The 144,179-nt window shown below is 33.2% G+C and overlaps 2 protein-coding genes across 2 annotated transcripts in view; both read left to right on the top strand.

Moving 5' to 3' along the window:
• The first annotated feature begins 20,090 nt into the window (after positions 1–20,090).
• On the top strand, positions 20,091–94,737 carry LOC129228312 (structural maintenance of chromosomes protein 1A-like). Its single transcript, XM_054862987.1, has 27 exons — positions 20,091–20,285; positions 27,310–27,386; positions 29,142–29,285; positions 35,630–35,778; positions 42,175–42,343; positions 42,436–42,648; positions 44,993–45,078; positions 55,526–55,691; positions 56,746–56,960; positions 57,264–57,399; positions 57,782–57,859; positions 61,725–61,936; positions 62,394–62,562; positions 67,258–67,316; positions 71,906–72,101; positions 72,184–72,252; positions 74,413–74,546; positions 75,018–75,139; positions 75,495–75,580; positions 75,748–75,966; positions 79,716–79,895; positions 82,460–82,572; positions 82,957–83,125; positions 87,412–87,590; positions 88,824–88,893; positions 90,326–90,436; positions 94,577–94,737. Exons 1-27 carry the CDS (start codon positions 20,177–20,179, stop codon positions 94,634–94,636), a joined length of 3,690 nt encoding a protein of 1,229 aa, XP_054718962.1. The 5' UTR covers positions 20,091–20,176; the 3' UTR covers positions 94,637–94,737.
• A 27,901-nt stretch (positions 94,738–122,638) lies between these two features.
• The window catches only part of LOC129228657 (nose resistant to fluoxetine protein 6-like), a 62,017-nt gene continuing 40,476 nt past the window's right edge, over positions 122,639–144,179 (top strand). The window contains exons 1-6 of the mRNA XM_054863341.1: positions 122,639–122,753; positions 127,302–127,637; positions 136,407–136,624; positions 139,127–139,241; positions 140,674–140,761; positions 143,043–143,140. Of these exons, the coding sequence (XP_054719316.1) occupies positions 122,639–122,753; positions 127,302–127,637; positions 136,407–136,624; positions 139,127–139,241; positions 140,674–140,761; positions 143,043–143,140 (970 nt within the window). The remainder of the gene's footprint in view (positions 122,754–127,301; positions 127,638–136,406; positions 136,625–139,126; positions 139,242–140,673; positions 140,762–143,042; positions 143,141–144,179) is intronic.

A 144,179-nucleotide genomic window follows, 5' to 3' on the forward strand; every position in this document is an offset into this window, starting at 1 on the left:
CGACCAGGAGAAACGGATTCCAGGAGGCAGTGCTCGGAGCCGCGACTGCAGAGGCCGGTGGGCGGGTAGTGCTGGTGTCTTTGGTCTAAGATGAAAAAGGAACCACAACATCAAGGACGGTGAAATGAAAGCAATAAGCAATCGTGATTGCTCAAAAAAAAAAAAAAAAAAAAAAAAAATCCGATAAATCTTTTTAAACAAGTGAAATTTCATATTTTTTTATATGCTTAAATGTCGTGCTTTCGTTTCTAACTGAATACTATTTCGTTCTTTATACTTATTGCTATTTAAGCACTTTTATTATACTTGGCCTAATTATCACGGAGTAATTTGAGGCCTGCTTTTGCTTATATCTCAGCAAAAAGACCACTTAGAGACTTCGGGATTTCACTAAATGATTTGCTTAGTCTTAAGGTACAACTGAACGCTGAAAAAATAATGTTCTAAAATAAAATTATTATTTCGGTTAGGACGAAAAACAGTGAATTCATGTAATTTCCCCATTAAACGTTTGAATATAAAACCCATTGTTACAAATTTTATTGCCTTGCAACAGTTATGTTAATAGTAATCATAATGAAAATTTTGAATCAAAGCTTCTCTGTAGCAAGCATGAAATGTACACTCTCGTGGGATTTTTATCCTCCCCTACGCCAATGATCGATCACTGGGCTAACTTGTATGTTGTGCAACATAAATTAGTTTGAGAAGCCTTTAATATTTAAATGAATTAGCACACAAATAAATCCCAGAGAGGAACATGGATTAGTTTTTAGTGCCAATTGCTTAAAGTTTCAGGCACGCATATAGGTTTTTCTTTCTTTTAGTATGGAGCATTTAAATGAATAAATAAGGTGAAGTTTCGTGATGGTAACGTTATTTCTGAAGTACATTTACACAAAAAAGAATAAAATAACAGAATTCTTTAAAAAATACTAAGCACTTTTCATAATGCACTCAAAAAGACAAAATAACTTTCCTGGGTCAGCAAGAACAATTCAAGTATTCCTGTAGTTTTCAATGATTCCAAGAAAATGATACTGCAAGCGAAGAAAAGTGCGGCTCAAGCCATTTCAAACCAAACTTTCCCATTAAGAAAAATATGCATGTTTCAACACTCAAATTTATGACTGATAGCTAGATAATGATAAAACATTCTCTACATGACTCGAGCAGCACTTTTCTTCGTTTGAGAAGTCTTTTTCTTGGAATAATTGAAAACTACAGGAATACTTAAATTGTCCTTTCTGACCCAGGAAAATTATTTTGTCCTTTTGAGTGCATTATGAAAAATGCTTAGTATTTTTTTAAAAAAATCTGTTATTTACTTTTATGGGTAAGGAAGAAGCTTGATTTTGAATCACAGCAAAGCGGGGTGGTTTGAGTTCTTTCAGTTAAAACAGAAAACGAATGAAAGTAGCGATTGTTTCTCACAATTATTACTGACCCAGGCAACGCCGGGTGTTCTTGCTAGTAAATAATAAAGAAAGAAACAGCTAACTACCAACCGGCACGAACTTGAGGGTCACGGATTTGGACAAAATTCTAGATTTAGGTCAATTCACACTAGGTATGAGCGCAGGTAAAGCGGTTTGACTGCATAGGCCCTAGTTCGGCTGCAACGGAAGTTCCTTTAAAATCACCATTTTTCTGCTACTGTACTGCAGTATGAGCCATTTGCATGCTTACCTTCGAACTAATTATGTTGGATACTAATTTTTAATAAGCGGTTCTCAAATTTAAATTGGTTACTACTTTTAATTTCAATAACTTGAATGAAACGAGCTGATGTGTGCATCACATGACTTCCTTTTACTCCAATTTAATGTCATTTCCCCATTATTCGCTATTTTAATGTGATTCAATATTTATTCTCTAAATATCACCAACAATGGCCAAATTGAAACCAAAAAAAAAAAAAAAAAAACCCTCCGCCAAATTTGTCGCCAAGTTGGCGACAAAACTTGGCGACCAAAAGACTGGCGATATATCGCCAAGTGTCCGACAAATTATAACGCCACTTGAGTTTACATCGAAATTAACAATGATTTCCCCCCAAAAAGGTGCAAAAGACCCCCTTAGGAACATCCGAAAGCAACCAAAAGGGGAGGTACACAACTAGACCCCACTACGAGTCTATGTACCAAATTTCAACTTTCTAGGACATACCATTTTTGAGTTATGCGAGATACATACGCACATACGCACATACATACAGACGTCACGAGAAAAGTCGTTGTAATTACCTCGGTGATGGTCAAAATGGATATTTCGCGTGTCTATACATTCTTAGGCACTTTTCCGCATGTGGTCGAATCGAAAAAAAAACTCAACATTCATTTGGGGGTGAGCAAAATGGAAATTAAGGGCGATTTTTGAGTGAAAATTTTTTCGCGAATACAATACTTCCTTTTTTGTAAAAGGAAGTAAAAATAACATAGCTAAAGGATGTTTATCGTTTGCAAATGAAACTAATTATTTTCGTTTTATATTAATCGTATGCTAGTAAAAAGTATTTATTGTTTGCTGATAAATACATTTATTTTAACTATATATTTATCGTCTGCTATCAAAGATACCCCACATTGATAAGCAAAAATGGGAGAGGAGAAAAAGCTCTGATTTATTGCACATGGCACACACACAAAAAAGAAAAAAAAAATACAAGATCGTTTCGACTTGTCAAATAACTTAGATAGTGCCCATAAATAAATACGTGTTCTCCCTTATACTCAATTTACTAACAAAAGATGCCTAAGGTGTTGGGAGATCGAACATAGTGTCGAAGTCTGAAATTCCAATGGAAACGCCATTGGATTTCTAGGGCCAAACTAGCAACTTTGGGCCCTCGTTGCAGCCAAACCAGGGCCTATGCAGTCAAACCGCTTTACCTGCGCTCATACCTAGTGGGAATGGACCTATAGCTAGAATTTTGTCAAAATCCCTGACCCTCAAGGTCGTGCCGTTTGGTCGTAAACTTCAAAACTTGACTGAAAGTTTTGGATTCAAAAATTTAAAATTGTCGGAAATAAATTCTTTTTATTATTATTATTATTTTCTCTATTTGACGGATGAATTGTTTAAATGCTGAGGCCAGAAATGAAAATTGTCTGATTTTAAAAAATTTAATTTCTGGGCAAAAGAGCTACTTGATGACGTGTTTTTCTGCAAATTCGAAATGCTCTTATCCTACTCAACTGATATTGGACATTAACACTAATGAAATCAATTTCGGTTTATCGATCTGAAAATAATGATATTTTTTTAATTTCTGTCCCAGCATTTATTTTGCTTTTGAAGAACGATCAATTGTCAGCAGGAAATAGCAACAATAATATCTAATCGTTACTTTAGTCATACATGACAATCTTGTCTGACGCTAAGATGATTTGCTGCAAAAACGGGAAAGGACTAATACTCAGGCTTTGAACTTGTATTTATTAAACCTTTGAGAGTAACAATCAGGGGCACCCCGGTGGGAGGTCACCGTGACCTCCTGAAAATGTTCTTATTCGTCAAATTTTGTCTGATGATTTGGCACAGTTCCATTCGGCAAAATTATCCTAATTCGGCGACATTTGGGGTTCAATTCGGCAAATTGAGAATTTCCGTCCCCCCCCCCCAAAAAAAAAGAGTTCGGGGCTCTCCTGGTCACAATGAATAGTTTGCCATTAAGTCAAGAACTTTTATAGTAGTCAAGGCCTGATTACCGCACATGTCTACTAGGTCTGGGCCCGGGCCCCCTCTTCCTAAGGGGCCCTAAATTACTTAAAGAATGGGGTCGTTTCCAAAATTTTAAAAGTATTTTTTTCTGAAAGAGCATGCTTAAAAACATAGCATCTGACCATTTTTTAAATAATTTGTTTAAGTTTAATATTTTTAAAAAAATACTTAAATCAGTACGCTTTCATTGTTTGTCTTCTGCCGATGACATCACAAATGATGAAATGCCATTCAGTGTTGCCATTCACAGATCAAAATATTTAATTCGCATCTTTACTCACGTGTGTTGGCAACGATATGGTTGATAGCAAGCGTAGAGCGCAATTTTAATTTGCTTCTTGATTATCATAACGTGGGAACGCGATAGAACGATGCGCCAAAGAGCATTATTTGTGACGTCATCAAGACCACGCCTTGTTTGAAAAATCAGACATTTAAAGAAATTAATTAAAAATAACTGTTGGGAAAATGAAAGTATTTTCTGGGTCCATGTTATTTTTTTTTTTGCTTATTCTATCAATTTCCGTGACAAAAAGTACTACTTTTGGCTGAAGGAACATTACAAATGTACAGAAATACACACATTTTTAAAATAATCGTTAAAAGATAATGGCTTCTGACGGGTCCGGGACGCAAAAATCTTCAAATTTTGCATTTAAAAAAAAAATCATAGAAAAACACTCTCCGTTTTTTCCTGCTTAAAAGGACGTTTGAATATTATATCTCCCTCAATTAGAACGAAAAATATAATTATTTTTGTTAAATGCATTTAACTAATGTTATATATAACTTTAAAACTTCAAACGCGTTTTTCCCCATGATGCAAATTTTCCCCCCGATTTTTTGAATTCAAACTCTTGTTATTCAAGAACTGATAAAGATCAAGTAATGAAATTTGGAGCTTATCTTTTTCAAACAGTTTACATTAATTTTTATTCGGCAAACTTGAAAAAAAAAAAAAAAATAAATAAAAAAAAAAAAAAAAGTCCACTTTAAAAAAAATATGACTTTTTTTTTATATAAAAATAGTATGTTCGAATTTTTCGAAATTTTCCTTCAAATATTTTCTTTTTTTTTCTTGAATTAATATTTTTTAAATCGCCAAATAAAAATTAAAGCTTAGATATTTCAGCATAATTTTTTGGAAAAAATTTGAAAATTGACCTAGAATATTTTGAGTTTTAGCAATTTAAAGCAGCCCCATTAAAATAAACAAATAAATAAATAAATAAATTCAAATTTAAAAAAAAAGATTTTTTCAGGACTATTTATGATATGAGTTCTTTATTAAATAAATGGTGAATCAGTGCAAAAATTTCAAAACTCTAAACTGTTTAATATATATATATATATTTTTCAATGTGTCCCGGACCGCCTTAATTGGAAAAAACTCTCTTAAAGGAGAATTTTTATTCATTCTGTCAGTAGCGAATTTTTCATGTCAAAATTAAGAGAGGTTCCGAAGGAGATTCATGCATGATTGAATGATTTACATATATTATGTGATAGATCCCCAAAAATGCATTCTGCCGCTTGCCGCACCCCTCCCCCAACCTGTAAATCATCCACTACATTCCGCTATGCTATGGAGCCTTCATAAGTGGCCTCAAAATTATTGTGGGTCTGGGGCCTCACTTTTAGTTTGTCGGGGCTCTGATGGTAGGATAAAGAAAACCTTTTACTTTGAAAAGGAAATCGTCGCATCATCAGCGTAAAGAAAAATTGCATAAAACTCTAATGGATGCTAAATGATTTGATTACTTTATTGAATCTGTATTTGTTTTCTACCAGAAAATATCACGTAAGGAATGTCCGTAAGCAATTTGTAATATCTGAAGTGGAATGCGATTCATTCTTAAAAAGCTAAATATGTCCAGAGAATTTGTTGCAGCTGTTGAAATAAATACAAGTGATTGTTTTTCAGGAAAAAGGTCATGTTTTCAATAATTTCTGACTGGGCGTGTCCGTGATTTTCTGAATGCATCAATCAGTGATTGCAATACCGGTATACCGAATACCGGTATTTCGAGCAATTTCGCAATTCCGAAATACCGGTATTTGCTGAAGTAAAATACCGGTATTTTCGGTATTAGCTGAAAATAATAGTTTTAAATAAAGAATTTTCAATTTAACTTATCAAATAGCTACTCATATTTTAAATCTAGGGGAACATGGGGCAAAAAAAAACCGGCAAAATGAAATAGCGGGGCAAAGTGAAATGGTGAAATATTTACTCTGCTTTTAGCTCCCCCTATCTGGTATTATTTTAACTATATAGTACCACATGTAGTCTATTCCAGTCAGGAAAAAAATAAAGCCGAAGATTTGGCTTTATTTATTTACTAGCAAAAATACCCGGCGTTGCCTGGGTCAGTAATAATTATGAGAAAAAATCGTTAATTGCTTTTGTTCTCTGGTTTAAGTGAAAGAATTTAAAACACATCTTTTTGACGCGATTAAAAATCGAGTTTCTTCCTTACCCATAAAAGTAAAATAGCAATAAGTATAAAGAACAAAATAGTATTGATTTAGAAACGAAATCACTATATTTAAGCATATACAAATTTCCAAAACATGAAATTATTCTTCTCATGTTTAAAAAGATTAATCTGTTGATACTTTTTTTTTTACATTGGAGTCTAAAACCTTCTCTGTATTGCTATTGAAGTTGCTCGTAATCCCCTTATACTTGCTTTGGTTATTTTGGGAAATTTCAATCATTGTGGGCTCTTGGTGCGATTTTACCGAATTTGCGGGAATCGTTTTGGGATACCTTCGATGACGCTCCTTCCTTCTTTCCTTACTTTGTAGAACGATATGATATTAATTTTCGTTACAAAGATATTATCGCCAGGTGCTGAGATACTTTTGGCCACCATAAAATGGCGCTAAAGAGTTTCATCCGAAATGTTTCCAAAATAAGTAGTAAAATTTGACGATTGTTTGAAATTGTGCAAAAAGGAAAATTAATGGAAGTGTTTGTGCTGTTTATGGATTTGCTTAATTTAGTTGCTGGATTATTTAACACAGTAAAGAAGGTTTTTTAAAGATTCTTTGATTGGCGATATTTTGTTTACATGGTGAAAGCTGAGAAACATTATGACGTAGTCCTCGCCTTCAAAAACAGCGACGTTGAGAAAAACTGCCAAATGCATCAGCTACGGAAATCTTTCTGCAAAAATTTTGGCGATCTGCTTGTTGATTGGATAATGAGTAAGTGTTCAATCAGCATAAATAATAATAAAAACCATTAATTACATTAAAGTTCCGTTTAAATGGAAAATGATCAGCCAAATCATATATTATTTTTCAATCTTGTGCAAAAATCTTACTTCAAGATTTGACTTGAGAAAAGCCTTGAACAGTCACGAAAAGCAAAGATAGTCAACAATACAACAATATTGTCGCTATCGACAGGGAGTTGAGATGATACACTAAATACTGTATTGAGTTTAGGAAAGCCTTCGAACATGGAACTAAAAAGCTCATAATTCGTTTTTTATTCTACTTAGAAATTCGGAACAGGTGCCATCTTCAGCAGAAAAATCAGAGCTTTCGATGGACATATAATGTTAATATGTGCAATTTTAATTTCATCCTCATATTAGAGAATTTATACGAAAATTAGGTTTTATCCCACCATAGGGGGTTTTGCCCCCCATAATGGGGTGAAAACTACCCTATGTGTTATTCTGATGCATAAAGTATATTATTGTAAAGTTTCATCAAAATCCATTCAGTAGTTTTTGCGTGAAAGAGTAACAAACATCCATACATCCATACATCCATACAGACAAACTTTCGCATACATAATAGTAGTAAGATTTATTTATTTATTTATTTATTTGGTAATACAGGTAACTTTAAAAAATTGGTACTTATGTTGTAATATTTTGTTGTAAGTCAAAAATTATTTTTGTTATCACAAAATGGTAAAGTTCTTGTTATTAACATTTTAAATATTAATTGAGACCTCCTAATATTCAATGCAGTGAAAATTAAGTTAATATTGAGCTTATTTGTATCTTTATATATTAATAGGCAAGCCATTTTCTGTCGGTACCGATTTCTCCTCTATTTGTGCACCGATTTCCTTCATTCTTTTTTTGTTCAGTAGCTCTTGCCGAATTTTAGTGTTATGAACAAAAATTTTTAAAATCGAAAGCTAATTAACGGAGATATTAGTTAAAAACGCATTTTCATCCTAAATGGCTCTTTCTACGCGAACGGATGGTCCATTTTTTATCGAATTTAATATGGTTGGAAAGATTTGAAAAAAGTACTCCTAACGAAGAAATTGTCAGGGCGTACAAGGTCCAATAACCTAAATCCACTTGAAAAAAAGTTATAAGCGTTTTTTAGTTAGCGAAACTCAAAACTTTAATTTTATCTCTTTTCCATTGTTGAAATTCATTATTGTTGGAAGCGTGAAACATTAAGCTTTAATTCATTTTTAAACCGCTTTTTCTACACGAAAAATGTATTTTATTGCTTCGAACTTGGTATTGTTGGAAAGCTCGCGAAAAATACTTTAAAACACGTTCTACCCGGTTTTACCGCGCAAAAATGGAAACCCGCTAAGATGACCAGAAAATGAGCTAGAAGCAATTAAAAGTTACTGAAAATTCATTTTTATTTGCTTTTTCACGCGACATAGTGTGAAGAAATTGATGGATAATATTATGGTGTTGCCATTTCTCGCTTGAGTGTAAAGAAATGAAATACTTGCATTTGTTTTTATTATTAAGACTTTTTGGGTAACTGCGGGCATTTAAAATATTTTCATTTTGATTATGTTTTCTCAATTTTAATATTTAAATAAATCATTTTCCGGAGTGAGGGATCACTTTCATTTTCAATAAAATCACCTTCTGAAAAAAAAAAAATTAATTTGAATTTTGACATCTTGAATTCAAATTATGTTTTTCGCAATCACGTGTGCGTGTGTATGTAGGCGTGTGTGTTTGTGTCTGTGTGCACGCATGAGTGTGTGTGTGTGTAGGTGTGCATGTATGCGTGTGTGCAGGGGCGGACTAGCCAGGTCAGCTAGTCGGGGATCCCCGACTGGGGCAACCGCTCGGTATGCCACATCAAGCATTTTTTTTTTTTTTTTTGTTGAACTTAATACATTTAAATTCACACCTAACATTTTTTAGAGTTATTATTGCGACGTCCAATGTTTTCGAATGAACAGTTGCCACTAGTAGAGTTCGTTCATTTGTTACTTGGAAATTTATATTTCTAATGACGAAGAAGCAACTTACTCAATAATAGTAGACGTTTTATAAGTAATATTGTTCATACAGAAGTTTTACGTATAAACTGAGTTTTGATGCTTCAATTCATACGGAAAGATTTCGAAAATAGGATAATTGGCGATTTTTCATCCATTGGCGTCAAATTTGTTGTTTCAAATGCCAGGGCGAAAAATGGTTTTCCTTTGCATGCGTAAACAAAGAGTAGAAAAATATCTATTTTAATAGGGTTAGCACAAAGCAACATATGGCATCCAAATTATATATTTAAAATTTAACGAAAAAAAAGTTCAAAATAGGTCGACTTTTTTGAACTTGCGATATCTTCTTCGCAAAAGCATAGCTTTATGTTTTTCATTTTAAACTTGATTTTTTGACATGTTTTAGCTTTGTGTAGCTCCGATACTCTTACTGGAAATAAAGCTTCCACAGGTACATTTTTATCATTTTATTTAGGTCAAATTATTATTTTTTACTTATTTTTTTTGGGGGGGGGGGGGGAAGTAGGTTACAAATACAAAATTGATATTCGTGTTGTTAGAGGCAAGAATAATTGTTTTCTTACTATAGCAATGTGAGAAAAGGGGATGAGGAATCCTGTAAAGTATATTTTGTCTATGTCCCCCCCCCCCTGTCGGGCAAGCTTGCCCCCATGTCAGGAATTTCCTAAGCATCCCATCCAATTTTTTGCGAGTAATTTGTGTAATAATTAGAGATGTAAAATTTCCTGAAATTTTGAAGTGGTGGAAAAAAACCGTTTTTTTTTCGGGAAAAATTGGAAAAAATGGAAAAATTGATTTTTTTATGAATAAAAATAGGGTTTCTTAATAACTCTGTATTTCTTGGAACCTATAAAGGGTTAAGCATTAACAAATATATGCAATTCACACATCTTCTTTTTCTACTTGACAGAAATACACATGAAAATAAGTTTAATTAGAAAAAAAAAATCCTTTTTGTTTCATAACTGAGAGCTTTCTTGGTCAAACACCAGAAATAAGTCAAGTCGTCGTTCAACCAATAGTATAGGGTAATATGTGTCTAATCATAACAATTATATTTTCCATTTTAGATTGTCTTTGAAACTTGAAATAATAATTTTAATTTTTGACTTTCAAACATGGTTGATATTGTTTGAAAGAAAGGATGATTTCCCTTCCTTACAATGTAACTTTACTGTCTGAAAATGAAAGCTATTGAGTTTTGATTTTTTCCAATCCAGTCTAAGTCAAAATGAATCAAAACTAAGTTGGTTTTTCTTCTCCTTTCCAACAGAAACCCCAAACCAACACTGCGTAATGGTTTCTAAAGCTGAATCAGAACTTAAACTGGAGTTTCAGTTTATTCATACGGCCGTGCTAAGCACATTAGTAAAACTAGTCATAACTACACTTTTGAACAAAACTGAGTTATTATAACCAAGTTTTTCTCTGTTTCGTATTTTACTTAATAAATAAAATGTTTTTGGGTTATTGCATCAGGAACTTTTTTTTAATAAATTCTGAAGAAAAAAAAAGAAATCTAAATCAAATATATGGAAGAACCAAACTTTAAAACACAATCTCTCTGCTTGAGCTCAATAGTAGATTCCACTTTTGTGCTTAGCACGGCAGTATACAGGGTGTGGCGAAAAAAAAAAAAAAAACTCGGACAAACATTGCATCATCGAATAGAAGTAAAGTAATTTCATTTTAATGAGTGTCTTATTTTTGTTTCTTACTTTATTAGAAAATAATTTACAATTTATCACCTAGATACATTGATTTTCGGTCTTCTTTTAATTTTAACAAAAGACTTGCTATTTTTAAGTTGTTTAACCAAGTAGAATGACAGTTCGTTTGCTTCAAGTGGCTTAGAAATTATAGTCGATGTTCAGGAAGTGTACAAATACGAACAGTGAACATTTCAGTGAAACATCGCCGAAATCCGAAATCCGGCTTTGTCTGTGACAAGGGCGCCCATATAGGGGGCAAGTGGGGGCTCAAGCCCCCCCCCCCCTCCTTAGAAGTTAGAACTTTCTTGCTTCTTAATAAAACGAATCTGTACTGAAATCGGTTTCTATGGGGAAAATATAAAATATCCAGCTAAACCATGGGGAAAATATCGGACCCCCCCCCTTAAAATTTGGCATATGGGCGCCCTTGGTCTGTGATGGAATCTGCACAAGTGACAAAAAATCTTTTTGTGTGTGTGTGTGTGGATGAGAGCTGCAAAATGAATCAAAGAGTGTACCAGAAGCTGTTGTACTTTTGTGGACCTAAGAGCATTTCAGCACAGCAATGTGGACTGGACGTTTCAATTTGACTCCACACCAGTTCATACAGCCAAAAAGACAAGAGTATTGCAAGGCGCATTGTTTTTGCCATGATATCAACTTTAGAGTGGACGCTTTACTCGCTAGACCTCAATCACATTTATTACACTGTATCGCCTATTTTAGAGCAAAAGGTCTACCCTAAACTACGCAAAAACTTGGATTCTCTAAACCAATTGCTTTATAGGGAATAGGATTGATTAAAGGTAAAGGACTTGCGGCACTTGAATGAAAATTTCAATAAGCAGTTGCACCTCTGAATTACTGCAAAAGGTGACCAGTTTAAAATCATTTAATTTATTGATTGCTAAAGGTCTTCTCATATTATTACTTTTTTGTTTCGTTAATTTATTTATTTTTAATTAAGTTACATGGAAAATAGCTCGCCCAGGTTTTTTTTTTTTATTTTTGCCGCACCCTGTACATTTGGTTCGCACAGTCAGCAGAAACATAGTTCTGTGATTACAGTATGCTTGTTTGCTTTAGATAGGAAGAAGGAAAATAAATTCTTCACTAAGGATATTGCTTTTTTTTTGCGAAAAGTATTTAAATGTTTTTCGATGTATATGCAAATTATATTATCACACAACAACTTGCATTATCAAAGTTAGACAGAATTTTAATATACAAGGAGGGGGTGTGGGAGGAAATTGCATCAGAATGTAAGTATGAGAAATTTTTAATCTCTTTTTGCTGAAAATTTTAATTAAAACTTCCTAAAAAGTTGAAAAAAATCATTTTTTCAATTTTTCCGGTTTCAAGTGGCAATAAACCTCTTCGGGAAAAAAAAAACGGTTTTTTCCGTTTTTTTCGGAAATTTTCCGGTTTTTTTCCGACTGTTTTCATCTCTAGTAATAATATATATAAATTATTAAATAGGCTCAATAAATGCATGGTTAATGCTCACTGCTGCAAAAAAATAGCAGTTTTGTCATCAAAATATGATTAAGAGTTTAATTTTTAGGGGTCTGTATCTCAGTGCACTGAGGGTCAGTATAGAACTTGATGCCTGCATTTCAAACTAGAGTGTATATCTTTTCACAAATAAGTGACAGAACTATGGGCAATGGTTCTTCAGGCTCATAAAATGCACTTCAAGATGAGGAAACTGCATAAGAGTTAACGATGCATCTAATTAATTGTACTCAAGTTGCATTTTTTAACTGTTCCACTAGTCAGTTAGTCAACCATACCCTTGTTTTATTAATGTCACAATATTGCTTATATCATAAGTAATAAAATATGAAATAGTAATTGTTTGCTATCATGGTAGTTTTAGTGCAAATAAGTTTTGTCACTATAATGTACAGACTAATGGAAGAAAATAAGTCATGTTCAAACGAAAGAAGCTATCTTAATTAAAATATTTAACCCTTTCCGGCATGGTGGGTCAAAATCTGTCCACCTACTAAAAGAATTTTTCCGTGGTTAGCGATTACCATCAGCAGCAATCAAATTATATTAAAAATTACAAGTTCATAGATTTTATTTCACTCAATAGATGTCACTACTATACGGGAAATTTAGTTTATTTGAAAAAAATATTTAAAAGAGGTTCCCAAAAGTACCCTTATATCTAACATATTTTAACAGTTAAACTATTTTGTTTGAAAATTTTAGGTAAGTATGTTGTAATTTGATGTTCAAAGGTATTTCACCACCAAAAATTTTTTTGGACTTAGTATTTTATTGCGTTAGTTTTGCATTTGAAACAGCCGGGTCAAAGGTTAACCTTCCAAATACTTGAGCATTTACATGAAATACACCGTCAGCTCAGTCAATTCCAGCCGAGGACTGAAGTTTCGTGCTTATTAGCACTCAACAGATGGCAGCACCACAGATTATTTCTCTCTCGTTATGTTTCATTTTTAATTGTACGCCTTTCTGAAGTCTTTGTGATTCTAAAATGTTGAGGAAAAAATTAACTGTCCAAGAAACTTTAGCTCTAATTGCTGAACTGCCATCTGATACTGATTCAGATGCTTCAGATACCAATTCTAATGCTGATGAGGAGGGCTACCGTTGAGATTTCAGATTTGGATGATTTTTCTTCTCTAAATTTATTCTTCTGAATCTTCACAATACAATTTATAGAGCATATTGTATTTCAATCAAATTTATATGCAACACAGAAAATTAGTCTTTTTTCCTTTCTTGATAGTAATGAGTTTTTGAGATTTTTTGCAATATATTTGCTTATGGGTTTAAAAACCGCTTCCGAGAGCTATCCACACTATTGGAGAAGTATTACTAGATTACTACACGATGAATGAATGTATAGCTAAAATACTGCCTGTCAACCGATTCAGTTGGATTTTAGGAAACTTTCATTTGAATAATAATTTTTTGCAGCCAAAAAGAGCTATGTACACTTTGGATGTGTGAAACTTGTAATGTTCCCATTTGTTTCCAAAAGAATGAACCTACATGTTTTTCAAAATTTAATGAAAAGTAACTCTTTAGCATTTGACATTTTTAATTGTTTGTACATATTTTATAATTAGGTGCAATTTTTAACCGACTTCAAAAAGGAGGCGGTTATCAGTTCATACCGTATGTATGTTTTTTTTTTTGTTTGTCCACTCATAGCGTCTCACCTAGTGAACCGATTTTGATTATTCTTTTTTTAATAGATAGGGGATGGCTCAACTTAGGTCCCATTACTTTGTTTGACCATATTTGTTCTTTAGAAAAAAAGTTATGGGCAAAAAACAGTAAATTTTATGCAATTTCCCTATTAAATGATTAAAATGATATTGTAGCGAAGTTCGCACTTTTCATCCGTGGATAACGGTGCTCAGTGGTAGAATTCTCGCATCCCCACGCGAGCGTACCGGGTTCAATTCCCGACTAGGACAAAGTGAATTTTACTAAAATTTCGTTTCTACTGTTTCCCGTATTTTCTCGAATGTTCTATTAATTTCTGTATCTTTCCAAGTCTGGAAAGTTCCAGCACTTTCTCAAGCTGTATATAAGGAGATGTAACGTTCATTCGTGGTTCTGAATAAAGATCTCGAGTTGAGACTATTCGCTTCATTTGACTTTCACATTGTCTTCGCTATCTTCATCTACGCGACAATATGAAACACATTGTTATTAAAGTTTGGTGCCATATAACAGTAACATTAATAGTAATTGTAATGATAATTTTGAATAAAGGCTTCTCTAAAGCAATACAGTGATATAGAGCCGAACTTCTTCTTTTTACTAGGTAACTTCTTACTTTTACTGAAATATCTACATTTACACTAAAAAGAATGAAATAAAAAAATTTTGAAAAAAAAAAAAAATAGAACCGACTTCAAAATTGCTCTAAAAAGTGAAAAATAATTTTATTCTTTAAACACCATCGATAATACTTTTAAACATAATTTTTGAAGTTGGCGCAAAAACAAAAAGTAAAATCCATTGTAACCATGCTTCGTTCATATTTTTATCAAAAAATCATCCAAATTTAGGAACGAAACATTTATATCGTTACTCAAATATGCTGTCATCAATGCGTAATGCATGTGGTAGTGAAGAAACTGGACCTGGTTTAATTTATAGTTGTAGTTGAGTTATGGCTGTAAATGATTTTATCGATCGTTTTTGCGCCAACTTCAAAAATTATGTTTAAAAGTATTATCGATGGTGTTTAAAGAATAAAATTATTTTTCACTTTTTAGAGCAATTTTGAAGTCGGTTCTATTTTTTTTTTTTCAAAATTTTTTTATTAAATTGCATTTAGTGTTACATGCAGATTTTCCTATTTTAAACCGTTCAATTAAAAATTTAAGTATACCGAATTTATTTGCTTATTATTTTGGAAAAATATTTTAAATACAATGCACTAATTACAAACTGAATGTGTTTCTAAACAATATTTGAGAATGCATACTTTATTTTATTTATTGATTACAAACCTAACCCATTATTCTGAATTGCAATAACGCATAGTTATACATGCACTTTTGTTGCATGGTGAAACACACAACACTCGAAACGAGATATTTCGGATGAGATATTTCCAGTACAATTTGTATGGAATAAGTCTAATCAACTATTTTTTAAATAAAATATAATGTAAAAAATAGAAATTCGTATGAACTTTGTGTATTCTATTATACCCCTCTCAAATTAAATCTCAATAATCACCACAGTGCCAACTCTGGGGGAAAGTTTAAACCCGGATATGTTGATTGAATTGAAAACTGAATAGTTCATTTTACTGTTTTGAAATACGTATTATGATCTTGAAAAGAATTTGCCCATACTGTTTGACATGAAAAGGCTAATATCCGGTTTATAGGCGGAAATGGACCTATCCATTAGTTTATAGGTGTGTTAGTTGGTTTGTTACATATTTTCACTTTTGCCTCTCTATTATTTAGACTTTGTTTTGTAAAAGTGAAAATTTGCTCTCAGCAACATTTTTTTTAATCTTAAGTATATTTGATTTAGATTCTCACGGCAAAAATTAATTGATTTATTTATTCACAACAAAATTTTGAGCTTACCATTTTGCTTTTACGTTCCTAAACGAAATGAAAATATTTTCTTTTCTTTTTGTTTCCATGGTAACTATTTTTGTTTTCCCTTATTTTATTTTAGAGAATGCAATAAATGAATAAGGCACTAGTGACATTATAAAACGCGTGCATCAAAATCCCATCGTTATTTTCCCTTCTCCCCTGCTAGATTCATTCAGATGAAAGTCTTTACTAGGCAGACTGCCATATTACATACAATCCGCGGTCAAACAGTAGTTATGCATTATAGTACGGTGCAAATAGACCGAAAAAAGGTCTAACCTCAACATCCAAACTAAAAGTTTCCCGTCAGCTCCAAATTGTTGTATACTGTCCATATATTGTTTGGTAAAAAGTTACACCGTTTTCAGCGTCGGGTTTTGGGGGGAGGGGGGGAAGAAGTTGGTAAATTAGTAGTTTTTATCAGTTTTTCCGAAATATTTAGAAAACTATGGTGTTTAGCGCGAAAAGTGCAATATACAAAATAATCTACACTAAATCACGAACAAAATGGTCCTAAACATTATTTTGTTAAGTGAACGGTTCCAGAGTTACGGCGGGTGTAAAAGTAGAAAATTTAAGCATTTTTTTAGATTTTTCGGAAAAAAAAAAATTCATTATCACTCAGGAAACTAATTTTTTGCATGAGGAGTGTTTTGTAAAAGCAAATTTCGATTTATGGTGCCGGTGGTATGTTTGTGATTAACCCTTGAAGGAACGACAACCTCACCACCTACTCAAGGGGCTCTACTTTTAAGGGAAAAAAAGCATTCATGGTCCGTGATTATATAAATTTGCGGCACGGAGAAACTCGAACTTTCTCTAGACAATGCCGCAATTAAAATGAATATATTTTAAACATTGATGATTTTGAATTATAAAAATTCATAACAATTATGATTTATAGTTATATCATTTATAGTTATATCATTTTTATTAATAACATTTTTATAAGTACTGCTTTTGAAGTTTTTTCTGTAGAAAATAGGCATATATGCCTGTATATTGCAACCATATTTTATCAAACTTTTTGACGTTCGTAAACTGAGTTCAATACTAATATTTAATAAAAATGTAGAATGTTGAATGCGATATATTTGTAAAGTATTCACCAGTATTCAGTCCTCTTCAAGCATACCACCGTCTTCTTCTTGATCTTCGTCTATGATATTAGTGCCCCTGTTATTACTTTCTAGACCTGAGCAATTACTGTACATGCTTGAGCAGTTTAGACCACTATTTCTGCACTCGCCCAGTTATGGACGCATTCGGCTTTTTAAACGCGCACTATGAGGGAAAGTAATTCCTAGGGAGTTGCAGAAGGCATTGTTGTAATTGATTAAAGTGAAAAAACCAACGTAAGTAAAGCACAAATATTGAAGAAAATACAGCATATAGCTCTTTCAAGGCTACAATGGAGCCTCTTCATCAGTGCAAAAAGCTCATCAGCACAACCAGAAGTTGCGAGAGAACTGACAGCAACCAAGTGGACACCGGTATTTATACCAAAGAGGGCCAACCAATAAGATTGTTATAATTGGTCTCAGGTATTCACCAATCTTCTTCCACCCCAACTGGAGGTAAATTCTTTTTTTTTCATCCAGCCGCTGCTGAACCTGGTGGTAGGTTCTATATGAATGCTGCCTGGTAGCTGTTAAAGTGAAGGTAAGCCAACTTGAACAATGAATGTATGGGCTGCTTTGCAATAGGCTGCAAGTAACACTGGTAGCGAAAGCTATCTAGATCTTCAGTATTCTTTGCTCCAAACATCGCAAGAAAGAAATACTTTCCTGCGTCAGCCACTACACTGGGGTCAGCTTTGGAATCGTTAAAGACTTAGAAGCTTCGTACGAAGAGCGTTGTTGGCTTAAACTTTTTTCTGTACAGTGAAATATTTCCCTTCTTGTAGAAAGATGGTACATTGTCACATCCTGTGAAGGGGTATATTGCCAAAGAGTACATCCTTCATATCTCCAATGCTTCGCTGAATGTCCGAAACAGTGCTCACCTTCTCCTGCTGATTGTCTTTCTTTGGTACCAACATTTTCAATTTGTTTTCTGATGGTGTGTGAACGTTCAACAAGACTAGTAAGTCCATGTCATCACCGATCACACAAGCTTCATCTCCATTCTTAGCTTTACCAATCACTGGTAAAACTATTAATAAGTCAGCGTCACCATCAGACGCTTGATGAACTGTGCAACCGCCTCTTTGCAAACATTGTCAGGAGAGAAATAAGGTCCATTTTGTTCTTAGTGTTAGCTAGAAATTCACTTTGGTTGACAGTTTCATCGATTGAGTCTTCAACTTTGACTTCAATGTTAGTGGTAGAACGTGATCTACGTAATTGTTCTTCATCTTTTGTGGTTCCTTGCTCGTATTCATTCAGTAAAAACAAGTTGCTGGCCTATAATGAGCAATTACGTAATTTATGTATTGCTTGCAAATCTGTCTGAAGGTAGCTGGGAAACGTCAGAAAACACGATGAAGAAGGTGATGTTCATCAATGATGTTGGACACTTTTTTTAAATAAGGGGTGACCGATGATTCATTTGAATCTGGAACCAAAACAGACACCATTGGAGATTTGCTCCCCTTCCTTATCAAGCCAAATTCGTCGAACAAGGGTTGAGGATATACACATAATTCAAATTAAAATACAGTCGAACCCGCTTTTTAGAATATCGGTTAAAAGAATTTCCCGCTTAATATAATACATTTTCAATGTACCAAACCAATGTAATGTGTTATTTTTATCCTGGTTTTTGGAATATCCAGCGTATTACCAATATTTATTCGTGGCAAAATGGCTATTCACTTAAGCGGGTTCGACATGATTTCTTAAAGTCTCTCATCTTTTCTTACAGTGCACACCATCTGATGTGAGAGAGTATTAGGCAGGAGTGCACGTGGACTCAAGTAAAATTTTCTGAAGCAGTGTGAAATTTTCTGAAACTATGAGGAAGCTCGACCCTTCTCCCTCCCCAGTAAAAACTCTTCAAATATGCATACAAAAATCATTTAAATCATCGATAAAAATTATTTTTAAAGTTTTTTTTTTATAATAATTTTTCAGTTTTAGAATGTGTTATCAACCCAAAAATTTCGGAAATTTCTGAAATTTCGGATCACAAACACCCCTGGTTCACACATACGGTGGTGTTGTTAACTGTCATAGACTTGGTAATAGAGGCTAGAGACTGAATAGCTAGCTTTCTTTTCTAGTGTATCTCTGAATATTTTGTTCTCAATGTTTTTTGAAGTTAGTAGTCTAACTTCAAGTGCTTTATCACAGTTCACGCAAATTGCAGAAAACCGGTTCTCGTTCCCAGTATTTCTACGTTTCTAACCCCATGTGGTGCCTCTTAGTTTCTTTTAGACTAGAATACGATTGTGTAACATTACTTTTTAATAAAATTGTTTAGTTATTTCTGTTTATGTAGTAGTTAGAATTGGATTTTCCGAAAAATCTAAAAAAATGCGAATTTTTTTTATTTTTACACCCGCCGTAACTCTGGAACCGTTCACTTAACAAAATAATGTTTAGGACCATTTTGTTCGTAATTTAATGTAGATTATTTTGTATATTGCACTTTTCTTCCCCCCCCAAAACCCGACGCTGAAAACGGTGTAACTTTTTACCAAACAATATGTGGACAGTATACAACAATTTGGAGTTGACGGGAAACTTTTACTTTGGATGTTGAGGTTCATGTCTAATTGCACTGTACTATTAAGAATAACCACATCCTCACCAACCAAGCAAAAATATGAAAACAAGGCAATAATATAGCTAACAACAATTAGAAAATTAACAAGGGCGCTCATATGGTGGGGCAAGTGGGGGATAAAGCCCTCCCCCCTTAGAATTTAGAACTTCCTTGCTTTTAGTACTTTCTTCTTTGCAAAAATGTAAAAACATTTCTTCTCCGGCCGTTAATGAATAAGTTATTAAAAATGTCAAATTTTAATAACTAATCTGCACTGAAATCATAATTCCATGTGGAAAATGTCTTCCTAAACCATGGGGAAAATATCTGAGCCCGCCCTCATTACAATTTTGCATATGGGCGCCCTTGAAAAGTAAATTATTAGCTTAGTACCGTAGCAAAGCGTTGTATCATACAAGCTGGTTTCGTTTTTATCCGATTTATAGCGCTACCTATAGTTACTTTGCGTTCCCAATAACCACGCCCTCTTTTGATCGTTGGGATTTGTGGGTTGAGTTACCTTTTAGTTATTTTTTGTATTCTGACACGTACAAAATGGCATCAGTTGTGCGCGGCGCGTAAATGTGTTTATGTCCTGTGATTTTTAACATGTTGTTCTTAAAGGTTATGAACTGTTAAATCATTGTATATTTTGTTCCAAAATGGGTTTTCTAAAGTGTATTGAAGTTGAGAATTTCAAATCATATCGTGGAAAGCAAGAAATTGGAGTTTTAAAACCGTTTACTGCAATAATCGGACCCAATGGCTCAGGTGTGTATCAGATTTTAAATTTTAGAGTACTTCGACAATTTGCTTCTAGGTACAATATCTGTTTCAATTTTTTTGACAAAACTGTAGCTATATGATTTTTTAGTGGTACGCATTAATTACAATGCTTTTTTTTCGGAGAAAGTGAGAATATTAAGTTCTTTATTTATATTCCCTATATGTTTACTGCGTGCCATCTACTATGGAGATTTAAACTTGTCAAAATGGCACTTATAAACTCTTCGCTTGTTGTCATTACTTCCGATTTCGAAATTGTATGTTTCTCAAATATTACAAACTTGTTTTTATTGTAAAATAGTGATTTAAATCCCATTAATTTAGGCGGATGTTCAGTTATTTATTTTTTAAATTTATTATGATGTGTCAAAACAAAGGGTTTGAAATGCCTGCTATGATGGTTGTTCCCATGGTGAATGTGTTTTGTTTTAACATTTTCAATCTCTAAGAGTATTAACGTTGGACTTTTTATTATTAATAATTTAAAAAAAAAAAAAATTCCATTATCCTGCTAGTGTCATTTTGACGCTCACAATGGAAATTTGTTGTATACTGCTCATTTAGTATAAAAACACTCAAAGAGTTCACGTTGAAATTTTTTAAAAAAGTCTTACATAACATAATCTTTCCTTAAATTATCATGCTTTTACATATGGAAAAATATTTTCATCACTGATAATAGTGATAATAAAGTTGTTGAAGACCCAAGTTGGTGCTGATTTTTGAGAAAATGTAGATGGATTTTATTTTCTTCATCGACTGGGGAGCTTTTTGGAAATTTTTCCTTGTGTACAAATCTAGCCCTCTGCTGTGAGTCCTCCCGCTCACTACTGCGCAGACAAGATAGAACCATTTATTGAAGTCTCATTGCATTAGTATGACAAATGCAATTTTTCAAAAAATGAGATATTGGGTGCGTTCATAAAGTCGAACTCGTTTAACAAGTGAAACGAGTTAACCGAACGAGGCGTTCAAAAAGAGAACGCGTTAGCTAACTGGTCGTTCAGAAAGTGTAACTCGGTTAGTTTCGTGAAGCGAAATTCTTAACGAAGCTCACGAAGGAAAGACGTGGTTAGCTCAGTTAGAAAACATGGCTGCGCCCAGTGCATGTAATGTTTATGTTTTAAATGCGATATTTATGTGGTTTATAATGAGTTTATTGTTGGAGCATATGAAATCTTGTAGCCTGAGCTAGATAATGTAGGCGCACGCTGTGCGCGGATACATCCGCTGACGTGCGGATACATTCGCCGCGGAGTTAGTGAGTCGTTCGATAATCGTAAAAGTTCTTACTCTTTACTTCTAATTTGTTTTAAATTTATATTATTTATTTAATTCATAAAAATTATAAATATATATTATATACACCCGCACGTAAGGTGGATGTATTCGCTGCTGTTCGAATACATTCGCTGCGGCATGCGCATCTCGTGATAATCATTCAAGTTCTTACTCTTCACTTCTAATTTGTTTTAAATTGATATTATTTATTTAATTTGCAAAAATTAAAAATAGATAGTATATATGCAGATGCGAAAGGTGGATATATTCGCCCCTGTTCGGATACATTCGTTTCGGACACATAATCGTTCAGAGGTTCTCATTATTTACTTCTAATTTGTTTTAAAATATTATTGTTTATGTAATGTGTAATAATTATAGCTAGATAATACAGACGGACGCAAATATATTCGCTATTCTACAGCAAATGAAAGAAAAAGTTGCTGCTGTCCGGATACATTCATTTCGGACCTGCGTAATCGTTAGTAATGTTCTCGTTTTTCACCTGTCTTTTTTCTTTCTGTTAAAAAATTACTGAAATCTCAATCCTCCTTTCTTTTATCCTGTTCATCAAGTGATAACTGATCAATTCTCTCATTCTCAGAAATTTGGGTATCCTATTGATTTCTTGACTTGACAGCTTAAGAAAAGAAATGTCCCTCCATTGTAAGATCTGCTGTGAAGATATAATTCCCAAAACTATATGAGCTTACGAATGAAAAGATATCTACCAAAAGAAGCTTGGTTTTAAAATTTCGCTTAGATCTTTGCATCCATAGGCTCACATGTTAGGCATTGGCAAACAGTTGCTTACCTACTATCTTACCTGCAATTATTTGCAATTTTTTTGCTTTATAACGTTGTTTTAGCTTATCTAACTTTTACAAAATGTATTTATTTCTTATGATTAAATTTTTTTCGGAAAATTAGAAAGTAAAAAATGGTTTAATTAAAAATGTTTGGAATCCGAACTCGCCCCCCCCCCCCTTTTTATGTCATAGACAATTATTATCTTGCAGATAGTTTTGAGTTATGTGTGCAGATACTTTATATTTTTATCTGACTCTGCTTGTAGCGATAAAACATCAGGGTTTGCAGGGTTGAGAAAATTTCAGTAAAAGAAATTGAAATAAATACTTCATACTTTCATTATTCATTTGTTCTAGACAAATATGACAAAAATAATAATAATAATCATCTGATTTTATAAAAGTTAGTAGATTTATCGTGAAATGTTTTCTATCTAAAGAGTCGGTGTGACTTTTTCTGCATATACCAGGGATACATCAAATTAAGAGTAAACGAGAGACTGTTTTCTATAAATTTTTTTTAGATTTTTTAGAAATTAATAATATTTACAAACAGTAGGGCAGAAAATAGAATGTGTGGGAACATATTTTTTTTTTTCTTTTTTACAAAAAGTACTATTTGTTGTTCTGTGCTAAGAAACAATGATGGAATCTAAAAAATTATCCTAATTAAGATGAAATTTAGTTGAAAGGATTCTGAAAATTTGTTTTCCTTTTTTTATTTTATTCAAAAGAAAAATCCTCTAGTCTTTTTTTCATCACTAACTTCAAAATACATATCCTCCGAAAAAGCAATGATCTGGGTCGTCTGGTAACCTAACGTCCGCCATCTTTAATTTTAACTGATTGTTCAAAAAGTGAACGCGGGTAACGAAAAACCGAAGAGTTATCATTCGTTAAGCCAGTGAGTTTCGTTAGACTTTTTGAACGCACGCATTGTGTTAGAAACTACTTTCCCTTACCTGGTGACTATTTTGGTTGGGAACCCACCTAGGGGAGGGGGGGGGGGACGGTCGTTCCATAGTCTTGCATCGTTGAAATTTTAAAAGGGGGGGGGGTTGATGGACACTTGCTTTGGGGGTAGTCTTCCCGGTATTTAGAGGGTGTTGCCCTTGATCTTGGGGGGGGGGGGGGAACCCTGTTTTTGAAGACCATTTTTCATATTATAGGCTGTGAAGCAACTATTTTTTTAGCAGTAAAATTCAGTGACAGCACTGCTATCAACTTGTTTAGCTTATACATAGGGTCACAGGGGGAATTATGGGTCACTCTCTTTTTGGGGTAAATAATCGCCACCAACTTTTTACTGTTAAAAAATGATTTTAAAAAAATGCTAGATCTAAATTATGTTAGATCATTCTTATACATTTAATTTTAATGTTAACTAGGTCAAAAACAATGCAACAGTGAAGTAAATAAGAGAAAAAAAGTTTTAACACTTTTGTGAGAACATCTTCAAAAAAGATAGTCTTAGAAAATCGTAATTTTTTTCAATATTCTTGTCGTTGAAACACAGTTAGCGTTTTTCTCATTTATTTTTATGAAAATAATATCAGTATTAACATCAACTTATCCTTTTCTATTATAAACTCTCTCCCAACAAGAAATTTTAATGCTCTAAAAGCAACATTGGATGATACTCGTCAGCAATTTTGATTGTTTAGAAATTGAATTTGTTTCTTATGATTAAAATTTTGCAAACCAAGAATTACAACCAAGTTTTTCAAAATAGTTTACTTTTTCTAATTTTTTTTTTTTTTTTTTTTTTGAATTTCTGTGATTTATAGTTGGTTACTCCATGTTTTGAAAAGCTGTATTTTTGCACAAGTTTCAGATTTTCATTCATCTAAACGTCATACAAAAAGACCATAAATAATTTAAGTTAAAAAAATATAGCGTAATGCACACTCCCTTTAAAAGTACTATATTTCTATCTACCAATCACAAGGACAATAGTTAAGAAAAGTCAGCCCGCTATAAAGTGACAGAATTAAGCAATCTTGATGGCTCCAAAAAAAAAGTGTTGTTATTATTTATTATATTTGCTACTGTTATTGTTGGAACTTTACTCTATTTTGTTCATTAAAAATAAATATACACAATTTAGTGCGCATACCAAGAAGTTAGGTCTCCAATGTCCATATCATTAGACAGATGATATGTAAAAGCGTCTGCAAACTGAAATAATTTCTTAAACATTTTCTGAAAAACGAAGAAAGAGAACTGTATACCTCACAAGTCCTATATTGCTGCCAACCAGGGTTGGTCGATATATATCATGATAATCACGAAATATATCAGATATTTATTTAGAAAATATCATGTTATTTTGATTTTTTTTCAACAATGGTATTTTCAATGCAAAAATTAATTAAGTAAATTATTCATTTTTTATTAAAAATAATCAAAAAGTTATGTATTATCTTTTTATGATGTATTAAACAAAGTAATATACAGTCGAATCCCGACTTACGCGAGGGATGCGTTCCAAGACCCCTCGCGTAAGTCGGAATTGCGCGTTGTGGAACAACATATGTTTAGACAATTTTTATAAGCATACCCAATTATTTCAGACATGTGTTAACACCCCTCAAATTGTTTAAAACCATTTTTTAACTATATATGTATTATCGTATCTTTTATAAAGAACTGATTTTTTTCTGTATTTTAGAAAAATCGTTACTATTTAACATGATTACTGTTATAAAGCACAAAATCTATAGATACATGTACTTAAATAGTAGGGTAACTTACATTAAGTACATTACTGCATTATAATAGCACTGAATAGTGGATATCGTAATTTTAATTATAATTTTTAAAATTATAAAAATGATGGTTTATGCAGTATGGGAACACCCCTATTTCTGGCCTCGCTTCCATTTTCATGATGTTTGTATTTTGCTCAGACACTACTCTGCGAGCTTCACCGAACTTCACCGTTAAGATTAAAGTGCTCGTTTGGGAGCCATTCTGTTTTATCAACGTTCATATGTAGAAGGAAAAAAAACTTTTAAGAATCAAAGCGGTTATATGTATAAACAAAAGCAAAGCGTTGTTTAGACTAATACGGTGTGTGAACTTCCGCTTTCAGTGATGCTAAATTAATGAAAGTCCGTTCACGAAACCAATATTTAGTGTCAACGAAGCCCATTCTAACGCTCCACAGCTCCTTTCCAAAAAATTTCATGCTGCAAGCGAACAATTTGCATCAGCAACAAAAAAAACATTACTTATGAAAAACTCTCCTTATAGCCATTTTGCGCAAGTCGGATCGCGTTGTAGCGAGATCCGACTGCAATATATCTTTTTTATTATATATTCATAAAATTATTAGTAATGTAGCAATTTTAATTCATATCAAAAGTGCCTACTTAAATAGTAATTGTTGGTCAGAAAAAAAGAAAATGTCTTATGACTGCACCAACCAATGCATATTTTTTATTTCTAAATCATATAACTGCAAAAGTAGCTGAGAGAAAAAAATGAATAAAACAGCTAATGCTAAATTAACCCCATTAAAATTGATAAAAATGTTAAATGAAATATTAGACATAAATAATGAACGAAACCTTAATTTTATGTCTACATATTGTAATAACAATATTATAAGAAAATAAAGTGTGAGGAGGCATTTACTATTTTGAAGACTTTATTTTGTGCTGATTGAAAAGATCAGATATAATATATATCAAAATGTCTGATATACAGTCAATTTGCAATAACTCGAATCTAAAGGGACCAACGAAAAACTTCGACTTATCGGAAGTTTGACTTACTGCTAGTTTTGGTTTTCGACATTTTAATATTAAAAACCATCAAATATTTTAATTAATATGTTCATATAATGAATAAAATTACAGATCTTAAAAGTTTTTAAGTACAATATGCAGTTTAATCAAAAATATTGAGAGAAAAAAAAATCAAAAGCATGGATTGGATTTCAATACTGCTAGAGCCAATTGAATAGAGCTGATTCTATTTCAGGAAAGGTGCACATCTTCATTCGTTTCAAATTCAGATTCATACTGCTTTTGAAGTTTATCTTTTTCTTTTAATATCATTAACAGAGTACTTGCTTAGATATCTTTAATAGTAAAGAAAAGTCACTCTATCTCTCAGGAACTTATCAGCAAATGATCGAATGAAAGAATGAAGGGGAATGCATCTTAACTTAAGTCAGCGTTTGAATAAAGGTACAGTCAGTTGACTTGACAGCTTAAAAGCAAATTCATAGTCCAGCAACATGTCAAAGTGTAAATAATTCCATACAACAAAAGAAAACAAGCTTATTCATTTCTGCACGTATAACTCCTTTATCGCACATTGGCTCAACAGGGGCTCTTCTTGCTTTAGGGGTCTATTGGGCAGGAATTGTAAGTGAAAGTGAATAATTTTTCCCTCATAGTCGCATGTTTGTTTGTTTCCTTTTGTTTTTCGTTCTTCTGAAATAAATTTCAAGTCATCTTTGAAAAAAACTTAGAGTTAAAGGAAGTTAACTTCGAGATATTGAGAATAATTAGCATGGAATTAAAGACAAAGGGGTCGGGATTTGATTAAAACTTTGAGTTATAGGGAATTGACTGTATATCAAAAATCAAATATTTTCGAACCCTTCAGAAATACGAATTATATGCTAGTAAGAGTGTCACTATGCACACCTAGCATGTTCTTTTTCAAGTATTCTCACGTCTTTTTGAGTATCAACTAGACAAAACACAAAATTCGCAAGTAACAGATTTTGTTCAATGAATAAAATTGTTTCAAAATATTAAAACTCTGCAAATTTTGAATTTCTATTTGATATTTGTCTATATTATCTAGGTCTGAATATCATTTTTTAATGCTGTATAAAAGCAAATAAGTGAGGTTGAAATTTCTTGTGATGATGTAATATTTTGATTCATTTCATTTTACAGGAAAATCAAATTTTATGGATGCCATCAGTTTTGTTCTGGGCGAAAAAACATCTTGTCTTCGAGTGAAAAAATTGAGTGTAAGTTTCATTCAAAATAAAATCTATATTATTATTGTTTTTAAACATTGCATGGATGCAAAATTTGAGCTTGTGCTTCTGACAAGCCAAATAAGTCCTATTTTTAATTATTTTTTTGACTACATGTAACTCCATTTGTTAAATTAAAATAGTTCCAACTTATAGTAATGCTACAAAAAATATCATTTTACTAAAAATTTTATAGATAACTAAGCGCTTTTAATGCATTTTTCTTTGTAATACTTTTTTAAAAATTTATTTTCAAAAATTTAAATATTTTTTTTCTCTGGAGTAGCTTTTAAAAAAATTTTTATTACATGTTTCTACGTTACAAGGAAGGCCTTTTTCAATGCAAAAGAAATGAGCTTATGGATGAAACTTATGGATGCTTTTGTCAGATGTGTCTTCCTCCATAAGCTTCTTCCTTTTGTATCGAGAAAGGCGTTCCTTGCAACTATGTTCTGCAGTTATCTGCAATTAGCTTTTTGTCGTTGTTATTTCTTATTTTAGGGTAAGTTTGGTTTCTTGTATTAGGAAGGAAAACATGTTTCAGATCAGCATACGGGCATTGTAAGCTAAATTCAGCTGGTTAATACTACCTTACAATCCCGAAAGTAACCCCCTATCGATTATAGTCCCCCCCCTTTACCTAAAAAAAAGTTTGATCATCTTCATTTGCCACTCCCTCTAAAAAAAGATAACATTTTCTGCTTTACTTATAAAGCTTTACAGAGGTTTAGTTTCCCCTCCTCGTGCAGATTTTCTTTTCTAAAAAAAAGATTATTTAAACGAAAAAAAAAACGGTCTCCACATATATTCCTTGGAAAATGTCTCGACTCCTTTTGATGCAAGGGCGACTATTTTTTTTTTGTTCATATATGTATTGCAAAAGAACTTTATGTAATTGTACTGCTTTTTATTCATTTGGGGAGGAATATTTTTGTTCTGACTTGTGAAAATAAACAATCTTAAACACTCCATTTTGGAAACGCGTTGCTTAAAAAGTAGCGCGAAACTTAAAAATAACCTTTCTTAAAGGAGAAATAAAGTACTTGAGTTACGAGTTTAAGATCAACAGAATTGTATATTTTACTAAATCGAGTTAGAGATTTGCCTGTTTTTACGTTCGCAAATTTTGTACGGCACATTAGTTGAAATTACGATTTTCATAATGAATTTGTGGTTTGATTGGGATTTTTGCTTCTGTTTCGGAACAAGAGTATTATGATTTTGCTTCTTTTACTGTAACCTTATTACATTCATCTCATGATGTATTTTTAATCGATAAATTATAGGGGTTTTGCCAACTTAAAATGCAAAATCCTGTCTTTTGAAAAAAAAATGGCGCCCACATGCAATTTATTACAATAAGAAAATTATGACAGGTTTTATTTAATTAATTTCTCACTCTTCATTAATATTAACTCTTATTTACTTATTATTTCTTTTCTGTAGTCTAAAATTAATACCACTAAAAACAGTTATTTTGATTAATTTTTCGAAAAAAATCTTGAGTATAACCCCCCCCCCTCCCAACCCCCTCCTGAAATTAACAAGTTTTGTTTTGAAAATAGGGGGGGGGGGTAGTTTTGGGATTTTATGGTAACTTATGAAAAGACTCTCGTTTCTTTACTTTAGTTATTCAGGTGGTTATAAGGTGTTTAACAGTATTTCTTTAATTATTAATGAAATGCAAATTAATACAAACTCCTTATGTTTGATTTCAGTTATGCATATATCTTTTTTATGTTACAGGAACTTATTCATGGGGCTCCAATTGGGGCCCCTGTTTCAAACAGGGCACATGTGACAGCCATTTATTGTAACAATGATAAAAGTGAGACACATTTCACTCGTCTTGTTATTGGATCTTCGTCTGAATATAGAATTGATGGAAAGGTAATTATCAGGATTTTTGCTTCATTGAAAATTTCATAACATGCCTATAAAATGTTTTCACTAAATACAATAGTTTTTGTTTACTGTAATCAGTCTCTTTGATGTCCAATGATTTGATAATGATACTCGGATAAATAATTATCCCCGACTAATATTATTGCCGAATTTTTAATGGAGAAGAAAATTTAGGAAAAGGTCAAGATTAAAGGTTGGGAAAGGGGTTTCGCTTAAGTGAGTGATGTCACATTGGCGACTTTAATGAAAACTGTTGGACCTGCCTGCTACCATGTTGAAACAACCCGAAGTTCGAGGAACTAAAAGCGGATTAGAGCAAGCCCAACGGAAAATTTGTGGACTATTTCTGTCCAGGGGAAAAGAATTATACTCACTTCAAAACAAATAACAATTTATTAAAAAACTGAGTAAAAGGTGTAAAAGGGAAAAATACATTGACCAGTGAATACTAAATAATGATTTAAAATGTGTTGACAGATTGATGCATCTCTTTAAAAAACTGAAATATGGTACTCATACTAACGGTTAAATGAAATACAATTTTTTAACAAATTACTTAAGTTACATTAATCGCATATCCGCCCTTATATATATGAATAGCATCATTATTGTTTCAAATCTAAAAATATTTGAAGAATGTTTGATATTTATATAGCTTCATTTTAAAGCTTAAGTTTTTTAATGATATTATAAACTAAATATAATGTAATGTAACTTTCAAAATGAATATATTGTTAATAAATGTTTTATTAATGGAGGCAGTGAGAAGCAGGGGGATGTAAATAGACTTTTTAAAGTTTCAAGCAAAATGCGTTTGAAGTTCCTATCCTACGGAGGCTTTCACTGATTTTTTTTTCTAAGTCATAATTTATAGCAGCAGCCACCAGAGCTATAGTACCCTCTCTTGCCCTAAAGCTAAAAACCCCCTACAACCCTAACACTAAAAATTGATTGTCTCAAAATTTAATTTTGGCACTTAAATCCCTTTGCTTCTCACTGCTTCGTTTGTTGAATAAATTCTAGCTCCAAGGTTTCAATGCACACAAATTTTAAAATTAAATATGCATTTCTGTTATGATTTATCATAACATACAACTTTAAATTGAACAGAAAAATCTTATATAATAATAATAATTGTAAATGAAAATTTGCAGCTTAAGTTGTTTCAGGCCGAATCACAGCTCTCGACTCTGCCAGGCTGAAACTTCAGTGAATCTAGCCGAAGTTTCGTTACATTTCTAGTATTTACTAGAGTGCCTTGAATGATCAGAGTGACGACAAGCACATCCCCCCTGAGAAGCGGGAAAGCACCTCTGTCCGCCGGAGGGCATCTTGACGAAAGTCTCGTAGACTTAACATAGGAAGATTGGATGGGTCTCAGAAAAACGCTTTTTTTGTGAATGATTAGTTTTGTGCTGACATTTCACCTTATTTCTCAAGTGCATAAATGTATAGGCTATCACTTTTTATCATTTTTGGAACTCTAAGCGAGATATTGATTTAATTATAGAGCATTTATCTTGAGATTCTGGATTCCCATAGTGTTGGCGGGCTTTTTGGCTTCACTAACGTTGCGGCAACCATTCTCCGCTTCAGGAGCGTTAGATTTTCGGGTTTTAGAAGTTAGTTGCTTGTAAATGAGTTTCATCCCGTAATAATTTTTACTCAAATGAAATAATTATGTGAGAATAAAATGCATCTTGATTGTGAGAAAAAGAAATATATATTAGTTATTATATGGAAACTATTTAAAGTTAATTCTATGAAGCTGCTTATTATTTATGATTCATTATAGAGAAAATTGAAACTGGCCTAAACGGATAGACCGATTTTGAAAAAAAAAAAAAAAAATTGTTTGAAAGGAGAGCTGAACGAGTGTGTTCTTAGCTAGGTTGCATCTTTAGATGGCATTCATTAACGAAGATATTAATTAAACCCGTCTAAAAGGTTTTTCGCAATTTTTGCAGTGAAAACATAATTAAATCTTTTTAAATTTAACATCAAAATAAAGAGAATTTTTTTCTGCGTCTGATAGATTGTGTTTGGAACTTCCATAATTCATAGAATTCGAATTATAACGTTTTTTAAAAGCAGATTTTAATAACGACTAAGCCTTTATTCACGCGATTGATAAACGAATTCATTGTTGGCCGACAAGGAAATTAAAAGCAACTAGGGGGCTATCGCCCCCTGCTCGCTAACGCTCGCCAACCCCCGGAACTACTTACACAGTTCCTTCGGATCGCTTCGCGATCCAAGCTCGCTACGCTCGCTCACCGGTCACTAAATATTAGTCTAGCTTTATCTGTATTAAAAAAAGGGTAATGTTTTTTTTTATTTAAATATCATAACACTTATGGTTTTCATACATTTAAAGGGGACAATTACTTTGGCATGCAACTCGTGCACTGGATTATTATAAAGCAAAAGTTTTCCATTCCATTATCTTTTGAGAGAAGTATGCAAAGGAACATTCTTGTACTAAAATTACAAACATAATATAATCTTTATTTCCTACATTTACTTAATGCAAAAGAAATTGCAGTGAAAAAAACCATACAATGTTAACACACTTAAAAACATTTCATGGTCATTAACTATACTATGTTCAGTGTCAAAATATGTGTGTATATATGTTTTAGAATGTCTAACAGTTACAAAGAGCAAGCAACTTCTGACATTCTCTGAAAGCAGCGATTTAGTAAAAAAAATGTTAGAATGAGTGTTTTAAGAGTCAAGAAATCAAATCCAGTGGCACGACAGCTTATGAGGGCGAAGGCCTACTGTACCCATCTCACTCCTTCTGACCAAGGACTCTGGGGTGCTAGGCAGATGTTCCGGTTAAGAGGTCAGCCTAAAACGGAACCCCCAGGGTTTTGTTCCCAAGCATACTTGGTACTCATTTTATCGACCCACTGAAGGAATGAACAGCTGAATCAATCATGCCCAACCCGAAGATCAAACCTGAACCTGCAGCCGGGAAATGCTACCACTGAGCTTCTGGGCTTCAGAGCACTTGAATATAATTTACGAAGAAGAGAGCAGTGGGCTACGGAGTCTTTAGATGAAAGATCTGAACGCAGATTAGTCAGAAATGCTACCGATAGGCGAAGGTGCATAAATGCACACCGTCTTCAAATTGAGAGAATTCTGCAAATGTTTCCGAACACATTTACAGATTGATCATGCACCTTACTGGAGAAAGAGTTGACTTAAGACACTGATAATTATAAAACTGGAGAAACATATTATTGTAGCAAAAAAAACTATTGATTATTATATAACTCTAATATTTGTCATACGTCGGATACCATTTATTTCATCCGATAGCAATGTGCCTTTTAAATTCAAACGTAAACAATTTCCCATTAGATTAGCCTTCCTAATGACTATAAATAAAGCAGAGGGTCAAAATGATTTTGTTAGAACATATTAGCAGTAAAATCAGGTTTCACAATTCAATTTGTTGCTTTGCTTTGTCACTGTGGTTTAGTTCTTAACATCAATGCCATTGCAAAAGTATGTGAAATGTTTCGCTCTTCAGGTCTTCATGATTCAATTTGTTGCTTTACTTTGTCATTGTTGTTCAGTTCTTAACTTCAATGCATTGCAAAACTAAGTGACATGTTTTGCATTGTCCAATGAATTCATTTAGTCTATGCAGAATAACATAATACAGTGAAGCATGGTTTATACGTTTCTCTTCAATACGTTTTTATCAATTATACGTTTTTTAAATTGTCACTGGATAGTCTAATATACATTAATCTTTACCAATTATAAATTTTTTCATTTGTACGCTTTTTTCATAGTCCCTTCAAAAACGTATAAGCGTTGCTTCATTGTATATACAAAAATGTGGTTGGAAAAAAAACTTCAGTATTTACAGGTTGCAGTTAGTAAAGCTTGCCCACGAAAAGAAGGCGGATGACCTTGAAGGGAAACATCATTTGCATCATTTGTAATAGGTAGAATCTTCCAGAAAGCACCAAATAGTAAGAGGCATGGTCTTGCTTATCCTATCTATTCCAAAATAATAACAAACAACCTATTACAAATGATTTTTTTGCATTAAGGTCATCCACCTTCTTTTGATGGTAAGCTACAGGAGGGCTGTGGAGTCGAACTGGTTTTATGGTAAAGGAGTCGGAGTCGAAGGTTTAAAATTTCAAGAGAAGGAGTCGGTAATTTTCTCTCAAAATTCGCAGCTCTGCCAATATTTGCGGAGTCAGACTAATTTTGGGTAAAGGAGTCGGAATCTCTAAAAAACATGTAGTCAGGGCAAGACTCTGCAACCCTGGTAAGTAGGGAACTTTATTTTTTGTAAGCACTATGGTTAAGGAAAAAACCTTTCGACATCAACATTAACTTTGCAAAGGATTAAAAAAGAAAAAAGAAAATCATACTTCTCTGCATACACGATAGAAAATTGTATGAGAGACATAATCAAATGATATGACTCTTGAATGCCTTACATATGACATGTCTATGACTGAAAAGTGATTTTGTCAAAGCTAAACAAATTTTATCAAAAGTTTGACCCTGTGCGTTATTTATAGTCATTAGGAAGGCTAATCTAACAGGAAATTGTTCGCGTTTGAATTAAAAAGGCACGTTACTATCGGATAAAATAAGTGGTATTCGTGGATAAGTATCAGTGTGATTATTAGCATTTTTTTTAAAAATAAAATAATATTTTTCTCCTGTTTTATTACTATCACTGTTAGTTCAACTATTTTCTCCAGTAAAGTGCATGATTATACCGGAAATAAGTTTGAAAACACTTACAGAACTCACTCGATTTGCAATTCGCGGTTCACGGCGTGCGTTTGCGCGCCCAATCCTATCGGCAGCATTTCTTACCGATCAGCGTTTAAATCTTTCATCTAAAGACTCCCAAGCACACTGCTCTTTTCTTTGTAAATTATATTCAAGTGATCGAAAACACTCATTCAAAAATCAAAATTCTAACGCTAGACATCTAACGCTAGAAGCGAGTCTGCAGCACTTGTAAACAACCGATCGTACGTAAACAAAGCGGATCGTTGCCAACAGAGAGAAAGAAATAAAGGCTCGTTTTGCGCCACGCATAAGCGTTTTATATATATAGATGATTTAAAATTATATTTTAATATGTTGCCAGTTTCTATTCAATAGCAAATAAAATACTTGACATTGATTTTTAATAATATAAGGCTTTTAAAAGGATTTTCAAATTTTCCTCTTGATTCTACAGTTGCGACTCAGTCGAGGTTTTTTTTTATTTTTAAAGTAATGGTCTTCTTCCCTGATTCGTTTCTCTTGTGAAAGTTAAATTTTGTCATTTACTTTGTTTTCATTCACGCGCACAAAACACATAATATGTAAAGAAAATGGTGATGTCGCTTATCATTTTCAAATTCGTTTTTCTTAGAAATCTTATATATGCATTTGTTTTTGGCGGATAAGTGAAAAGAAAGAATGGAGAGAAACTCAGTAGCCTGTGCGAAATGCTTCAGAAGCTGAAGTCACGTCTGCTGCCAAAACCGCGATAACGATTCACACTTGGTGGCAAATCGCCAAACAGTCAAAATTTTCTCTCGTCGCATCTGGACAAAAGTTGCGGCCGCGCTTGTCCGGGGGGAAAAAACACTGCTGTTGTCGCCACTCTGTTCTCAAGGCACTCTAGTATTTACCATGCTTAACAAAAATATAGTTAATAAAAACTTGAAGAAAAATAATTTCTTCTAATTTCTTAATTATTAAAAACCTTTAGGAAACCTAGAGCAGATTTTTAGATTTCTGAAGTTCCGGAAAAACTTCCGGAAAAATTTGGTAAAAAGTCTGGAAAATTTAAATGTATAGATTATTTTTAGCCGTTCTTATCTTAGACTGTCATCTAAATCAGTGCATCATAACTTAAGTTATAACATAGCTTGTGTTTATTGTTTAAACAGAAGTATGGTACACATTGAGATTTTTCCAAGTTGGCAAATATGTAATTAATAGAATGTAAATCTGTGACTCAAATATATTTTTTAAAAAATAAACCCTTTTTATTTAAATTACAAAATTTTGTTATGGCAACAATTGGGGGGGGGGGGTAGAGATTCTCAAAGAATATGGCATTTTGTTTCACATATATTTAGAACTCATACATATATTTTTTTAAAAATGAGTCTCGCTCTTTTTTTTTTTAAATTATACACACTTGTTCAAATAAAAAAGGAGAGGGGAGGGGGATGACCCTCAAAAAAATAACATTTTCTTTCAAACCCATTTATTTTAACTTAATGTTTCTTCATTTCTTTAGATATTTTTTCTATTTTGTACTTTTATTTATTATCTAGTCTGTCGGCCACCAAGATTACACTGCAAGATTGGAAGGCCTTGGAATCAATGTAAAAGCAAAGAATTTTCTTGTTTTCCAAGGAGCTGTAGAATCGATTGCTATGAAAAGTCCGAAAGAAAGAACAGCTTTATTTGAAGAAATTTCACAGTAAGAAAGCTATTATTGTTTTTAAACATCATTTTTTATTTATTTATTTATTTATTTTTTGTTCTTTTCTGAAAAATTTTTCTGATTTGTCTTCTGATTGCTGCAATTTTTTTCTTATTATTTATTTAATTTGTCTCATAACATTACGAGCTTTGTTCATATTAACTGCAGCTGCAGCTCATAGTATCAAAACCTATACAGTAGAAACTAGCTTGAACAAAGTAAATTTACTCTGCATTTCGAGTCAAATATAATGCTTATTATATGCAGGGTTCAAACTAGTGAAAAAAGTAAGTCGTTATTACCCACTCAGACCAAAATGTTTTAGTGGAATTTTAGAATTGAAGTGTTTTATTTTTGCCGTTTAGTTTGTTGCGTTGACATTTTAGACAAATATGTATTTGAACAAAATTACACATAATATTTAGCAAAACATTGTTTTAAAAGCACTAAATTGTTTTAGTGCTGACCACAGGATTAAGTTTTACTGTAGCAATTTGTCTAATTAGGGTCAAAATCTCTTTCAATATCTGTTACACAGGCAATATTCTTCTGTTTTAATCAATTTTATACTAAATAGTGTGCTAATGAAGTACTCTCAATTGTCCTTGGTAAAGAATGCGTTTTGGGGCATCTGTGGTTCAAAAATACATTTTGTTTGCAGCAACTAGGAGTGAAAAATAAGCTCAAAATTCAAGGGTGCCCATATAGGGCGGCAAGGGGGGCTCGAGCCTCCCCCCCTTGAAATGAGAACTTCCTTGCTTTTAGAACTTTTTTCTCCAGCCATTAATGAATAAGTTATTAAAAATGTCAAATTTTAATGACTCTAATCTGTCCTGAAATCAGTTTCCATGGGGAAAATATTCAGCTAAACCATGAGGAAAATATTTGAGCCCCCCCCCCCCCCTTGCAACTTTGCATATGGGCACCCATGTCAAAATTCCAAAGGTGCTTGAGTATTCAGTAAAACAAAAGAATAGCGCTATTCTCAATCATTTTTCCTGTTTTTCTTTTTGGCTAAATTCCTTGATTTCATTAATAACAATAAGATACAGGGAATAAAGGCACATATGGAAAGTCAGGAAAAGTCATGGATTTCGACTATGATCGAAAATGGTCATGGAAAGTCATGATTTTCAGCAAAAAATGCTCAAAAGTCATGGAAACACATCTGTTCATGGATTTTGGGTTCAAGAGCATGCCAGGGGTGATTGCGTTCCGGTACTTTACCGGATTTTCGGTTTTTTCATCTTGATTTCCGGTATCTTCCTCTTCGAAAATACCGGATCTCCTATATTTTCAGAAAACCCCACTTTTGTAAAATTTAGGTTGATGTTTAATGAAAAGCCGAAAGTCCAAATTGAAGATGTTTTGTTTGGTATAAAGCGTAAGCTACCGTCATATTTTACAATCTCTATGGTAATTGATGAAGAACAGCCGGTTTTGGAAATAGTATAAAGGCTAGATAAGAAGAGGAAGGAGGGTTACTTGATATTTTCCCCCATAATATTTTTTTTTCAAAATGTCTTATAGCGTTTCTCTGTTGCATATCTTAATATGCAGATGATGTAACTAGGAGTGCCCATCCCCCCCCCCCCAACTGTGATGGCACCCTCAATTTTACCAAGCCCCTTTTTCCTCAAAAATTGCCACTCACTAATTAAAAGACTTAAATTCTTCTAAATTCATTTCTCCGAAAGTTTCTATGGTATCCTGCCTCATGATCCCCCCCCCCCCCGACACAAACACGAAAATCCTTGCTGTAGCTATATTAGAATAAATTGCTAAAATATTTATTCACCAAGATGGACTATGGCTTTTCTCTATTGCAGATGCTTATGTAATAGGCTTTGCAGTCCCCCCTCCCCCATAAAATGAATTTAACGACCTATATGTATCGAAAATATCGATATTTGGAGAGCGATATATCGTGGTATTAAAATTCGGATATCGCCCAGCCCTATTGCACAGTGATCATAATACATGCTGCCCCTTTTGCCCCAAACTTATTTAATTGTGAAATCTTTATGCACTTTTAGTAAATGAATAATTAATTTTTAAGGATTCAGATACAGTGAAGGAAAATTAAACATTCTTTGAAAAATTTTAAAAAATTAAAAGAATTTACTTCCCTCCATGCACATGGACGTATTAAGTCCAATTAAAACTTCGAGTTTTAGCCCCAGCAAATAATAATGTTTATAAATAATGTGTACATACAGGTAATGTGTATATATATGCCCATCAAAACACTTTTTCTTCTTGGAAAAATAGTTCAGGTATTTTTTTATGGAGTCACAATCACCCCTGGCATGCTTATTTGAGGAGAATTTGAGGAAGCTTTCAAAACGGATTATATCCACTTTTGGAAAAAAAACTTTTTTTTTTTTTTTTTGTTTTCAGAATCTCTAATATAAGCCCTGTTGACCTATGAATTTCTTTCTTCTCAAAGCGGTTTATATCTACTGTTAAAAAATGCGTAAACATTGGTTTTACCACCTAAACGGTGTATATCCATCTCCTTATTTCTCGCCAGGTCTTTTATAGCAAAATGGAACTTATCCCTTATTGCCAGTATCCACTCATTTACTTTCATATCAAAAGGGCACATATCCAAATTTGAATTTGCCACTTCTGATTCAAAAGTATTTCACAAATAAAATAGCGGAGCGAGGCACTGGCTGAGCATTTCCAGTCAAGCATGATACCCGTCCTTATCAAGAGAGATCGCATCACCTTGTGCAAGTCTGTTATCAATTCGGCAAGCTCTACCTCAAATTGTGATTACTGAATTAATATTAAATAATTGATGCTACTATTAAATTGTTATTAATTAATGATTAAATGAAAAATTGTGATTGATTGTGCTAAAAAATTGTAACCTTGTTATTTGAATCGGCTTGGGTTGTTTCATTGTTCATACTTAATTGGATCCAAGGTCCCTTTTTTGTTTGAAATGTTTAATGAAAAGAATAAAGTAAGTAGGAATCAATAAAGTAGAGTTTAAAAAAAGTAAATATATATATATATATATATATATATATAAAATAAAATATGTTGAATATTTTGTTCCAGTTTTAAAGTTTATTTCTGAGGAAAATGTGTGTGTGTGTGTGTGTTTTTTTTTTTTTTTTCAAAAGGTATAATATCCACTGTTTTACGGCAAAAGGGAATGCATCAAAATAAAATTGCCAATTTAGGTCTGGATTAAATTGAGGAAAAATTCCTAGACTTATGTCAATAGTGACTTGTTGCTCCACCGAAACATTGTGAAAAATTCGAAATTTTACCAGTTATGTGATAGTGCCTAAAACGTTTTTTTTTTTTTTTGCCAAAAAAATATAAAACTGGATATAATCCATTTTGAAAGTAAACTAGAAAATGCATTTTTTTCCCCCCAAAAGGGATGATATCCACTGTTTTACACCAAAAGAGAATATATCCAAAATAAAATTGGCAATTTAAGTCTGATAAAATTGGGGGAAAATTCTTAGACTTATGCCAATAGTCACTTGATGTTCTACCAAAACTTTGAAAAATTCGAAATTCTAACAGTTAGTGTTTGTGCGTAAAACGTGTTTTTCATTTTGCCAAAAAATATAAAACTGTATATAATCTGTTTTAAAAATAAACTCCTCATTTATTGAATTCTACGAATTAGGTGCAAAATTTGAGCATCTTAACCATTTCTTACTCTTTCACCCGTCAGTCCCGATTTCTCACACATTTCGAAATCAGATTTCATCTGCTTCTGTAATACTCACTTGTTTTTCTTAACAATGTTATTCTACTATTTAGACGTTTATAATTCTGTGTTAAGTATTATTTTTAACCTCCTTATGTGTCTAATTGTGTAGTTAGGGTCTTGTATATTTCTAATTTTACCACTATCATTCAACTCAAAAGTTTTAAGTCATTTACATCTGAGTTGATTCAAGAGACTCATTAAAATTATCCTTCATTTTAAGTAATGTCTTGAGTTCATGAACTTTAAAAAAAAAAATGGTCTAAAGGATTAATTGAGGACGCTTAGGAAGTGGATAAAATACAGAAATCTGAGAATTTTTTCAATATTGTAGCCTATCCTAAAACTTTGGTAGTATATCTGGTAATGCCTGGTAAATTAATTATAAAGTACTTAAATTTAATATTTTATTTATTTTCTGATTATTTGTTTATTATATTTATTGTAAACTTTATAATTTTAGCATTTACTAAATTATTGCTTGTCACAGATTTTCTTAGAAAACTGCCAGCTATAAAAAAAATAATTTTTAGATTCATTATTTGTTTATAAAATAAAATATTTATTTAAATGCAAGGGAAAAAAAATCAAACTTAAATGTTTCACTGTTCACCAGTAGTTTTACATCATTTTTGCTGCATGTCTGAAGTTTCATTTAATTTGAAAAATCATTTTGCAACTAAACCTTCTTTTTAGTACAGTGAAACCTCGTTAACACGAACTCAAAGGGGAAGCCAAAATATTTCGTGTTGACTGAATTTTGTGTTAATTGGTTGAAACGTTTACCGGATTTTGTGTAAGCAGACAATTTTGTTTTTGTGTCTCAGAAAATATAGGAAACAAAATATGTTTGTACAAAAATGCACACCCAAAAAACAAAATTTATAGTTTAAGTAAGAAACACAAGTAATTTGAAACAGACAACGGCTATTCGGATCATTTCTCTACTACAGTGCATTTTCAAACATCTGATTTCGCCTTAATCATAAGACTGGATTTTCACTGCAGTGTTGCAGTACTGACAGATAAAGAACACTTTATCGCTTTCAGACCTTAAACCTCTACATGGGCAGAATAGGTGTTCAGAATTAGATTTCTTTTTTTCTACGATGAAATTTAAAATCTGGGTTTGTCAGCCACTTGATGAAGATTTCACTGTTCATCCAAGCTTTTTTACTGTAAGCATAGTCTACAGTTAAAGTTCGTACTTTCTTGAAGCAAGGTGATTTTCCCATCTTCCTACACATATAGAGGAATTTGTTTCGACTTTCGAAAGTAATTTCATGTACAAGTATGGGGATTTCATCTAAATATTCTTTGTGTTAAGCGATTGATTTAACACTAATTTGTAGCTTTATATGACAAGTAGTAGCATTTATTTCAAGCTGAACAAAATTTCGCGTTAAGCAAGTTCGCGTTAACAAGGTTCAAATTTATTTTTTGTGATTGAAAAATTATTGTGTATCGCATCGGATTTTTCTGAGAAAAAATAAATTTGTTTTCATGTAAATTATTTTCGTATGATTTATTGGAATTCAAAAAAATACTTTGAGAAGTTTTAGATTTATAAATGTATGTCCTTGGTAGAAAAATAATTAAGTTGAAATTCTTAATTATTTCATGTGTATCACTAGTCATTGTTGCATAAATTGTTTTTTAGTTATAATAATAGCTGAGTTAATTCCATTTCACTTTAATTTGAGTTTTTTTCAACACATGGGTCCAAAGCATAGATCAGATGGTTGCAATTTGATTTTCACAAAACGCATATTTCGATATTCTTGTGAAAAATTAATATTTTTTCTGAAAAAATTGCATCCCGTGAGTCATGGAAAGTTACGAGCAGAAGTCATGCAAAATCAGGGAAAGTCATGGATTTCAAAACTTGAAATGTAGCAGATGCCCTGAAGATAGCAGTTGAAAATTATCGTCAGCTATTCCATTTACATTGGCTGCCTTTTTAAAGTAAATTTAAAAAATAGAAAAATTTGAGATGGCAATCTTTTTTTGCTTATGTCGACTAATGGTGAACAGCTTCCGAAAGAGATTTTTATCAAATGGGATTTTAGGAAAGTTGTGGGAATTGTACAATCCCGCAGCCTAGCGCAAACCCTGATCATATACATATATATTTGTTGTGAGCAATAATAATAATTGCTTAGAATTTGAATATTATAAAAAATGTTAAGCAGGATAGTACCCTAACGAATTTTAGTTCATTCATTTTTTTAGATCAATTTCCTGTTTTTCTTTATTGAAATTTAAGTGATCATTTACCTCACAGTTGCCCTTTTTGCTTTTTGGTCCTAGATTTTTTTTTTTCTTTTGCGATTTATTTTTCAAAACAATGTCAGGCTATAGAAAGAAATGTGCAGCTATCCTGTTTAGGTTCTAATAGTCTTTTTAGGTTTTAAAAATGACATCAAATACTAGCCGTATAACTTTGATTTATTGATGCTCGATTTAACGATTTCCTTAATTCAATGATACCTTTCACTGGTCCGAACTTGACTGCATTGAATATCTATGCTCCTCGATAACTATAGCTTTTTTTCACTCCTTTGACAATCGTTAAATCGGGGTTATACTGTAGTTTGATACTCTGTAGACACATTCTATCCTAAAGTTTGATGATTCTCATTTTTCAATAGTTCTATTGAGCATAAAGAAGAATATGACCGTTTGAAAACTGAGATGATGAAGGCAGAAGAAGATACACAGTTTACATACCAGAAGAAGAAAGGAATAGCGGCTGAAAAAAAAGAAGCTAGACTTGAAAAAGAAGAAGCTGAAAAATACCAACGGTTGAAGGAAGATTTGGTATTGCTTGTTTTAAAAACTATTTAAATTTTTTTTTTCATAAAATGATGATTTTTTTTTTTGAAAATACTAATTATTTGTTTTTTTTGTAGGCTTCTAAACAAGTTCTCTACTATTTATTTAAACTTTACCACAATGAAGAAGACATAAAAAATTTAGGTGATGAACTTTCAGATAAAAATAAAGAGTTAGAAAAAGCTTCTCGCAAAAGAGAAAAAATTGAGGAAGAAATTAAAGAAAAGAAAAAAGAACATGGAAAGCTCCAAAGAGAGTTCTCAAAAATTGAGCAGCAAATTAGAGAAGCAGTAAGTTTATACAATATGAATTAACATTTGTCTGTTCTAAGCTGCACTTTTAAGATTTTAAAATTAAATTGTTGCATTTGCAAGTTATTATTTCTTTCTAATTTTCATGGATTTGCTGAATATTGTTTTCAATTATATTCATATTATATACTATTGTACTTAACTTTACTAATTAAGAATAATGTAAGAAGAAATTAATCTTACATCTTCTGAATAAATATGGAATGTTAAGGGGTAGGGAAATTTTTTATGCAAGTTATTATTATAATAATTATTATGAAAGGATTCCGGGCTGTTGTGCCGTGGTCTGAGTGTATATTCTCCAAATGTTTCGGCTGCATCTGCGGCAGCCATCCTCAGTGGTTCCGAGTTCGTAACTTCCAGGGAAGAGACTTCTTGGCAACTGATGCAAGTGTCGAAGTGCTGTCAACATTTATAGGGCATGGGTCCTCTTGGTTCTGGACTGGGATTGGCTGGTGAACGTCCGTCTTCATCGCTTCCTGATTGGAGCTTAGGCTCTCCTTTTCCTGCTCGGGGATTGGCTGCTGGGGATTCAGCTGAAGGTCCGTCCTTGTTTCTGATTGGCTGGAGGTTCTTGTTGTTTTGATCCTTTTCAGTATGGGATGCCAGAGCTTGTTTATCTTTATTCCTTCTTCTTTTTTGTTGAAATTATTTGGATGTTTGAATATCTCGATGGCTTCTCTGTTCAATCTCGCATAATAATGGCAAGTCCTTGAAAGTATTTTTGTCTCTTTGAATTTGATGTCATGGTTCCCCTCACTGAAAGTGTGTTCTGCGACTGCTGACTTCTGAGTGTGGCCAAGTCAGCAATTTCTTTGATGTTCTTTGATTCTAGTGTTGACGCTTCTCTTAGTAGTTCCAATATAAGTAGATCCGCAGGAACAGGGAATCTTGTAAACACCTGCGGCGGACAAGGGATCTCTTGCATCTTTCACAGATCGTAATAAGTCGCTGGTTCGGTGGGTGGGTTTGAAAACAGTCTTGATATTGTGGCGTCGCAGAAGTCTTTCGATTCTATCAGTGACGTCCTCAACGTAGGGGAGGTAGGCTGTGGACTTGATCGGATCTTCTTTAAGTGGCTGTTTTTTTATTTTGGGGTGGAAGGCTCTTTTGATCTCTTGCTTGGAAAAACCGTTGGCTTGGAAAACATTTGTGAGGTGGGAAATTTCATGCTCGATAGCAGTACTGAGGATGGCTGCCGCAGATGCAGCCGAAACGTTTGGAGAATATACACTCAGACCACGGCACAACAGCCCGGAATCCTTTCATGATATTGACACCGGCCGTGAAAGCCTTCACTCTTACATATTATTATAATTATTTATTTTTGTTTTATTTTTCTGAAACAAGTAATGCATTTATAAATTTTCTTTTCATTACTAGCAAACCTGTTAAGACTAAAATTATCATTTTTTAAAAAATGTCTCACTATTATTTATTGCACTTATATTTTCCTCTTCTTTATTTGCATTCAACTTAGTGAGTAATATAGTTTTCAAAGTTTTGTGTACTTTTGCTTTCAACATCGCACTCAAATAAGTGTTGAACCATCATTTAGCTTTAAACATGAAAATTTTAAGTTATATTTTGTTTTGACTGTTGAACTATTGACATTTCCCTCATTAGTAAATCTAAAGCAATCCAACAAGATTAATCTTTTTGCAAACTTTTTATTTCTAAAGAGTGAAATTTAATGGACTTCGATGAGTCTCTTTAATTATTCACTCCATGATAAATAGACTATTTTTGATTAAGTTGGCACACATATTTTCTGTAACATTTGATTGAAGACTTCTATTGTCATTGATTGATTATTGTATTGATTAAAATGTTCTATTGCTAAATGTGCATTGTCAATATTGATCAATGCAGTTTTTTTTTTTTTTTTTTTTTTAATGTGTCCAGCATAATTAGACTGTATTTTAGAGTAAGCTGGCACATATTTTCTATTGCTAAATGCAGTTGCTTAATATTTGAAAACAGTTTGCTTAAACATTTAACTCAAAGCTATGGAAACACTTATGTTCAACCTTAGCTAATGCATTAATTTCGTTAAATATTAATTTGTAATGGGGAAAAATATTTAAATTAAGGAAAAAATACATTAATTTTATGTCAATGTTTTATTTATTTATTTATTTGGGGGGGGGGGGTCTTATGGAAATTAGAAATGGGCTCTGTGTGCTTGTATGTAAAGAATCTTTTTCCAAAAAAAAAAATCCCCTGCTCTTTATTTTTTAACCCATTATTTTTATTTTATTTCATGTGAAGTTAATTTTTTATATTGAAAACTTCATATTCTTATTGACATAATTATTATTAGGAAGTGGAACTAAATAAGAAGAAACCAACCTATATTAAAGCAAAAGAAAGGACAGCTCATATGCAAAAGAAATTAGAAACAGCAAAGTATGTATTTTGTATGTGTTTATGCACAATAAAACAACTTGTGACTACCTATAAAAAAAAAAAAAACCAGGGAAAATACAGGGATTTTGAAAATTTACTTAACTTTTAACAGGGGACATGCATTCTTACGGACCACTCAAAAGTTCAACCCACCACACCTTTTTTCATATTTAGTCTGATTGAATGGTTTTTCCCAATAGTGACCTTGAACCATCCCCCCCCCCCCCCGCGACCTCACCTCCCCCTTTAGAGCTACAATTTTCGGCTTTAGTAGACATGACCCTTAACATTAGAACATGGAAACAGGGCCGCCGAGAGGAGGGAGGCAGCAGGGGCAAAATCCCCGTGGCCCAGCTCGAAAGGGGGCCCGGGCACCTCCTCAAAAAAGGAAAAAAAATTTAGTGTATATGCTGCTAAAAAAACTTCTTTTTGGTGTTGGAAAAGCAAAAACATCTCTCATTCAACGTTTTAGCCCATTATTCAACGTCTGCATCAAGTGCTTGTGGACCATTTTCTATTGGGTAGGAAAACGACCTGTAGCTGGACCACCATGACAAACAGCGCATGCTCTTTTCGTCACATGCTTTCCTCCTTTTACCCGGGCCTGGAACACAGTCGGGTGACGTCACCCTACGAGTTCCCAAACTGTGGGTCGCGACCCGCAAGCATTTCTTACTGGATCGTGACATTATCTTTACATTAAAAAATATATCACTGCGTAGTTTAAAAACTAAAATACATAGGCGAATCCAAGAGAAGAACCAGAACCCTTGTACCAGAGTACCTGATCCCACAACATCCTCTAAGATTGTCTTTCATTTTGGTTTAAGGACTTCCATCCCTACAAATTTCCTTGAAAGAGTCCCAAATTCCCTCCCCCCCTCAAACATCATCTAAAATCGCCTAAAGTTCCGTTATTGGAACTTCAATTTCGAATGATTTCTGTGAGAGATTCTCCAAACCACAGCCCTTATCCTGAAAGATGTCCTGTAATTACATTTTCAAGGACTTAATTTTCTGACTATTCTGGAAAGAGTCCTGAACCCCATCCAATCTCCCAAGTTCATTAAAAATAGCCAAGAAATGGGTTTTTAGAATTTTAAAATTAAAAATCAGTTTCAGATTATTGCCAACTATCCTCTTCACATAATTAAAGATCATAAAAAATTTCGTTTTTAGTACTTAAATTTCAAGAGAAATTCCGGGGGAAGGTTCTCCGAACATTTCTTGTTGTCAACAAAGATAATTTACTATTCTGTTTTTAACTTGAGACTTAAATTTCCAAACTAGTATGTTGTGGCCATCACGAAACTTTCTTCTATATTTTTCTTTTTTTTTTTTCTGATCCCTCCCCATGCTTGACGAGGAAGCAATATTCCCAACAAAAACAAAATGACACATGCAAAAACTTGACGACTATCCCAATGTCTGAATTATTGCAAAAGCAAAGCAAAGAGCGAAAATTGAAAGTTATTTTAAAAGCCTTGCTTGAATGAATTACAAATATTTTATTTGTTAACAAACATAAGATGGCAACAGTTAAAAATTTTAAATCATTGAGATAATATTTCCTACCATTTCCATACCATTAAAATCACGAGAAATACGCAGACGACAATCTATTACGATTTATCTTTCTTATTGTTGCATTAATAAAAATATTTTTATTCGCAAAAAAAAAAAAAAAAAATCGACACCTCTTGGAGCGATTGGCGTCAAAATAGAACCAAAGCCTGTTTACATATGGATTCACATATATTCCAAAGTTCAACCAGAACGTAGCATTACTTCTTGAGATAGGGCACTCAAAATGGAAAAAAAGAACGGGTGATTGCGCTACCCCCTTTTTAGCTGTTGACACAAAAATAAAATCAGTTCTTATACCCACTAAGGGCTACTTGCCGATAAATTTTTCTTTCATTCCGTTCATTATTTCTTGAGATACAGCAGTCACAATTGACGACAAAAAACGTTCTATAGCTCAACCCCCGTTTGAGTTATTGACACCAAAATTGAATCAGCACCTGTTCCTGTTAATACCAACATATGGACCAAATTTTGTTTGATTCCGCCAGTAACTTCCTGAGGAATAGCAAGCACGCGTAACTCGAAAAACGTCCCATTGCTCCACCCCCCTTGGAGGAATTCGCGCCAAATACTAATGGGCACAAGTTCACATAGGGGCACATATGTGTACTAAATTTCGTTCGATTTCATGCGGTAGTTTTTGTTGTAGAGCGGCCACAAAAAACTGGTCACACACAGACGTGACACACATACATACACACACACATACATACATACACACACACATACATACATATGTTGGCATAAATTAAAGTTAAGTTTAAAATCCAGAAGTTAAGATATTTAAACTAAGCCAACATTAACTGGCCGTGTAATGTCAAGTTGGAGACAAGCAAAAAAACATGTTTCAGAAAAATACATTTATTAAATATGACTAGAATAACATCCCCATAAAATACACCCCCAAAATATCATAACAAAAGTGGTTCCAAAATATAAAGAAAAATGTCACCAAGATGTCGATGCAGTCACTTGCCACTCCGAAGGATCAGGTAGAAAACTCACAAAAGGTCCGCCGAATCACACTTCAGGAATGTCCGAATGAAAAGCACCATTACACAATTCGTAGATCGGTGAACATCACAGGGAGACACATGGAACTCACATCCCCGACATTTTAATTTGCCGGACACAACACAACAGGTTCTTCACCTGGATTCACTAATTCCAGGACTTGGAATATTAAACATCACATACCACAAAAACCCCCGCTAGCATCGCGGGGAAAAACCCCCTTACACGTGAGCCGGACTAGGCTTCACGTTCAGAACCAACCACTGGGGATAGTTGAAAGAAGAAAAACGAGAGCGGTACAGAATGCTGCCACTCTCAACAATATATATGTTTTATCAACCAATGAGATTCCATGCCTCGATGACGTCACCACACTAACTTCTACTTCGACCATCACTCATTTGCATATTCCACTACCGCGAATATTCGTACTCCTCTCCATAGCACGTGCGGTCAACGAGTGGAATTAATTCGAGTCGATCAGGTGACAACTCAACTTTTCTGAATCGACACATCGAGACATGCAATCTCCGATGGTTTCAGTAAACAGTCGCCATTAATTATGGCGTGGGGGAATCGTCGATTGAAGTGTTAGCACCAACTAGTTGACAGGTTCTACTTTTACCAGACTGGGCTTAAAGTAGGTACACTTAACTTTAAATTATTTTCTTTAAATTATCGGCTGTGGACCGAGAATAAAAACTAAATAAAATAAAATAATATTTTATGCTAACAACATACACACACACACAGACAGACAGACATTTTCCAAAAATGGTCGAAATGGACTCAGCACACCTCAAAACGTTCGAATCCGTCAAAATTCGAAATTCGAAAATTTGCACGAATCCAATACTTTCTTCTATATATTAGATATAGAAGAAAGTAAAAATCAAGTTTAAAATGAAAAACATATAGCTATGCTTTTGCGAAGAAGACATCGCGAGTTCAAAAAAGTCGACCTATTTTGAACTTTTTTTTTGTTAAATTTTAAATATATAATTTGGATGCCATGTTGCTTTGTGCTAACCCTATTCAAATAGACGTTTTTCTACTCTTTGTTTACGTATGCAAAGGAAAACCATTTTTCGCCCTGGCATTGGAAACAACAAATTTGACGCCAATGGATGAAAAACGCCAATTATCCTATTTTCGAAATCTTTCCTTATGAATTGAAGCATCAAAACTCAGTTTATATGTAAAACTTCTGTATGAACAATATTACTTATAAAACGTCTACTATTATTGAGTAAGTTGCTTCTTCGTCATTAGAAATATAAATTTGCAAGTAACAAATGAACGAACTCTACTAGTGGCAACTGTCCATTCGAAAACGTTGGACGTCGCAATAATTCATTTTTAAATAAAAGGTCGTCTTTGCGACTTGTTTATGGTTAAGGGCGGTGCATAACTGATGTTACACTTTTCAACATTTTCGACACTCTTCCCCCTTCGCCACAAAGTTTCGCACTTCACCATACCCCATCTTCCTTTAGTCACATGTCACACTGTTTTTCAAAACGTTCCTATTACAAAAAGGCTTGTTGTCACATTCTCCCCACTGTATATTCCTCATGTCATTTCTTTCCTCTCCCTTGTCACAAACTGTTACAATTTCGTGAACCCCACCTTAAAACGGGACTTCATTCGTGGACTGCCTCTATTTTGAGGTAACCGTTAGCAAATATTCATTTCCCTACTCTTTGTTTTCATATGCAAAGAAAAAACATTTCTCGCGCTGCAATTGGTGCCAAAAAATTGATGCCAATAGATGAAGAGCGCCAATTTCCTAATTATCGAAATCTTTCCGAATGAAATGATGCTGCAAAACTCAGATTATATGTAAAACTACTGGATGAACAATATTTCTTTTTAAGAGTTTAATATTATTGAGTAAGTTGCCTTGACCTCTGCCATTAGAAATATAAAATTTCAAACAGTAAAGTAAGCAAATCCTACTTGCTACATAAAAAACTGCCCATTCAAAAACAATGGATTTCGCAATAATAGTGCAATTTTATTTAAAAAATTGTGTTTGTGATTTGTTTGCGGTTTAGGGGATAACTGACTAATGCACTTTTCAAAATTTTTGATCCCTTTCCCCCTTTGTCACAAAATTTCACACTTCATCATACCACCTCTTCCCCTCTTCCCATTACCACCTGTCACATTGTTTTCATAAACGATCTCATCAAAAAAAAGGGCTTGATGTCACTCTTGTCATTTATTTCTTACCCCTTGTTACGGGGGGGGGGGGGGCGGGACTTCATTCGTAGTCAGCTCCTTGCAAATACACATTTCTCTACTCTTTTTTACGAATGCAAAATAAATAAATTTCTCGCCGTGGCATTGGTGCCAACATTGGATAAAGTTCGCCAATTTCGCAATTTTGGAAATCTTCCTGAATTAAATGATACCGGGAAACTCCTTTAATACGTAAAACTTCTGTACAAACAATATTCTTTGCAAAAGTAGGCATGACCGTTGCCGTTAGAAATATAAAATTTTCAACAGTCTAATAAACGAATTCTACTCGCGGCAACATATAATTGTCGATGCAAAAGCACTGGAAGTCGTAATAATACGCTAATTTTATCACAAGTTTCATTCATCTTGAGATATATTTGTAATGATAGCAAATGCAGGTATTATTGGGAGTTGTGTGTGTTTTTTGAGCAATCACATTGCTTATTGCTTTCATTTGACTGTTTTGGTGTCCTATGATTTTATTTTCCCACCGCCTCCCTCTGCAGCACCACCGTCGGATGGCCCCCTCACGATGCTGCTCCTCTAGCGAAAACCGTCTCCAGGTTGCGTCCATATCCTACGCACACACACACACACGCATACATGCACACCTACACACACCTACACACACACACCTACACACACGCACATACCCACACACTCATGCGTGCACACAGACACAAACACACACGCCTACATACACACGCACCCGTGATTGCGAAAAACATAATTTGAATTCAAGATGTCAAAATTCAAATTATTATTTTTTTTTTCAGAAGGTGATTTTATTGAAAATGAAAGTCATCCCTCACTCTGGAAAATGATTTATTTAAATATTAAAATCGAGAAAACATAATCAAAATGAAAATATTTTAAATGCCCGCAGTTACCCAAAAAGCATCAAAATAACTACCCTAATAATAAAAACTAGTATGTTGTGGCCATCACGAAACTTTCTTCTATATTTTTCTTTTTTTTCTGATCCCTCCCCATGCTTGACGAGGAAGCAATATTCCCAACAAAAACAAAATGACACATGCAAAAACTTGACGACTATCCCAATGTCTGAATTATTGCAAAAGCAAAGCAAAGAGCGAAAATTGAAAGTTATTTTAAAAGCCTTGCTTGAATGAATTACAAATATTTTATTTGTTAACAAACATAAGATGGCAACAGTTAAAAATTTTAAATCATTGGGATAATATTTCCTATCATTTCCATACGATTAAAATCACGAGAAATACGCAGACGACAATCTTTTACGATTTATCTTTCTTATTGTTGCATTAATAAAAATATTTTTATTCGCAAAAAAAAAAAAAAATCAACACCTCTTGGAGCGATCGGCGTCAAAATAGAACCAAAGCCTGTTTACATATGGATTCACATATATTCCAAATTTCAACCAGAACGTAGCATTACTTCTTGAGATAGGGCACTCAAAATGGAAAAAAAGAACGGGTGATTGCGCTACCCCCTTTTTAGCTGTTGACACAAAAATAAAATCAGTTCTTATACCCACTAAGGGCTACTTGCCGATAAATTTTTCTTTCATTCCGTTCATTATTTCTTGAGATACAGCAGTCACAATTGACGACAAAAAACGTTCTATAGCTCACCCCCCGTTTGAGTTATTGACACCAAAATTGAATCAGCACCTGTTCCTGTTAATACCAACATATGGACCAAATTTTGTTTGATTCCGCCAGTTACTTCCTGAGGAATAGCAAGCACGTGTAACTCGAAAAACGTCCCATTGCTCCACCCCCCTTGGAGGAATTCGCGCCAAAAACTAATGGGCACAAGTTCACATAGGGGCACTTATGTGTACCAAATTTCGTTCGATTTCATGCGGTAGTTTTTGTTGTAGAGCGGCCACAAAAAACTGGTCACACACAGACGTGACACACATACATACACACACACATATATACATACACACACACATACACACACACACACAGACAGACAGACATTTTCCAAAAATGGTCGAAATGGACTCAGCACACCTTAAAACGTTCGAATCCTTCGAAATTCGAAAATTTGCACGAATCCAATACTTTCTTCTATATATTAGATATAGAAGAAAGTAAAAATTTCTTGAGAGTACTCTCAATCCTCTCTCCCGCCACATCATCAAAACTCGTCTAAAATTTTGTTTTCGAATTTTTAATTCCGAAAAAGTTCCAGCGGAGAGGCTTCGAAATCCAAACCTTTTCCCTAACGTTTACAAAGAGGGCTTATAATTGCATTTTTAGGACCTCAAATTAAAGAAATTTCCAGGGAAAGGTTGTCCAAAGGTTTGTTTCCAAAACTTTAACAAAGATGGTTTACAACTTAGAATTTTTCAGTTATTTTATTTCCATTTTTGTAAAATTAGAGAGCATTCTGGATCCTCCCCTCTCTCCCTCCGCCCCTTATCCCTCTCGTTAAAAATCGTTATAAACTTCATATTTAGGACTTCAAATTCGAGAAATTTCAAAGGCAGATTCTACGGGCTTTAACCATTCATAAAAGTACCTGAACCTCTCCTCCTCTTAACGTTACCAGTGTTCATTAAACTGCAATTTTAGAACTAGAGTTTCAGATATTTTCTGGGGGAGGAGGACTTTCGCGAATGCTACGCTTATGACTGTAGGTTCATATGGTTATTTCTCTTTCTCAGCTCAACGCAATTCTTTAAATTTGATTGTGCAATACTAGTAATGACAGCCCCCCCCCCCACCCATCCCCTCCTCCAAACAAAAATCTCTAGGGAATCTCTGTCTCTCTTGGGGGGGACATATACATTTGAAAAAAATTGAATTATTTCAAGAATTCTGAAGTTGTCGACTGTCGATGTTTGTATAACATTAGAGTGGTTAGCGTTTTTTTTTTTGAGCAATCACGATTGCTTATTGTTCTCATTTGACAGTCCTTGACGTTGGGATTATGTTTCAGCTTGGACCAGCAGCACCACCGGCGCAGCGGCGGCACGGCTGCTCTGTTCTTGAGCACTGTCCCCCGGAATCCACTGCTGGTGGGTGGTGGCGTCCGTGTCCTTCACACGCATGCTCATACACACTCGCCAACGCGCGAGCGCCTTTACACACATACGCAGGCCTACGTGCACACACTTAAGCCTGCACACACACAACTATACACACATAGCCACCCAGGAAGAGGGACATGCTTGGGGGGGGAGCCATTTCTAGAAACAATAACTCTAATGAGTAGGGTCTTGTCGCAACTTGTGATTGCGAAAAACATAATTTGAATTCAAAGTTTCAGAATTCAAATTAGAGTTGATTAGAGGAAGAGGGTCACAGGTTTTTATTTTTTTATTAAACTAGCTTTTTTAATATTTTTTGCGAAGAAAAACTGTCGAATACGATTCCGGTTCTCCACTGTATGAACTCATGGTATGATGCCTAGGATTAGTATGAAGCAGATGTCTCAATATAGAAGGCACACCTAATATTACTGAAATGTAAATAAGAGGTGAAGGCAGTGAAGCAATTTTTTTTTAGTGGTTGAAGGGGGGCACAAAAGTCAGTATTTTGCCCCGGATCCCGGTTGAGCTCTCGGCGGCCCTACACGGAGGTGGATTCATTTATCTTATCCACGTTATGCGGAAGAGATGCAAAATATTCTAGATGAGGTTGAGAGTTGTTTGAAATGTTTGAATAGCTACGCAATTAATGTTCTAGGGATAATAAGGGCTGAATTATTCTGAAAATATGACGGGATATCCTTAAGGTGATCCTTAACTATTAGGGATATACAATTGTTAAGGTGCTGTCAAACATTCTCTTGTAGTGTGATATAATCAATTTTCTGGTATTAATATATTTTGTATATATTGAACAACTAAAATAAAATCATTAATAAATAATGGATTCGTTTTTATTACAAGTAGTAAATTATTTACTGCAGCATATGCTTTTTCTCGAAAAATATTACATCACCAGTAAAACTCCCTCGGAAAAGGAATACTTAAGTTAAAAATTAAAAAATATTTTTTACAGTGCTAACAAAAGTTCAAAGAATATCTAAGGAACAGAAATGAATTTAAGTTATCCGATTTTTAAAAAATTTGAGAATAAGAGCGGTTTCTGAGACCTCACGTCCCCCATTGTGTCTCTACTTTTTCACCTCTCCTGTTACGGGTTAAAAACCTGGAAAGTGCTGGGAATTTTACTTTTTTTTTTTTTTTTTTGTTTTTGAAGTTGCAGAAATCAATGCCCAAATATATAAGCAAAACGAAAACAAAATAAAATAAAGAATGGTAATTTCAGTCTCTTTTTTTTTCTTTGTATTGAGTAAAAAAAAAATGTCTTTCATAAGAAGCAAAAGTTAAGTATTTTTTAGTTGACATGCATCTGGAATTTTATGCTTAATTGATTTAGAGAGCATAAAATCAGTCATCAATATTTATTGTTCTGATTATCTGTTGCATTTTTTATTTGCATGGTTGAATTAATAAAGTACATTCAGGGTTCGCCTATATACATCATGATATATATCACGATATCTATCCAATATTTATTTTAAAAATATGATATTTTGATTTTTTTCGATATTTATTTTTTAAACTATGGTATTTTCAATACAAGAAGTATATTAATCATAGTAATATTAAAGTCAGACCAAACAACGTAAGTAGAAGCACAAATTTGTAATTGTGCTTCTACTTACGTTGTTTGGTCTGACTTTACTATTCAGCACAAAGGTATTTATTTATCTCATAGTAATATTGTTCATTTCTTAAAAATAACCAAAAAGTTATGTACTATATTTTTATGATATACTAATACATCATTAATATAACAAAGTAATATAATATATTCCTTTTTAACTTGTATTTTATATTCATAAAATTATTAGTAATGTAACAATTTTGATACATATTAAAGTGCCTTGTTAAATATTAAATGTAACTCAGAAAAAACGAAAATGATCCTATGACTGTGCACCAACTAATGCATATTTTTTCTTTCTCAATCATATCATAACTGTGTAAAATTAGCTAACAGAAAAAAAATCAGTAAAACAGCTAATGCTAAATTAACTCCGTTAAAAGTGATATGTAAAATGAAATATTAGACATAAATAATGAGAGAAACCTTAATTTAAAGTCTACATATTGTAATTATAATGTAAGAAAATAAAGAGTGATTTGAGGATGCATTTACTATTTTGAAGACTAGTTTGTGCTAATTGAAAATATCAGATATATATCAAAATATCTGATATTTTCGAAAATATCATATTTTTGAACCCCGAGTATTAAATACTCACCATACTATTATTTAAGTTTTTATGAATTCTTTAATTTCCCGTATTTTTATTTATATATGTGTTTCCTGTGATGAATCAAGATATTAATGTTCTTACAAATCTACAGTATTTGCCCGTTGTTTGTAATGCTGCATACTCGAACCGGAAAAACATAATGAGTTTTTCCACCAGAATCGAATTTAGTAAAGCTTGTGTAAATTTGATGGGTAATTTTGTAAAAGATCAAATTACCACTTGTTACATTTCTCAATGGCAAACAATTTTTCCCCCTATTATTCTATTGCATTTAGCTATATTTAATTCCCCTTTTCTTTTGTAGAAAATCTCTGAAAGCTGCAAGAAAAGTCCATGAATCACATGAAGGTGAAATAAAGACCTTGGAGGCAGAGCTTGCAGACGTTGTTAAAGCTCAAGAAGAGTTTGAACGAGAGTTACAGAAAGAATCTCAGTCTGAAGGACGAGATATCACTCTTCAAAATTCTCAAGTAATTTTCATCTTTTGTGTGAAATAAATTTTATTCATTTGATTCTATCTTGATATTGCAATTTTTACAAACAGAATTGCACATTTTATTTATTTACTTAACCATTCCTTGTATTATTTTCACCATAGTAGCTTGCAATAATTTACTTGGAAATAAGTTTTTAAATTCAAACTGATCTGTCAAGAGTAAATTGAATGAAGTATTTTAGTTAACAAGTTCTCACAAGTATTAATCCAGAATTTACATACCTCAAAGTCTCGAAAATCCGAGTCTCGAAAGTCTGGGGTTCCGCTTAATTGGAAGTGATTTATTTACATTTTAATTTACTTTTTGAGTTCCTGAAAAAGTGTTTTAGATTAAATCTGAAAATAAAAATGTTTTGCATCTGTAAAATTTCATTAACTACATTTAATGAAATATAGTAATGAAAGTGGTCTTGAGAGTTCAGTGTCAGCAACACTTGCCAAATGGCATGAAATATTTGTCAACTAGAAGATATTGACTAAGTAGATTATACATTAGATACCAACTTAATACATTAAATTACTTTAAAAATTAACACCAATTTTCCACAAAAAGAACATGTGACACTCTTTTGGAATTTCCTATTGCAATTTGTTTTAAAAAAAAGTGCACAACTTATTATTATGCGAGTAGTAACTCAAACCGTTTACCACCAACCATTTTTGTGTTTAAGAGAGATGTATATTCTCACGTACGCACATAGATACAGACATCAGGACAAAATTTGTCAATGGATTCAGGGATAGTTTTAAAATACATTTTTCCTTGTAACAAAATTTATATTGAAATTTAAGTGGAATATTTTTTGTATTCCCTTTTTTTACAATGAAGTAAAAGGTGAACATAGTTATGTTGTCTGAATACTGAAAAATTTTAATCCCAAAATTTTTTTTGGATAATCCAAGGTTGCGTGGGCCCCAATCACTTCACATTTTTGAGACTTCTGTATTTGTAAAAAATAAGTCAATTTTAAATGTTTATTGGATCTTAACTATTTTTTCTATTATGCTTGACACTTTTTCTGTTTTAGGTCGAAGAATATAACCGACTCAAGGAAGAAGCTGGAAAACTTTCTTCGATTTACTTGCAAAAATTAGATTCAATAAATAGGGAGCAAAAATCTGATCAAGATCGATGCGACAATGAAATTCGAAAGAAGGCTGAAGTTGAATCTAAAATTAAACAGAAACGATCTGAATTGGAAGAAAATACTAGAAGGCTTGAAAAACTTGCTGAATATATCAAGTAACTATATATTGAATTATTCTTTTTCATGGCTATAGGAAGAAGGGAAAAACATTTATGCATCAAAATGTATATAATATTCTAATTGTTTTGCTACACGTATGAAATTATCTTTTTTTATTTTGATAACTGTCATTTTGTGTAATATTTGAATCGTTTAGCATTGTAAATGGAAAAAAAAAATGTAAAATGTTATTTCTAAGTGTAATCACAAAGCTTGTTTTAATTATTTTAATCATTCAATAATTTATTATGAATTTTAAATTTATTTGACTTAATGTATGTAATTTCCTTAATTTTCAGGACGAGTGAATCAGGCTTATCTGATTTACGTTCTCAAGAGAAAGAGATTGGCAAGGAAGTACAAGAAGCAAAAAAGAGAGTTGCAGATATTAATGAAGAATTAGAATCCATTTTAAATGAGCTTGGAGATGCTAAAGTATGCATACCTTTCAAAACAATGTTCCTGTTAAAATGATAATGTTGCTACTTCAACTGTATTTTGTGTTAAGTTCTTTTAATCTCATACATTAAAATTCTACTATATCTGGTGTATTTATGTCATTTGAACTTGTTAAACAGCAAAACAGAAATCTTGAGAATTTTTATTTGCTTTTTACTTTAAAACTTCAGTCTTTTCTGTTGCTCTATATTTTCAAGAGTCATTCTAAACTTTCTATTGAAAAACATTCTAAACTTTTATTCTTCAATCTATAAAAGAAATTTGTTTTGCAGCTGTAAAATCAAGTTATGCAAAATCTCTGATTAATACTACTCATTTTATATATTTCTTATTTTTGTGTGTTTTTATTTATTTCTAGGTTGACAAGCATGAAGATTCAAGGCGCCGGAAAAAGGCAGAGATTGTAGACCACTTTAAAAGGCTTTTTCCTGGCGTCGTAAGTTGAAATTACTTAAAATTCCTTGAAAGCGCGCATTTTTGTATTAGAAAACAAAAGTAAAGCTTTGCTCAAAAGTTTTTTTATAAAAAAAGTCAAATGCTTAATTTTATCTTGCTCTCAAAACTTTTATGGGGCCAGATAAAAAAAAAGAAAACGAACTATTTTATTGAATACAATTACGTTCAGTGGCGGATACAGGGGGGGGGGGAGCAAAACCGTGACAGTATTTGAATGTTTGCTTGAAAAAATTTAAAAACTTGATCAAAAACCTGAAGAAAAAAAAACTTTTTAAAAATTCAATTCTTTTTTGGGCATTACATAAAAGGATGGATACAAGGGGGGGAGTAATGTGGGTCACGCTCCCCTCCCGAATGTGCAAAACTTCTTTGTAATCATTAAAAGGTTCCTGGATTTAAATAGTGAAAATGACTGCTTGAAAAAAAAAAGAAAAACCTGAACAAAACCATTAGAAAAATTGAATTTTTTTTTTTTTTTTGTGGCATTACATGTCATTTACTTTTGATACATAGTTTTGCTTGAGTCGGGTTTTCTACGGCGCTGTCTTCAGGTACCAGTGAACTGTAAAATCACAAAGAAGTGTCTGCTGCCCGATCACTTTTTATGCAACACATTTTATGGACCATAGGAATATTTCCAGAGCTGCATTTTTAGACAGTTTCGTTTTTGTTTTTGCTGAGTTTATTTCTAAATGTGCTGTGAATAGTTAATTTGCTTCAATCAGTGTTTTAGATTTTGTGTCGTGCAAAAAATGTAAAATTTTAGATTCGTGTTAGTGCGGAACCTCGTTATGCGAGGGTTCCTGTAAATTAGCCCCTCGTATTAGACAGAAACTGCTAAAAAGAGCCGCGTTTTGTTAGAAAAGGACTACCTATAACAAAAGCAATGAAGTTTTCAGGTGTGTGACAAAACATTATCTTTTTTTTTGTAAAGTTTTAAAAAAACTGATGAAATCAAAACTGATAGAAACATATCCCGAGTTCCTGTATCAGAATCTGAGACTGTGACGTCCTCGTCCACCCCTGATTTTTCTACAACCTAAAAGAATCTGTTGGTGAGCATTTATCAATGTCTAAATTACATTGTAAAATATGTAATTTTTAATTTGATTTTCACCGCATTTTTAAATAGTATATTTCTGAATACAAGATAGATGTGTCATAATCAGATATATGAATGAAATGAACCTTCTTTACGGAGATATCAGTACATAAAATATAAAAAAGAGCAGTGTCCGTCATAAGAAGCTAATCTTATTGTTTATTTTAATATAATTAATGTGCGATAGCTTTTTAGTTACGTCAGTTAGTTAATGTTTAATCACAACTTTTTTGCTAAACAATACTTCACTTCAGGCCCAGATTGATAACTTTCAAGTTCCACTACAAATATCAACAAGCCCTATATGTTTTTTCAACTCGTATCTGAGATGTTTATTTTATTTAAAGTCGCTATGAAAATTGGAGCCAGATTAAAACTTTTTTTCAGTACAAATTCAAAGTTCACCGTTAGAATAGGAAATAGTATAGTACTACTCTTTCACAGCTTTTACAAGATGAATCCCAGAGGTCAAACCAAGTGATTTATTTTAATTATTATTATTTTAATTAAATTTAATGTAAATTTAAAAAAAAATAATCATTACAATAACAAAAGTAAAATCTGTGACCTACTTTCCCCAATTAATTCTAATTTGAATTTCGAAACTTTGAATTCAAATTATGTTTTTCGCAATCACGAGTTGCGACAAGACCCTACTGATTAGAGATATTGTTTCTAGAAACGGCCCCCCCCCCCAAGCATGTCCCTCCTCCTGGGTGGTTACGTGTGTATAGTTGTGTGTGTAGGCTTACGTGTGTGCACGTAGGCGTGTGTATGTGTGTAAAGGCGTGCGCACGTAGATGAGTGTATATGAGCATGCGTGTGTAGGACATGGACGCCACCGCCCAGCAAAAGTGGATTCCGGGGGACAGTGCTCAGGAGCAGCCGCGCCGCCGCCGGTGGACGGTGGTGCTGCAGCCCTGGTCCAAGCTGAAAAAGGAACCGGAACATCAAGGACAGTCAAATGAAAGCAATAAGCAATCGTGATTGCTCAAAAAATGCCAGACGTGAGACTGCATTCTTAAGCATGACCAAAGGGTGTTTGTGATTCGAAATTTTTGGAAATTTTGGGTTGCCATTTCCGAAAATGTTGGGCTGACAACATTCTGGAAAAGAACAATTGTTTTTAAAAAAAACTTTAAAAATAGTTTTTTCAATGATTTTTGTAGGCAATTTTGAATTTTTTTACTAGGAGGGGTTGGGGAGCTAACTCATAGTTATCGAAAAGAAAATATTACTTGAGCCCTTCTATCAGCCCTGGCCATGACCCCTCTAAAATGAAATCCTGTATCCACCCCTGATTACATTAGAATGAATTCTAATAGTGATCAAATTAGCTGATTAGTACTAGCTGCCTTATGAAACTATACAGAAAATTGACTTTGTTAATTTTTTTGTGTGCACCCTTTTTGCAGGTAAGTCGACTTTATGAATTTGCAATTGGATGCCTCACTTGCCAAACTGATTAACTTCATGAAACAAAAAATCGAGAAAAGTTATGAAGAAGATGGTGTTATCCATAGGAGTGAATAGACCCTCGTGTTACATTTTCTGCCATCACATGGTCCGAAATGTACTGAACCAAAACTTGAATATAAATCTACATGCTAAGCATTGATAAATCACTATTAAAACAGAAATGAGGATTTTTTAAAAAGTGGAGTTAATCGATTTGGCAATTGAGGCTTCCAATTACTCTTTCAAAACCTGAATGATGAATAGCCTGAAGTCTTTTTTTTTCTTTTTGTTTTCTTATGCTAAATTAATTTTTATCAATGAGTTTAATGATATGAGATGTGTAGCTGCAATCTTGGTATGTGATTACTAAATCTAACCCTTCTTGTTTTTTGAGCAATCACGATTGCTTATTGTTCTCATTTGACTGTTTTTGATGTTCCGTGCCTTTTTCAGCTTGGACCACGGACCGCTGCAGCACCACCGCCCACCGTCCTCTGCAGGCGGTGCGGCTGCTCCGGTCCTGAGCTATCCGCTTCTCCTGGTCGGAGGCGTCCATGTCCTGCACACACGCACGCTCACACACTCACACACACGCCTGCGTGCATACACACAGGTCTACGCACACACACAAGCCTACACACACAACTATGCACACGTAACCGCCTAGGAGGAGAGGCAGGCTTGGGTGGGGGTGGGGGGGGCACAGGAGCTGTTTCTAGAAACAATAACTCCAATGAGTAGGGTCCTGTGTCAGTTCGTGATTGCGAAAAACATAATTTGAATTCAAAATTTCAGAATTCAAATTAATTTTATTTTTTTTTTTTTTTTACCAACAGGCACGTGGTTTCATTCAAGCTGTATTCTAAAACAAGTTTATTTCATACTTTACGAACAAATTTATTTATTTATTTTTTTGAACTTTTTTCTTGAAACAAAAGCAAATATTAAAGCTTTATAAATGTTTAAAAGTAGAGTTTGCATTTATTAGCTTAGCAATAAGTTTTGAAAGAAAGGCCTTCAGAGGCTGTCTGTAATGCGTGACATCCTTTGTGAACACAGCCCCTTATGTAAATTTGAGTCTGCTAGACATTTTCAAAAGCTAAAAGGCAACCATTCCACCAATGTTTGTGCAATAAAGTATTTTCAAACTTGAAAGTTCTTTGAAAAAGATTAGCCATGGTTTTTTGTGTAGTAAGTGCTTTATAAGCAATTAACTGCCATGATTTTTGAGTTCTATTACAAAAATAATGTAGTTCTCATAAATGTGTAATTTGTTTATTTTTAGTATGATAGATTGGTCAATATGTGCCAACCCATTCACAAGCGTTATAATGTTGCAATCACCAAAGTGTTGGGGAAGAATATGGAGGCTATTGTAGTAGACACTGAGCGTACAGGCAGGTCCTGCATCCAGTATTTGAAAGAACAAATGTTAGAGGCTGAGACTTTCCTTCCTTTAGATTACATTGATGCAAAGCCCTTGAAGGAACGACTTAGGTAAATATTGTGTAATAGTTCATAGCAATTTGTGAGAGTTTTGTTTACAAATGACCATTGTGTGTGTTGTTATTACAGTCAAATCTTATGAATATAAACATGCTTGTTGCAGACTTATGTTAACTTTGATAGGTTTTTTTTCTAGACATTAAAAAGTCAAGTATTTCTTTATTGGTCACATAATTGAGAAAATTTAGTCCATTCATAATGCAAAGCTCTTTCAAGAAATCATGAGTTTATTAATTTTTTTCATGCTAAGAATGTGATACTTGACTTACATAATCCTGATTTTTGTTATCTGTATAATTATTGCATGACTTATTTTTATTTGAAAATTTTGGAATGTGTGAAGCATAAAGTGCCACTGATTATCTATTTTAAAAAAAATGTCCTGAAGATTTTTTACATTTAAGTAGGGAAATTTGTTATTCTTATATTTATTCAAAATTCTTTTCAGAAATATTCACCAGCCAAAAAATGTCAAACTGTTATATGATGTACTGCAATATGATCCACCTGCAATCAAAAGAGCTGTGCTATATGCAACCAATAATGCTCTAGTATGTGAAACTGCAGAAGATGCCAATAAAGTAGCATATGAACTCGGTGATAATAAAAGATATGATGTAAGTTTAATTGTGTATCATTTTATTTAGAGTTTTAACTGATTATTTAAGTTTTAACTAGTTGTAGGCATCAAAAATATTGCATCAAAAGCAATGGAGTATTAAACTCTCTTGAAAGAAACATTTCATAGAAAAATTCAAAACAGCTTTTATACCATCTAAAATTAATTGGTTAAATTTTCTTTTCCATTTCTCAATCAAAAATCCTAAAATTATTCTATTGTTTTGTATTATCAGTGTGATTTTAAAGAATATTTCATGGGTAGAGGGAGTTGATAAAATTTCGCATTTTGTCCCAAAATTCTTAAAATCTCGAATTTTGTCCTAAAATTCCTCAAGTGTTCATACTTTATTCCCTATTTGTGCAGAAAAATGAAATTCAACCTAAAAATGAAACTTTTCATGATATGTCTGTATTTTAGGACAAAATAAACTTTGTAGACCTTAAGAAATGTTTTCTAAAAAAAAAAAGAAAAACCTATGCTTCTGCTTTTCTTTCTTCAGAAGGGGGCAGTTAACCAAAACAAATGCTCAATATAAAGCTCTTTTATCTATACTTCGTAAATATTGCAGTTATTCTTCTGCAAAAAAGCTGTAAAAAAAATAAGAACCCAAATATAAGCACTTGGTTCAAAAAGTATATTTAGAGCAAAATTTAAATGAGTTGTCCCCAGGTGGGAAATAATATTTATTTTTATAGTGCTTATCTTGTATTGTAGTCTGAGCTTTAGCTTGTTCTTCCAGGACAAAAAGTCAGTTTACTTTGTGTTTCTGTTCAGTGAAGTGGAGATTATTTCTTGCACGTGTAATTTTTAAATTTAGTCGGGTAACTTTTTATTTTAAAAATGTGAATAATAATTTGTTTTATTACAATGCCACAGAAAACAAAATTATCTTCCTTGTGGTTAAAAAAAAAAAGCAGACAGAAATAAATGCAAAATTAGCACATGGTGCCAAGCAGAAAGAAATGCATTTAAAGAATTTTGTTCTGCTATGTTTATCTTTCCGATATCAGGGACGTGCCAATTGCGCCAAACTGCTCCAAAAGTCCGCCAAGTAGACTTTTCTGCGCCAAAATCGAACAAACTTGTGCCAAAACTGCAATTTGCATTTAATGTTGCAGTTCCTTTAGCATATTTGGCAGTTGTATCAGAATATCATTAAGTTTATGCATTTGGAGCTTGTTTATATGATTTTTTTGCTTAGTCCAATTCTTTGCGCATTTCAAAATCCGATTGCATCCGCTTTTGAAAAACTCTTTAAATTTTTTATGTGATTCTATTCCTTTGACTAGAAAAATTTTGCACTGATCATCATTTTCAATCTGTGTTATCTTTTACTTTCAGTATATGAGGATTTGTAAATTCGTCTTCTTACTACGCCCACTCAAAAATGTCAATCCAGTTGCATCCAAATTGATTTAAGCGAATGCCATCTGTTAAAATTAACATTGTTCACCAGTTTTTAGTCTTGGGGTTTCTTAAGATTTTAGGACAAGAAATTGATCTCTAGTTTTTGTTGGAGACACTTAAGATAGTAAAAGTCTAGGAATTCTAATGCTCTAGTAATGAATATGCAGATTCTCAGATTCAGGCATTTTTTCCATTTTCTTAGTCTGTCTCAAAATTTTATTTACTTATTTTTTTTCATTTTTCGCATTTTTCATATTTTTTTTCACGTGTGTTTAAATTTTTTTTTCTGTAACATCATTTCTCAAAATATATTTTTTTCATTGTAATTTCATTATTAATTTTGTGGTTAAATATCAAACAGTTAAAAAATAAAAGGTTTTAATGTTGCCTTTGCTTGATCTTCAGATTTGTTAATCAAGTAGTTCAATATATAAACTTATATGCCAAGAAATAATAATAAGGTCAAATATAAGTAAATAACTTAAATGTACCCCCCCCCCCCCCCCCAAAAAAAAAAAAAAAGAAAAAATATCTTTTATCTTCTTAAAACTTACTTGTAACTTGTTGAGGTCAAGTTTTTAAATTCAACCATTCTTTTGTGCTTCTTTTTAAAGCCTTTTTGAATATGTTACTTAAAAGCAAACAAATTTTTAAAATAGGTATGAAAGCACTCTAACTTAAATGTGCACTAAAGCAATGATGTATTAAGAAAAAGTAAATGTGTGCACTAAATTCAACTCAAAAGAAGTAAAAGAAAAACATAGACCAGGACAAGACTTGTCTTTTGTGAAAAATATTAGAAAAAAAAATGTAATTGAGAGCTTTTTTTTTTTTTTTTTTTGTAGTAGATATATTTTTGCATCCTTTTATTATTTTATCATGTCACACGTGTTTCTGCCTGTGAAATGTACATAGTTGCTCTAAATTGATGCAAAATTAAAACTTTTGCTACTGCAAGCTGCTCCAAATTTGCAATTTTACTGCTCCACGCTGCTCCAAATTTGCAATTTTTCTGCTCCAGATTGCTTAAAATTCACCATTTTGTTGCTCCAAGCTGCTCTAAACTCACCATTTTCCTGCTCTCAAGATTGCTCCAAAATGAAATACTGTTAATCAAGGATTTCCATGGGTATTGTCTCATTGGGCTGATGTGGCGAGACATAAGAGGTTGACAAGTAGTTTGAAAAATCAAGCTGTATTTTAAATTCTAATCTTCTTTGTCTTCTACTGAAAACAAATTGGTTATGATGAAACAATTCAAAGATTTTGTTCCAGATTCACTCCAGGATAAAATTTCTTCAGCAGAGGTTTTCTTAGTTTTAGTTGCTATAAAAAACAATAATTCATTTGCATCTTTAAATGATTTATCTGGAATTTTTACATGGATATTTTTGATGATTCTGAGATACCAAAATGTACCTATCTGATAAAAGTTAAGTACGTAATAAATTTTGGACTTGCACCCTACTTTTAATCCCTCGTAATTAAGGACATTTTTAACAAAAACAAAGCAAGTAAAGAAGCAATTGGACATACATATATTTTAACTTCATACTGGTCACTGTGTTAAAGAATAAAAGATTGAATGCATTCTATTGTAATTTTCAAGTTTGAATTTGAAACGTTTTATCATCCACTACAAAAATCAAGCTTATAAATTGAAATTAAATTTAAAAAAAAACTTGATATTTGTTGTCCTAAAAATATCCTAAAATGTTATCAAAACTGTGTCTTTAAAATTTTTTGAAATCCTTACTCCGAGCCCTGAATATTTGCCGTAACACTCATGGAAGGAAGGTTCAGAGCAGGTTCTGTTTTTTTTGCGCTCCTGAGGGTTGAATGCTTACTTGGCTCATCACCTGCTAGCATTAGCTGAGCATAAGGATCTAGCTTTCATACCTAGAGTGCCCCTACCAGGAGTAAACTCCCAATGTACTTCACTCAAACTGCCTAGTGCCACCCCCCTTGCCACAGTTGATATATTAAGTTGAGATTCTCTTTTAGGCATGGGGGATTACGATTCAGTTCAGTCTAGGTAGCCTATGCCAGCTTTGTTTTGGATTTAAAGAAATTGTTGCCTAAAACAGAACTAAATAATATAATTATGAAAATGATTTGGTAATATTTAAAGTTAACAAATTAATTTCAATGCTGAACTTAAGCAAGCATCGAACTGGGAATTTAAAGGAATATTGGGGAAAAATTTGTTTTTATATATGGATAATACAGGATGTTCCATTTTAACCTGCAAGACCTTTATTTTCGCAACCGTTTGTCCTAGATGTATACTTCCAATTGTAAAATGCAGAGTTAGGATATTGCAAGTTTGAAACATAAAATCAAAGTTGGTCAAAAAGTACAAAATGTAACTTTTTATATGGGCCCCAGGTCCCCTAACTTATCCTTAGGGAAATAATCTCCATTAAAAAACAATTCCAACACAAAAAGTTTGAGAATAGTACAACCAATATTCACGGAGATATGAAATACAGTGTTTTGTGACTAACACCACATTTCACTCTCCGTCAATAACGCCTTTTGGGGGAAAATATCGCATTTAACGTGTGTTTAAAATTATATGTATGCATAGAGTATGACTTTACAAATTATTCAAGGTTTTGTAGTGTGTTTTTGCGTATCACGGCAAAACATTTGCATTTATTTTTGAATAGCAATGAAAAATATAAATACTTTGTTTTTCTTACTATGACGACCTGTCATTCTTCTGAAAAGGCCCTGAGTTCCAATCTCTTCTTTTGATGGTCACTTAAAACTTTGAACTGGAATATCTCCCTGAGTTTTGGTCGCACAAATGTCAAGTTTTTTTGTGTTAGTCACATCTTTCAATGGAGAATTAGTTCCCTAAATATAAGTTAGGGGACCTGGGGCCCGTATAAAAAGTTAAATTTTGTATTTTTTGTCACATTTTTGTTTTTGCTTCAAATTTTTAATATCTTAACTCTGCATCTGATTTCGAAAATTTTTGCAACTGGAAGTATACACCTAGGACTAACGGTTGCGAAAATAAAGGTCTTGCAGGTTAAAACGGAACACCCTGTATATATGTCACTCTAATTATGTAGCTTTCAAAAAGTGAAGGAGTTCTTCAAATAGGTGCAGTGGTTCCAGAGATTACCCATGACATACAATTTCCTGAACAATTGTATAATTTTATTTCACTAAAATTACACTAATGTTTCATAATACAATTCAGTTGTGACACTTTTTACTATTGCTAATAATTTATTTTTCTCTATTTTTAAATGTAAATTTTAAATTGCAGGCTGTGGCACTTGATGGTACTTACTACCAGAAGAATGGTTTTATTTCTGGTGGGAGCACGTATGTATTGTATTATGTCTTTAATGTATTTTTCAACAGTTTTATTGTCTAATTCAAAATACTGAGTTGAGCATCAACCAAATATTTGTTTTGCTTGAAAATAATAATTTCTGTATTGAGATCATTCCACGTCAAATCCCCTAAATTAAAAAGTCGGGCATGCTGTCATGTCTCCGATTTTGTCACTTATTTTTTTACAAATAGATATCTATGAGAAGAGCCCAAATTAATTTTTTTAGATTTTTTGAATGAAAATTACGTTTTGGAAAATCTTTTGAAAAATTCGATTTTTGATCATTTTTGGAGTCACCGTTTTGGCATGAATTTAGAAAAATCTTTCTAATTTCTTTATTTTTCAACCAATTAAGCTGAATTTGTATCAATTTCGAGCTAATACTTTTCTCTTTCAGTGTGAATGACAGAATGGATTCGGTGAATAGTTTGGTGTTGCCACTCTTTATCTAAAGTCAGTTTTTGTGCTTGTTCAGTTGGGAGATTAAATAAGTCATATCTCTGGGATACCTACTACGATCTACATCAAATGTATTTTGTAGCATATTTAAATCATTCTGTTGCTAACTGGAAAAAAGGAGAAGGGTTTGTTGTTTTGAAATGAAAAAATGAAGTTTGTTTTGCAGAAAATACAAGTTTTCTATTACTTTGAATCCCTTTCAAGTTTAAAAAAAAAAAAAAAAAACTTTTTAGAACAATTATTACTGGACTGTCAAAGGATAAAAATTGATTTGTATCAATAGTTAATCTCTAAAAAGTTGTTCACTTTGGAAAAGAATTGTACAAAAACCTCTGTTTCAGACTGCACAAAAAGAAAAAAAAAAAAACTTTTGATTGAAAGTGTACTAAATATTAGGAATAATAACTTGAAGAAAAGTGTAAAAAAAATATTTCTAATGGCATTATTTTGCTTTTTTTTTTTTTTTTTTGACATTAAAAGATGGGGGGAAAAAAAGTACTATTGAAAAGTTTTCATAGCGTAAACTTGTTTAGATTAAGTTACACCGGACAATGATCTTCCACACTTACAGTACTCATGCAGCACAACTCAAGATTTCTCTGAAGAAGATTTTTTTTTTTGCTGATTGAAGTATATTTTAAAATCTCTTTGAAACTTATTGATAGAAATTCTGATTTTCTCACCTTTTGATACTAAGGAAATAGTAAATTTTCAAAATAAATGCAGTCTGCACAAGCGTGCCTTTCATTTCCCATTTTATAATCGACAAAAGCTATGTGTCTATTCACTTTCAAAGCGAAAGAAGAATGATCCATATTACATGAGTATTGTACGAGCGGAAGATCATTGTGAGGTGTTACGTAATCCAAACAAGTTTAGGCTGTGAAAACTTTTCAATAGTTTTTTTTTTCTAAATCTTTTACTGTCGAAAAAAAAAACACAAAATAATGCCTATAGAAGTATTTTTTACACTATTCTCCAAATTATTATTCTTAATGTTTAGTACACTTTCAGTCAAAAGTTTTTTTTGTGTGTGTGAAGTGTAAAATGGAGGTTTTTGCACAATTCTCTTCCAAAGTGAACAACTTTTTGATGATTAACTATTGATACAAATAAATTTTTATCCTTTGGCGGTTCAGTATTAATTGTTTTGAAAAGGTTTTGGCCTTTTTAAAACTATTGATACAAATCAATTTTTATCCTTTGGCAGTTCAGAATTAATTGTTTTGAAAAGGAATTGGCCTTTTTTAAGCTTAAAGGGGATTTGAAGTAATTGGAAACTTTTCTGCAAAACAAACTTTATTTTTTTATTTCAAAACAACAAAAACACCCTTCTACTTTTTTCTACATAGCAGGAGAATGATTTAAATGTGCTACACAAAAAAAAAATTGATGCAGATCGCAGTAGGTTCTCCAGAGATATGACTTATTTAATCTCCCAATCGAAAAAGCATAAAAACTGACTTTAGATAAAGAGTGGCAACACTAAATTATTCACCGAATACTTTCTGTCATTCACACTGAAAAACAAAAGTATTTACTTGAAATTGATACCAAATTCAACTTAATTGGTTGAAAAATATAGAAATTAGAGATATTTTCTAAATTCATGCTAACATGGTGGCCCCGAAAAATGATCAAAAATCGAATTTTTGAAAAGATTCTCTAAAGTGTAATTTTCATTCAAAAAATTTAAAAAAATTAATTTGGGCTCTTCTCATAGATATCTATTTGTAAAAAAATAAGTGACAAAATCAGAGACATGACAGCACGGCCGACTATTTAATTTAGGCGATTTGAAATGGAATGATCCCAATACACAAATCATTATTTTCAAGCAAAACAAATATTTGGTTGATACTCAACTCAATATTTTGAATTCATTACTAATAATAAAGTAGAAAGGCATTAGGCGATTTGACATGAAATGACCCATTGCAGGTTACAGCTATGAAAAGCTGCATCAAAAATATAAAAATCACTTTCCTCCTAAAGCGAATTTTTGAATGTTAATATTCTTGGGAAGTAGGGAAGGCTATTTTGCCTAGAGCAAAAATGTTACCTTTTTACAATCTTCATTCTTTATTTGTTACCCCCCCCCCCCCCCCCTCCTCCCTTCAGAGTTATGGTATTTAAGTTGTATTAATGAAATCCAGCAGAAGTAGAGCGATTGAAATACAAATGTGAAGACCAGCAACAGGATTTGGGCCCAGCTAGGCTGATCCTCTTCAGTTTAGTAGTCCCCAATGAAGATTAATGGCCCTCTTAAAGCTATCCACCGCTTTGCCGCCTCTTCCAGTAAGCAGCTTCAAGTGCCCACGACCCTACTAAAGTAGTACTTCTTCCTAATTTCCAGGTTAGCCTGATACTTGAATAGCCTAAAACCAGTGACCCCTCTTCTTGCTTTCTGTGCAAAAATTTTACCCATTAACATCTTTCATTTCCCTCATTAATCGGCAGTATGGCCACTTTGCCGATTATTTAATATCGACGAAATTTTGACGGTTAATCGAAGGAAAAAATATTTTTCAAAATTAATTTATTAAGCATTCCCTCAACAAGAAATTTGATGAATACATTTATGAACAATAAATAAACATCATTTGCTGCAAACATTATTATAGAACTAGTATGAAAGTGTATAGAGTAAAAACAAATAGTTTAGAAAGTGCCTAAAACTGAATGCAATATTAAAGAATAATTCTCACAGCTGAAATTCACATGACACAATAAAGAATAATTAAATATAGGATTTTAAATTGGAATGCGAGAAATATTTGTCCCTCACCTAGCCCCCTCCTCCCCTACACTTTTCATATTACCTGCCTTGCAGCTGCTTTTTATTTTTATGTTATTAATGTTATTTCTATTTATCTTTTGAAGGACATAACTGTAACAGAAAAAAAAAAGATGTGTTTATGGTCCCACTGGAACCTCCCTTAACTCTGTCCAACGAAAAAGAAAAAACTCCCAAAGGCTGACACAACTTGATTTTTTTTTTCAGTTATTTTGTTCCTTGAAACTATACATATGAGTGCATCACACCACAAACAATTTAAATTTAATTTTTATTTTTAAAAAAATTAAGGAAATGAGATAAATAAATAAATATTATTTTATGTAAAAAAAAATATGTACATACTTTACTACTATAGTGTGGTGCCAGTTAATAGAATCAGCTGCTTTAATGAATCAAATTGTCAAAAACAGAATAAAATCCAGCTTTATTGAATTAGCCGCTTTATTGAATCAGCTGCTTTATGGAACAAAACTGTTAAGAACAAACATGATTCATATAAGCGGCGGCCACTGTATAATTTTTTTACAAACTGATGGTTTAAGTAATATTGTTTTTATTTTTTTGAACAAATGTGCACATATACACAATGTTGCGTCGTGTTTCATGAGTGGATACTTTTCCCCTTTAGAATAGTGCTTTTAGATAACCTTATATTTTTTGTAATAAACAAAAAACTTTGATTAAATGACTACTAATAATTTAAAAATAAATTTAATTTAAAAAATGCTTTCTAAAATCAAAACAAGGAAAGAAAGAAAAAAAGTGACTGAGGGATCGTAGCTTTAAAAACAATCATGATCATTAATCGGACGATTACCAACAGGGCCTATTAATCGGTAATTGGCCAATTTGCTTATCGGTGCAACCCTAATAATGACATCAATGTAAAAGTTTTACCGATGCTCACTTTCAAATTTTCAAGTGTTTTTATGAGGTTGAAAGATTTTTTTGTATTTTAACTTATTGCAGAGTAGTTGTGTTGGTAATATGGCTGTATGAATCTAAGCCTACGCATTTTTAACAGCAATGACTATTAGAACTGCAGTTGCCTCTTGCTTATCCCCTTTTCAGGAGAGCTATTTAAATTTTGCTTAAGTAAAAGGCAAGCACGACTAATTTTAAAACATTGTAATGTCCTTAAAGACATTTCATAAGTGAACCGCTGTGTAAAAATTTAGATGTGACAAAATTCTTGCTCTTTTTCAACTTAACAATTTCACCTTAAGTTTAAAGCGAAAACCTATTTTGCACTTCATTTCAGCTGCTTATATGATTATTCAAGTCAACTTAAAAGCATCCTTTTCATTTTAACTTTAGGGATTTGGCCAAAAGAGCCAGACGCTGGGATGAAAAAGCTCTACACAATTTGAAGTATCGGAAAGAAAAGCTTACTGAAGAACTGAAAGAAATGATGAAGAAAACAAGAAAAGAATCTGATTTAACTACCATTCAATCTCAAATAAGAGGCTTAGAGACTCGTTTGAAATATTCCATAACTGATAAGGAAAATACAGTGAGTTTTAAATTATGTGCAATTGTATTTTAAAATGATTCTCTTTTTGTGACAAATGTTGTAAAAGTTTTTCTATATTTAGGAAAAACGTGTAATTGCTGGATTAGAAAAAGAAATTGCTGCTTTAGAGAGAGAGCTGAATACTTTTGAGGTCAGTTATAAAAAACTTTCTCTGATGACATTATTTTTTTGCTTGTAAAATCATTTTATGATGTAAAATGTTTCAAAATAGTATCCCTTATAGCAGGTGTTCCCAAAATGGGTTACCCGGCACCCTGAGATACTGCAGAGAGGGGAAGGGTGCCAAGTGCTCCTGGTATGAATATACAGTGAAATCCCGTTACAACAAATACCGATACAATGAAATATCCTTTACAACGAACAAAACGTTCAGTTCCGTTTTAAAACCCATTAAGATATTGTATTAAAAAATCTTGTTTTAATGAAACGAATTTCTTTTCAAATTCGTTATAATGAAATGTTTTTCTCAACATCAGTTTGAATATTTTTTACTTAATGCTGTTTTCGAAAGTTAAAACTACTAAATTAGGACTTTCACAAGTCGTAACGTGAAAACTCTGTACTTTGGAAACAGAGTCATTCAAGGGGGGAATCGGCTCATGCTAAAATGTTAGCTGATGTGAGACAGCAAAACCCAGTCTCTGGCCATACATAGTCTATTTCTGCACACCAAACGTGAGGCACCCTGCAAATTAGCAAGGGGTCAGCAAGATCTGAACTTTTCTTGAGATCAGTGTAAGTAGCGTTCATAAATTGGAATCTTTTATAATGCCATCTGGGACCAAATCTCATAAAAAAAGAAATAACACTTTTTGTCAAGACATTCGATGAATAAAGGTCAGTGTTCAATATTTTTTTACCTTTGTTTCTATGCAATTAACAATGAGTTTAATTACATTTTAGCTTGCTATTAATGGTAAATTTGTAGATTTAATTATATTGAAGTGTTGATTTGCAGATTTAAAAGGTTAATAAAAATGCAGTAAGTTGAAAAATGATTCTGTTACAGTGAAATTTTCTATCAGTCCTTTGAAGTTCGTTATAATGGGATTTCACTGTGTATATGAAAATAAGGGTGACCACTCATTCTAAAAACCGGAAATACCTGAAATTCACGAGAAATTTTGAAATACCACTGAAAAACCGGAAAAGCTCAAGGAAATCTGATTGGTTCTGGAAAATATGACCAGCAAAGTGTTGACTTTGAACATGATCACATGATTTCCTACCAATGGGCTCTTAGAGCGCAATACCGGAAAAGTTTTTTTATTCTGAAATATCAGATGTACTCGCTCAAAGTCCAAACCTTCTACCTTCAGGGAAAAAATTGAAAAATTTGCAGATTCTACTCCAGACTTTCAGAAGAAATTGAAAATATTTTGCAGAGTTTTTCTTGGGAATAAATGTTAGAAAAAGAAGTAAAAGGAATTGAAATAAATTTTTCACGATAGAAAAATGCTGTCTCCTCCCCCGCCCCCTAAATAATTTGTTGTGTAGGTTACTATGTTCGTTGTTTTATTCTAAATTAATATCACTAATATTTAGCTTTTTAATGTTTTGAAGCTTTATTCAGTCATTAATTTTGAAACGTGTCCTAATTACCACACTATTAATTATATGAAAGATTAGTCTTTAATGTTAATGCGGTATCAAATTAAATCAGAATGAAATTAAAAATTCAAATTAAATCAGAGAGTTGGTCCTCTCTCACAAAAAAATATTTTTTTCAATTCAAGGTTTTTTTTTATTTATTTATTTTATTTTTGAAATTTTGCCTTGCCAGTATTGTTATTGAATTTTCATAAGATTTATTGAATTGTCAAAGAATATTCTTATTACTACTTATGTAGGTAAAAACCTATATTTTTGGAAACATGCCCACATTCAGCACATGCTTCTCAAAAAATGTGTTTCATTTAATTCAAAAGAATTGAGATTTCAATTCTTATGCATCCTGTAAAAAATTTAATTATTACATATTTTTAATTATTCATAAACACTTGCTAAAAATGAAATTTTCAGCATTTTAGAAAAAAAATTGTTATTATTATTTAGCAAATAAAATTTTAATTTTTTGTAAGTGTTTACGAACTTTTGGGACACTTCTAGTCCCCCCCCCCCCCCATTTTTCTGTAAAATCGAAAGAACCAACATGAAAAAGAAACTGAAATGGAAAACAATTTTTCTAAAAATAGGCTCAATGACACAAAAAATTTTTTACAAGTTTTACAAAACTATTTCTGATACTTTTTATGTTCAAATAATCAGCATATCTTTATCACTATTACAGCCAAAAATAAATGACTTGGAAGACCGAATGAAAGAACGCGAGGGGAAAATTCAAGAAGTTAAAGAATCTATGAATACTGTTGAAGACAGAGTGTTTGCAGATTTTTGTAAATCTATAGGAGTAGAAAATATCAGGTTTGTAAATAAATTATGATTAAGTTAGTTTCTTTAAAAAATAGCACATAATTATTTTTTCTACTTTCTGAAATTAGTTCAGTTTGTATAATCTCTCAGCACAGAACAGTGCATAAAAACTTTATACCGCCAAAAAAAAAAAAATCCATTAGTAGTATAAGAATTATTTAAAATTGTTGTTGGAATAATTTACACTAAAGTTAATTTGTACTTTCGAGCTATTTATTGCATTTTGTTCTATTTTTATTTTAACTGTATTAAGGTTAACGATAATAAACTTTTAGTTAGTCAAATTGCACTTGCTAATTTATAACTTTTTCGAATTAGCTTTTGCTTTCTTTTCCATTTCTTCACAGTTGAGAGTATAAAATAACCATTTCTAGCTTACTTTTTAAAATTTCCTATTGAAATTTTAGTTCTTTTTCTAGAAATTTTACTTTATTATCTTTTACTATTTTCAATTTTGTGTAGGCAATATGAAGAGCGAGAATTACGTGCATCTCAAGAAAGGGAGAAAAAACGACTGGAGTTTGAAAATCAAAAAAATCGTATCACGAATAGACTTGAATATGAAAAGTCTAAAGATACCTCTGGTAAAATGTTTTGTTATTTTTTTCGTCAGCAGATTTCTGACGAGCAAATATTAAGCTACATAAAAATGTGCACAATATATAACAGTCATTCTTTCTTTCTATGTTTTAATTTTTTTAATTTCTCACCCTTGAAAGTTTCAATTACACCTAAAATTTTTCTGTTCAGCTTTATAAACTTCTGTGTACTTTACTTAAAAATTAAAATTTCAAATGTTTTTGCTCTGCAATTAAATTTTAGAAGCATAAATTCTGCTTCAAATTGCACTTCGTTTTTTCTCTTAATTTTATGTTGTTCATTTATCTATTTTCTTTTGATATTATAGTTCGTTAATTAGCTTCATTTTTGCATTTTCAGAGAATGTTAAAAAATGGACCAAAACAGTTGATGATGATGAAAAAGAACTTGAAAAACTAAAGAAAGCAGAAACAACACAAATGCAGGTATATATGTACTGTAATTGAAGAGGAAATGAGGATTTTGCTAGTTCAAAATCTATTTATTGCTAGTTCAAAATTTAAATAACAAAACTCAGAGCTTTTTAAAAATTTTAGTGATTATTTTTTTCTATAATTTAATAAACTATGTGCACATAAACATTTCTTTGTAGTTAATTGATGAAGACATGCAAAACTTGGAAAAGTTGAAAAATACAAAAATTTCAAAGAAGGCTGAAGTTGATAAAATTGATGAATCTACTGCTGAGATTCGTAAAAGGTTAGCAACTGCTCAAAAAGATATTACCAGTGTGCAAAAACAAGTTACTTCTTTAGAAACAAAACTTGAGCAAAAGAAAGCTGACAGGCATAGCTTATTTCAGACTTGTAAGGTAAATATCTTATAAAAATTGTATTTAAGAAAAGTAAATATTATTTGAATAGAAATCCTCCCTCTTTTTCTGTTCTTTTAATTTGTAAATGTATATATTTTTTATGTTTTCTAATCTATATATATAAAAATATCGTGTCACAATGTATGTTCGTGGTAACTCTGAAACTACTGAACCGATTTTTATCAAATTTCATACTTATCTGTAATTCGGTCCAACTTAAAAGATAGGATGGTTTTTATTTTATTTTTATTGCAAATAAAATGTTTATTATGCATTAAGAGTGTGTATTGATTGTTTGGTTCTATAAATTCTTAATAGATGGAGATGTAAGTTAATTCATCCTCAAAAATGTTTATTCTGAAGTTAATTAAAATTTACAAAAGGTACTGTGTTATGGATATCGATGGTTATTCATTATGCGCCGTAGAAACGGAAGAGAATAGTGGCCACACTTTTCAACGTAAGTCAAATTCTACAAATCAAGTTGAAATTGATAAGCAGTGGGTAGTTCCATACTCATCACTGCTTTTAAAAAGTATGACTCTCATATTAATGTCGAGTTTTGCAGTTCCGTGAAATCCATTGAGTACTTTTGCAAATTCGTTATTAAAGGTCCTTATTAGGTCGCATTTGAGGTACGAAATATGGACAAAAATGATGGAATAACACGATGAGAGATGAGTGGATATATAAGCAGCAATGAAGCTATCTGGCATAATTTAGTTTGTCCTTATACGAATGAGACCCTTCTGCACAGCATCTTGCAGTACATCTCGAAAACAGTTGACAAGTATGTTTTGCCGAAGATATTTTCTACAAAGAGCACTTGAACCACAAAAAAAGACACTGATTTTTTTTTTACATTATATCAAAAACCTAATGTGTCCGGGCGATTCTCAGAAATAAAGTTATTTACCAATGTTCCTCACTATTTTACATGCACTGTAAAAAAGTAGGAAATGTCATGGTTTATTTCCGTGGAACATGTCGGTATTTCATTGGTCCTCAACAATTTTATCGAAAATCAAGTATCTGGGTCAAAACATTTAGTGAATTGCAACAAATATCAAAAATGCAGACTTCTCACTGTTGGAAAAAATTACTTTTAGTTCCCAGTTTAAAGATTAACCAAGCGTATTTATTAAGTGTATCAACTTTAATTCGATTATGATCCGTCTACGATAAGCACCCAATGACAATGAATGAGCCTCTAGATTCCATAGCTTTGCATAAGTCGCAGGCGAGTAAGACTCATGGTACTTGTTTGCAATTCTGTCTAACCTTTCGCCATACTTGCAGTAATACTTTTGGAGCTTTTTTGGAAAAGTAGAAAAATGTCAAGCTTTTGTATTAAACTTACATAAGCTTTTTTTGAAAGTCCAGGGAGATTACTAATTTCTTCAAAAAGATTCCAGGATAATTTCAGGAAGGTTAATGAACTATACTGATGAATTGACTTCACTACTGTCGTCGTGGCCCTTCCAGATTGACGTAACTCCCAATGGGAGCAAGTGAGTCTCTGGATTCCGTAACTTTCCAAGAGTAACAAGCAAGTAGAATTCTTTGTGCATGCTTGCAAGTCCTTCTTAGCGGTGGCTATGGTTGCAATAATGCTTTTGGTACTTCCTTGGTGAGTCGAAAAATGTGCCAAGCTATTACTTTAAAACTTACTTAGGTTCTCTCTGAAGGTTTCAGTGAAATTATTGTTTCGAATTGGAGAGGTTTGGAATTCTTCAGAAAGACTTCAGGATAATTTTAGTAAGGTTTCTAAGTTTTAGTGGAAAACGTTCCTATTTTTTGCAAGATATATTACTGGGAGAAGTTGGGTGTATTCGCTGCCCATTAATTATCAGGAGGTTTCTTAATTGTTTTTACAGTGTTGAAAATCTGAAAGTCATGGAAGCCAAGTAACCAAAGAACACAACATTCATCAATCTCGTGTGTAATAAATGCCAAGACATTGGGTCCAAAACACCATCCAAAACAAAACTGTGCATCCAAAAAAAAGTGAATGTTTTTCCTGCACTTGTTTTCGGAAAACATTCACGGACAGACAGGAATATTTTTTCGGACTGTTAATTGTCAAGTGTTTAATGCATATCATGATGCATGTCGCAAATTGTAATTATTGGTAGCACACAGTCATTGGGAATTGACACTTTCTAATGCAGGTTTGACATAACAAGAAACAGTATTCGTCAACTGTTTAAAATAATTTTGACGACATCATATCCAACATAATCATCATTCTGTGGGGAAACTATATAAATTTTATGCTTGAAAATGTACTCCATAGAGTTAAACAAGCACACCAATGTCCAAATCTAGATTTTACACCAGAGATGTATAATGAAGCTTTAGTGTTAATTGAAGATCTATGCATTTCAATTTCAAATTTGTTGTTTAGTCATTATGGTGTGCTATCACCTGATCGATTGGTCATCGACTTAGTTAACACTGATTTGCAACGAGAAAAAAAACAGTGCAATGACGCTGTCTTAGCTACAATTATTGCAAATAATGAGCCATTACTGATAGCTGAAAGTTAATCATAATCAGGTTATGCTGACTGTCGATGCTGAACAAGGCTATACAGATGTCGCTGAAAACAAAGACGTAAACATTCCAACTGAATTTAAAAATTTTTTGGATATACCAGGAATGCCACTATAAGATTTCCGGTTGAAAATTGATTCACCAATTATTCTTTTTCGCAAATTTAAACACACCTAGATTATTCAATGGTACACCTTTCTTCATCAAAAGTTAACAATTTTGATGGAAAAGTTTAAAGGAGAAATTTTTGTGCTGCCACGTAATCCATTAATAGCATCATAATTTTCAAACACATTTGGAAGCCTTCAATTTCCAATTCGGTTAGCTTTTGCAAAGACCGTAAATAGAACTCAAGACCAAACAATGTCTACTTTCGGTTTGGGTTTGAAACACACATGTTTCTCTAATGGGCACCTATCTAGCACCTACTCTCAAATGGGAAAGTTATCATGCCTGTTCCTGTTAGCAAAAGACAAGTTCAGCAAGAATATTGTGTATATTGCTTGGCATGCAAGCAAATTAATCTGATGCTTACTTGGGTCTTATTTTGAAAGCAAAAAATGTGTTTAAAGTAATTATTAGGTTTTTTGAAAATATTTGCACTAGCTGAAACATCATGTAATTATTCAGTGAATTACCGCCCATTCGCCAGGGCTAAAGCAGAAATACGTGAAATACACCGCCAGCTCAATCATTTCCAGCCGAGGACTGCAGTTTCGTGCTTATTAGCACTCATCAGCCCGGCATAGGAAAGTGACTGAGCTGGAGATGGAAAACCTCATAAATAAGCCAAGAGTGCGAAACAAACTGGTAGCTAATATAGAATTAGCAGACCAGACGAGTGACCGAAGCAATGGTTTGGTTCAACTCGAAGATTGAACGCAAGGCATGGTATATTCAGTAAATTACATTTACTGAAATTTTTTAGTTTTCCATCTCCAGCTCAGTCACTTTCCTATGCCGGGCTGATGAGTGCTAATAAGCACGAAACTGCAGTCCTCGGCTGGAAATGACTGAGCTGGCGGTGTATTTCACGTATCATGTAATTAGTTTGTTTTACAGTCTTTCCTCAATGAAACTAGTTATTAATCAAAGGGGGGGGAGTGGGTACTTCGTTAACAATAATTGTTATTTTGTATGAATGGTGGATTGTAATATGCTTCACAACTTCATGTATTGGTTTTACACAGTTAGAAGATATAAAAATTCCAATGAAGAAAGGATCAATGGATGATATTGATCATGCGGCCTCTAGCCAGCAAGATGATGTAGATCTTGAAACATCAGGCAACCAAAGCACTCAACGAATTTATGAAAAGGAAGCCAAAATAGTCTTAGACTACTCTGATTTGGAGGAGGATCTTAAAGAGGTATGTTGCCTGTTGAATGAACTTGTTTGTTCTTTTAATGTTACTTAATTTAGTAGACCATTAATTTTTCCTCTAGATATCAAATTGTAAGCATGAATGCATTACAGTTAAACATTGAAAATCTAAAATATGCTGCACTGGGCCAACTGTGGCTCATAGAGCTTTCCAGCAGTTTTCGGCATTGTAGCAACATACTAAATGCAAATTTACTGCCTGTGAAGATAAACAATGATAGCATAGGAAAATAAAATATTGTCAAGTGTCATGACATCTTGTTTCTTCTTTTTTGAATTGACTAAGCAATACTTATTGGCAATAGAAAAGGAATAAAATAAGTGCAAGAAAAAAACGCTGTGAATCTCCTTTTATTTGGCTATTTTGTGATCGCGTTTAAATGGGCAATGTAGTACATACTAATAGGTTAAATTGGGTGCAACTTATCAAAAAATTAGTTATAAATGCCTCAATAATTTGTTAAAGGTATTTACAACTGATCTTTTGACTAATATTTGTCCGAATAGTATATTTGTTAAAATCTATGTTTAACTGAACCTCAAAATCTATTGTTTGTCAACTTTAACTTGCAGCACTTCAAATTGTAATAATAGCATTATGTCAAAAGGTGCCACATTTAATTTCCTAAACTATTAAGTAATTTACATACTTTTCTAATTTTCTATAGTAATGGGGAAAAAAATGCATTAATTGAATATAGATGTTTAATATATTTTGAAAACATATTTCATGTTTTTGCTGACTTCTTAATCAGTTGGTGTTTTTTAAATTTTAGTTCTAGAATAAAAGCATAAAATTGTGAAAAGTATGATATTTAATTTCCAAAAATGTTAAGCATTTTTTGTACCTTCCTAGTTTTGTATATAGTAGTGCAATAAAAATTAATAAATCAGACACAGATGTCTGACTTCTGAATTAGTTGTGACTCAATTGTCTAAATCAGTATCTTAAATAAATCAACCCCCTCTCTCAATAAAAACACAGCCTATGAAATAGTTTGATATTTAATTTCCAAAAGTATAAGTAATTTACAACATGCCTTTCTAACAGGGTTGGGTTTTGGACTGTCCAAAACTGGTTTTGGACAGGACAGGGTGTTTTTACCGTCCAAAACTGTCTAAAACTATCCAAAAGTGTCCAAAACTGTCTTAAACTGTCAAAAACTATGCTAAAGTTAAAAGGGTGTAATCTCATCAAGTCGTATTGATTGCAATATTCGTAATGCATAAATATAGACGTAACCGAAGTTTAATTAATGAGTTTTTTATAATATTTTTTTCTAAAATGTTATTTTAAAAAATGTTTTACTTAAAAAATTAGTAAAAACTACTACGTAAAAACTTTCTTATGTAACAGTTGGTAGAGTTATGAGAGGAAATTCACAACACTGCCCAGACAACTAATTTCAGATCCATTTATAATTGAAAGGAATGTTATTAAATGTGCAATATTTAAGTGAAAAAAAAAGCTTAAATTTTTTAATGATTTTTGCAAATAAGTTTATACGATGTTTTAACGAAAATTATTTTTTAAATCATAGATTAATTAACAAGAAATTGATGATTAAACACTTATATTGTAAAACTAGTGTTATTCTCTTTTTTTAGTTCATATTTTTTAATACATTCTGAAACGACAAAAAATTGTAACTTATTACATTTAAGTCAATTATTGCACTGTATTTTGAACACTTTCTTTTGCACACATGCATAAATGTCGAAAAACTTGGTTTATGGAAGAAAAAAAAATTCCTACATACAAATTGAAGTTTTCAATGAAGAATTTAATTTCTACATAATTAGATTAAAATCAGCTGCATAAATAAACTACATACATATATATTTATACTTGAATGTTCACACTGAACAAATGTATTAAATAGTCAAAAAAAAAATTAAATAAATAAATAATTTTGACACATTTTGTTCTGTTTTTGATATTTTCTCACAAAATATACTTTCTCGAGAAATAGTTTTGGACACTTTCGGACACAAGGGCTTCAAACAGGATGATAAAAAACTTGCCAACCCTGCTTTCATTTGCACACATGTATAAACATAGGGAAATTTGGTTGCTATTATCAAAAAAAAAAAAAAAAACTAATGCAAAGAAATTGAAATTTTTATCAAGAATTCAACGTCTATGTAACTAAGTTAAAATCAGCTGCATAAATAAGTTGAATGTTCTCCATTGAATATATGTTCAATATAAATAATTACTTCAATACATTTTATTCTGTTTTTGGTGCTTTCTCACGGAATGCAATTTTTCAAAAAATATAGTTTTGGACACTTTCGGATAGTTTTGGACACAAGGGTTTTGGACAGGACGGTAAAAACCAGGGTTTTTGCCGTAGTGTCTAAAACCTTGCCAACCTTGCTTTCTAATTATCCATGATGATGAAATGAAAATTAACAGATTTAATAGAGAGAGAGATAATTGCTGTATTTCAAAAGCATGTTTCATACTTCTACTGGTTTCGAAGTCAGTACAGGTAACTATGTTTCCAGCATAATTCTTTTAATTTATGTGTAATGTTCTTTTCACAGCTGGATACTAATGATGAAATAAAGAAAGAAGGAGATCGTTTAAATAAAGAAGTTAATGATATGCTTTCTCTTTTGAAAAGAATTCAAGCTCCAAATATGAAAGCTATGGAAAAGTAAGATATGTTTCCAATGCATACATTTTAACTTAATTCATAAATATGAAGTGAAGTAGGGTCTTCCCCCCCCCCCCTCATTTTCAAATAAAAATGTGTTCTTTGAAATCTTTTATTTAATTTTGTCTAGATCATAATGGTGTTTTTAATCAGGAATTTCCTTTGGAAAAAAAGTCATAATCTTTTGAACTCTTGCTAGTTATTTTCAAAGAAACCTATTGGTCATTTGAATTATAAATTAACCTATGATTATTTTACTTATTTCAATGAGGTGAGATGAATAAAATTTAAGTGTTTTGTTTTAAACTCTTAAACTTTTTTCTGTTATTACTTTTTCTGAAATCTACTCATGGGTAACTTACTATTAATTTATGTAATTTTCAGGCTTGATGGAGTAAAAGAGAGGTTAAAAGAAACTGATACTGAATTTGAAAATGCCAGAAGAAGGGCTAAAAAATCAAAACAGACATTTGAGAAAGTTAAACGAGAGAGATATGATAAATTCATGAAATGTTTTGATCATGTCTCTAACAGAATCGATGAAATTTATAAAGTAAGTTTAAAAAAAAACCTTTTTTTAATTCTTTGCTTTCGCTGGTGAAATGTAGGAGTAAGATTTAAAACATGTAAAAATCAAATTTTGGCATTTTGGATTATTCTGCAAACTGATTGTCATGTCATTTGATCCCTTTTATTGACCCCGACGCAAAAGGGACAGGATTATTTGTATGGCTTATCTGTGCCTGTCTGTGTCTTCGTAGCTCCTAAATGGCTGAACCCATTTTGCTAACACTTTTTTGTTTGAAAGGTGACTTGATAGAGTCAGGGGTCGAAGTGGTCCTATATATCCTATATTTCCTATATTTTCAAAAAAAAGTATGAAAATCGTCCTATATTTCCTATATTTTTGGAAAATGTCCTATAATTCCTATATTCCTGTTTTTTATCCAATTTATTTCTTTAAAACAACAGTAAATAAACTATCTGACTTCGGATTTTTCGTCAAAAGTACGTGTGCAAACGAATTTCAAATTAAAAATCACAACTTACTTAATCCTGCAACAGGCATCTTCTCTCATTGGCTACAGCAATATGACGTCACTGTTGTGGGTGGAGTTTCGAGAACGAATTCTGAAGTTGGTTTTAGAATTTTGCGTTTGGCAACAGCATTGTTTTGTTTTCCAGCGTGGTTTTTTTTTTTTTGGTTTTGTGTTCGTGGTTTTTTTTGGTTTTTGTTTTCGCGGGTATATTTTTGTCTTCAGTGCATTTTCTGATCGGAATGTTATAATAGTCTTTTTGCAATCTTTTCTTTTTGTGGAATTTTATAGAACAAAATATCTGTATGTTTGTGCTACAAAGTATTGGTTATTTCCTGTTAGTTCTCAACACAAAGACGGTTTATATTTATTTATATAAGCTATGTTTGTGACACTTCTATCCCTGCAAAAATTGTGAGTTGCTGTGTTAATTATCAATAAATTTCACTTTGTTCTTTTTTTTCTTTTTCTTTTTTTTTTCTAAAAAGTACACTTTTTTCAAAAATTATTCTTTCAACTACAGGAAAGTCATTTCAGGTGTAAGTTATAATTTTGTTTGAAGGTTTTTTTTTTTTAAACAAAATCATTGATAAGAATAAATAAATAATATGTATGTATTATTTCTTTTTTCATAGCAAAACTATTCATATAATGTGTCCTATATTTGTCCTTTATTTTTTGTGGAAAATGTCCTATATGTGACAAGTCGATCACTTCTACCCCTGTAGAGTGTGTTCTTAGCTAAGTATTATCGTTGTTGTACTGTAATTACTGGAAATATTAGTTAAAAACTTAATTAGCATTCATTTGCAATTTTGTTAGTGATGACTTGCTTAAATGTTTAAAGTATTAGTACCAATAAAAAAAAAGTAGGAATTTTTCTGCGTATGGTAGAGATGAGTTCGGGCTCATTTTTGAGAGCCTGGGCCCGCCCGAGCCCGAAAATTTGTAACCGAGCCGCCCGCGAGCCCGAGTGATATTGTCTCCGACAAAAATCCGAGCCCGAAGGAAACTTTCTTGTATCAAAAACCTGAGCCTTCTACAGTTGGACATGATCTCTCTGTTAATGAAAAATGTTACGTCAAATGTTCTTCATTGACAGAAGTTTCTAAATTTTTTAAAATGCTTCACTTCAAATGCATTATTGTATGACACATTGCAATAGTAATTGCAAAAAAATACTATAAATAAGCGTCAATTAATTAATTTATTTTTGAGGGGGAGGGGTAAATTTGATATTGATTGAACTGATTTAAATGTTCCTTTCATTTTCTCACAGTAGGAAAATGTTTATTTGCTTTGAATTTGTATGGAGATTGGCGATTGAATACCTGTTCTTGAGGCCGAGCCCGCCCGAAACCTATTTCAGGGTGGCGACAGATCAGGGAAAAGTCAAGGAACTTTATTAATCAGGGAAAAGTTGAGGAAATATCAGGGAATTTCGAAAAAATAACAAAAAATCAGGGAAAATTGATTTTATGATGCAAAAAAAAAAATTTTTTTTGCTTTACAAAATTAAGTACTCTAATTCCTTACGCATTTTCCAATTATCTGTTCAAAAAAGAAAAGTAAAATTAATGAGGTGCGATTATACACTGCTGCATATTTGTGCATCTTTTTCCCTCAACGTCAAAGTATTGAATCTTATTAACCACAGGATGAACTTCCTAAGATTGCTTCTGTGTCTGTTAGGTTGTTTATTTTACCTAGCTTGAAGTTTCCTTTCACGCTTTCAATGCTACGTAAAATAAACAACCATACAAGCAAAGAGTAAGCCTTCATTAATGCCTTAGCTCCATTACCTTTATTCCATTGTCTCAAAAAAAATTAGCGTACTGTAATCAAGATTTCAAGAAGAAATCTTTGGTTTTTGAATTAATACTGATGAATGCTTAAAAGTTATTACTTCTTCGCATTTTTAATTTAATTGCTAAAATTGAACTTTCAATCAAAAAAACTTTGTTTTTGCCGTTATACTATTTGTTGTCACCGCAGATTATAAAGGTTTTCTTTTCTTTAGACTTAAATGATTCTTTTATTTTATAACTAAGTTGCATTCCTCCTTTATATATTTTGAAATTAACTAATTGCTTTTTTTTTTTGCATTTCAAAGTTGTTTGTTACAACAGCAATCTAAGCTTTTTCTTCGTTACATACTGAAATCATTTGAAATGGAGTTAACTTGTTTACTCAAGTAATTAATACATTAAAACCTATGTTCTTGATTAGAGAAAAGCTCCCTATGAATGGATGTCAAATGGTTTCATCTGTTTTGCATAAATATGTCAATTAGTTACATAGGAATAACTACATTACTTCTATTCTTTCACTATTACTTGTTGTTCTTGCAACAATTATTATATACTGTTTGAAAATTGTGTTCGAAATAATTTCAATTACTTTTTAGTTCTATCAAAAATACTTAGGAGTGATTTTAATAGTTTCTTAAAATTTTTATGCTGAACGGTTTCTGGAAGAAAAGTATTTTTTTTTTTTTTAATTTTCTATAATCTTTCCACGTAGAAAAATTTAATATACTGTTTTGTAGGGGGTTTTTCCCCAAAAAAATTGACTTGATATGTTGTTTTTTTTACCATTTTATTAAAAAAAGTAGCATTTTTTAAAAATATTTCAACATTACACAACTTAAAACGTTTAAAATACTGCATTTTATACAAAGATACGATGGATTTCAAGTGGAGCAAAGAAAGGAAACCATTATCATTGGTAACGTAAATCAGGGAAATTTGGTGAACTTAATCGGGGAAAAGTCAGGGAACTTTTTTTCACTTGTCGCCAGAGCCCGAGCCCGCTTCGGGCCTGGGCCCGGGCTGAGCCCGTCTCATCTCTAGCGTATGGTGGAATTTGTTTAGAATTTCTTAGGTATATAGAACTGGAATTATAATCTTTTTTATAAATTTTAAATACAATTCTAATTCTTTATTTGTGCTATTGGTAGTAGTCCAGGCTAGAAGGCGGTATACCTCTTTTTCGAACATACACTGCTCGACATTGAAAATGCAACACCAAGAAGGAGTGTTCAAAAATTTATGCAAATTTTAGAGTAGACGTACATCACTGAGTTATGTAAATGATGTGAAATGCGCAGCTCTCCAACGCTTTTTTTTTTAAAAAGTTTGCTTTCATCTTGGGTTTTTTTTTCCTTTTAGATTGAGATATTATTTTGTCAAATCTTGTATGTTGTGTATGTAGACTGAAAATATTCTTCATGAATTGAAAATTTTTAAAATAGTCAACTGGGACAATTACTGGAGAAAAGAGACATGACATTGATAGCGTTATGTTTTGAAACTTATGCTGGAAAGTAAAACATTGTGCTGTTCATACATCAACCAAAAATGTAGATTAAATAAATATGTTTCTTTTTTTTTATCTTTCTAAATGATTTTCAATTTAAATACAAGTGTTAAACTATGCAAAACTAAGGTCCTAATAATTGGCAAATACCTCAGTGAATAATGTTAAAATTAAGTAGAGGCTTATATTTCTTGTTGTGCATAATGAAATACAGGTACAACCAGCTGATGTTGCCAACTACTAATCAATCAAATTTTATATATAATTCCATGTGATTTTTTTGTACAGCTTATTGTATTCCTACTATTGTTCATTATTATATTTTAATTGTTTATGAAAGTAAGTAGTGCAATTTGTAATGAAATAATATCCACTAAATCATCAGTTGTAATTTTCTATGCATTTGGTTGTTTATGTACGTTTTCTGCAATATTAAATAGATATAAAATGCAACTAAACAGAACTGTTTTTTAAATTTTACTAGGCTTTAACCAACAACCAAAGCGCACAAGCATTTCTCGGTCCTGAAAATCCTGAAGAACCATATCTGGAAGGCCTTAATTATAATTGTGTCGCTCCAGGAAAGAGGTTTCAACCTATGAGTAATCTTTCTGGTGGAGAAAAAACTGTTGCTGCTCTTGCTCTCCTTTTCTCAGTACATAGGTATGTCTAAGGGTATCCAATATTATTGATACCAGAACCAATACTTATGATTATTTATACCAGTAGTATTGATGTCAAAAGATACAGTATCAAACTTAAACATTTAATATCAAAGAGAAGTTCTTTTAAATGCTTAAACATTAAACTGGCAAACATACAATTTCAAGTAATTTTTACTTTAGAACTCAACCTTTTAGTGATATAATTTGAATAAATTGCATTGAAATGTTTCATTAAAATTTGCATTAACTGAAGTTGTTTCCTGCAATTAATAGCATTTTTATGATGTATTTCAGTGAATGCAAATGAGGTGCATTATTGTACTTTTTCATTTGTCTGAAATATGTGTTCAGGTTTTTGTGATGATTTCTCCACATGCATAGAAAGTGTGTTGCTGCATGCTATTTGTTACTACTTTGTTGAGGTTTGAAATAGTGTGCAGAATTATGCAAAGCGCATACAAAATGAAAACATCCGCACAATTCAAAATGCCCCCCCCCCCCCGGTTCTAATACGTGTTTCATTGTTTTATATTCCCCATGTCTTGCAGCTGCGGGACTTGTTCCGTGAAGTTATAAGTTTCTAGAAAGTCCAGAAATAATAGAGGATCTCTATTTAATTCATCACTGGCAAATTGGAGACAGTCCAATTTGTGTTCTTGTAAAGTGATCTCAGAAGCACAATCCCCCCTCCTTCTAAGTTCTTTGAATTGACTTTATGATGAATCTATTGAAACTGCGGGAAAGGAGACAACATTTAAATTTGGCAATACTAAAATGGAGGCTCATCTATATAGCAACCTGAGTACTTTTCATCATACATGCTTGATCGTGTTTTAGATGCTTTTATTTCGTGCATTTTATTTATATATTGTTTAAATTTCAATAACAAAATATCCTTGTAAATTCTCATGTAATGTGTAGCTGCCGTTTTTGGTCTTTCGCCAATGTGTTTTCTTAAATTTAAAAATAAAAAAAAAAGCAATGTCCTTCAATAATGTGAAATATTGGTTGTACTAACACTTTTGATGAGTCACAAATGTTGGGGGGGGGGGGGTATTTGACAGGTCATACCCCTTTTAAATGAATAATATTCTCATAAAACTTAACTTTTGACTGAATGCGTTATCACTATTTTTCAGTCATTTATTTTTTGCAAACTATCAACATCATAAAAATTTAAACTATGAAATTCATCAGTTAATTTCGTTTTTATTGTTGTTTCTAATTTCAGTTATCAACCTGCTCCATTTTTTGTCCTGGATGAAATTGATGCTGCTTTAGATAACACAAATATTGGAAAGGTAATACTTTGGGTAACTCTCATTATCAATAAGAATTGAATGCTATTGCACTTTTTATAGACTTCAAGTAACATTAACACTTCTTTTTTATATTTTATCTAATTAGGGCATACATAATTCATTTGTTGTTGTGCAAAAGTTGTTTAATGTTGAAAAATTTATCAGATAATAAATCACATGGTTTATTTTTGTAAAGTTTTGCAAGCATATTCAAGAGGAATCTTGTGACTCGATACATTCTCCTTTTCATCTATTTAATACCAGTAGTACCTGCACGGCTTTGCCCGTAATAGAAAATTAAAAGGTCTTTTGGTTTGCCCGTATATTTACAAATAATGTATGTTGAGTTTTCTCGCCAATTGGCTTGTGCCCATGTTAGGGTTCCACGATATAATAATTTCTTAATTTACTTGTCCATCTTATGATGATTTTGTTCTTAAAATTGGAATAGAAAAAGAACCACATCGAATTTTCGAAAAATCGCTTTGATGTGCACACCCCCATGCTGCAAACTAACTTTGTGCCAAATTTCATAAAAATCAGCCAAACAGTCTCGGCGCTATGCGCATCACAGAGATCCTGACAGACAGAGAGACTTTCAGCTTTATTATTAGTAAAGATTTCTTTACCATCACATGGTGCGAAAAGCACTGGATCTTGGATGCTAAAAAAATCAACAGCAAGCATAAAGAATGTATGAGGAATAGAGAGTAGTAATTCAGTATCCTATATGGCCACAAAAATAACTAAGATACTATTCAACTACTGGTAATAATCAGTATTGATCCAGAAATGCATAATATACGTATGTTCAATATGGGTTCTTATGATCCTGTAGAACTTTGAAAAGTCGGAAATTGATATCCCTTTAAAAAAATCAGGTAAAAGTCAAGGAAAATTGTAAGTTTTTGCCAAAACCTGTTGAAATGAGAGGATTTTTTCCCCTACCATGTCTGAGGGAATCTACACTGCTTGTAATGACAGGTCATTATTTAAATTTAATTATATGTAATTATGATGTAATGAATATGTTAAAATAAACTTCTATACAGTAGCTGCCGCTTATTTGAGTCACCTTTGTTCTAAACAGTTCTGATTCCATAAAGCAGCTGATTCAATAAAGCAGCTAATTCAATACAGCTGGATTCTGTTCTGTTTTTGACTATTTGATTCATTAAACCACTGATTCAATTAACCGGCGTCCACTGTATTAGAAAAGTCAGTTTCAATTTAATTGTTTTTAAGTCATAGAAGTTCTCTGAATTTTTAAACTATGTATTTACATCATCTGAAGTGTTTTTAGTTATTTGTCAAATGCTAGTCACTAGTCAGTCTACCCTAGTAACTTTATTTGTAGGAAAAATTGAACTTTTGCTTGGAAATTTGTTGTGTTTGATTTTATTAAAATAACTAATTTTGCTTTAAAATTTAGGTCGCTCGATTTATCCGGGAACAGACAGAAACATCTTTTCAGTGTATTGTCATTTCACTCAAAGAAGAATTTTATGGACATGCTGATTCATTAGTCGGTATCGTTCCAGATGTAAGTTTTGAATGATTGGTTTAAGTTTTACTTCTCCTTTGCTCATTTTCAAAATCTTTGAAATTTGAACACAAATTGATGTGAGCCTAAGCAGAAATACTTGTCTGAAATTGCTGATCTAGCAGATAATTATTTGAATAAATTATATTTGATAAAATTGAGTACATAAGGTGGAATATTGTTTCACTAAATTTCTGAATTCTCATGAAATCTGTCAATATAAAAATTGGTAATAGGCAGGGGCTTTCTACTGTTAAACTTAAAAATTTAGCAAGGCTATTATTTAATTAAATGTATGTTGATTTAGGCTTGTTCTTAAGAACAGAATAAGTCTTTATTTATCATTATTATCATTATTTATGCATAGCTTTTCAACATTCTTACAAGATAACTTCTCAGTTGTAATTAATAATTATGTATTTTTCATTGATAATATTGAACACAATTGGTTTCTTGAGTAATGCATAATGCTATCTCAGTATTGTAGATATAGAGTAAAAATACTCACTCAATTTTTGTTCAAATAGCGTTAAATATATATCTATGATACAAGTAACTCTTATTTGAGTTAAAATACTTGTCTTTAGTTATTTTTACCTCCTCCTCCCCCCTCCAGTAGAACACCTCAAGCATATTTACATTAAAATGAAAAAGATATCAACTATTTTATTAGGAACAAAGTAAAATTATATCATTGCTGGAAACAGCTCAGCAGGTGTGGATGATTGAATAATATTGTTAATTAATTTTAATAAAACATTTGTGTTAAAAACTAAAAGTTTTTTTTTTTTTTTTTTTTTTTTGCATTGTTGTGCAATTATAATGTTTAATTCACTTCTGTTTAACGTTGTTGGTTGCTGTAATTTATAAAAAAAAATTTAAATTTTTGTTTAAAAAAAATCTAGGTATAGTGTTAAAACAACAGGTTTAATTTCTTCTTGGTAATGTATGTAAATCATAATGCGTTTTTTTCCCCACTTTAAAACACTTTAATGGTTCTGTGCACAAACTTGTTTTTTGTCCTTTGTGTGTGTGTGTGTTTTTAGCATATGAGTGAAAGTTTCTCCATTTAACAAATAATTTTATGTATTAGTCACAAATGATTTTTTCATTGTTCTTAGCATGTAGACATGGTGAATCTGGAAAAGTAGCTGAAACTTTGAGAGGTGATAGAGTACATCTACACTATTCGTAATCACATAGCATTGTAGGGTTGGAAAAGCTTTCATTATGAGATAGAGCAAGCGTTCCCATCCCATTTGCCACAACCCATAAGTTGGCCCCAGGCAGCAGGGTTTGTTGATTTAAATGGACTTGATTTAAAGCGTGATTAAAATCATGATTTAAATCAAGTGATTTTTTAAAAAAAAAATCATTGATTTTAATCAAGTGATTTTTTTAAACAGAATCATCGATTAAAATTAGTTGATTTTATTTTTATAATTAATTTTGCATTTAAAATGTGGCTCTAAATTTAACAATACTGCATTATACAATCTTAACTCCAACTGGCAAAACTACATAGATCCCTCTTTCTGTGTGTGTAACAGGTTTTCAAACTCTTTCAACATTGCTTTTACTCCAAAATTAGTTGTTGAGAAGAAATTAAAAATTTGCAGTTTTTCTCATACACCATGACAAATATGTCATAGTCAAGAAAAGTAATTGTTCAACGTATTATTTTACACTAAAAGTGTAAATGATGATGGAAACCTTATATTTTAGCAAAGCGTAAAACAAAATCAAATCTTATCTAAACATTATAACATATTGATAAATCTTCAAAAAATATTGAATATTTGAAGTACTTTTCCTACTTTTAAAAGTTAGCTGAATGGATTCATTAGTTCAGATTGCTTTGTTATAGTTGAAAGATTGATGGATGTAGCTGAGGGGGTGTAATTAAACATTAAATTTTATTTGAATCATGCATTTGTGTTAAAACTGGTTACTTAAACTATAATTAAAAAATAACTATTGCCATGAAATGAAAATAGCTAAAAAGTTGCTTTTTCATCTATAGTATGAAATACATTATGTTGATAAATGTAAAGTAATTAATACCCACAAATTTTTGAAGATCTTAAAAAAATTGAAGAAATCTGATTCAAATAAAAAAAAATCTGATTTAAATAAAATAAATCTCATTTAAATAAAAAGAAAATCAGACTTTTTTGATTTTTTTTTTTTTTTTTAAATCAAAAAATCACAAACCCTGCCACGCAGGCTGATACTGGGCTGTGAACATTGGTTGAGGTTGAGAGGCTGAGCTTAGAGAAATTATGGGATCCAAAATCCATTTTTCAAGTTGATTCACTAGTGAAATGCAAGTCACTTAAAAACTCTCCATGGCTCGTAGCTACTAAGGAAGACTTTTCTTAATTTTGACTTTTTATGTGTTTCAGGAACTTTTCTAAAGTCCAAGATATAATTCAATAGACCAGAAACCCTTTGAATTAAATTACCAGAAAAATTAAAAGTAGATTCTATTGAAGAATACTCGTTAGTTAAGCTGTCACATGACCTGACTCTAAAATCAATTTTTAAAAACAAAACATTGTTCCCATTCTGGATAAATGTTTGGTAAGACTAACCAGATATTTCTAAATTTCAGACACACTTGATTTGTTTGGTCTATGTGAAAGAGCCTTATCAACTGAGAAATAAATATAGGAATATATTGAATGTTAAGAGTTATTTCCATTTCCATCCCGATATTGACCGTCTCATGGAGGAAAAACTCAAAAGTCAGGGTTTTTAATTTTAAACTTAGATTGCATGTTTTGACTTTAATTACAGTTTGATTGCAAAATCAACACAGTAAAAATTTTTCATTATTAAAAAATTTGTTCTGAAAAAAAAAAAACTGAAATAAATATTTAACCCGTTGCCAAAGAACAATAAGAAAGCCAGCTCTGCTTTTTGTAATGAAATTTCCTACTGTGATGTGTCAATTGAGAATAGATAAAACGTAGAAAGAGTGAAGCCTTCATTTCTTGAGAGCAATGATTTTAGGGCCCGAGATATATTTTAAAGTAAAGTACTGGAAGGTTCACGCAAAACGTGTGTTCTGTCGTCGTAGTTGAACCATGTGACCGGATCGGTGCTTTAGATTTTCCTAACCAAATGATCAGAAAGTACCGCACCTAGCAACATTTGTTTCTCGGCACAAACCCATCTGAGTTTTGGCACCAATGTCAAGAATACTTTAAGGATTATCGAACTAACCAGTGCATTATTAAAGAAAAAGATGATGGAATTTAAAGACGAAACAAATTTTATCATCGTCTAGATAAATTACAACAGGGTAGTTCTGTACACAAAAGATCAGTACAGTGGCATCTTTAGTGGAAAGAACAAATTAGGCAATATATGAAGTTTTAAAAGTTTTCGTTCAAAAGATCGGAGCGCTAATCGGTCGGAGTTGGCTTCGCTCACTGATCGGCTGGATTACAGTAATGTGGTAGCTTGGCGACTTTGGCTATAAACAATAGAGTTGCATGATGATTTGTTTACATTTATAGCTATTGTTAATGTAATTTATTGTATTTTTTGTTTGTTTGTCAAAATATTTCAAATTGCGAAGGATTGTTTTTCGTTTTTAAAGAGTGTTTTGTCATTTTACTTGAAGAATGTGTTTATTTTACATCGGGGGAGGAGGAGAGTGATTTTCGCTTATTCAGAGAACTGTTTTTACCTTTATCATTTTTTTAAACGATATCCTTTCCATTATTTTATTCTTTTTCATATAGGGGATGTTGCAGCAGGATTTCCCGTTTGTTCTAGATTTGTAGTTAGTTTTTTTACACTTAATATCTGAGGACGCTTTTTATCCTTTGAGTATGGCTAAAGGAACAAACCATCAAGTACGGGAGAAAAAATAGGTAACAAAAACAACTGCTCAGTGGGCATTAGATAAATCAAGTTGTAATAAATATACGCATTCTGACACCAAGCAGCTTAAAATATATTCTTTTTACTTCTTTTTTTTTTTTTTTTTCAACAAAACGGTTCAAATACTTGATAGTTTATTGAAATTTTTTAACTTTTCAATTTACAAAGTTTGAGCAGAACAACGTCTGTCGGGTCCTCTAGTATTTTACTAAATGTGTTTGTATTTATTGTGTTTTTCTTTTATAGCCGGGAGAGTGTACAATAAGCCGAGTTTTGACGTGGGATCTGACGCAGTATGAAGAGTGAAAATAATTCTCATCAATAAAGTATTTTCATCATTGTCAAAAAACAGATTATATATATATTACACACACACGTTTATATTGTGTGTAACATTCATTGTACATGTGAAGTACATGTGAAGAGTGAAAATGATGCATCATTTTTTAACAAAAGTGTTTTTAAATGATATCATCTGAAGTTCAAGTGCAAATATGTGAAACTTTATTTTAAAAGTTGAACTCTGTAAATTAGAATTTTCATCAATAAATTTTCTTATCTTATATTTCCTGAAAGATTTTGAAAATACTTTTTGGAAGAAAGTAGCTGATAAAATGCTTTTTTCACAGTGTCCATTGTTATAGAAGTAACATTTATGTAAATTCATTGAAGAGCATTTATATTGTTTGTTGTAAAAAGTTGGGTTGATACATTCTAGTTTCGAATTTCTCACAGTACTGGAATATTTTTTACCTTTTATATTATTACATTATTGGTGACAGATTAAACTATATTGACTTGTAGGGAAAATGACTTGATCTTATGAGGGAATAAAATAATTTATGTGTTTTGAGAGGCATTATTTTGAAATTCAGACAAAAAGAAAAAATTTTGGGCGTTACAATTTTTTTTTTTTTTTTTTTTGTAAAAATTGGTCATAAGACGTGATCTATGACATTTTTAGCCTTCAAAAACTTTTGGTTCACTCGGTATAGATACATTCTCGAAGTTTAATGTTTTTTAGCAAGACGAATTTTAGTGCACTATAGTTCTTTGCACAAACCCTACCTCACGGTTATGTTGTGTTGTTTTTGATGCTAATGACTTCATAGTTATTTTTTTTGGGGATTGTTGTTTTTTTTAGTTATGCACTCACAAAGTAAGGTTTACAATCTGTTTTCACCTTTGTTATTTCCACCAAAAAGCAGCACTCCATAAGGTGGTGTTGAAGAAGCACAACAAAAGCCCTGAAATTCACATTGCAGACCTTTCGCCAAAAAAGGGCTACGCAATGTCAAACGTAGGGAATTTATGCCAAGCGAATAAAAATTTTCGGAAGACTGAATGTGTCACAATGTTCTCTCCTCATGACCAACTTTCGAAGAAAGTCAAAAAATATCACTACTTCTCCCCCCCTTTTGTCTAAATTTCAAAATAAGGACTCTTAAATGTTGTCACATTTTGTGAAACAAGTGCCTAAAATTTCTATAATGTAAATTAAAATTTAATAAATTATCATCAATTCTTTTAGCACGTCTACTACTTTCACTCAATCGTATTTACTTTTTTCTTGATTTATGCACCTAGCCCAGTATTTATAAAAGTTTTTTTTTTAAGGGGGGAGGGAGGAGGGATTATGCCTGAAAAATACTTACACTTACTTTTGCTGAAATCGATCTAGCATAGCACTAATTTTTAATTATGTATATGTACATATTTTTTGAATTTTAAAAATAAAGTTTTTAGTTTTAATTTGGTTTTTAATATATTTTTATTACAACTCTAGTTTACTTGTGCTGTTGATGACCTAACATATTATTGCCATTTGAAACAATTCTGCTGTTAAAAAAAAGTTGGCTGTTTTATTGTTCTTAATACTATTAGTTTAACATATCTCTTAATTAGTTCAATTACTGGCACAGCTAAAAATTGTTCAGTTATTGGTGCAACTAGGAATCATCTTCTGGTGGGAATGGGGGCCATCATAAAAGTCCGTGCTTGTACATAAACAACCGTATAAAAGGATTGGTAAAATGTGTTAAAAGCAAGGGTATCAAAATTTTCTTAACATATATTGTAAGATAAAGCAGATGGGTGATTTTTTTTCTGAAAACATTAACTTTTGCCAGTGACAAGTATGAAACATTCATCTCATTATTAGCTGACAGTTGTTGATTTTTATACAAAGACAAGACATATATAGTGATGGGATTTTTGTTCTTGTTTAAAAGCATAAATTTAGTTCTTCTATGATATCTGAAACTGAAACCCAAAATTGTTGGCCAAATTTCTTTTAAGGTTAGAAATTAGTAACTTTTAAAGAGAATGAGAGTTAAACTTCAACTATTTCATCTGAAAATTAGCAATCAGTATTTTTCATTGCAATTCAAAGGTGTTGAAATTGAGCTTCAAGAAATTCCTTTTTATATTTATTGCTTTCTTTTAATCTTGAGGTAGGGTGCTTCCTTAAAACTTTTTCACACTGATTGCAAAAGAATTCGGAACTGATGCTATTTCTTTTTTAATGTGTAAAAATATTGATATTTGTACATTGGTTGACTTATGTAAGTGGCACACTAGTTTTTGATATAAACAAAACTTTCTCTTCAATTTTTTTTTTTTTTAATTATCTGTTGATAAATTTTATTGGAGTATTCAGATTTTTTGTAATCATTTTCAGATCCGTGCTGTTTTACTCATAAAGCATTAATTGTTTCTTATCTTGAAGCATAAAATATTGTAGTAATAGACATTTTTTTAACAAATCCATGACTTTTTGTACTTTGTGAATACATTTCTTTGTTTTGTTTTTTTTAAATAAGAATATCCTCTATCAAAAACGGAACTTGAAACCAGGGCCGATCCTAGGGTGTCGGCCGCCCGTGTGCAAAGACCTAATGTGCCGCCCCTCAAGAGTAATTTGCATATTTTGACTAATCTTTGACGTGTATATAAATATTTCTTCAAATTTCTATATCAAGTTCTAATTTAAAAAAGAAAAAAAAAAATGATGAACTTAAAAGAAAGAAAAGTTTCATAGTAAGAAACGTCTTAGGTACAATTTATATCTTTGAAGAAAGTAATAGATACCAAAATTTACTAGTCGTAAAAACGCATTTTATGGTCTGTCTTCGGTGACATCAGAGAAAGGACAAAGGAGGGGGAATCAGGGGAGGGGGGATTGCTCCCAGAAAATTATCGAAATTGGCGTACAAAAAATAGTTTTAGTAATCTTTGGTTGTGTTTTGTTACAAGAGAAAAGAGTTGGGTATATTCAAGGTGCGTGGGGAAATTTTCGAAATTGACATCAAATATCGCTATTTTAGGAATTTTTTCGGAACTTCAGGGGAAAAGTAATGTTGGTTCTCTTCTAAAATTCTTTCAAAATTGAAATAAATTTGAAGCTATTTTTTGTGACCGTAGCTTAGGAAAGATCAGCGCTCTTCCCGACAATTTTCCGAAACTGAAGTTTTTAACGTAAATTTAGGCTGTCTTTGGTGACGGTAGGGGATTTGGTGGCTTTCCTCCTGTAATTTCTCGGCACTATTGTTTCAAAAACCCATTTTTGGCTAGATTTGAAAACGATAGGGGAAACGTGAAAAAAATTCCGAACCCAAATATTTTTCGGAACTAAAATCCATTTTAGGCTATTTTTGGGAAGGGAGGGTTTTGGGGCTCCCAAGCGGATATTTCTAAAAGTGCAATTTTATGCTATCTTTGGTGACGTTAACAAAACTGGGAAGCTTCGGCGAATCTTACGGATATTTTTCGATATTAATATCTGAAAAACACAATTATAGACCTTTTGTCCACCTCACTTCGACGATTGATGGGTATATGCCCTACCGTGAAAAGTTACACAAACCAGGCAGTTCTCCTCTAAAGTTTTTAGAAATTGAAGTCCCAAATCGTATTTTAGGCATTGTTTGATAACGATGGATCAAAGAGCGGGCGGGGTTCAGTGTACCCTCACGAACTGTTTTTTGAAACTGAAGTCAATTTCAAACTGAGGTGATGGGATTAGGGGCCTCTCTAAAGACGCTAATGGAGACTATCTTTGGTAGTAATGTTTGGGAATGGATTTCGAATCGCAAAAATTTCGAAAAAGAAATACGAAAAATGTCATTAAGCTATTTTTGATGACATTAAGAAGGGCTGCCCTCTGAAAACACATTTTGGATTTTAAAGCCAACATTTTCAGGCTATGTTTGATTAAGTTAAGTTGGAAGGGGTGAATCAGAGAGTTAATTGGGTCCTTTAGATCGGTGGTTCAAACAGCAAAACTTTCCGAAATTAAAGTCCTAAAAACGCCATTTTAAGCCTTCTTTAGTCTCATCAAGGATGTCATGGTATCTTTTTAGATCTTCGTTTTGGAGCCAAGTTTAAATATACTACCCGGTGCAAGAGCATTGATCTGAAACCGGGCAGTTCATTCGTGATTTTAATTCGAAAAAAATGCTGTAAAGGGGGAAAATTACAAAATTTTAGTTCATTAATAAATGTTTGACTCTCAGGGGAGTCGCAATTTTCCAGTCTCTCCACGCAGTCGCGATTGTTGAAAACAAAATTTGTTATTTGAAATGCTTGCTAGAGTATCTAATCAGTATAGCTTTTTTTAAATGTAATATATAAAAAATGTCTTAATTGTTTAGGTCTATAAAAGCTTGGGGGGTAAACATTAGTGGCCTCCCTGGGCCCTGAGTGCTCCTTTTAGAAGGCACCCTTTTATGCTTCAGGAGGGGGGGGGGCATTTCCCTTATTCCCTTCCCCTGTATCCATGCCTGATTGCCGGTTCCGTCATAAATTTTGCAACCAAATGAATCATGTGTGTAAGGAGTAGATATTAATGGACAATAAACCAACACAATGTTCCATAACAATCTATTTTTCTTAAACTATACTATGCTGTCAGGAAATCGGCACTTTGATAATTGAACATTTAAAATTCAGCACATTTATTTGACTTATTATGAGTTATCTTTTGGGAAATTCTTGAGGAATTTTGATTGATTAAAAGAACTATATGATAAGGCCTGCGGCCGCCCCTTGCTTTGGCCGCCCTTGTGCGGTGCACACCTGCTAGGATCGGCCCTGCTTGAAACATTAGCATTTAAGCAAAATTAAAATTTTAACGAAGTATAGTTTGTTAAACTTGTTTTTAGATGTGTATCATGACCCCTCATTTCAATTTTTATCCATTATTTCTTCAAATCAATGGGGAAAAGTTTTGATTTGATTTTTTTTTTAAAAAGCTATACTTAGACACCTTAAGTTGGAGTTATCTGTAGTAACACATTAAGTGTAAAATTCTGTAATATTGTGTACATGGTTCAATATGGGAATTAATGTTGTTTTATGGTGTTCACTTCATCTGATAGTTGAGATAGTCATTGTATTTATTTTTTCTGTGAAAAAAGCATCATTTTCATTTCATACTGAGGAAGCTGTACACTATTGGCTTACTTAATAAAATTGTAAAATAATGCCTTCCATAACTGTTTATAAATACATTATTTTTCACTTTGTAGTCTTTGTTATTGTTTAACATTTTTACCAAATAAAATTCATTTTTATGAAGTATAATATTTTTTAATTCATTCATTTCCTAACTTTGACAGTAATGCTCTTTAATGAAAAAATACTAATAACTTCTCAATTTTGGTGATTTTTGAGCAATCACGATTGCTTATTGTTCTCATTTGACTGTTTTGAATTCCTATCATTTTATTTTCCCGCCGCCACCCTCTGCAGCACCACCGTCAACGGGGTCCTCACGATGCTGCTCCTCTAGCGAAAGCCGTCTCCAGGTTGCATCCATGTCCTACACGCACGAGCATACATACACACACTCATGCCTGCGCACAGACACAAACACACACTCCTGTACACACACACATACACACACTTATGCCTGCACACAGTCACAAACACATATGCCTACATACATACACGAATGCCTACACACACACAGCACTGCATACACAACACGCACACACATGCATACATACACACACATGCGCCTACACAAACACACACGTGCATTCATACACACACATGCTCGTGATTGCAAAAAACATAATTTGAATTTAAGATGCCAAAAATTCAAATTAATATATTTTTTAATTGTGATGCATTTGATCTTACAAAACTTTTTGAAAATTAGAAGGAAAAAAAAATACTTATTAAAATATTCAGTGCTTCCCACTGTATAACTTAAGCTTCTTTTTTTTTTTTTTTCTCTCCAAGCAATACATTTGAGACAGTGAGAAGCAAAGGAATGTAAGTGAACATTTTAAAGTTTTGAGTTTGACACGTTTAAAGATAACGTCTTAGGTAGGCTTCATTGAATTTTTTTTCCTAAATCATACTGAAACAGCAGCACTTACAAGAGCTATTAGTACTATCTCTTGCCCCAAGACAAAGGTGAGGTTTCCTACTATTTGTATTGGTTATCTCCAAATTTTTAATTTTGCCACTTACATCCCTTTGCTTCTCACTTCCTCATTTCCAAGGGTAGGAATTGTTCCAAAATTTCAAATTTTGTCCTAAATTTCCTAAAGTTTTCATTATTTTATTCCCTACATGAGCAGAAAAATGAAATTTAACATAAAAATGAAACTTTTCATGATATGCCTTTATTATAGGATGAAATAAACTTCATAAACCCTAAGAAATTTTCTCTCAAAATGTAAGAGAGAAAAACCTATGCTCTTGGTTTTTTATCTGAAGAAGGGAGGGGGGGTGCAGTTAAGCAAAACATCTGTTTGTTTTATCTAAACTTTGTAACTCTTGCTGTCATTCCTATTTTGCAAAAAAGATGTAAAAATAAATTAATAAAGAAAATAAAAACATTTGTGCAGCAAATGTTGCAGAAAAAGAGTTAAGAGGAAAGGGATAAGATCTGATATTTATAATTTTTCCCCTTTAAAAGAAATAAAAAATTTGTGAACTATGGGATTAGGAGTATTCCCTCCTTTCAAATTGCAGTTCTGTAGGGAGGGGGGTATCATAGCTTATTGAACTAAAATAAATACAATGAATTAAAACCCAACTGTAAACACTTGGTACAAAAAATTTATTCAGAGCAAAAATTTCAATTTGTTGTCCCCAGGTGGGAAGTAATACTTATTTTTATAGAGCTTATCTTGTGTTGTGATCTGAGCTTTAGCTTGTTCTTCCAGTACAAAGTCAGTTTGCTTTATGTTCAGTAAAGTAGGATTATTTCTTGCACATCTAATTTTTTAATTTAGTCTTAAAATTTAAATACTAATTTGTTTTATCAAAATGCCATGGAGAACGAAATTCTCTTCCTTGTGGTTGGAAAAAGATAGAAATGGATGCAAGATCAGTACATGGTGCCATGCAGAATTAGTATGTTGTGGCCATCATGAAACTTTCTTCTATACCTTTCTTATGAATTCTGATTGATCCCCATGCTCGACGAGGAAGCAATATTCCCAACAAAAACAAAATTACACACGCAAAAACTTACGACCATCCCAATGTCCGAATTATCGCAAAAGCAAAGAGCGAAAATTGAAAGTTATTTTAAAAGCCTTGCTTGAATTAATTACAAATATTTTATATGTTAACAAGCATAAGATGGCAACAGTTAAGAATTTTAAATCATTGAGATAATATTTCCAATACAATTAAAATCACGAGAAATACGCAGACGACAGTCTGTTGCGATTTATCTTTCTTATTGCATAAATAAAGCTATTTTTATAGGCAAAAGAAAATCAGCCCCCCCCCCCACACACACATGTAGCGATTGGCGCCAAAATTGAACCAACGCCTGTTTACATATGGATTCACATTTATTTCAAATTTCATCCAGAACGTAGCATTACTTGAGATATGGCACTCACAATGGAAAAAAAAAACGTTCGATGCGCCACCCCCCTTTTCAGCTGTTGACGCCAAAATAGAATCAGCTCTTATACCCCCTAATGGCTACTTGTGGATAAATTTTTGTTTGATATCGTTCATTATTTCTTGAGATACAGCAGTCACAATTGAATGCAAAAAACGTTCTATAGCTCAATCCCTGTTTGAGCTATTAACACCAAAATTGAATCAGCACCTGTACCTGTTAAGGACAACATATGGCTTAAATTTTGTTTGGTTCCCCCAGTTACTTCTTGGAGAATAGCAATCATGCATAACCCAAGAAACGTCCCATTGCTCCACCCCCCTTGGAGGAATGTGCGCCAAAAACCAGTGGCACAAGTTCACATAGGGGCACATACGTGTACCAAATTTCGTTCGATTTCACGCGGTAGTTTTTGCTGTAGAGCGGCCACAAAAAACTGGTCACACACGCAAACAGACTGTTTCCAAAAATGGTCGAAATGGATTCAGCACACCTCAAAACGTTCAAATCTGTCAAAATTCGAAAATTTGCACAAATCCAATACTTTCTTCTATATATTAGATATAGAAGAAAGTAAAAAGATGAATTTCAAGCATTTTGTTCTGTTTTTACATTTTTCCAATATTCTTAACCAAGGATTTTCACAGGTATTATCTCATGCTGATGCAGCGAGACATAAGAGATTGACAAGTAGCTTGAAAAATAAAGCTGTATATTAAATTCCATGTTCTTCGTCTCCTACCGAAAACTAATTGGTTATGATGAAGCAATCCAAAACGTTTGTGCCAAATTCACTCCAAGATAAAGCTTTGAAAGCAAGGTTTTCTTGGTTTTAGTTGTCTTAAAAAACAATTATTCATTTGCATCTTTAAATGATTTATTTTTATTTTACAGGGATATTTCTGATGATTGATAGCAAAAAGTATCAAATTATCTGATAAAAGTTAACTAGGTGAGAGTGTTGTACATTGGGACACTTTTCATACTTTAATTTTTAACGTCAATTATTTAAACAAAATTTAAAATTTAAAAGTCACGTTAATTACAATATTATTGATGTACTATATTTTAAATATTTCTTATTATAAATCTTATAAATATTAATTAAGAGTATTTCTTTTAGTTTCTGTGAAAAGTTAATTTTCGTACTTAAAGCAATATAAGTTTTTTTTTTTTTTTTTAACTTCTAATTGAGAAATTTTCATTAGCAGATTAATGTTAAATACAACTTACTACCAAACGGCACGACCTTGGGCGTCAGGGATCTGGACAAAATTCTGGACTCTGTTCAATTCACGTTAGGATATGAACCCAGGTAAAGTGGTTTGACTCACTGCATAAGTTAGGATTTAAATAATAAGAAGTTTAGGCGGGTAAAAGCGATGTTAGTGAGAGTCATGTATACGATGCAACCATCTAGTGTTATCAAAGTGAATTTTTGAGGCAGTGGTGGAAGGTTATGAGCAGCTACCACGAGGTCCGCTAGTGTTTTATGTTCATTTGAATTTAATAAGGTTTTAGATCTTAAAACAAAGAACTTTTGCACATTTTGAAGAGAAAATGGGAATTTTGTCCATTTTACTCATCCCTTCCTCTTCCTATCTGTTACTCGGTATCATCAGAATTGTCGGTGTCTGTCACTGGGGTTCGGGCATTTTTTCGAAATTGAGATAAATAAAACTATAATTAACTAATTCAGAAGATTCAGAAGCAGCCAAACGTTAGATGAGATGTAGTTGCATGAGAGAAAAATAGTTTTAAAAGTCTAAATACATTAAAAGGCTTGGAAAATTGTGTTAACCTGAGAGCGATGTCTTAAAGGCTCTTCGATACCGTCCATCTTGGTTTTCGACGCTAATACTTTCTCTACAGGAAAATCTGCTACCAATTTTAAGCATAACACGAGAAGTTATTGGAATATTTTCATGCGATTTGTTTTAAACGATGGCTATGACGCAGAACTAGCGATGTTCTTTTTTGTTTTTTTCTGTGGTGATTTTGAAACATTTTTATATCACTTTTAAAACTTCGAATGACTATTTTCACACGTTTGAAAAATAGTATGGAAAAACTGAAAAAGGAGCGTTGATTATTTCTGAAAAGGAGATTGATTATTTCTCGTTTTAAAAAATTTTTTAAGTTTGTTTCCTAGACAATTTGTTCTATTGATATTCTCCGCGTAGTAAAGCCTTGTTTTCGAAAAATTGTGAAAAACTACGAAAAACACGCCTTCCACCAGACCACACCTATCAGTGGCGTAGCTAGACCCGACTTTCGGGGGGGGGGGTTACTTCTTTTATATATATATATATATATATATATATATATATATATATATATATATATATATATATATATATATAATCGCTTGGAATTTTTTCCTTTTCTTCTTTTTTTTTCTTTCTCTTCTCTCTTCTTTTTCTCTTTTTTTTTTGAGACTAACTTTTCGGGGGGGGGGGGGGGTTGCCCCCAAAACCCCCCCCTTAGCTACGCCCCTGACACCTATTTTTACAATTAGCTGTCCATTTTCAGAGTGGCAACGGCAAACACAATGTCTCACCGATATCTGAAACATAACCTCGTAATCTTAGCGAAAAAATCGCACGTAAAGGTGCAGAGAGAAATCGCGCATGCTGTATTCCAAATGTTGGTGAGGTGATGGTCCTTTGGTGTCGCGAAATGGATGGTTTTTCCGCACTTCAAAATGCTCAACGCTCCTTAAGAAGTTTTCCCTTTAAAAGAAAAAAAAATGAATTCTCCCCATGGCATGAAATTATTCAATTCCAGTTCGATTAACTGAGCAAGCTAAAGACTTCTATAGTAGGGCTCGGCGGTGGAAGGAGTGCAATTTTTTTATTTTGACATTTTCGTTCTTGATGTAAAAAGAAATAGCGTTTAACATAATTTTCAAATTTGAGCAACACTCAAACACTCACATTTTACATACAATAGATATATAAAGAGCGTTCCCGTTTAATCTGAAAAGACCGAGCGAAACAAGCAGGGAGATGAGCCCCCTAGTAAGAGAATAATTTGTTGGTACCCGTTTATCAAAGTTAGGAGCAGGAGCATCATTGCTCAAGGTTTCTTAAAAACGATTACCGCAATTTTTGATGCCTTTTAAGTCATGACTATTTATCCAAAAGTTCACACTTCTTTGCATTGAAGAAGGTGTTCCTTGTTACACCGAAACACGTGTCTGCAGTAATTTGCAATTTTTGTGCATTAAAACGTTGGTATATCATTCATTCAATTTTCAAGCACAAAGATATTTATTATTTTACGTTAAAGTGTTCGTTTGCGATTTATATTTTAGAGGCGTTTAGTCGGTGTATCAGACGGGATCCGCAAACTTTTCATGCTTTTAAATATTGTAACTTATTTGGGACTGTATCATACATGGTTGGATACTGAATTTACTATAGAAATTGAAATCTTTTACGCTGTTTAAGAGAATTACCAATCACAACCTGAAACCTATAAGCGTCGCACAGCTTACCTTACAACCGATACTTAGGGCATTTAAATATGCCATTTTATGCTATATCTCAACCGCGTGTATCTCGAAAACGGAAAAGTTGAGAAAACTTAGACCCCCCACCACCAGTTTCAGCTCACTCGGTGTATAAAATAACCCTGTCTCAAGTTTTTTTTATTGAGAAACAAGTTAAAAGCCGTTCCCTTGTTAGTTCTTTTGTAAATAATTCGTGTTTAGAAAAGCTTTAAAGCATTCTGAACACTTTCTGATTTGGTTGACATTTGTTAAATGCGTCAGATTTTAACGTTTTCAAAAGTTGGCTCTAGCTCAATTTAATGCTCGTCGGAGTGCAATTTGTGTGTGTATTTAAATGACTTCATGTATTCTATATTGTTATACATCTTTATTTCTTTTTTAAATACATACATTCTTAAATAAATATATGTATATAAGTATATGTATATATAAAAATAGGATGTATATAAATATGTATGTATAAATATGTATATTATTTATTTTAAAAAGTTTGAATACACTGTGTTTTTAAAATGAACTAAAAAATATAAAATTATTTCTCTGAGCTTCATGTAAATTTAAAGTCCCTTAGTCTCAGAATTTCTTTCAGATTGTGTTAAAAATTCGTGATTGTGATTTTTCAATAGCTATTAAAATACTTGAAGACTTTTAGAGGAAAAATATGGGGAGCACGCAACAGACAATGGATGCATTTATAAATTAAGAATTTTATCGCTCTGCTAGCTCTGCAAATAGTCTTCACTGAGGTTAAGTTTTTTAATTGATAGCTATCTTTTAATTTTAGCACTTAAAGTTATGTTGTACATGTATGCAGTGTGGCGGTCCTAGCTCTTGTGGGGCTCTAGGCAATTTTATTTTCGTGGAACGCTCACAGAAAAACAGTAATGTAACTATTAAATTATTACTAAACACATTAATTCTGAATAAAATACATGTTTATTATGTAATGTACATTAAAATAAAATATTCATAATTGTCAGTGGCGTCACTACGGGGGGCGATCTACCCCGAGTGTCACCCGTCGGGGGGGGGGGCACCCAAAGTGAAATTGCAAGTTTCTGAAAAATATGAAGCTAAAATGCATTTTTAAGACTGCAAATTTGAGCATTTTTCGGGGGACCGCGAACCCCCCTTTTTTCTACCTCACATCATGGAGTGCATATTATACTGAGGATTCGGTTCATATTGTCAGTATTTGGACTGAAAATTGAATGAATTTCATGTTTACATAGAATAATAAAACTTTTTTTTTTTTTGCGTTTGTTGGGGGGGGGGGGAGGGGGTGATACCCCAAATTATCGCCCCGGATGTCACTTATGCTAGCTACGCCACTGTATTTGTTACTAACACCGCACATGGTATCCTCATACACTTAAAAAAATTTATGCTTTTTTAGTGGTTAAAAAGATTTGGTGTGTGAACGATTAACTCATGTATGTTAGTTGGGAGTTGAAAATTTCTTCAGTGTATAATTCGTTTATTTATTTTTATTTTGTCATGAATATTTTGACTCTTTTCTACACCTATATAGAGCATGGTGAAACTTTCAAATTTAAAGAAATTTTATGTTTTTGTTGAAACCTGAGATTTGAAATTGCAACTCGCAGGTTGGCCGTCCCTGGTAAGGGCTCTAGTTTAGAGCAGTAGTGCGCAACCTACGGCTCGCGAAGCTAAACCACATGACCCGTTGAAATGTTCGATGTTATGAATGTCATAATATAATCATGTCCTAAAACCTTCCGAAACAACCAAGCATCTTCATTCGGTATTTGGCACCAATGCACATGGGGGCATTAATATGTGTACGAAATTCCGTTCGATTTCATGCAAAATTTTTTGCTCTTGTGCGGTCACAAAAAACCGGTAGCCACATACAGACACACAGACAGAGAGAGAGAGAGATTTTCCAAAAATGGTCAGACTGCATTCAATTGAACACTCGTCAAAACGTGCAAATTCTTTGAAGTTCAAAAATTTTCACGAATCCAATATACCTGCTTCTGTTTATTAGATACTAGGTGCGTTGCCCGGCTTTGCGCGGTCTACCTTGAAAATAAAACTTGTGTCAAGTGACGTATATTCAACAACCAGGCTTAAATAAATAAAAAAAAAACATCATGCAAAATTTCCCTTCCAAACAATTCGCAACTCCAGAACTCGAATACGCTACCTTGCGGTGAATAACAATACTAAAGAAAAAGGTAAAACATTCCATTCCACGTGTTTTCTTTGGCGTAAATTACGGGCTTCAGACAGTTTGTGGTGTAACGTAATTTCAGAAGAATAGGAAAGAAAGTTTCCCACAAACACGATGAAAAAATACTGTCATTCACTAAGCGTCAAAGCAAGTTATAAGTTCCGGCATTTGTTTGTTTTACCTTTTTCATCCGCAATTAGACAGTGGCTGCAGCGGCCCCTATAGTTTATTGGAGCTGCGAATGACGACAGATATTAAAATATTTTAAAGAAATTAAATCGAGAAAGAAGGATTTAAAAAGCGTAACCATGGAAACATGAAATAAAATAAGTTGAAGGAATTTTTAAATGAGAAAGAAAATGGTTAACAATTTGAATGGAAATGCTATTTTTTGAACTAGACTTAAAAAGGCTTGTAACTTTTTTTTCCTTTCGAGACAGAAGCTTAGTTTTTCGACCATAGGTCGAGTTAGTTCTGGAGTAAAAAATGTCGCTTTTTCCAATGGTGTCAAAAAGAAAACTGTGGGACAATTCTTTCACTTTTATTGATAGTGTAACGGATCCGGTGCGACTTCCAACTTTCTTGAAAGGACGACACAGTTCTTGCGAAAAACGCAGGAGATTTATTTACACTATGTACAGGAAAGATCGTTAACAACTGCTAAATTAATCATCAGCAATTAAGCAAATATCAATCAACACCGTAAACTCAACGGTTACACACGTATTTACATCCAAATAAGCAAAAAGACAGCTCAAAATGCTTCACAAAACAGAGCAATAAATGCTCTCCAGCGTACCGCTGCAACGATTCACAAGCAAAAACTAACTCAAGACTGACTTTTTATCATGCGGCACGGCTATTTATAGACATCGAAAAGTTTTCACGACATTCCAAATGCTTCTCGTATTTTCTTTTCATTCACAAATTTTATCATTCAGAAATGAGGGGACCGTATACTTCAGCCGAATGTACGGGGGATGTATATTCATGACAAGAAACTATTTAGAGGTTACATTACTACAATAATTTTATATGAAAGATTATTTAATAAACGCCAAGTTTAGCTAGATTACGACAAATTAATCACAAAAATAATTACTATTTACAGAATTTGTAACAATAGATTTCATGAAGAAAGTAATGCCTAATTTTCATCTAAGCCTAAACAAATTCAAGCTAAAAAAGCAAATAACTCCCGACGTAAGTAGGTTAGAGCATTGAAACAAATTGCGTAAAACGCGGGAAATTCTACTCTTTCCAACAATATATAATATTAACATATGCATGTAATTTTTCACCTCTATATTCGAGAATTTATGTGAAAGTTGTGCTTAAATTGGAATAAAAAAAGAACTATTAATCGTATTTTTTTCGAATCGGTCTGCAAACCTTTTCGGGACTTAATGGAACAAACTTTGAAAATTTCAGCGAAATCGGCCGGGTAGTTCTCCAGTTTTGCGAGTTCAAACACACAGGCGCTTTTTGGAGAGTTCCTTTTCTTTACTAATAATCATTACCTTTACTAATAATAAAGCTGAAAGTCTCTCTGTCGGATCTCTGTCTGTCAGGATCTCTCTCTGTCCGGATCTCTGTCTGTCAGGATCTCTGTGACGCGCATAGCACCTAGACTGTTCTGCCGATTTTCATGAAATGTGGCACAGAATTAGTTTGTAGCATGGGGGTGTGCACTCCGAAGCGATTTTTCGAAAATTCGATGTGGTTCTTTTTCTATTTCAATTTTAAGAAGAAAATTATCATAAGATGGACGAGTAAATGACAGAATTATCATAACGTAGAACCGTACCATGGGCACAAGCCAATTGGCGAGATACGAAATTATCATAACGTGGAACCGTAACATGGGTACAAGCCAATTGCCGAGAAAATTCACCATACATTATTTGTAAACATACAAATATCAGAAAGTCGTTAACCCTTTTTCTTCTTATTATTTTTGAGAGGGGGGGGGGGGGGCGTGCATACAGTATTATACCTCATTGAATTGTCTTTAGGAACGTTGCATAAAACATTCATGATTGTCTTTACGACATTGAAAGCTTATGAAATGTATTGCTTAAAATACAACAGTATTTCGCGTTTTTTCTATTTGCCTTTTTGCTAGTATTTATTTCGTTGCCTTATTGAATAGACTTAAAACTACGTTCACTGACCTCAACCGGTAGCTACCGGTTGGTTGATCACATGACAGCTAATTGCGTCAGTCGAATAATACGGAGGGGGAAAAATACTTATTATTGGTCAAAAATGTCACGTGCTTAAACCAACCAATCAACCAGCTTAAATTGCGGTCGACCGGTAGATCATAGAACGCTGTGGTTAGTCACCGGTCGACCAGTTGAGGTCGGCGAACGCACCCTTAATGTTATTTAGGATTTGTTAAAAAAAAAATAATAATTTGAGCTCTGAAATTTTGAATTCAAATTATGTTTTTCGCAATCACAAAATACAAGACCCTACCCATTGGTTACTACCCTACTCACTTGCTCCTAGTCACGGCTCCTGTCCCTCCAAGTCTACCTCTCCTCTTGAACGGAGACGTGTGTATTAGTTGTGCATGTGTAGGTTTTTGTGTGTGCGTAGACCTGTGTGTATGCAAGTTGGCGTGTGTGTATGTGTGTAAAGGCACTGTGCGTATGTGTGTGAGTGCGTAGTGTATGAGCGTGCATGTGTGTAGGACGCCACCGACTAGGAGCGGCTACCGGGGGACGGAGTCGCACCTGCAGGTGACGGTGGGAGCTGAAAAAGGCACGGACACCAAAGACGGTCAAATGAGAACAATAAGCAATCGTGATTGCTCAAAAAAAATACAGTAAAACCTGTATGTTGTAAGTTGACCACCTGTCTATGTTGACCGCTTTTGTCAGGAACGGAGTTAGTCCCTATCTCATATAATGAAAGAAAACCTCTGTAACTTGACCACCTCTCTATCTTGACCACCTGCCTATCTTGACCACCAATGTACGCCAAATTTGGTTTCAGTGGTTGGAAAAACTACTTTTTTTTTTTGTAGCGAACTACAACTACAACTACTTTATTACAAATGTAGTTAACTACAACTACAACTATTTTTTTCAAAATGTAGCCACTACAAGCTACTTTTGAAAAGTAGTCGCTACTTCGCTACTTTTTAAGAAATAAATAAATAAAAAGCATACATATACACACCGTTTGAGGATTGAATGAAAAAATTAAACTGGTTTAGTTTAATAAATTGACTCATTTGAAAATAAAATATTTACTAATAAATATATATTTATTGTTTCATTCCTTTACCGAGCGAATTGGTCATTCCAAACGATATTTTTACGATTTTTACGAATATTCGATCCAAGAAAGGATTTAAAAAGTTGAAGGACTTCAACTTTCAAGTTTTTAATCCTTTCCTGACAGTGAATATTTCATTCAAGAAGTGCAACTAGGCTACTTGAAAGTTTAATAGATGTAGTTTCCAGAAATCGCTACAAACTACTTTTTTTTTCTGTAGCGAACTACTCGCTACTCTACTTTTTTAAAAAGTAGTGCGCTACACTACAAACTACTAAAAAATGTAGCTACTACAGTAGCGTCGCTAATATGTAGCGCGCTACTTCCAACCACTGGTTTGGAGTATTGTAAAAAACCCTTTGTAGGTTGACCACTTGGTTTATTTTTTTAAACTTTCTTCAGCAAATTATTTTATTTTATTATCTATTTATTTATTTATTTATTATTATTATTTTATTCTCCAAACTTGTTTTTCCTTTGTTGTTCTATTTGAGATAGATTTTTGTACTCTGTTCAATGAAAATAGGTGTCAGTAGAAAAGTTCGAAGTCTTTTCTTTCAGTTGCAATATGTTGTGGCAACACAGGAATTGTGCTAAAAAGAGCAGGCCAGGATCTATACATTTTGGGCCCCCCTGCTACAAAATATGTAGGGTCCCTCCCCAGTGGCCAGCAGTGTCTATTTGTTAAGTGAATAAGTCTTAGTGCTAGTTTTTTTCTATTCTTTCTTCAATTTCTAGGGCCGTTAGCCCCTTTAAGGACGCGGGCCGCTCGCACTGCGGATACGTAGATCTAGGCCTGCTAGTGAGTAAAGTTACATATTTCTGGTGCAAGGGATTAAGAGATAGGACATTTTAATTTTGCCTCTATGAACTGGGAGAGTCGAGCTTGTTGCTCTTTGTGCTATAAGTTTTACATAAAAAGGCTTCAAAAAGAAAGTTAGTTGAACTTGAGATTAATAAAAAGTATGAAATATTAAAATTAATTGAAAATGGAGAAGGCCAGAGAAAATTAGCTGACACATATGGAATTTCTAAAACTACAGTGTCTAATATAGTTAAAAACAAGGAAAAAATAACAAAATTATTTAAATAGTATTTTTACTTATTGATTCACTTTCAGTGATGTTAAACAATGAAAGTGAGTTGAACAGAAAGAGTAAGGGTGAATTACTCAAAAAATGAACACATGGTGCAAGAAAATGACAAAAAAAAAAAAAAAATAATAATAATCATTACCGCCCTTTATAAGTTGACCACCTGTCTAAGTTGACCGCCAAAGTACTGCACCGCGAGTGGTCAACTTACACAGGTTTCACTGTATTCTAATTTTTAATTCCATGACTCTTAGTTCCAAAGCTGTTTAATTTGCAGATTTTGAGTTACATTTTTGTGAGGAGCTCTAAACTTCAGATGGTATTGTTTCTCTTATTTTTATAAAGTAGGCTGAAAAACAGAATCTAGTTTCCGATTTTTTATCTTTACGTTCTTGTTAATAAAGATAACTGGCGATTTAGAAGAGGTATCGCACGAAGAATTAGTTATTGTTCGCTTTCTAGATAGTTCCAACTACGAATTTCTCGGAGAATTAAATTATTTCAGTCAATTTATGTAGATAATTGGACAAAACGATTTCACTTCAAATACACCGCACGCGGTGACATTTATTGGAGCGAAACGCGAAATGGCTCACAAAGTGTTGTAGAATGCTACTGAACCGGAACAAGCGAAAATCATTTGTTCAACTTACGTAACTTTTGTATAACCGATGGCAATTTTCGGAAATGGGATTTATTTATGTAATAAAACGCAGAAATATCGTTTAGATTTGGATGATTAAAATAGCATTATTATTATTGAGCAATCACGATTGCTTATTGTTCTCACTTGGCCGTCTTTGATGTTCCGTTCCTTTTTCAACTTGGACCAGAAGCCTCTGCAGCAACACCGCCCGCCGGCGCCGTCCTCTGCAGGCGCGGCTGTTCTGGTCCTGAGCACTGTCCCCCAGGTCCCGCTTCTCCTGGTTGGTGGCGTCCTTGTCCTACACACAAGCACGCTCGCACACTCACACGCCTACGAGCATATACACAGGTCTACGCACACACACAACTATACACACGTGACCGCCCAGGAGGAAGGGCAGGTTTGGGGGGACAGGAGAGGTTTCTAGAAATAACTCTATTGGGCAAGTTCCCAACTCGTGATTGCGAAACACGTAATATGAATTCATATTAAGTTTTTTTCTAATGTTTTGCCTGTATATCCTTAATTCTCCTTCCTAGCTAATTTGCTGAGAAGAGCAACATGCAGTACATTATCAAAAGCTTTTTATTATTTTAAATTATTACCTGAGAATGAGTAATCTTCATGCAATGTTTCGATTTTATTAGTTTTTAAATATCTTAAAACAGCGATTCTCAATCGGTGGTCCGGTACCGGTCCGTAGAAACTTTTGATCGGTCCTTAGAGAATTTTGCTCGTCCACTTAAAAAAAAATTTTTTTTGAATTCTGACATCTGGATTTCAAATTATGTTTTTCGCAATCACGAGTGTGTGTGTGTATGTAGGCGTGTGTGGTTTGTGTCTGTGTGCAGGTATGAGTGTATGGGTAGTTGTGTGTATGAGTGCTTGTGGTAGGGGGGGGGGATATGTATGTGTCTGTAGGCATATGTGTTTGTGTCTGTGTGCAGGCATGAGTGTGTGGGTAGTTGTGTGTAGGTGTGTGTGTATATGTAGGTATCTGTATGTATGCGTGTGTGTGTGTATGTGTTTGTGTGTAGGTGTATGTATGTGTGTGTATGTGTTTGTTTGTCCGTGCGTGTATGTATGCGTGTAAGTGTAGGATATTGACGCAACCTGGAGATGGCTTTCGCTAGAGGAGCAGCATCTTGAGGAGCCGGTCGACGGTGATGCTGCAGATGGTGCTGGTGTGAAAATAAAAATCATAGCACATCAAAACAGTCAAATGAAAACAATAAGCAATCGTGATTGCTCAAGAAAAAAAAACTTTCTAATTTTTAAAATTAATTTGAATTCTGAAATTTTTGAATTCAAATTATGTTTTTCGCAATCTAGAGTTGCGACAGGATCCTACTCATTTGTTACTACCCCACTCGTTTGTTTTTAGAAACGGTTCCTGTCCCTCCTCTTGGGCGGTTACGTGTGCATAGTTGTGTATGTGTAGGCTTGTGTGCGTGCGTAGACCTGTGTGTATGCACGCTGGCGTGTGTGTATGTGTGTAAAGGCGAGTGTGTGAGTGTGTATGAGCGCCTGCAGAGGACGGTGGGGTTGAAAAAGGAACCAAACGTCAAGGACGGTCCAGTAAAAACAATTGGCAATCGTGATTGCTCAAAAATCTAGAAAATACCGAGAATCTTCGGATAACATACGATTTTTTTTGAAGATAAACTCAAAACCCAAAGAGATGGAGGGGGGGGGGGGTTCAAAAAAAATTGAGCTAAAAGTCCAGACTGCCCTCTATTTTTTAAGACTCACTAATAGTTTTTTTGCTGTGAAAGTTGTTGCTTCTTACTCAAATTTTAAGAGGGTGCTCAATGACCCCTTAATTAAACATCACCCGTAGCATAGAAAATGCCACAAATTTAGAAACATTTAATTTCCCTAGCTGTTATTTTCTAAATAATTATTTTACTGCAATGTATATGCATATTACTAGTGTATATTATAATATGTAGCACTGTTTTTTCAGTTCAATATATTTTTTACAACCCCCCCCCCTCATCCCCATACGTTTGAAGTTTGGGAGAGGGGGTTGAGCACCCTCTTACAGTTGAAACAGGAAGCTAAAATTCTTCCAGTATATTATTATCCCCATATCTAAAAATATTGAAGGGTGGCCGTATCTAGGAGAAACATTTTTTACGTGTATTTTAAACCACCCTGGGGGGCGGGGGGGGGGGTTAAATACCAAATCCCGCCCCCTTTTCCTACGCCACTGCTAGCATGCATTCTGCTTGCGCTAGTGGTTCTCACAAATAAAAATGAATGAAGGTAAATTTCTGTATGTGAAAGCTGGTTCAGCACCCTCAATAAATACAAGAATAAAGGTCAACTTCTGAATGTGAAAGCTCGTAAACAGTAATTTCCATTTCTTGAAAGATCAAATGACGTTATTGCTACACATGAGGGACTCGTTATAAAGACATTTCTTTACCCAATCTTTAAATTATAAACATTTTCTATTACCTACAACTTTATGGAGGCAATCACTCATCTTTCGTGAATGCAAAAGAATAAGTTCCGCTCGCATGAACACAAGTAAATTAGAAAGAACAGAAAGAGAAGAAAAAAAAATAGTGAAAGTGAACTTACTACTCGCTGACCCACTAGACATAATTCGGGCTGAAGAATTCACGCGAGAGGAAATAGTGCCTGTTTTCTGCCTCCGTTTACAAGGTTTTTAAATTTTGAGTTCGAAGGGAAATCGATTTGCTTGGAGAGTGTAATCTATTTCTAATCGCGATCAATCATCGGACAAGATTTTTTTCATCCATTATGACTTTTAAATTGTTTCGTCTGCAGTTTAACTTACAACGGAATATTGTGAAGTTCTTTGCTGGTTAACATTGAAAAGAGAAAGTGTTGGTGTTTATAAACAAATATCTTGTGATTAATTACTGCATTTCTGAAGAAATTGTTGAAGAATTGAATCGTTAATTGGACATTTTTTATTAACGCATGTGAGGTGACGTTTCACACGGAGGTGAGTCTTTTTTTTTTTTAATCTCTTGCATTTTTCAGTTTTACTTTTTTCTCTGTCATTTCGTTGTGATTTTTTTTTAAATTGAAGATCGCCTGCTTTTATGCTTATAACAAAGCATTGCAAGAAAAATTATTTATTTAATTTCCATTTAAAAAACTGAGACACTGCATCTTTACATGAAATACACCGCCAGCTCAGTCATTTCCTTGTAATTTACTGAATACTGCATCTTTAATTTGAAAAAAAAAGTGTAATGTGTAACTTAGTGTACTTGTATCTTAATTAAAATTAAATTATTTCAAATTCTTTTATTACCAATTTTTATGCATACCTTGATATCAAAACTTAACATCTATTTGGCTCTTTCGTATTTTTCATTCTTTCTTCTTTACTTTTCTGTCTTACATACAATGTAAGGCCCCTATATATATATGAGCCGACGCATCAGCTTAAGATGAGCCTTTTTGGATCGGAGCGCGTGTTTGAGTGGTTGTCTTTTCTGGCAAGTTATCGCGTTTGGTGATTGTTCACTGTGAGCAATTATTAGCGGCACGTGACTTGTTTATAAAATAAAATTTTATTTTCGGCAAATTTGGCGAAATCCGAAACTTTGCTGCGGTAACCCTAGCAGTGCAACAATGAGAAATCCGATCCAAAATGGCTTAACTTAAGCTGATGCGTCGGCCTGTCTATATAGCGGCTCTAATACAATGGAGTGTAAATTCGTGACTTATATTGAGACGAGTAAAACACAATGCATACATTGAAAAAGTGTTTACACACATGCATTTGATACCTTAACAGTAATTACCTCACCCCCATGCAATTTTCAAAGCTTTTTTTTTTTTTTTTTTCAGTTGGCTGGAGCGTATTTGCGAGAATAAAATAGCAGGGAAATGGAGTTTTTTTTATTGTGAGTGGGAGTGAAATAGTTAGGTTAACTTACCTTTTTCAAAGTAAACAAATTGGATTTTTTTTTTTTTTTTTGCAAAATACAAAATGATGGATTCTGTAATAAAAAATTTGCATTGAAATATTATTTTTCATTTTTGGCAGTAAATTTGTAACTTAAAAAGAAATCTCGAAAATTGTCCCTTTTACCTCTTTCTTTTTGGAGGGAAGGGATGCTAAGTAAAAAATAAGATATTTGATTATCTTTATCTTCTTTACTAATAATAAAGCAGAAAGTCTCTCTGTCCGGAGGATGTCTGGATGTCTGTAGGATGTCTGTGACGCGCATAGCGCCTAAACCGTTCGACCGATTTTCATGAAATTTGGCACAAAGTTAGTATGTAGCATGGGGGTGTGCACCTCGAAGCGATTTTTCGAAAATTCGATGTGGTTCTTTTTTTATTCCAATTTTAAGAAAAAAAGTATCATAAATTACAAAATTATCGTAACGTGGAACCGTAACATGGGCACAAGCCAATTGGCGAGATACGATATTATCATAACGTGGAATCGTAATGTCGGTACAAGCCAACTGGCGAGAAAATTCACTATACATTATTTGTAAATATACAGGCGAACCAAAAGACCTTTTGATTTTTCTATTGCGGGCGAAGCCGTGCGGATGCCACTAGTTACTAATAATAAAGCTGAAAGTCTCTCTGTTCGGAGGATGTCTGGATGTCTGTAGGATGTCTGTGACGCGCATAGCGCCTAAACCGTTCGGCCGATTTTCATGAAATTCGGCACAAAGTTAGTATGTAGCATGGGGGTGTGCACCTCGAAGCGATTTTTTGAAAATTCGATGTGGTTCTTTTTTTATTCCAATTTTAAGAAAAAAACTATCATAAATTACGAAATTATCCTAACGTGGAACCGTAACATGGGCACAAGCCAATTGGCGAGATACGAAATTATCATAACGTGGAACTGTAACGTCGGTACAAGCCAATTGGCGAGAAAATTCACCATATACATTATTTGTAAATGTACAAGCGAACCAAAAGACCTTTAATTTTTCTATTACGGGCGAAGCCGTGCGGGTGCCACTAGTTACTAATAATAAAGCTGAAAGTCTCTCTGTCCGGAGGATGTCTAGATGTCTGGATGTCTGTAGGATGTCTGTGACGCGCATAGCGCCTAAACCGTTCTGCCGATTTTCATGAAATTTGGCACAAAGTTAGTATGTAGCATGGGGGTGTGCACCTCGAAGCGATTTTTAGAAAACTCGATGTGGTTCTTCTTCTATTCCAATTTTAAGAAAAAAATACTATAAGATGGACGAGTAAATTACGAAATTATCATAACGTGGAACCGTAACATGGGCACAAGCCAATTGGCGAGATATGAAATTATCATAACGTGGAACGGTAAGATGGGTACAAGCCAACTGGCGAGAAAATTCCCCATACATTATTTGTAAATATACAGGCGAACCAAAAGACTTTTTGATTTTTCTATTACGGGCAAAGCCGTGCGGGTATCACTAGTTAAAAATATTTTTCCTCAAATGAATGAAGATATAAACGAATGGATGAATAAATGAATCAATAATGAAACAATAAACGAATAAATAAATAAAACGATTAATTAATATATGAGAAACTAGTATGTTGTGGCCATCACGAAACTTTCTTCTATATATATATATATATTTTTTTTTTTTTTTCTGATCCCGCCCCATGCTTGACGAGGAAGCAATATTCCCAACAAAAACAAAATGACACATGCAAAAACTTGACGACTATCCCAATGTCTGAATTATTGCAAAAGCAAAGCAAAGAGCGAAAATTGAAAGTCATTTTAAAAGCCTTGCTTGAATGAATTACAAATATTTTATTTGTTAACAAACATAAGATGTCAACAGTTCAAAATTTTAAATCATTGAGATAATATTTCCCATCATTTCCATACAATTAAAATCACGAGAAATACGCAGACGACAATCTATTACGATTTATCTTTCTTATTGTTGCATTAATAACTAGTATGTTGTGGCAATCACGAAACTTTCTTCTATATTTTTCTTTTTTTTTCTGATCCCTCCCCATGCTTGACGAGGAAGCAATATTCCCAACAAAAACGAAATTACACATGCAAAAACTTGACCACCATCCCAATGTCTGAATTATTGCAAAAGCAAAGCAAAGAGCGAAAATTGAAAGTTATTTTAAAAGCCTTGCTTTAATTAATTACAAATATTTTATTTGTTAACAAACATAAGATGGCAACAGTTAAAAATTTTAAATCATTGAGATAATATTTCGATTATTTCCATACAATTAAAATCACGAGAAATATGCAGACGACAATCTATTACGATTTATCTTTCTTATTGTTGCATTAATAAAACTATTTTTATTCGCTAAAAAATAATGATAATAAAAATAAATCAGCACCTCTTGGCGCGATTGGCACCAAAATTGAACCAAAGCCTGTTTACATATGGATTCACATATATTCCAAATTTCAACCAGAACGTAGCATTACTTCTTGAGATAGGGCACTCACAATGGAAAAAAAGAACGGGCGTTTGCGCTACCCCCTTTTTAGCTGTTGACACCAAAACAAAATCAGCTCTTATACCTACTAAGGGCTACTTGCCGATAAATTTTTCTTTCATTCCGTTCATTATTTCTTGAGATACAGCAGTCACAATTGACGACAAAAAACGTTCTATAGCTCAACCCCCGTTTGAGTTATTGACACCAAAATTGAATCAGCACCTGTTCCTGTTAATGGCAACATATGGACCAAATTTTGTTTGATTCCGCCAGTTACTTCCTGAGGAATAGCAATCACACGTAACTCAAAAAATGTCCCATTGCTCCACCCCCCTTGGAGGAATTCGCGCCAAAAACCAATGGGCACAAGTTCACATAGGGGCACATATGTGTACCAAGTTTCGTTCGATTTCATGCGGTAGTTTTTGCTGTGGAGCGGCCACAAAAAACTGGTCACACACAGACGTGACACATACACACACACACACACACACATACACACACACATACAGACAGACAGACATTTTCCAAAAATAGTCGAAATGGACTCAGCACACCTCAAAACGTTCGAATCCGTCAAAATTCGAAATTCGAAAATTTGCACGAATCCAATACTTTCTTTTATATATATAAGATATAGAAGAAAGTAAAAATATATTTATTCGCAAAAAAAAAAAAAAAAATCAACACCTCTTGGAGCGATCGGCGTCAAAATAGAACCAAAGCCTGTTTACATATGGATTCACATATATTCCAAATTTCAACCAGAACGTAGCATTACTTCTTGAGATAGGGCACTCAAAATGGAAAAAAAGAACGGGTGATTGCGCTACCCCCCTTTTAGCTGTTGACACAAAAATAAAATCAGTTCTTATACCCACTAAGGGGTACTTGCCGATAAATTTTTCTTTCATTCCGTTCATTATTTCTTGAGATACAGCAGTCACAATTGACGACAAAAAACGTTCTATAGCTCAACCCCCGTTTGAGTTATTGACACCAAAGTTGAATCAGCACCTGTTCCTGTTAATACCAACATATGGACCAAATTTTGTTTGATTCCGCCAGTTACTTCCTGAGGAATAGCAAGCACGCGTAACTCGAAAAACGTCCCATTGCTCCATCCCCCTTGGAGGAATTCGCGCCAAAAACTAATGGGCACAAGTTCACATAGGGGCACATATGTGTACTAAATTTCGTTCGATTTCATGCGGTAGTTTTTGTTGTAGAGCGGCCACAAAAAACTGGTCACACACAGACGTGACACACATACATACACACACACATACATACATACACACACACATACATACACACACACACACACAGACAGACAGACATTTTCCAAAAATGGTCGAAATGGACTCAGCACACCTCAAAACGTTCGAATCCGTCAAAATTCGAAATTCGAAAATTTGCACGAATCCAATACTTTCTTCTATATATTAGATATAGAAGAAAGTAAAAATGAGTGAGTGACTGAAATAGAACGGCTAAAGGAATGTAAATTAATTAATTAATAAATGAATACATACGATTTAATCAATGAACGAAAAAATAAACAAAATGAACTATTTCACTTTGCTCCATGCGCATTTGACAAATTGTATTAATATTTAAAATCAAAACGTGCTTAATAGGGTGTATCGAAAAAAAAATTTTTTGAAATTCAAAATTTTAAGTGGGTAAAATGTTGCCCTTATACCAAAATTTTTTTTATTCAAATCAAAAACTCTTTAGGCATGCTGCAAGCTTAAATTTTAATTTTTCTACAAAAAATTGACTTTTCATCATTTTTTTTAAATTAAGGATTTTTTTTTTTTAATTTCAAGTTGACTGATGTAAGTCGACAATAAAGTCGAACATTATTGTAAAAGAAAAAAAAACTTTTTTCTTATGCAATATTTAGGTCTACCGCTTACTCAAAAGTAAGGATTCTTTAAACTTAAAGTTAAATTTATCATTATGAACAAATAAATTAAATTGAGAGGAATAAAAAAAATGTTTCTGACTCTATTCCTGCTGGTTTTTATATAAACATAACTTCTGAATCCAAATATGACCACCGTTTTTCTCCGTCACCCACCACTTTTTAGCAATGGCGCCGCCCATTTTTTTTTACTTTCATTTTTCGTCAATTCCAATGTAAAGCGTAAAATCATAAGAAACATTTTAAAATTATTTTAAAGATGCCCTATAATAAAAAAAATTAAAACACCCGAGAATCCAAAAAGATATTTTGAAAAATCCAAGAAAATACAAAATAATAATCCTCATATATATAATAGAGAATGATTGAGTAACGCTGACGTCATCAATAGTGAAACTCGCGCCACGGCATGATAATTTGATAATATTTTTTGGTAATACAGGGTCTGTATAAAAAGCAATGAGACTCATTTTTCCTGGTGCGACTGTACCTCCCAGGGGCGCGCAAATCGGTTTGGTCGGTGGTGGGGGTTACTGGTGGTAGAGCCCCTATAACTGGAGAGGCCAACGCATCCGCCATTTTGGAGCAAGCGTACAACAGGGAAAGCTACCTTTATTGGCAATCATTCGCCAAACAGGGAACGAGAGAGTCGGAGAGCGAAGGTGAACATTGACGAAATTTTGGAAACAGTTGGCGTCGTTTCCAGGCTACCAGGCACTTCGCGGGCTATTAATTATCCACTTCGTTTTTCATTTTCTGCATCTGCTGGAAATCTGAAAAGCTGAAATCCTTTCTTATAGTATTTGCACAATTAACAGCCGAACAACCATCCTTTTGACTCAATTTAACACAAGCTAAAGAAATGTAAACATCAGCAGCAATGCTATGGCTACGAAGCACTGGATCAAGTTTGCTCCAAAATGGCGGATGCGTCGGCTCCTCTACTATAGGGGCCTTAACTGGTGGGACTCACTCCGGTCCGCAGTCGCCTGGGAGTCTTTGTTCGGGCAGCATCGCCGTTATAGTATACCTCTGTTGCTAACGTCAGTTCCAGTTCCAAAATGCAGATAACATTTGAGCTGCTTTACGTGATTAAATTTTGTGTGTTACTTGGTAAATCTTCCTCAGAGACTTTAGACATGTGTAAGCTAGTGTTCGGAGATAATTGTCTGTCAAAAGCACACGTGTTTCGGTGGCACAAGTGTTTCAAAGATGGCGGGTAGAGCGTCGAGGATGACTCTGAAACAGGATGTCAGTCAACCAGCAGAACATACGCAAATGTGGAACGTGTGCATGTTGTGCTGAATTTGGACTGCCGGTTAAGTGTGAGAATGATTGCAGATGAAATTGGACTTGATGAAATGACAGTTCACAGCATCATCGCTGAAAACTTGAGAAATGCTGGAGGCACCAGTATCATCCTCCAAGACTTCCTGGTCCATAATGGTATCTTTACGCTTCCCAAGCCCGCCAACAGCCACTATTTAACCCCAGCAGACTTCTTTCTATTCCCGAAGATGAAAACATCACTAAAGGGGCATCACCATGAAACTCTGGATGGCGTGAACGCTCTGGTACAAGACTTTTAAAGAACATTTTGGACGCAGGCTATAAGGCAGGATTCAAAGCTTAGAAGACTCTCTGGGATAAGTGTGTGCTTGGCCAAGGGTCTTATTTTAAAGAATTTTAGCTGTGAGTATTAATATCTCCATTAAATTCTTAGAGCACAACTCGTCTCATTACTTTTTATACAGACCCTGTATTTGACATGCAGGGAAATGCTTTATTTTGATAGGGCTGAACTGGATCTGGTAACTTAACTCTTCTACTGGTAAGACTGTCATTTTAGGAGAAAGAAGAAACGAAAAAGCGGTTAATAATGAACGCTATCTTCTGGAGTTTAAGGTTAATTAATCCACTGGAGTTAGGGTTAAAATTTCAACTGTCAAAATGTCAACAAACAGGCAGTTGCTTCGTTCAAAAAATGTAGAAGCAATTTTCACCCGTCATACCTTGACGGGCGATTTTCTAGTAATCATAATAATAACGAATAAATAAACGAATAAAGCAAAATAAGCGTATAACATGTCATTAAAATCCAGAGCATAATAACGTAGCTGATTAGCCTTTGTCGTTAAATGAAAAAGGGTGTATTTCTTAGAAGATGTGGTAATTAAGGTCCTTATTTCAGAAAGTACTTTTCAATGCAATGTCATTTTTGAAGAATTTAATGGAGTAGCAGCAACTTGTTTGACTGTTAGATCAAACTTTCATTACAAAGTAAGATCAAATAATAAAAATGTGAACTACTGTCGTATTTTTTCTTGTTGGGAATAATCACGTTGTTCGCTGAAAAAGAAATACAGACTTTATTATAGAGATAAGCTAAAAACCTATAATTACGATCGTGGCCTGTCATTTATTGAAATCATCAACTTTTTTTTTTCTTAGTGTAAGACTCCTCACTACTTCCGATTCTTGTGTAGTTAATGACAGCTTTTTCTTCAGACTAAACGTAGTCTCACTGGATGAAGAAAAAAGAACTAATAGAAAGTTTCTTTGAGAAAAGTTTATCTTAGAAAAAAAAAAATAATAATAATAATTTGAATTTTGACCTCTTGAATTCAAATTATGTTTTTCGCAATCACGAGTGAGTGTGTGTATGTAGGCGTGTGTGTTTATGTGTGTGTGGGGGGGGGGGTATGTGTGTTTGTGGTGTAGGGGGGTATGTGTATGTGTGTGTAAGCATGTGTGTTTATGTCTGTGTGCAGGTATGAGTGTGCGGGTAGTTGTGTGTATTAGTGTTTGTGTGTGTGTGGGGGGGGGAGAATGTGTATGTGTGTGTAGGCATATGTGTTTGTGTCTGTGTGCAGGCATGAGTGTGTGTGTGTGTGTATGTGTAGGTGTCTGTATGTATGTGTGTATGTGTTTGTGTCAGTGTATGTGTTTGTGTATGTGTGTGTAGGTGTATGTATGTGTTTGTACGTGTGTGTGTGTGTGTGTGTGTGTGTACGTGCGTGTAAGTGTAGGATATGGACGCAACCTGTAGACGGTTTTCGCTAGAGAAGCAGCATCATCAGGCGGCCAGTCGACGGTGATGCTGCAGAGGGTGCTGGCGGGAAAATAAAATGATAGGATTTCAAAACAGTCAAATGAAAGCAATAAGCAATCATGATTGCTCAAAAAATCGTCATGCTGTTTACAATCTATTTTCTCGAGAAGTTTTCTTACGCGTTGTGCTCGAACTCTTTTTTTCACGAAACTAATTTTAAGTAAATGAGTTTCTTTCCGAAAGTTTTAAATTTTTTCCGAATTTCAAGTTGAAACAAAATCTTGCTAGTTTGATACATACGATAATGCTGACATTGGAAAGTAGTTTGAGTAAAATATGTGGTCTTTAAAACTCTACTTTTATTTTATCACGCTTTGCTGAAATGTTACTTAAACTTTTGTTTTACCTTTTAAGAACTATGTGTCTAATATGTGTCTTTAAGTTAAAAATGCATTTTATTAATTATCAAATCGAAATAATTTGCAACTTTTGTATAGTTTTCCATGTTATCGGGACCTCAGAATCTTATTTTAATGACAATAATAATAATAATAATAATAATAATAATAATAATAATAATAATAAATATAACATTAATATTAATAATTATAATAATAATTATAACTTTTATTGAGAAAGCATACTAATCTTATTTTGAAAACATTGCAGACAAAAGTACGTTTGCATTCATATTGTCATGCTTTTACTTTCATTAAAATTTACTTTCCAATTGAAGGTTAAACGTCTGCAGTGTCATTAAATATCGAAATGTTTGTGTTTAATAACAATGAATTAATCAACTTTTGGAAAATAGTTGTGGCCTTGCATCTCTAATGAAGCATACAGACCCATATGTCCCATCCCTTTACATAAAATCTACTGAAGCAAAATTTCACAAAACTTGAATGGGGTTGTTTCGTTCAGACAAAAGAGTACTTTGTCACTGAAATTGATAGAATAAGCAAAAAAAAATAAGTAAGTAAATAAATAATAATAATAATAATAATAATAATAATAATAATAACATGGACCCAGAAAATACTTTCATTTTCCCAACAGTTTTTTTAAAATTAATTTTTTTAAATGTCCGATTTTTGAAACAAGGCGTGGTCTTGATGACGTCACAAATGATGCACTTTGCCGCATCTTTCTACCGCGATTCCACGTTATGATAATCAAGAAGCGAATTAAAATTGCGCTCTACGCTTGCTATCAACCCTATCGTTGCCAACACACGTGAGTAAAGATGCGAATTAAATATTTTGCTCTGTGAATGGCAACACAGAATGGCATTTCATCATTTGTGATGTCATCGGACAGAAGCATAAACGTTGAAAGCGTGCCAATTTAAGTACTTTTTTAAAAATATTAAACTTAAACAAATTATTTAAAAAATGGTCAGATCCTATGTTTTTAAGCATGCTCTTTCAGAAATAATACTTTTAAAATTTTGGAAACGACCCCATTACAAGCTTCTGACATCGCTATTTAATAGCTTTATGAATGAAAACCTTCCACACACTACAGCGAAGCTTAAGGTCCATGAAGAGTTGAGATTATATCCAAGAAAACTTCAAACTGCGTGGAACTGTTCCGAAAATTAATTTATAACGTATTGATAGGAAGGATACTGAACAAGTAAAACAAATATAAAACGCATGTAGAACTCCTTGAAGAACTAAATCTTATTTATCGTTCAGTGAGTATCGCAAAAGCACTTATTTTCACGACTCGTAATTTTCGCGAAAATGAAAACATTGGTGACTTCGCGAGCTGAAAATTTCACGAATTTTACTTGAACTGAACCCAAAGTTGAGCAATCCCACGCAAAGGGGGAAAAATAACCGCGAGGTTTAAATTTTCACGATTACTGCGGGCTCACGAAAATAAGTATTTTTACAGAAATCACTTTTTTGTTGAAACTTTTCCGGTCTGCCACTTCCTCATTCCATCTCTCACATACAGCACATCGGACCACCATCTGCCCTTACAATTCTCATACAACTTGAAATTCCAGAAAAGTTTAAACCCAAAAACGAAAAGCTCAAAGTTGCCGCCTTTCTTCATTACTTTTCTTTAACAGAAGTTACATTTCGTTTCTTAATGACCAAAATCAAATCTTGAAAAAGACATTTGATACAATTTACTGAAGCACAAATTGTAAAGGCTCCGAATAAAGCAGCAACACCGAAACACGCGTGCGAAAATTTTGCTGCAAATTTATTGTTTTTTACATGATCTATTGTTTGCTTTGTGTGTTTGGTAGATAGCAATCTATCTATTACTTCTACTCTTAAGTCTTTATATACGGTGAGTATGAATGATGAATCTTTAAGTCATATCTAAAATTTAGGAATTTCTTTTGCCGTTTATTTATTCTTATTTTGTCTTCTTTAAAATAGCTAAATTTTGCATTTAAAAAATGCATTTTTTAAGCAATATATTTTATTTTTTAATCTTACAATTATGTACATTTTTTGCTACATATTAGTACTTATTTTGTACATTTAGTATGGATAAAAAAAATCAAAAAAAAAAAAAAAAATAGAAAAGGGAAAAATAATTTACAATTGCTGCAAAGGATGTAGCAAATATATATGTAATATGTAGAAAAAAATGTACATAATTGTAAGATTTAAAAATAAAATATATTGCTTAAAAAATGCATTTTTTAAAAGCGAAATTTACTTATTTTAAAGAAGACAAAATAAGAATAAATAAATGGTTAAAGAAATTCCTAAATTTTAGATATGGCTTAAAGATTCATTATTCATACTGACGCTTAAAAGATGTTTTAAGCGTCATGTTTTATTAGGAGGCGTGAATGTCAACACAATTTCTTAGTTGATTAATCAGATCTTTGAAAAATTGAGTTTGACGGCATATTTGTGTCAGCTAAATATTTTAATCCTTGGAACTTACCTTTTTCTATTTCTTTCCAGAACTCTCGATCAAGATGATACTCCTGAAGATAATTTTATTATTATCATCGACACATCTAATACTAGTAAGATGTTCCGTGGAGCAAAATATTCGAGATGCTGTGTTAAATACAGTTACAGTTACCCCGGAGCATGTATCAAGTACTAGGGATCCCATAAGACCAGACATGCATTTGTACGAAAAGTTTTTGAAGAACATTACTAGCACCGCTATCAAAAAAGCCCTACCGGCCATGATGAGAATTATGGATAAGGTGAATATGTCATCCGGTTGCCTTTCAAGTCTCTTCAAGTATGTGATATCTTTAAAACAGATCAAAGTTTGGGCGATGCGAAGTAAGTAAATTGTCGATAATTACTCTTTTTTAATATTAGATGAAGTTAATTCAGAATAACATTAAAAAAAATTAAAAGAAACATCCAGCATCCAGCATTCATTTGAATTTTGACGTTTTGAATTCAAATTTGTTTTTCACAATCACGAATTGCGAAAGGACCTTACTCGTTTGGTTTCTTGCTTCTACAAATAAAATCGAATAGAAATGGGGAAGAAATTTGCATCCCTCATACAGTGGCGTAGCTACAGTTTTTGCCGCCCAGGGCGGTGCCTCTATTTGCCGCTCTTTTATCAAGACATATCTAATACATTAAACCATCGAAAGTTATTGAAAACTATATTTGAGGGAGAAAGGAAAATATTTTAATCCATATTCTTCCTTAAACGAGCTGATGTGTGCATCACATGACTTCCTTTTAATCCAATTTAATGTCATTTTCTCATTATTGGCAGTTTTAATGTGATTCAATAGTTTACTCTCTAAATATCACCAACAGTGGCCAAATTGAAACCAGATTAAAAAAAAAAAAAAAAAAAAAAACCGCCAAATTTGTCGCCAAGTTGGCGACCAAAAGACTGGCGATATATCGCCAAGTGTCCGCCAAATTATAACACCACGTGATTTTACATCGAAATTAACAATGATTTCCCCCCAAAAGGGGCAAAAGACCCCCTTTGGAGCATCCGAATGCAACCAAAAAGAGAGGTGCACAACTAGACCCCACTAGGAGCCTAAGTACCAAATTTCAACTTTCTAGGACATTCCGTTCTTGAGTTACGCGACATACATACACACATACACCATCTGCACATACATACGTACATACAGACGTCACGAGAAAACTCGTTATAATTAACTCAGGGATCGTCAAAATGGATATTTTGTGTGTCTGTATGTTCTTAGGCATATATCCACGTGTGGGGATATGCCACGTGATTGGGTTGAAAAATAAATTCAACGATCGTTCGGGGGTGAGCAAAATGGAAATTAAGGCCGATTTTTGACTGAAATTTTTTTCGCGAATACAATGCTTCCTTTTTTGTAAAAGGAAGTAAAAAAGTGGGGGGGGGGGGGGGGGGGGGGGGTCGTGTGCCTATCCCGGAGAGCTATTCTAAATTTACATCAAAAAGTGCTGTTAAAAGTGACGTTTAGGGGTTCCTTCCCGAATCTTCATCAAAGCTGAAGCAAGTTTTAGCCTTTGTTGATGTTGGGAAGTCGGGGTCTTTTCTAGAATATTTTCCTAACTTTAAGATTTAAAACTACAATTTAAGTCTATTTTAAAGGACGTTAAGGGGATGAAGAAGGTTCAAGCATTGCCGAATTCAGCTTCATGGCAGATCTGCCGCCCCCTCCACTTAAGTGATTTTTCGAAGGTCAATTTAAATACTGATAAGCATTTATTTTCACAAGGGTTTAATTTTCACGAGGTCGTCGTAATAGAGAAAATTTAAGACTCGCGAAATATTTCAACTTTCAAATTTTGATTCTGTTAATAGTAAATTCACAAAATATTCAAAACGCGAAATCACCGATAGTTTTATTCTTGTAAAAATATATATGTGTATTGTGTATATACTCTTTATACTTCTTAAAGTCATGTAGTGCATGAACCCCATGTTTTTCCTTTTAAATATTGCAAGTATATTACTATTAAAATTCGGATTACTATTAAAATTCGCAATCACAAGCTTTTCATGCAATCTGTAAGGCATGTTGAATCTCTATGGGGCTTTCAATCTACATAAGGCTTAGAGAGTTTTTTTTTTTTTTTAATTCTTTTTAGTTCGTTTCAAAAGCGTGATGATTTCAGAAACTATTTATTACACTTATATTCTGCCTTTTAGTATTTGTGTGTCTGAAATTTTGCATTCGATTTTAAACACTAAGACAGTCACAACGGCATTTAAATTGACAAAACAGAATTTAGTTCATTTTTTTGTTTACAAAAGAACCGAACAAAATTAACTGAGCAAAATAAAAAACACCGTAATTTTAAAATCATTCGGTTCACTTACCTTTTTTTTTCAATATTCAAATACATATATTAAAACTATCGATTTGTGGCGTTTTAAAGCGTCAACTTTCGTAAATAAACAATACATTAAAAATTTAAAAAGTCTTTTGATTCGTTCTACAAATAAGTGGTATCTACAAATAAATGGACAAAACAGTATTTAAGCTTTTCCGAAAGAAGTAGGTTCTAACCTACTAAGCGGAAGTAATAATCATAAATTACTTTGCAAATATTTAAGCATTCAAGTAATGTTTCGTGATGAACACTCCTAAGGGTATAAAGGAATTAAATGCTCTTTTTAAACGCAGGAGATAATGGTCACTCAGCCCTTCCAGTGTTGCACACTCTAGGGCTGCTGAGTCAGAGGAAAATGACAATCTCCGGCTTCGATTCCTGGAAATTTAGAGCCTACGACTAGTGATGTTCCGGATATCCGTATCCGTATCCGCGGATATCCGGGAGAAAATAAAGATCCGTATCTGTATCCGTTACTTTTTTGGCGGATCTTAAACGGATCTTTTCTATTCTAAAAATTCTTTAATATTTGAATAAAGGACCCTAGTTCCGTTTAAATTAGGTTTTATTCCCTATTTAAATTATAAGGGATCATTTCCGAAGCCAATTTCTACCCCCCGTCGCAAAAAGGAAGGGGAAATAAATTTTAAAAGTGTGTATCTGTGTGCCTATTTGTGGCATCGTAGCTCCTAAACAGATGAACCGATTTTCATAGTTGCTTTTTTCGTTCAAAAGGTGACTTGCTCGAAAGTGTTTTTAGCTTGGTCTCGTTTTTGTAGAACTTTAATTACTGGAATTATTAATTAAAAACCGACCTAACGTTTTTAACAATTATGGTAGTAAAAGCTATCGGTACGTGAAAATATTGGCCCTGATTGAAAGAACGAAGTTTTCTGCGTTTCATATTTATTTGGAACTTTCAAGTTATATACAGTAGGAGCTATCTTGATAAGTAAATTTTAAATGCTTTTCTAAGCCTTTATACGCGTGATTGGTAGCGATTTCATAGTCGGAAGATAAGGAGAAAAAAAATCAATGATTTAAATTTTCTATCTGCTGTCAGTTCATATTTGTCAGCAATGCGTGTTCTGACCCGCGAAATTCAGCTCAATCTGAGGTACTCAGGGATATGTTTTTTTTTTTTTAAATTTTTAACTTAATATTGGTTTTTGTTGTTGTTATGTTATACTTCATTTTGGTTTTTCTCGGCATCCTTCAAAAAAGTGAGACTAAATTCTCTATTCAGTGTTTGTAAAGGTGTTCCCGGCTCTGCTATTTAGTCGGTCGGGGTAAGTCGGGTGGAATGAGTCAGCGCTGCTTTTATGCTGAAATAAAATGCGAAAAAAAAAAATTCTAGCCTATCCAGAAGCAGCTTTACATTCTTGCTCTTGTATCCTATATCTACGAAACTATGTAGAAATAAGCTTACTCCCCCTCAATTTTAACGAATATTTCTTCAAAGAGTAAATTATAGTCTTGATTATACTTTTTGAAGAAACAGTGCCATTACCCTAACGGGAATACCTTCCGTAGCAAATTCTGCACTTGGGTAGTTGGTTTAGGTAAAAACATTTTGAGATCCGTATCCGCGGATCTTGCCACTATAGATCCGGATCCGCATCCGTATCCGCGGATCTACTTTTTTAACGATCCCGCACATCACTACCTACGACCCGATTCCGACTCCTTTACCCCAAAATCAAACAGACTGCGAATCTTACACGGTAGCCCCAGCTGCAAAATGACCGACTCCGACCCTTGGAATTTTAGCCTTTGACTCCTAACTCCTTCACCCCGAAACCAGATCGATTCCGACTCCACGACTCCGCCCCAGTAACTCTGAGAGATTCTATTGTTCGAGGTATGTTTATGTGTTCAGTTCGTGTTGAGTACTAGGGATTGCAATACCGGTATTCGGTATTTCTTAAAACGTGATACCGGAATACCGGTTTCAATACCGGTATTAAAAATTTCTCAAAAATTTATTAAAATCTTTTTGTTTCGTTGCCATATTTTACATTTTTGTGCAAAAAGTGCAAAATTAACGAAAACTTATAGTGAATAAATATTAATGGAAGAACAAATCTCATAATAAAAAAAATCAGCAATAGTAAGAATCGTATTACATCCATTGAATTGTCCCTAAGATGCCTGGAACTCATTTTACAAATTTTAATGCACAAGTTTCCTACAGTTGAAGGTACGCCTTCTGAATTCACGCAGGTGGGTGGTAATGCCGATTTTCATTTGGGATTCTAACAAGAAAAGAGTAATCTCAAAATTAAGTACAGTTGACACCAATATGTAAAGGAAAAAAAGTCATAAAGTGTTGCTGCAATTGATGGTTGTAATTAATTATTCATAGCACATATGAGGCAGTGAGAAGCAAAGGGATGAGTGTGAACTTTTTAAAGTTTCTTATAAATCGTTTAAAGATCAGATACTAAGTAGGCTTTCATTGTATTTTTACTTCCTTTTACAAAAAAAGAAGTATTGTATTCGCGAAAAAAATTTCACCCAAAAATCGGCCTTAATTTCCATTTTACTCACCCCCGAATGAAGGTTTAGTTTTTTTTTTTCAACCCGACCACACGTGGATATGTGATTAGGAACGTATACAGACACCCGAAATATCCATTTTGACGATCCCCGAGTTCATTACAACGAGTTTTCTCGTGACGTCTGTATGTACGTATGTATGTGCGTATGTGTGTACATATGTCACATAACTCAAGAACGGAATGTCCTAGAAAGTTGAAATTTGGTACGTAGACTCCTATTGGGGTCTAGTTGTGCAACTCTCTTTTTGGTTGCATTCGGGTGTTTCTAAAGGGGTCTTTTGCCCTTTTTTTTGGGGGGGGGAAATCATTGTTAATTTCGATGTAAACTCAAGTGGTGTTATAATTTAGCGGACACTTGGCGATATATCGCTAGTCTTTTGGTCGCCAAGTTTTGTCGCCAACTTGGCGACAAATTTGGCAATTTTTTTTATTTATTATTATTATTATTTTTTAAATCTGGTTTCAATTTGGCCACTGTTGGTGATATTTAGAGAGTAAACTATTGAATCATATTAAAACTGCCAATAATGAGAAAATGACATTAAATTGGAGTAAAAGGAAGTCATGTGATGCACACATCAACTCGTTTTTTCAATCATGTTGCATGACAGCACCCACCAGAGTTACTAGCACCATCTCTTGCCCCAAAACAGAGGAGAGGTTCCCCTATTATTTGTACTGATTATCTCTAAAATTTAAATTTTGGCACTTACATCCCTTTGCCTCACATGCATTCGTAATTACTGATAAAATAAACTTTAACAAAATCGCAAGTGAGTGCTTAAGGAAATAGAAAAAAGTAAAAACATGGTTCACAAAAACACGATTTACCGCACCGTCTAGTGATGAAAATATCATTTTGTAATCTTTCCGCTACTTTTATTTATTGGTATTCTCAGAGCCTGATTACCGTAGGGGCATGTGGGGCACAGGCCCCTCCTCTTAGATTTCAGGCGGGCCCAAAATCCCCTTAATTTATCATGTTAATTAAAATTAAATAATGATTTCACTCAGAATCTAGAGTACAATGATATCATTGATAGTTTTGCAAATGCCAAAACAAGGAAAAAAATCTATTTGCTGATGGAAAAAATTCCCCTTAAAAATGTGAGCTCTTTGCAAATCAGAAAACCACTCCAAATTTAGTCTGTATTTACTATTAAAAGTTATATCACAGATGATTTTGGTATTTACGGTTTACTGCCACGGGCAAAGTTTAACCACATTTTATTTATTTATCGTGTTCTATTATATCTCTTCTACTTTTAAATGTAGATACTACATTGTGATATGACGTACCATCAAATTTAGTATGGTTGTGTAAAAACGCAAGTATCGAAATATTTTACTGCTTCAACATATAAAAAAAGTGGGAATGGGGGGGGGGGGCACAAACTGAATTTCAGGCCCCGTGTGTTCAAAAATCTTAGTCGGGCCCTAGGGGGGCCCTGAAATAGAAATGTGCCCCATGTTCAATGTCAGGATGATCGGACTCTGGGTATTCTATTAATTCGTGATTTCCAAGCCGAATTTTAAGATTAATAGATTGATTTTGGCACTGTCTCACCGGAAAATTCATGCACATTAAAAATAACAGTAGTTTTTTAAATAAATTAAATTAAAAACTCGGTAATTAAAAGCTATTTATTATTTTCAGCTGATACTGAAAATACCGGTATTTTACTTCAGCGAATACTGGTATTACGAAAGTAAAATAGCTCGAATTACCGGCATTCGGTATACCGGTATCCCGATATTGCAATCACTATTCAGTACTGACAAATGCTACTTCTGGTTCTGGTTTTGATATTTGCACATGTGCCGGGGCAGAACCCACTTTACCTGATATTCATGGTAATTAAGGAAGGTCCAATTTTTAACATAATCTTGGAATAAAAGTTTTTAAAAAAATGAGAGCAAGGCGGGGAAAGCAGTAAACATTATGTGAAAAAAAGAGCGTCTTCAGGGCCACACTAGTTATGTGAAATGCTTGATCAGTTAGTTTTTTTTTTCTCCATTTTTTGTCCATTTTGTTAATTTTCAAATAAAATGCTACTTGCCATGATAGCTAGGTACTGTTTGACCGCGGATTGTATGTAATTCGGCAATCTGCCAAGTAAAGACGATTCCATCTGAATGAATCTAGCAGGGGAGAAGGGAAAATAACGATGGAATTTTGATGGACGAGCTTCATAATGTCACTAGTGCCTTTTCATTTATTGCAATTTCAAAATTAAAATAAAGGGGAACAAAAATAGTTACCATGAAAACAACAAAAAGAAAATACAATATTTTCATTTCGTTCAGGAACGAAAAAGCAAAATGGTAAGCTCAAAACTTTATTGTGGATAAATAAATCACTTAATTTTTGCCGTGAGAATATAGATCGAATATACTTTAGATTAAAAAAATGTTGCTGTGAGAAAATTTTCATTTTTACAAAACTAAAGCTAAATAATAGAGAGGCAAAAGTGCACATCTGAAAGAAACCAACTAACATCCCTATCCATTTCCGCCTATAAACCGGAAATTAGCCTTTCCATGTAATCGATGGTCAGACAGTATTATACTATATTTGGGACAAACGTAACCTGGCAGCATTGTGAAAGCTGTGCAGATCCTGAGTATTTTCTTTGATGAACAACGCATGGTCTGATGATAGGGGTTTGATGAAGGAATCTATGGTTAAAGGCTTAAAGACCTGTAAACATAATATCGGATTGGACTGTGCCGAATTTTACAATAAGATTAAATCTAAAAAATACTTTCTGAGAAAAGTCTTATCCAGTGAAAAATATTAGTAAATACCATTAATTTGTTTTCCCTCATTTTAACTGCTTCATCTTATTTAAGTAATTTGTAAATATTGTCTTGTAAAAATCATATTTTAATGTTTTAATGTTTAAATTTATATGCTTGTGTCATTTATGACTACGCCTAATTTAAGTTCATAATTAGGACCATTTTTTCATAGCATTGAGAAAAAACTACACTCTTAAAACCAACGAACGATGTGTACTCTTGAACACCCGCAACATTGTTACGGGGTGGGAGGGGGGGAGAGTGGCTTTTTGGCGTCCCGGTTTAGCATTTCAGAAATCTGGCAAGCCTAGTGCCCCAACTGCAGGCAACTGCATACCGCGTCTACAAACAGCATCATGGCATTTTCGCGATAGTTTTTATTTCATAACCGTTCGAACCATGAAAAAAAAAAAGAAAGAAACTCGTCCACTGTTATGCATGAAAATATAGACAAGTGTTAAAGTCAAAAGTGTTAATGGCATTGCGAATAGGAACATAATAATTTTATAGTCAATTAACCCTATTCAGTGGCGGCGATTCGGGGGTCAAGGGGGCGACCGCCTTGGCACTTTTTTTATCATGAAAGACCGCCTGAACGTTTTTAAGATTTTAATTTGAAAAAAATTCTGGGGCCCAACGATAGCTTAAAACTGCATTTTTTAAACTTCGATTTCGAAAATTTTCCCGAGAACTCGTAAACACGCTCCATCCCTCTTGTATCTTCAAAGAGGGCCTAAATTTGTGTCCTTACAAGATTCGAACTTCGGAATTTTTTCTTGGAAGCGAACCCGCTTCTCCCTAATATCAGTAAAAATGTGTAAAATTGCGTTTTTAAACCTCCAATAAAGAAACTAATTCGGTAGTAGTTCAGAAGTATTCCTCCGCATTTTCCTTTGAAGTTGCCGAAGGAAGTCTTTTAAAGCTTTATCAGTTCCAAAATATTTACCGGGGTGAACCTCCGAACTCATTCTTTCCTGATTCAGTTATTCAAAGATATCCTGAAATAGCGTTTTTAAAACGATTCAACTGTGCAAAACTTTCGGGAGAGAACCCCAGAACGCCTTGCCCTCAGTTTTCAAAAGATGTCCGAAATTTGCTTTTTTTAGACATCATTTGCGGAATCATTTTCGGGGTGTTACCTTTACATCACCAAAGACGTTTCTTTTAATACTTCAGCTTCGAATTCTTTTCGGGGGGAAAGTTTCCGAAACTTCTCCCTCTTAAATCACACAGAGATAGCCAAAAGTAAAGTCTTCAGCTTCCGAAAATTTCTTGCCCCCGCACTTATAATCGCCAATCGCCGCCTCTGACCCTATTTAATTATTATACTTCTGTCTCCATGTCTTCCTGTTCTGTGGTACGAATTTCGTTTCAGTGTTTGACGCCACAGCAAAAGTGCCATCTGGTATGTTCGATGGAACGGTGACTGAATTCGGGGCGTTCGACCAGTGTCTGAAGATTCTCGTGAAAAACAAGAAAGGAGTTGAAGATTTCAGAGGACAGTATTGCTCTGTTGAGGCCGTGCCGAATCTGGGCCCGCGTCCTCAGAATTTGTCTCTTGCAATCCTACCGACTGTAAAGTTTGATGATTCAGTAAGTATCAAAATTTCATATCCCGCTTTTATTTTCAACTTTAGAGTTGGTTATGGTTCACGTTTGTTGTGCACAGTTACTTTGAAGATTAAGAGTCATGAACATCGGTAGAACATCATTCCATTTTGTAACACAGCTGAATTCTGTGCCATACTCTAGCAGATGTTTTGTGGTTTTTCGGGTTTCGGAGAAGTTTTCTCGTACGCACCACTATATGCAGAAAACTTTTTTTTAATGATAAACTGTTTTCAACATTATCTCACTACATGTCTATTTAAAAGGAAAAAAAAAAAAGTGTGTAAAACGAAACGACAATCTAAATACTCAGGGGTGTCCACCACAGGGAGGGGGTCATAGAACATTAAAAATGCCCTAACTACGCCACTAAACTTTTTAAGGGGAGCTGTTTTTAGGAGTTTTTGTGTTTTTGAGGATGCTCTCGTTTTCGGGGGATCTTTGTGTTATTAAGGGTTTTCATTATTCTTGGGGGGAGGGGGGTCCCTGAGTTACTTAACAACGCCAGTTTTTCGCCAAGAAAGTTAAATTGAGAAAAAATTTTCTTGAATTTTGAAATTTTCAAATGATACTTCTTTGGCATCATTAGGTGATAGATTCTTGTTAACATTCAACAATCAGTTACACTTGAATTAACATTCCTAGAAAGAACCAAATCATTGGAACAAATCAAGCTTACAAATTGAAAGCACTTACGATATATACTACATGGAGTCGTAACACAATATGAAAACTTGTAAACTGCTCAAGAAAAGAGGAAAAACATCTAATGCAGTGAAGTGGCTCGGTATGAGATTAAAGACCAGAAGAGGAGGATTAAATATTTACAACAAAATAAAGCTCATCATACTGACCTTAATCTGACGAATCAAGCAAAGTTTTATCTTTACAAATATATATTTTTTAAAAAGTACTTAAGACACAAAACCGAAAATTTATCTCTAATTAATGCATGCCATAAAACTGAAGATTTCATGTAGGAAGTGACATAAAAGCGACAATACTGTCATCTGTTTGGTCTAAAGTTGATATTGAGTAGAAATACATGCTTTGTTTCTAGGTTTAAGCAGGGGCGGATACAGACTACCATTTTAGGGGGGGAGGGTCGTGCTAAGGAATGACGCCTCCCACCTCCGCCCCCCCCCCACTCCTCCCCTTACATCATTAACACATAGATACGGCAAGTGGGTGTAGTTCTTGACGCAGGAATCTTAGGGGGGGGGAAGTGAGGAGAGATCACATGACTGCGTCCTTCCACGGAACACTGAGAAAAGGAAGTGCTCAAAAATAAATACATTCATGCTTTCAAATTTTCTCGAAAACTTTTGTTTCAAATATGAGTACCCATGTTCTCAAATAGTGTACTGAATGACTTAATACTCGAAAATGAGTACATAACTCGGTTAATACTCAATTTTGAAATTATTGCGTAGTCAAATGTTAGCACAATTACCTAAAAATGAGCATATGTTGCTTTGAGTATTTGATGAGTACACGAATGTTTCAAATTTGAGTACCACATAGTCGGAGCCATTTTGACTCTGTGATACGTTCAAATTTGAGTAATTTTTCGTCATTTTTGAAATTGTTGTTTTTAGAGTAAAGACGTTTCACCAGTGCTATATACTAATTCTCGTAGGGATTTGAATAGTCACATCGATTTTAATTATTTTCCTTCTGCCTCAAATGTTTTGGCGCATTTTTTTTTCTGTCACCTGTTAGCGCATAGTTTACTGATTCATGGATAAATGTTTTTTTTTTTTTTTTTTTCAATTTCTGCAGTAAGTTGTTGAGTTATGCCGATTTAAAAATGGTTCTAAAAGTTTCGATCTCGTAGAATAGTGACTGAGGAAGAAAACGCCGAAATCCCAAAGTTTTCAGTCACGTTGTACATGGTGGCGAAATTATTTGATCTTCTCTCCGGATCATAAAAGTGAAATTATTTGATCTTCTCTCCGGATCATAAAAGTTGTCGACTTTGCTCCTGCTTCTGGCATACAAAAGCGGCTCAACAGAATGGCTTGTCTATCTCTCAATGGTCTAAGCTCCTTCCTTGCAAACGAATCTACGAATCTGGGTGCGAAAAATTTCTGAAACTGCTTGGGTGTCAATTAAAAGCCCCAAATCGGCCAGGAATAATGCATCTAAAGGGCAAAAACGTTACTAATTAATTTCAGAATCAATAAAATAAGACCTATTTTCAATGTTTACATTTAAAATTTTGTAATGAATTTAAAAAAATTGCCATCGTTTACACTTTACTCATAAATTGTCTGAGCACAATATCGGTGCTTAATAGCGTCGACGGCTTAGGGGATGGGGGGGAGGGTCAGGATCTCTATGACCTTACCCCTGTATCCGCCCCTGTGTTTATGTATCCAGTGGCGTAGCCAAGGGAGGGAAAAAGGGTCTCATAACCCCCATCATGTATAAATAATTCTGTAGAATTTTAAGACATTTTATCAATGTTAAAAATCTACTTTCTAGATTATCAAAGAAATGCATTCCACCATCTTTGCTTTCTACCAACTGACTTTACGTTTTGGTATATGCATACCATCAACTTGCACCGTGGAAGACATGAGGGTTCTTGGAGCTCAAGGTAAGTAAAAATCATAAATGAGCAAAACTGCTCTTGTTCTTCACATCTCATTTTTTCATTCCAAAACAATTCTCGATGCCCAACTGTCACGGAATACCAGGATATTAAACAACCCTTCTTTTAAGGGCACATCAGCTGCTCATTGTTATCCAGGAACGTTCCTGAATTGTTTTTGAAGTGTAAGCAAACGTCCTTTCGGGAAAAATACTTCTTTTTCATAGGAAACTGGTGAAAACGCGGGAAATCCCGGAACGTTGCCCCGGAAATAACTGTGACGTTTCAGAATTTTCTTACAGCGTATGTGCAGTTTTAAAACATAATAAAATGCTCTCAGGAAAGCAGATTTCAACAGAAGAAAATCAGGTAGTAGGAATAAAATGTGCTAATTTAATTTTCAAAAACCACAGCAGAATCTCTGGCTACTTTTTGTAACTGAGTTTATCAAGATGGTATTTAACTTTCCCAACTCTTCCACACTCAAGTCACTAACCACGGTTATTTGAATAAAGAAACAGCTATCGAATTTCAGCAAGACGAAATAGCTCGAAAGAAAATTAAATACATTGCAATAGCAGCGACAATGTCGTTTTAATGTAAGGTGAATAAAGCAGCCATTTTTTACATTTTTTCAATCCTTTTGAAAATCTAGGTAAATAAACTGTATTCAAGATGAAATATACGTATTTATTTTTAGAAACATGAACCAATGAAAAGGTTCAAATAAGAATCTCTGAAGCTTTTGTAAGAGGATGTCTTTTCATCCATAAACAAACACCTTTGTTCTTATATTCACTAAATTACCGCCCATTAGCCAGGGCTAAAACAGAAATACATGAAATACACCGCCAACTCAGTCATTTCCAGCCGAGGACTGCAGTCTCGTGCTTATTAGCACTCATCAGTTCGGCATAGGAAAGTGACTGAGCTGGAGATAGAAAACCTCTTAAGGAAGCCAAGAGTGCCAAACAAACAGGTAGCTAATATAGAATTAGCACAGACCAGACGAGTGAATATACCATGCCTTGCCTTCAATCTTCGAGTTGAACCGGACCATTTCTCCGGTCACTCGTCTGGTCTGTGCTAATTCTATATTAGTTACCAGTTTGTTTGGCACTCTTGGCTTCCTTAAGAGTTTTCCATGTCCAGCTCAGTCACTTTCCTATGCAGGGCTGATGAGTACTAATAAGCACGAGACTGCAGTCTTCGGCTGGAAATGACTGAGCTAGCGGTGTATTTCATGTTCCTTTGTTCTTCTTTTCTTTGCATTGCAAAAGTGGTCCCTTGTAACCTCGAAACAACGTGTGTACAACTTTTTTTTTAAAAAACTTTGTGCATTTATAACGTTTTTTTTCCTTTTCTTTTTCTTTCTTTTTTTTTTTTTTTAATTTACTCTTATTGAAAAATTTAGTTTCTAAAATTCATGTATTTTCAGTTGTGAAGCCTTTGAACTACAACATTCGTGTATCGAAATGTCACGTGTACGAGGAGATTGTTGTTAAACCAATGCACGTGATAGTGTTGTGAGTAAAACACATTCTTTTTTAAATTTTCCTCTGTTGTAATTATAGTTTCTTTTGCACGAATCTTTATGTTAAGCAGTTATGGAATTTCTTTTTAGCAGTATTTTTCTAATCACTTACGAATTAGATCTGAATAACAAAGTATGGAATTTTCTTTTTTTTTATGATGCTTTCTCGGTTTTTTTCATTAATGATATTCTATTTGTAGTTCAGTGGTAACGCATTTATCTTGAAACCAAAAAACCAAGCTCTTTAACATTCATCAAATTTATCTGATTTAAATTTCGTATTTCTCTTACAAAATGTGCGGTTTTATTTGAATTTTTAAACATTTATCAAAACATATGAAAGAAAACCAAAAACTCTCTCAACTTGTTTTCTGTCATTTTATTTTCTTTTTACTTTGTGCATTACTATGATAATCTGATTTGTTTGCATACAAATACTCCATTTCAAACTCATATTCTAATTATTTTTTTTTTTTATAAAGTAGGGGAATGTGAGACAAAGTGAAAAAACGGGGAATAGTGAAATGGTGAAATATTTACTCTGCTTTTAGCGCCAACTATCTGATAATATTTTTACTATATAGTAGCATATGTAGTCTATTCCAGTCAGAGAAAATAATACCAAAGATTAAAGCATATGATGATACAGGCAATTTTCAAAATTTGATACTCATATTGTAATACTTTGCTGTAAGTTAAAATTTATTTTTGTGATTATAAAACGATAAAGTTCCTGTTATTAACATTTTAAATATTAATTGAGACTTTCTAATATTCGGTAAAGTATTTATTTAGTTCATATTAAGCTTATTTATATTTTAAATATTTTGTACAATTAGTCAAGTACATGCGGGGCGAAGTGGATAGGGCAAAATAAAATAGTTTATTTTGGTTACTCACTCAATCATTTACATATACATTTATTAATACATTTATTTTCATTCCTTAGTTTAGTAATTTACTTATTTATTCATTCATTCGCTCAGTTTTTTAGTCATTCACTTCTTTTACTAACTCATTTATTTTTCTTCATATATTAATAAATTTATTTATTTAATTTTACGTTTATTGTTTCAGTATTTTTTCATTTTTTCATTAAATCTTTTATTTACTGATTCACTTGATTAAAAATATTTTAATAAATAGGAAATATTTCATTAGAAAAATATTTTGTTTATCACTTATTGACAAAAAGGGAAATTTTTCCACTTTTTCCTGAAGGCGCAAATTTACTGCCAAAAATAAAAAATACTGTTTCAGTGCAAGTTTTATTACAAAATACAATGTTCGTTCTTTATGTACTGTAATTTTCAAAACAAATTTCCAATTTGTTCGTCTTAAAAAAGCTCTGTCGTTTTAACTACTTCATTTTTCCCCATATTCCCCTACTTTTTATTCTACTTTAATCTCAATCAAACACAAGAATTGTTTTCCTATTATAAGCTTTATTTTCGAACTGTAGTTCATTTTGTTCGTTTCTCCTTTCCGTTTAACTCTGAGCATGCCACTAACCGGTCAAAAGACCGGTTAATATGGTTGTTACTATGGTAGAAGTAGGTATGCATTAATTGTAAATTTCTTTAGTGGTTAATTTGTTCACATTTTCTTCGGGCGAAACTTTTGCCTTGAATTTTTATTTTAATTTATTCGCTTTTAAAAATACGATTTCATGGTTTGGTTTTATCCCCTGCATTTACTTTTTGAGCAATCAGGAATTTCTTATTGCTTTCATTTGACTGTTGAATGATGTCTTTTGATTCCCCCCCCCCCACCTTTCTATGCAGCATCACCGTCGACCGACCCCTCCCGATGCTGATCCTCTAGCGAGCAAAGTCTCTAGTTTGCGTCCATATCCTATACACACGCGTACACACACCCACACACGCCTACATACACACACACACATACGCCTGCACACACGCGCGTACACACACACATACTCGCACACAAGAACGCATATAGACACACGAACGCTAGCACACACACGCAGGGGCATACACACACGCACGGACATACACACTCACGCGCGTAGATACATACAAACGCGCGCGTAAATACACACATGTCACACACGCTCGTGATTACGAAAAACTTAATTTGAATTCAAGATGCCAAAAATTCAAGTATTATTTATTTATTTTTTTTTCTTGCTTTCATTTGTTCACTTTTTTTCTTTTCAATTATTTTGTGTCCATCTTCTTGCTTCATTTTTACTTTTTTTTTACTTCCATTATTTTTGAGTTTTTCACACTTGTATCTTGTTTAACTTTTAGGGTTCTATTGAGTCTGCTTTTATTACTCGTGATAGGAGGAACAATCACCGAGTGGAATATAAAGAGAAGATTGGCGAATGGGATCAGCACGAAAGACAGTAAGAATTTGCAATATTTTTAGTAGCAAACTCACTCCAGCTCAAAAGAAACACTCTCAAAAAAAGGGGAGGGGGAGCGGTGAGCTTGCCAAATGGTGAACTAAAACGTACAAATAGCATGTGAGGCACAGGTTGCAACACTGAATGCAAATAGGCATCCAAAATTTTGTACCCAGACTAACTTAAGTCCAAAAATTTGACGATTTTCTGTTTATTTCTCTACTCTATTAGGAATTTTGTTCTGCATTGAGTCATAACAACGTATGTCGATAAAAGCATGTTCTTTGTAATAATTTTCTAGTGTTATAAGAGCGCGAGTCCCAGCCTGGGCACGAATAGACAAGCGTTTTTACGCTCTCCTGAAAAGTATTGATTATGTGACTTACGTAGTCCGTCTTTGAGGTATACAGAATGGGGTCGTTTCCAAAATTTTAAAAGTATTTTTTTCTGAAAAACATAGGATCTGACCATTTCTTAAAAATTTGACTAAGTTTAATATTTAAAAAAATATTTTAATCGGCGCGCTTTTATTGTTTACGTTTCTGCCGATGACATCCCAAATGATGAAATGCCATTCAAAGAGCACAATATATAATTCGCTTCTTTACTCACGTGTACTGGCAACGATAGGGCTGATAGCAAGCGTAGAGCGCAATATTTCATTCGCTTCTTGATTATCATAACGTGGAAAAGTGGTAGACAGATGCGCCAAAGTACATCATTTGTGACGTCATAAAAACCACGCCTTGCTTTCGAAATCGGACATTTAAAAAAATTAATTAGAAATGAAGCGTTCGGAAAATGAAAGTTTTTTTTCGCTCCAATGTTATTATTTATTTATTTATTTTGCTTATTCTATCAAATTCAGTGACTAAAAGTAGTACTTTTGACTGAAGGAAACAAACCCATTAAGCATAAAAATCACAATTCCAGAGTCTCATCGCGCCATAGAAAAAGATCTTGCCATAACTATGCTTCAGTTTAAAAGCAGGGGAATCAGCAACGGAATCCGAAATAGCTAAAATTGAGAATGAGAAGA

The sequence above is a fragment of the Uloborus diversus genome, chromosome 8 (genome assembly GCF_026930045.1).
Source record: "Uloborus diversus isolate 005 chromosome 8, Udiv.v.3.1, whole genome shotgun sequence".
Lineage (NCBI taxonomy): Eukaryota > Metazoa > Arthropoda > Arachnida > Araneae > Uloboridae > Uloborus > Uloborus diversus.

What these genes read in the sequence shown, in the direction of transcription:
- LOC129228312 (XM_054862987.1), top strand. Translation starts at nt 20,177, where the DNA reads ATGGGTTTTCTAAAGTGTATTGAAGTTGAGAATTTCAAATCATATCGT. An exon ending in AGCAGCAAATTAGAGAAGCA is followed by an intron (nt 42,649 to 44,992) that starts GTAAGTTTATAC and finishes AATTATTATTAG; the next exon opens with GAAGTGGAACTAAATAAGAA. An exon ending in GAATCGATGAAATTTATAAA is followed by an intron (nt 83,126 to 87,411) that starts GTAAGTTTAAAA and finishes AAATTTTACTAG; the next exon opens with GCTTTAACCAACAACCAAAG.